The 132,260-nt window shown below is 38.4% G+C and overlaps 9 protein-coding genes and 1 pseudogene across 14 annotated transcripts in view; 7 read left to right on the top strand and 3 right to left on the bottom strand.

Annotated features, from left to right (window-relative positions):
* Positions 1–10,592: 10,592 nt before the first annotated feature.
* LOC113028304 (poly(ADP-ribose) glycohydrolase) lies at positions 10,593–34,868 on the bottom strand. Of its 3 annotated transcripts, none has more exons than XM_026178471.1 (17): positions 34,706–34,868; positions 33,908–33,996; positions 33,063–33,811; positions 32,666–32,788; positions 31,141–31,227; positions 30,823–30,897; positions 27,117–27,209; positions 26,383–26,537; positions 23,432–23,511; positions 23,286–23,346; positions 22,745–22,820; positions 21,473–21,620; positions 17,072–17,150; positions 16,186–16,294; positions 13,449–13,554; positions 12,143–12,271; positions 10,593–10,838 (listed from the first exon to the last, which is right to left on the bottom strand). In XM_026178471.1, the coding sequence occupies exons 2-17, from the start codon at positions 33,993–33,995 to the stop codon at positions 10,663–10,665; spliced, it is 2,334 nt and encodes a 777-aa protein (XP_026034256.1). In that variant the 5' UTR covers position 33,996; positions 34,706–34,868; the 3' UTR covers positions 10,593–10,662. The 3 variants fall into 3 exon arrangements, with proteins under 3 accessions (XP_026034256.1, XP_026034254.1, XP_026034255.1); XM_026178469.1 differs by lacking the exon at positions 34,706–34,868 and adding an exon at positions 34,086–34,668; XM_026178470.1 differs by lacking the exon at positions 34,706–34,868 and adding an exon at positions 34,595–34,660.
* Positions 34,869–35,449: 581 nt separating this feature from the next.
* Positions 35,450–39,109, top strand: LOC113028384 (disintegrin and metalloproteinase domain-containing protein 9-like; annotated as a pseudogene).
* A 2,203-nt stretch (positions 39,110–41,312) lies between these two features.
* LOC113028303 (disintegrin and metalloproteinase domain-containing protein 9-like) lies at positions 41,313–50,023 on the top strand. Its single transcript, XM_026178467.1, has 22 exons — positions 41,313–41,811; positions 42,113–42,219; positions 42,305–42,381; positions 42,461–42,539; positions 42,623–42,699; positions 42,918–43,110; positions 43,202–43,264; positions 43,519–43,590; positions 43,683–43,852; positions 43,982–44,072; positions 44,592–44,722; positions 45,223–45,394; positions 46,284–46,373; positions 46,485–46,680; positions 46,809–46,920; positions 47,723–47,903; positions 48,059–48,145; positions 48,239–48,344; positions 48,707–48,827; positions 48,916–49,015; positions 49,622–49,659; positions 49,787–50,023. Exons 1-22 carry the CDS (start codon positions 41,742–41,744, stop codon positions 49,908–49,910), a joined length of 2,457 nt encoding a protein of 818 aa, XP_026034252.1. The 5' UTR covers positions 41,313–41,741; the 3' UTR covers positions 49,911–50,023.
* Positions 50,024–52,501: 2,478 nt separating this feature from the next.
* Positions 52,502–55,593, top strand: pstk (phosphoseryl-tRNA kinase). Its single transcript, XM_026177606.1, has 6 exons — positions 52,502–52,830; positions 53,528–53,765; positions 53,849–54,050; positions 54,156–54,231; positions 55,012–55,105; positions 55,202–55,593. The coding sequence occupies exons 1-6, from the start codon at positions 52,612–52,614 to the stop codon at positions 55,414–55,416; spliced, it is 1,044 nt and encodes a 347-aa protein (XP_026033391.1). The 5' UTR covers positions 52,502–52,611; the 3' UTR covers positions 55,417–55,593.
* A 1,728-nt stretch (positions 55,594–57,321) lies between these two features.
* Positions 57,322–59,837, bottom strand: LOC113028300 (zinc finger protein Pegasus-like). Of its 3 annotated transcripts, none has more exons than XM_026178463.1 (4): positions 59,730–59,837; positions 58,825–58,981; positions 58,545–58,733; positions 57,322–58,391 (listed from the first exon to the last, which is right to left on the bottom strand). In XM_026178463.1, exons 1-4 carry the CDS (start codon positions 59,730–59,732, stop codon positions 57,463–57,465), a joined length of 1,278 nt encoding a protein of 425 aa, XP_026034248.1. In that variant the 5' UTR covers positions 59,733–59,837; the 3' UTR covers positions 57,322–57,462. The 3 variants fall into 3 exon arrangements, with proteins under 3 accessions (XP_026034248.1, XP_026034250.1, XP_026034249.1); XM_026178465.1 differs by lacking the exon at positions 59,730–59,837 and adding an exon at positions 59,262–59,392; XM_026178464.1 differs by lacking the exon at positions 59,730–59,837 and adding an exon at positions 59,113–59,324.
* A 21-nt stretch (positions 59,838–59,858) lies between these two features.
* Positions 59,859–64,476, top strand: acadsb (acyl-CoA dehydrogenase short/branched chain). Of its 2 annotated transcripts, none has more exons than XM_026178461.1 (11): positions 59,859–59,958; positions 60,287–60,452; positions 60,541–60,641; positions 60,740–60,946; positions 61,757–61,927; positions 62,240–62,365; positions 62,453–62,545; positions 62,624–62,713; positions 62,817–62,954; positions 63,249–63,348; positions 63,871–64,476. In XM_026178461.1, exons 1-11 carry the CDS (start codon positions 59,926–59,928, stop codon positions 63,945–63,947), a joined length of 1,302 nt encoding a protein of 433 aa, XP_026034246.1. In that variant the 5' UTR covers positions 59,859–59,925; the 3' UTR covers positions 63,948–64,476. The 2 variants fall into 2 exon arrangements, with proteins under 2 accessions (XP_026034246.1, XP_026034247.1); XM_026178462.1 differs by lacking the exon at positions 59,859–59,958 and adding an exon at positions 59,979–60,032.
* A 2,129-nt stretch (positions 64,477–66,605) lies between these two features.
* hmx3b (H6 family homeobox 3b) lies at positions 66,606–68,049 on the top strand. The gene is made up of 2 exons (XM_026178466.1): positions 66,606–67,135; positions 67,416–68,049. The coding sequence occupies exons 1-2, from the start codon at positions 66,856–66,858 to the stop codon at positions 68,006–68,008; spliced, it is 873 nt and encodes a 290-aa protein (XP_026034251.1). The 5' UTR covers positions 66,606–66,855; the 3' UTR covers positions 68,009–68,049.
* Positions 68,050–69,747: 1,698 nt separating this feature from the next.
* Positions 69,748–75,231, top strand: bub3 (BUB3 mitotic checkpoint protein). The gene is made up of 8 exons (XM_026178460.1): positions 69,748–69,950; positions 71,845–72,039; positions 72,130–72,199; positions 72,302–72,453; positions 72,964–73,122; positions 73,233–73,410; positions 73,651–73,867; positions 74,846–75,231. The coding sequence occupies exons 2-8, from the start codon at positions 71,845–71,847 to the stop codon at positions 74,853–74,855; spliced, it is 981 nt and encodes a 326-aa protein (XP_026034245.1). The 5' UTR covers positions 69,748–69,950; the 3' UTR covers positions 74,856–75,231.
* Positions 75,232–89,765: 14,534 nt separating this feature from the next.
* On the bottom strand, positions 89,766–112,361 carry LOC113028297 (uncharacterized). Its single transcript, XM_026178459.1, has 9 exons — positions 112,308–112,361; positions 111,979–112,017; positions 111,618–111,711; positions 107,072–107,196; positions 105,984–106,084; positions 105,585–105,733; positions 104,492–104,720; positions 102,540–102,760; positions 89,766–91,201 (listed from the first exon to the last, which is right to left on the bottom strand). Exons 4-9 carry the CDS (start codon positions 107,188–107,190, stop codon positions 91,034–91,036), a joined length of 987 nt encoding a protein of 328 aa, XP_026034244.1. The 5' UTR covers positions 107,191–107,196; positions 111,618–111,711; positions 111,979–112,017; positions 112,308–112,361; the 3' UTR covers positions 89,766–91,033.
* A 13,037-nt stretch (positions 112,362–125,398) lies between these two features.
* Positions 125,399–132,260, top strand: part of LOC113028338 (G-protein coupled receptor 26-like) — a 7,043-nt gene continuing 181 nt past the window's right edge. The window contains exons 1-3 of the mRNA XM_026178535.1: positions 125,399–126,576; positions 127,204–127,317; positions 129,367–132,260. The exon at positions 129,367–132,260 is cut by the window's right edge and continues 181 nt beyond it. Of these exons, the coding sequence (XP_026034320.1) occupies positions 125,909–126,576; positions 127,204–127,317; positions 129,367–129,595 (1,011 nt within the window). The 5' untranslated portion in view covers positions 125,399–125,908 and the 3' untranslated portion in view covers positions 129,596–132,260. The remainder of the gene's footprint in view (positions 126,577–127,203; positions 127,318–129,366) is intronic.

Here is a 132,260-nt window from a genome sequence, read left to right as displayed (position 1 = left end):
TCATAACACTTGACAAGTGAAAATCGCCACCAGGCAGCTAATGGCTATGCTGTCAAGAGGGCAAATAAAAAGGCATGAGTTCGCATGCATGTAGGCTTTGTGGCTCTGGTCATGTGAGACATGTTTTCCAAAAAGGCAATTCTCTCATTCCCTAAATTCCCCCAACAGATCTACTTAGCTGCCAGGCCAGATGTGAGGTGCGGGGATCGTTGGCCTTAGGAAAAAGAGGTTGACTGAGGAGAAGAGCGGCGAAAAAAGGTGTGCTTCATTAAGTGCTCAAATCCCAGGTGGCCATTTGTCCCAGTAGCACTGTCCCTGTGGAGCAGAACTGTGTAGGGTGAAGAGGAGATGAACAGAGGCCCCCGTCAGCAGAAGCAGCATCCTCGAGCCCACAGCTGCCAATGCCTCCATCGGTCTCAAGACGTCAGTAACTAAACCACACACCACGAAGCAGGGCTCGCTCCCTGACCGCTGCCAATTACAGTGACCCATTAAGAAAAACAACTGCTGCTTCAGCAGATGGAAGAAAATAAATGTTTATTTGCCTGTTCTGTGAAAGAGGAGTGTAAACTTATTTTGAACCTCTCATCTAACTGAACTTTACTTTCTTATTTTCACGTAACATTTCAGTTCTTAACATGCCAGAGGGTGTTTTAAAGGGACATTTTACCAACCTGACTTAACAACATTGTCCAGGAATGTACATCTGAAAAAGCAGTTTCATTGATGTTTTTTTTTTTTTTTTTCAGAAATTATGGTACAGTTATTGAAAAGAAATCCACACACCTTGTTGTGTGCAATTTGAAGCAGGAAGTATTTTCTTTTGCAGAAGCATGAAGTTAACTGACATAAGGGGGACACCGGTCATGCACTACCATGAGCCTCTCATCATGGGTAGGTGCATACTTTCTTCTGTCATTCTGTAGAAATAAAAAAGTCCTATATGAAGGGGCTCAAGGCTTGTGGACTTTTCTGATTATCCAGGTCCAGATCCAGGTTTTCCGGAAAGGCAGAGCAAGTATCCTTATATTCATGAAAAGCCAGATATCTCTACCACACATAGATCACCAAAATTAGATAATTAAGGCCAGATTTTGAGAAGGAAAAAAGATTTTAAGGTGAATTCTAAGAAAAAAAACTTTGTAGTGTTATTTTAACATGTACCGGTATTGTTGTTTATTAAATTATTTTTTTTCATCTTTCCTATTAAGAAAGATGAACTGTTACCGATGTTTCTGTGTGTGACCTTATCATAAATATAGTTTATGCTATATCAACAAAGACCATACATTCCCATTAGTTTCTATCCAAATCAGCAAAATAAGTACTGTGGATATAAGCTAATTTCATCAGCCTTTACAAAGCTACATTTACCTGATACCTGGAATGTTGGTAGAAGTAGTTTTTATTTTAATCCACGAACCTAACTAGCAGAAAGGAATTTAGATTTTTGTTTATCATTCTTCCCCTACTGGTAAAGCAAATATCACAACTGAAATACAGACAATACCATAGGGAATGCACATACTGTGATCAACGAACACATTATGCAACATAGTTCACAGGGGACTTCCCTGTGATATAAACTTAATCCAACCATGAAGAGTTCTTATGAGAAATAAGATTAAAAACTTTACAGACGGCACAGCTGTGAAATAATGCCACGTGACCTCTTTTCACAGATACAGCTTAAGTGTTTCCTGTACATTCTTGGGCTCATTTGTGTCTATTTACTTCCACGGGGCCGTGAAGGCACATGAAGGAGGTGCCGAGAAGGCGAGTCAGCGTCGCAAAGTAATGGTCCCGAGGTAAATGAGCAGCTGCAGCTTGCAATATCTGGTGACACAGAGAATCCCTTTGCCGAGTCTCTCTCACAAGAGAAGGGCTCATCTTAAATCATCCTCTGATTTCTACAAGCAGCGCAACAATATCTCACTCCAAAGACCGAAGCTGCGGCTTTTTATGGGTGCTCAGGTAATTGAGCAGCAACAGCGGAAAAGATCTCATTCACTTATGCGTGAAGGAAGTGTATTTAAACTAAATGACTGGTGAACTGAAATGGGGATCCCACTCTCCATCTCTTTGTCGCCTTTTAGGAATATGTCAATAAGATGTGTTTGTGAACTTGCAGTGTTTGGCACTGGAGCGATGGCGTTATCTGGGCTACATGTGTCCTGGTGTAAATAAGCTTGTCAGTTTAGCCACAGGTTCATATGTAATAGAGGACAGGGCTGAGGAATGACGGTAGTGCTGCTTTATAGCTCCTCAAGCCACACTTGTCAAGGGAAGTGGCCTACAAGACAGCTCAGATAGGCACAACAAATAGGCTTTGTGTCTGTAGTTTACAATTACCCAACACTGAGATAAACTATAAGGCGACTGACTCAGAAATATATGCTAGCAAAGATTCACCGTTGCTTATGCCAGACAGAAGCCAAACATCATAAAATTTTACAACACTGACAGCTATGCAAAGAAAAAATAAGAGAAAAAGGATTTTATATTATGGTCGCATGAAAAAGAACGAGAAAAAACTGCCAACATTTGTAAATCTATCCACTTTTTTTCTTTTGTGATGCGCTTTAATATATCATATTAACCTCATGTTAAGAACTCAGTCATGAATAATCTTAAGCAGAGAGGAAAGATAAAATAGTCTTTTTCAATTAGAAGCCATAAATCCCCTGAGTTATCTGAGGTAGCTGCTAGATGTTATTATGTTTCATTTACTATGTGTTGATTAAAAAAATATGTCTCCTAAAGGACCGGGGGGCTTTAAAAAGGCCAAGCAGGAAATTACATTTTAACCAGGAAATCCTCAACTCTCGCCCTGTGGGAACAAAGACAAGTACTACATTTGGTTTCTTAATTTATCTGTGACTAACAGTCAGCTATGCATTTCTTGTCCTACATCCAGCAAAGGGACCACTGCATTGTGTGCTGCCACCCTAACAGTGACAGTTTTGTAACAAGCCCAGTGCACAGCAGAGCCTTGGGGTTCACTCTGCCAAAGCTACTCTGAAAAGCCCTGAAAGCGCTTTCAGACAACTCCCTTCACTCAACGGACAGACAGAAACAGAGTCAACCTGCGACACGTGACGGGTCCTTGCCTCGAGTCACCACGCAGTGCTATTCTTCATGGTCCCCACCCTGTCAAAGACCCATCACATACATGCACAAAACAACATATCAAGCATTTTATGGGATACGTTGAAGGAAAAATTGCAGCTATGGCTTTCTATTGAATGTTTAACTGTTTGAAAGTTAATCTCAGTATTGAAAAAATGTAAAACTGCAGGTTTGTCCGATAAACAGTGAAAAACTGTAAAGATCTTCAATTTGCAGTGCAACATATCCTCATGTTTAAATTAGAACCCACCATATTTTGATTCATTATCTACGTCTTAGTGAGTAAAGTCTACTTAAACTTATTTTTGTTACTTTGTTTTCTCCCCAGTGACCGTGTGTTGGAATCTAATCATATCCTGAAAATGATCAAGGCCAAAAGCCAGGAAAATGTCTCCTTTGAAATGTTTGGGAAGCATCTGCCTCCGGCACCTTTGAAACCCCGATAGAGACATCTGTCTGATGCGGTAACATGCCCAAAGTACCCGAAGATCAACACTGACATGTATATCAATACATTTCACTTGAACGTGTGGCTTTTTTCAAATAATACAGTAATTTGAAATATTTTTAAAGCCTATTTTAAAGGTGTGTTTCATATTCCCTAATAAGACTCACTGCTTTGAAATTTTTGCCAGGGAACGAAATATGTTTTTCTCTTTCTGAAATTATGATTGGTCTTGTGCGGATATGGAACAGATGGTGTTATCTACCTCACGGGTGAGTGAAGCAACAAGTGTGCAATTAAAGGCCCGAGGAACTACTTCATTCAAAAACACAAACTCCAGAAAGCAAACCAGCACAACTTTAAAAAAAAAAGAAGAAGAAGAAGACAACTTCCTGCATGGTGCATTTAGAGAGTTAAATTTGATGTAGTGAATCCAAATGCATGGCAAAAATGGAAAATCAGCAAACATGGGCACTAATGAACAGTTCATGCAATTTTAAGTGGTCAGCACTTTGCAGGTTCTCTCAGTTTTATACACTCACATTTGAATGTGCTCTTTCTTCTGCAAAGGCCTATCCAGCAGATTTTTAAGAACTCTGACACTGAATTCAATAGAAATGCTAGGAAGCTAACACATGCATTTTCTCCCATATACAATTATGGCCAGAAGAACTGCTCTTTTTCCAGTGTGGAATGATTGTACAGCAAATGTCTTTAATGAGGTTTAAAAAAAAAGAAATGCTCGCAAAACACAAATTGAAGCCAACATATTCCTACTCCTGCATGCCAGAAGCGATGGCCTTCCTTCATCTTTCATTGAAGCCGAGTCAGTATCAATCACATGACACTCCAGTGACAAATAGGCAATCAAATAACACAAGGAGCAAAAAATTATTTCACTCACTCACTCCTTGACCTTACAGAACGAGCAGTCAGTTTAGGTATTACTGCTGGCTATCAATTAAAATTGATTTTTCTTTTGGATCAATTGCTGTGTAAACATTTAAACAAAAATGGTCATAGAAAGCTGTCACTAATAAATAAAAACTGTTTAAATGGATTTATCCACTACCTCCACGCTCTATACAACAGCCCATATTTATTTTGGCTGCTGGCTGTTTAGGCCAAATAAAAGACAATGCAAGCAAATTTTCTGGGCAGCAAAGGAACTGCCTTTGGACGAGGAACCATCTCAGCATGTGTAGAGCCGGAGGAGAGACAAAATTACCATCAAACGATGGCAACTATGCCACTGCTGAGGCACCACACAGGACGCAGAAGAAGTAGTCAAACATTTAGGTCACACTGAGTTCAAACACACACACACACACACACACACACACACACACACACACACACACACACACAGATACAGCTGTGTGAGAGGGCATTTACAGATACAGCTGTGAATCATGATGGCACAAATCTGATTAAAGGGCAAAGCAGTCTGAAATTTGTTAGGTATATTTGTTCATCTGCTCTCTAACACAAATATCACATGGAAACAACTCAGTGCATTTTGACATTTAGAAATGATCAAGATAACCTGCTCAAGTTCAAAGTAAGCATCAGAATGTGGCAGAAAGGTGATTTTTGTGACTCTGAATATAACAAGTTTGTTGGTGCCAGTGAGAGTCAGCCACGTCGAGGAATTAGTGGTTTTATTAAGTCCAATATGGCAGAAAAATATCAAGCAATATGTCTATGGTGTCATGTGAGAAACCTCAATAAAAGATTAGAAAGTGTTGTCTGGTTTAATAACTTGTTTCTGCTAAAACGTTCAGGCCAGGTCAGATATGTTGGCATAAACAACATGAAATCGTGAATCCATCCTGCCTTGTATCAGTGGTTTAAAGCAGTTTCTTGAACATGAAAATGAGTTCACTGCACTCAAATGGAGTAACCAGATCTGAATCCAGTAGAGTTCTTTTGGGATCTGGTCAAACTGGAGATTCCCATCATGGATTATGGAGCAACTGTGTGACGCTATTAATTCAGTTCAATTCAGTTCATGCAGCAGCAAATCACTACAACAGTCGGAGGAAACCTCAACAATTATACAACCCCTTTGAGCAAGCACTTGGTAACAGTGGGAAGGAAAAAATCCCTTTAAAGAGGAAGACCTGTTAAAAGGGCGTTTTAACAGGTCTTCTAATACTAGATTGGAGTCCAAGCTAATATTTGCAAGGTGTAAGTAATAAAGTGTATATCTAAACTTAAAAACTTAAAAATAAAAACAAACAAACTACCACTGCATTACACTTCAGTAAGAAAATTTCCCACTTTTCTCTAATTAAATAAAACAAACCAAAATGGAAGCTAATGCACAATTTATTTCAGCTGCTGTTCTGCCAGTGCATCCCTAAATGACACATCTCGTATTTCTTCTCATTTACCTTTGACTTTTGTCGTAGTAAGTGCAACAAGGGACAAAAATGTCCTGCACATAAAGCGGGACAACCTGGTCACTCTAAACTTAGCTGACTGTGTCCCGCACCAGCAATGTAGCTACTTTAATAGGATGTACCTGCGTTAAAGATCTTGCTAAAGAACATTGTGCAATAAAAACTGCAGCGCGGAGATTAATTAGAGCACGCTCAGAGCTCTTTGATGTCTAAATATTTAATTATAAAGAGGTCATTTCTTTAAAAGTTCAGTCATTCAGTTTTAAAATGAACTGCTTATATGCACAATGAAGACAAATTAGGACATACAAATCCCCCAGTTTGATTCTACATAGGCTGACCTTGGGTGAAGTTTTAGGTTAGTACGCTTAGTTCTGTCTATTTCGGTGTTAGCAGTGACTATTTTTACATATATTAACCATCAATGCTACTACCAATACTGTAAAAAACATAACCTATTTTCCTAGATAAGAATCATTTGCAAATTAGCTGCATGCCATTAGAACTCAATTCCCCAGGTGTATTTGCAACATTCATCCTTTTTTTTCCCCATAAGGACTTTACCATGGAAAAGGACACAGTATGAATAATTAGCAAAAGGCTGCTCGTGACAGCGAATCCTATTTTGGTTTTATGTCTTCAGTCCAAACAAATACAAGCCGCAGCTCCCAGGGTTTCATCAAACATATCAATATTCAGCTGATAATACCTTTAATCTGTGGCCAAGAAAACCTTGCATAACTCCTCAAAATGCTACAGGGAGTTTCCACTAATGATCAAAAATGATGAGGAAATATGAAGTAAATAGCTTATAATTAATTTTAATAGGCCTCCCAATTTATAATACAGCACCCTACATTATCCAAGCTGACCCCCTTGGATGGAAACAAAACACAAGTGGATGTTTTTTTATTTTTCAAACTTCAAAACGAATTTATTAATGGGCTGTTTAATGTGTTGTCTTTGTTGTCTGGGCTGCATTGATGATTCGGTCATAATCATCAAATAAGATGGCTTTACATTAGTACGCCATGTAGTCTATTTTTACAGTGCATGTGTAATTATTTCTGCTAACTCGCCTTATTTAACATATGAAACATAAACTTAAATTTGAGTTTGTTTTATTATCATACTGCTGATAATTTCCTCCTAATGATGCAAACAAGCCCCATCCAACCATTCACGTACACAGTTCCACAAGTGCCTTTTGTGATGCCTACGCACATTTAATGTCACAATCACATTGTGATGGATGTATCGGGTCAACTCGGGGTTCAGTACCTTACCCAAAGATACTTCAACATGTACACTAGAGGAGACAGGGATCAAACCACCAACCTTAATAGGTGACATGATTTAACTCCTGAGCCACATCTGCCTTAATTAATAAACATAATAACCATCCACCCATCCATTCATTCACTTCTTATCCCGTTCAGCCACCACTGGACAGGTGGTCAGGATATGGTAGACGATTCTCGAGGACAGCTTTTTCAATGATAAACTTCCTGAGTACCGCACTTGGAGCCTAGCGCAAAGCCTGGAAAAAACGTACACTGCTGGAAACTTTGTTAATAATTACTTTGTTAACAGTGCAGTCACCATGGGGAAAAATACCCCAAGTGGCACAGGAAACCTTTTTCCAAAGTCCAAATTTATTTACTCAAAAAGCTTTTTTAATAGTCTAGTGGTTTTTATTTGGATCAGCCTGCTACAAAAGAATCACCTTTTACTCCAATGCCAACTTTTGTTTCTCTTTGAAGCACTAAAGGGGCCGATCTTTTGTAATTTAGCTTTAGAGATGTGTACATTTGTCTGCACTAAATTTCATCACAATCCATTTACAATTTTTTTTTAGAATTTAGCATTAAAGCAAAAGTGGGTTCCCATATTAATTAGGATTAATCACTGAATTTATGTACACAGTGTCTTGCTCGATGTCTAAAACAGCAAAAGATATTCTACATACTATAAAATAAATAACCAGTGGAAGCAAGCTGAAGAGTTAACAGAATATAAGCATACACAACAGAAAATTACTTTAAAGGACCCACTCCATACTGAGATCAATCTCGAAACTCCATTATTAATAGGACTTTTCATTACCAGACTGCATTACAGAGATGTTTAGAAGACTAAACACAGGGCATGTTTGTGACTTTCTGACAGATGGCAGGCTAAAGGTCGAAAACACACATGAGGCTCACTGTAGAGGGATCAGTCCAGTAGGATACCCCTGTGTGTCTATGGTGGAACCCCTCTGGAGAGATGCCACCAAAGGCTTTTTTGAAGCCAGCAAGGTACAAAGAGAGACCCCCTGCTTCAGGCCCTGATTCTATAAAGGCAGACAGCACCAAGCTTAGAGGCACCTACATATCTCTCATTTACTTACAAGCTCCCATGAATCCATTCAGCAAACAAAACTAAATTAACATTCAACAAAAAAAAATATCATATAGTACTGTGCAAAATTCTTGAGCAGATTGTAATTTATGTTTTACTTACAAATGAGTCAGGCTTTCTTGGGACAGTTGCTGCTTTTTCACTCATTTTCAGTGCAGTCTTTGTACCTGACAATTTTCAGAAGAATTTATTTTCATTTATTGAACAACTTGGCAATCATCTATACATCCTTGAAGCTGAAAAAGACACCTAACTCAAGGGATAAACCAGTGTTGTGTCTCCACACAACAGACAACTTAGCAAAGAACCAATTTTATATTGTACTGAATCCTCAGTAGAGCTTTGTTACTAGCAACGTGTCACAAAAAACACAATTTGTTGCCCTTTCTTTTGTTGACTTTATTAAAAATGCCAGTTGTAAATGAGTATTTAGCCCCAAATAGCTATTAACAGAAATATTGCAATGTTTGCAAAGGTAATTTTGAGGTTTTGAGGATCTTGTCAAACTCAATGGAATTGTAAATACTGAAAGGTACCATTAGATTTTGATCCACCATGCATCTCCAGCACACTCCCAATGCGGTTTAAGCATACCTGGACAGAAAACACTGGAACACTATCAGTCATGAATTAGTCTCCTTAAAGCCGGGTACTCAGCATTATTGAATCAGTGTGGGGTCATTTTGAAGAGAACAGAACTAAAGCCAGCCAACAAGCAAAGAAGAGCCATAAATGTGGTTCAATAAGACTGGAGAACTATTCCTGAAGACTACTTTTCTAAAAGGGTTCAGGCTGATTTTGAAAAATAAGGTGGTCCTACCAAATATTGCCTTTCAAACTCACTTTTCCTAGCAAAATAAAGAAATGACAGGGGGCTCTAGATTTTTTTTTCACAATAGTGCATATAGACCTCTGCAGACTGGCCAATCTATAAATTGAAAGATAACAACTTTTGCGTTTGAATAAATGATGGTCAAATGTGAAATAAAACATCATCTATTTCATTGAAGTACACAATTACAGCTTGAGCCCATGCTTTAGTTACCATTAAAGGATAAAACTGTATCAATGTCAGACTGCTAATGGTGTTAATCAGCTTTTATTTAACACAAATTGGCTTAAATACATAATTGTAATAAAGACCCATGGAAATCCATGAAAGCTAAACACATTGTGCCAAAGATCTACCTGCAGAAACTTCGGTCAGCCAGCTTCTTGACGCAAAAGAAGCTGCATTTTGTATAACAGGCAGACGAATCACACAGATTCCCACTACCTGACTCCCAGATCTGACTGGATGCTCTATGATCTACTCTTCACTTAATGAGGTGTCATGTGCAGTTTATATAAAAGGTGTGACCTTATTAAACTGTGAAGGAAAGGATGAAGCAATAGTTGGGGACAGATAAATGGTAAGGCTGTGTAGAAAGTCATTTTGCTATAACATCTGTGGGACAAGGAACCATCATTCATCAAGTCAGAGATGAGATTTGTGGCTCAATTTAAATTGTGCTGTTGATTTTTAATGTAACCTTTTTTAATTCTTTGAAAAACAAAATTTGCCAAGAATATTTATTTTAATTCTAGTGATGTTATATAAAAATTAAAAAGGCAAAGAAAACTGTTTTACATTGAAATGAATGGAAGACGCAAACACTTATTTTTTAATATCTTAATTGCAATCACAAACAGAGAAACACCCACAACAATGTAATCTGAATGGATCCATTTTCAATGCCTGCAAATAAATAAACACAGAAGTTAAGCGATTATTGCTGAGAAATAGGCTGCTCTTTAAATCAAACCACTTTTCTGGGACCGCAAGCTTTCCAACACACAATTCTTATTACTCTTTTCCTCTAACTTGATTTCTGACAGCCAATTCAATTAGGCTGGATATGTGCTGGTGTAAAAAATAGGCAACATGACAAACTGAGAAGATGGATGGCAACCTTTGCTTCACCATTAAAATCACAATCGCGTCACACTGAAGCTCAATCTACTGCAGTATTACCAGCTACAGCCAAATGAACACATCTTGGAGTACAGTGCCAGACGCGGCCATAACTAACCACCCCCTGCCTTTTTTAAAGGGTATGCATGCTAGACCTTCATTATCATTTTTATCAGCCTGTGGTTAAAACCACATCTGGTACATCCACCATCATATGAACAAAAGAAAATAGATTTTGTTAAAAAAGCAAAGGAACTGAAAATATTTTATTCATTTAATGTTCATTTTTTAAAGGCAAATCACGGTGACTCATCAGCCACCTAACCTTAATGGCAGTCAGTGGGTGCGTGTTGTCTGGCTGAACCCATGTTGGAGTCATCAGGCGCCAGGGAGGAGTTGACCTGCTGGTAGATGAAGGAATAGAGGCTGACGTCAGGGCGTCGACCAAGGCAGTTCTTGCACTCTGAGCTGTAATACTGCCCCAAGAGATCATACGCCTTTCCTGTAACAAGACAAGGAGATATTGTCTAATCTTCATATTAGACTGAAATATAGGATGGAAATTTCATGGTTCATGAGATCATATTATTTTCCAAAACTCATAACAAAAAATAATTGGATTATTACAGCTGGTAAAAATAATAAAAATTTTCTAAGTAAATATGTTTCGAAAGGTGCTATTGTAATGAAATTCTCACCAGATGTCGGCAACAACCCATCCAATCCAGACATTCAAAGAAATCAAACCATAGATGTAACATAATTATGTTACATAATGAAGTGACACGAGAAAAAGTATCGAACATGCAAAAGCCTGATCGTGATGACAGCTTGTCATGCCACGGCCATTCTTTCACACAGTCTTCAACTCCTGAAGGTTTCGTGGGCCCCTTCTATGAACTCTGAGCTTTAGTGCTTTCCATAGAGCTTTATGTGCTTTCTCCAAAACCAACTGAAAGTTTCCTTGGATGTTTCCATTGTCTTTTGGTAGATGGCAACAGATTTTTAGCAAAAATATCCCCAGTTTTTCCATTCATCCTTCCTTTTTGTAGCTCTCCACAAGTCAGTCAACTCCATTGTTCCTGAACAATTCTTCTGATAATTATTTTCACTCCTCTGTCTGAAATCTTGTGGGGAGCACCTGGTCATGGCCAGTTTATGATGAAATTATCTTCTTTCCACTTCTGGATTGTGGCCCCAACAGTGTTCACTGGAAAATTCAGTAGCTTAAAAATTCTTCGGTAACCAATGTCATGAGTATGTTTTACAACAATAAGGCTGCAAAGGTCTTGATAAAGCGCACTGATTTTACCCATCATGAAATGTTTCTTGTGTGACACCATGGTAACGAGATACCTTTTTATAGGCCATCGGTTGGGAACCAAACCAGTTGATATTAATTTGCACAAAGTGGCAGGATTGCTTTCTGATTACTGATAGATGTCAGCTGGTGTCCTCTCTTCCCATGCCTTTTCGCACCTCCCTTTCTTCACGTGTTCAGTACCATTTCTGTGTCACTTCTCATTGTTACATATAATTTATGGACATCTATGGTTTGATTTCTTTGCATGTATGGACTGGATTGGTTATTACAGACATCTGGTGAGAATTTAATGTCAATAGCACCTTTAAAACTTATATTACTTATATTTACTTAGAAAATTGGTGGCGTGTTCAATACATATTATCTGTATTTACTTTATTTCTTTAATTGCATCTTTGACAATTTAAAAATGTTGAATGTAAAAGTGCAAAAAGTTTCATAAAAACAAGAAGCTGGCATGATGCCTGGGCTGTTCCCCTTACCAACACTGATATTTTTCTGAATGAGGAAAGAGTGCATGTTGTGGACATCTGTCATGAGCTGGCTGTCACCAAAGGTGAAGTAGGCTACGTCTCGGCCCGCCTCAGCAGCTGCCAGCATCTGGAGCAGAGCTGGAGGAAAAGAAGGCAGTGATGAGCCTCAATAGTGTATGTGACACAAAATATGTTTCAATGCAGTATATCAACTAAACTGGACTTTAAAAAAAATGTTATTTATAGTTCGAAAGGAAAATAACTGAGTATTCAAGTATATTAAGGATTCAAGCAAATGCTTGAAAGGAAAATATAGAAGCTAAAAACAATTTGAACATTCTTTTGAAGAGTTTTCCACACACGTTCATAGATTCAGTTGCAAAAACAAAACAAAGACAAATAAAACAGAGGTCTGAAAAGTCATCCAATAGCTTTTGTTTAAAACTGAGAAGTATCAGCTTCTGTAGCCTACAGCAAAAGGTAAGTTATCTGGGGAACTGGTCTCACCCCTACTGAGTATGCTGGATTAGTTACAAAGGGAGTCCAGGTCTGGCCCCGGTGAGCTGTGAATATTTTAAGAGACCGGAAATGTGTCTACTGATTAATGAATGTTAGTACACTGCCAAGTTAATGAGCAAAACTGAATCAACATTTTCACAGGATTTCTGAGCTGAATCTCTTCATTTCAGCTGTTTCTCTCCCCTTCTCCTTTCAACTCTTTCCTCAAAAATTATCCGGCAATTAAAAAAAAGGGGGTCTATGCGATGCTACAGACAATAAATCGAGGCAGAGAACAGCATCTGAATTACAGAGCTCTTCCCTGGAGGCACATCATTAAGCAGACAGTAGTGATAGTGCCTATAACGGACTGTACCTTGCTACAGCTAATTAATAAATGGATGGATGTATACTTTGTAAGCACAAGGTCTCCAAGTCAGATAGTAAGTGAGAAGCAGAGCTATTACTGCAAATTGTTGGCAAAAAGGAGCTCCCTTTGCTGTGACAGTGATACAAGGCACAGACAGAAAGCTGCAACAGATTGATGGACTCAAGCAGGCGATCAATTTCTCTATTAATGAAACATATTAACTTTGTCATTTGATCAATAGAAGGAAGCCAACGAACAGGCCTTAAGTAAATGAACGCATTCCCAGAAGACAAATGGAGCTCACACTGATCTGCTGGAGCTTTTCTATCTAAAATACATTCTGTTATATCGAGGAAGAGACTCCAATTAGACTGCCAAGTGCACAAAGATTACAGGAGCCCATTTCGCCACGAGATCCTCTGACGGCAGTGTTATGTCAGTGCTTACCTTTCAGACGTGTGTCACCTCCGAAAACCCCACAGCCCCAGTTTCCAGTCGCAACTGCTGAAAGGTTCTGACTTTTTTCTTCAGGGCATGCAAAGCCACAGTAAGCCTACACAAAGACAGCAGAAAATTAGAAATGCAATCATTTAATGTAATTATATTGTAAGCAACGCGAAAGGACGGATTCATTTTGCCTTGTATCAATGGTTCAGGCTGCTGATGGTGGTCCTGTAATTTATGGGGGATATTTTTTGGCCCCAAATGAGCATTGCTTCAACACCACAGCCTACCTCAGTGTTTCTGGATTGCAGTGGCAGGATGTGGTTTGTGGCTTGGCTGTAGGGTTCAATACTGAGTACATGTCCATCCATTTCTGATCACAGTATACACATCTTTTGATAGCTTCTTCCAGCAGGATAACATGCCATGTAAAGAAGCTCAAATAATCTCAAACTGGTCTCTTGAACATGACCATGAGTTCACTGTTCTTCAAAATCCACAGTCACCAGATCCTAGTCCGAAAGGCCAACATTGGGATTTGATTAAATGGGATCTTAACATCATGGATGTACAGCTAAAAAATAAACAGCAACTTTGTGATACTATTGTGTCAACATGGACCAAAGTCTCTGATAAATTTTTCCACAACCTTGTTGAATCTATGCCATGGCCAACTGAGGCAGTTAAACCCAGTACAAGCATGGTACACCTAACGAAGTGGTAAAATAGTGTAATTGTCCAGCTGTGATGTAAGTGAAATGGTTTGACTACAAAAAGTAATTGAATATTTGTTTTGTAATAACAATCATGCTGCTGACAGGCCATGAAAAATAAGGTTTGGTTGACTAGGCTGAACATGTCTTTTTAACACGATGTCATTTAGCATCATTGTTCCACTTCATGGCTATTCACTCAATGTTATCGATTCGTTTGACTAAACCCATGTGTTATAACCAAAAACATATGAAATCACATGTTGGGTGGGTTGTAAGTGACATGGCAAATTATTTGCAAAAGGTTGTTACATGAGATATCTGCAGGGGACTCTTAACATTAATGATGTATACTGAAAACGAATTGTAAGTGCCCGTCCTCCAACTGACCAGTCATAAATTCTTCCTGTGAAAGGGCAGATATGACAGTTAACTGAACAATAGTCGAACTGGGATTGATCTTCATGTTGGTCCATTTTTTAAATCCTTGTCAGAGCTGTCAAACCCCTCCATGATTTCTGACAGCAGACCTGACAACATCAACATCTTGATTTTCTATTACAAATAGATATGACAACCATGGGAAGATTACACATAACAAAGGACTTTTGTTTTTGTTTTTTGTGTCTTTAACATGATGCAAATGTGCTAACGGTGATTAATTGCACTAAGGTTAATTATGCTCATTAGAATTCATGCTGGGCCTAATGGACAGTGTAATGAATATGATTATGTTTATTCTTTACAAATACAGCAATCTATCAGTACGTATTACATGCATATGGCACGTCATAATTCATCTATTTAGCCTGAGAAAAGTAAACACAAGTCAATATCAACTCAGGTGACATTTGTGATGAGACTTTTTTTCCCCATTCGCAACCAAATGGCTTCAGACCATTAAAACAATGCAAATCAAAATTCTAAAATGAAATTACTTCAGTGGCAGTGATAGAAGTTCCCTACAGATTCACCATCATGAATACAAATTTGTAAAAAATTAACCGAGAATTTAGAAATTAAGAGTAGATTTTTTTAAAACCTAGCTGCTCTATAGTGTAGTGGTTAACAAAGTCACTTGGCAGGCTAGGCTGCTACACATATCCCTCTGCATGCAGTGTAAAAATTTGCCAAATCAAAACGTACAGTGCTGCCCTTAAAAAGGGGGGAAAAAGTATATTTTCAGCAGCACTCACTATGTATGACAATTTTCTTTTTTTTCTATCTAAACAGGTGTGAAGCGTAAGACAAATTATAGACTGGATATAAAAGATGGCTGCACCTACTATGACATAACCAACTGGTTTGTGGATTACATCTGTGAAGTTTAGTTATCTGTTGTTTAGCTATTGTTTTAACTGCATCTGGGTATTGCAGTGGCTTGGCTGTGGGGTTCTATGTGTTTCAATTCAATTGATTTCAGTTCATATAGTGTCAAATTCCAGCAACAGTAAACTCAAGAATTGGAGGGAGGGGTGGAGCAGGCACACCTGATAATTATTCTCTCTCCTCATGTAGCCGGTGCAGGGCCAGAGGAGATGACAGAGATGAAGCACAAAGTCATTAACGCTTACCGGAGTGAATCTACTACAAGGATAGAACTGGCGAGTTAACAGTCAGCACACAATAGGTATGAAGGGGCAGCCATTATTCACTATGATAATAAATGGGATGTTAATACTGGCTAATATGAGACAGCCTTACAACAAAACCAACCTGGCATGCAAAGAGACCACATCCCTTATTATACTAAATTTAGGCCTTTAAAGATGTGTGCTATGGTAAAATTCTTCATAGGAAGTTGTAAACATAATTCTTTCTGCTGCAAAGCTGTCCATGAAGTCTGTGAGGACTCACTCACTTTTGGAGCTAGCTATAAGTGACCACACCGAACTCCGAGATTTATGGTCCTAATTTCAACAATTTTGGGCAAATACTTTACTCAACTCATCGTAACATACAGAGCGAAGAAAAACAACTGCAAAAAATAACACAAAATAAGGAGTGAAACAAAAGTAAAAGACAACCTTGTTAAGTTCTCGGTTGAGTCGATCTGGTTGAAATTGTTCAAGAAAGTTCCTGAACTGCAGCGCATCGATGGCCACAATCGTAGTGCATCTTCTCTGCCAGCCATCACTGAAAATGAAATAAAAATTCAATCAAAGAAATGTTTTTGAAATGTTTTAGTGGAACAAAATGCTGCCCTGAGTCAGAAAAGACAAGGCAATCCATCCATTGTGAGATTTAAAGTTAAAGGAAAACGTATGTGTACTAAATATGGTAACCTTTCTAAATGGGATCTCAGAGTGGGGCCAGCTGGCCAGTGGAAACCTTGGTTGAGTTTGTGTGTGGCTTGCATGCATTTCAAGGAAAGAATCTACCACTGCATGTTTCCTTCAGTAACTCCTTTAATAATTGCAGCTTAAATTCCATAGCTACCACATCACTATTTAATGAGAAATATATACATTTTTCTTTCAGATTCACAAAATTCTGTCTGGACTCTGAAAGTAATTAGTAATTGTGAATTTCTATGTATGTAGATGGCAACAGATTTGCAATATCTGCTGATTTATCAGAGTGAATGGCCATATTATCACAAACAGATTGCTTGTAACTGGCAACTTGGTCTCAGCCTGATAAAAAACTGATTCCATCTCATTTGGGTTTTATGGCTGTGTTGACATAGCAACTATTTCAGAAGCAACAATTTCACAGGTTCATTGCACACGCTGGCAGTAATTTTGGTCATGCTACAGTTTGACTAGTGTGACTATTTTACAAGATATTTCTAGACCAAGGTGGTGAAAAAGACAAGCTAATCAATGTAAGGAGATCTAACAAAGTTACAACAGTTTTTATTTATTATTTTAAAATGTTAAAGGTCTTAAACCAAGTAAAATTACCAGATACCTTGGAGTTGTGTCCAAACGGCTGCCACCCCACTGGTAGGTCTGTGCATATCCTGTGTATTTACTGTACTGCTGCGTTCCTAATAACAAACAGGAACTTCAGGCACACTTAAGCAGGCAACATATAAACATATAAATCTCAATTTTATTTACACATACTTAGAATTAAAGATTATTTATCTTTCTCTTCATGATTCAAAACTAATATGTGGGTTAGTTTATTGTGTTAACATACAGAATAACAAATCTTTGATAGGTAAAAGCAATGACATTTAAAAACTCTGTTAGGGCTCCCACCTAAATGCTATCAGTAGTTGAAACCCCATGTTACTATACTTTAGTGTAACACAAACAACTGGCTCCTAAACCCAGCTCAATGCTTAAAACCACAAGGAAAATTAATATTGTTAAAACAAGTCATGCACACAGAAAAAGAAAACAAATTATTACTAATTTTTTGCACTAAATACTTTTTAGGGGGTTAAAAGTGATCGAAGAGCATCCGATTGCTGAAAAACAGAAGGTCAAGTTGTTACCCCTCTTGAAATGATGCAAGCAGCAATGACTGACCACCAGCACACAGCGAAGCACTCAACACCCGTAAAGAGGGAGCAGAGGGGGGTAGACAACAGGACAGTCAATATAATTGGGCCACAGATTAACTTCCCATTCATTAACACTCATTAGTACCTAGCTGTTGAGAGCACTTGCAGAGATGCTTCATGCTGCAAGGTGAATAAACCAAGCGATTAGTAGAGAAGCCTTGGTCAGCAGCTATTATTAGTAACACATGGGGGAATCTCTAGGGTGCACTCCACTTGACAGACACATCATTAATAATTAACCAGCCTCTATTTTTTTAAATAAGCAAAATGAGTAAGACAATGACATACCTCGTGTAGTTTAACAGCGCTAGAAAATAAACCTTCTACATGACTTATGTGCCCATATGAAGTTTTTTGAGCTTCAGTGCCATTGGCACATTTGAAATTAGAGATGCATACTTTGGGTCAAAAGGTCTGCAAAAGACTGAGGTACATGCAAAGGTACTTTTCAGTCACGCTATTGATGGCAAACACATGTCAACTTGCACCCAGCACTATAACTGAATAAAAAAACCCATAAAGCTACTACTTAATAAATACTTTCGTGATGTTGATATCTAATCTAAAGATGGGATATTACAGCTGTTGTACTAGATGGTTTTGTGTGCATACACTATGCATACACCTGACCTTTACTGGTTTTCCAAATAAGATTTCTTTTCTCAAACATTTTTGCATTTGAATGGCACATTCTTCAGGAGCAAAACAGATTACGCTTTTGCTTTTTATTCAACCCATTTGCCATTTAAAAATTTATTCTAGTAAGAATTGAAGAGGATCGATCTTGGCTAGAAGAAGATGTGTCTGTTCCTTAGAAATTATTTATAAATGAACAGGTCGTATTAAAAAACAGCGGGTGTAATTCACTGAAGGTCGTCCCATTCATGTGTAAATGCATCAAAACAAATTGTCTCACATTCTTGTGGAAGACCAGACACTAGAAAGTCAGCAGTGTATCTCATTTTAACAAGTTTTACTTCTGCATTTGAACGAAAGAGGATAGCACATGGGTAAAATATAGCTTTAATTATGTTCAAATTGTAGATGCTGTAAAAAAAATAAATAAATACTGTGAAAAAATAAAAATGATAAATCCCTATGACTGTCTCCTGCATGCACCGAGCATGAACCACATTTTCTGGTCAGCACCACCATTCATATGGTTCATATGAGTTCTCCTTGATACTATTTATACTTGTGACCGCCCCACTGGCAGCCAGATATCTAGCAATCAAGGAAAATTCAATTAGGATAAGGCACTTTTGCAAATTTCAGTGCAGGAGTACGATCCATTAGCTTCAGTACTGTATGCCAAAATGTATCACAAGGGAACATGATTTACCACATGACCACATTGCAGCAAAGGCTTGGACTTTTACCGTGGAGGACAAGAGATACAGCCCAGGTTTAATAAAGATGATGGAATGGAAGAGTCCATTAGTAGAGCAGGTCTGAGTCAGGTCTTCCAGCTATAATTAATTCTGGGCCCAAGTAATAAAGTTAAGTGGCATAAGCAGAGACGCGGGAAAGGCGGCCAGCAAGAAGTCTCAAGGTGACTCTATGAGAGCGAGAAACTCTTATGCTGCAGTATGACTGGTGCCTCTAGGACCTCACTTCCTGTTCTTACCCAATGCACGTGCTATGTAAGGAGGACGTTTAATTTAAGATGTTTCTATTTAAACATGATATAATGTAATCCATGATGTTTGTTGTCCCTTAAGGGTATCGAAATGAGTTGTGGATTAACCAAAACATTGCAATCAATGCAAAACAACAAGCTGAAATAGGCAAAAACATAGTAGATATTTGGAGTACTTCATAGTGATTTTACTCAGCATGATTTCAAAAATGTGTAATATGTGGCCTGTGCAGACACCTGGATTAATTACAGCAGCTTATATGTTCTATCAGTTATACAAAATAAAATAACTCAAATAAATGGTGCATAAATAAGTCCGGTGGGGCCAAAGAGAGATAGATCTGGTTAATTTAAATTTTTTTTAATACACATATACATCAATGGTACACAGTCAAGTCCATAAGTATTTAGACAAGGACAAATTGTTTTGTTTTTGTCAAATCAAAAATTCAAGCTGTGAATAAAGTGCAGACTTTTAGCTTTAATTCTAATAGTTTAACAAAAGAATTGCATTAACTGCAAAGGAATTATTTACATTACATACCTCTGACATCTGCCAGAGGCTCAAAAGTACCGTAATTCCCGGACTACAGAGCGCACCTGATTAAAAGCCACATGCTCTAATTTTAGAAAGAAAATCAATTTTGTACTTGTACAGGCCGCACCGGATTTTAAGCCGTATGCGTTTCACTCGTAATATGAGATATTTACACAGAAATACTACATGTGAGGATTTTTAACGTTTAATTCAATCCGTAAGGTAACATAAACATGGTAACATAAACGTTATGGTAACATACAAAAATACATACTCCAAATGCTTTTTTTCCCTCGAACAGCGCCTGTAACACGGCTACCTTTAAGTATACGTACGTATCGGTAACACACAAATTACGTTGCTTATGGTTTTTTTACGGAACAGTGCACAAACAACATTACAACGTCTCTTAACAACCGCTAAAAATATATACTGTATATATACTACTTATCAATTTTATTGGTCTACTGTTACCAGGCAAAATGTTTTTGGCCGCATGAAAAAAAAAATGCATTAGCCGCACGTCAGTATAAGCCACAGTGTTCACAGTGTGGGGAAAAAGTAGCGGCTTATGACCTGAAAACTACGGTAAATGGACTAAACTAACAGAATTTTAAATACTGTCTTTAATACTTGGATGAAAATAATTTTCTGTCAATGACTACCTGAAGTTAGAGCGCATGAACATCACCACATGCTGTTTCTTCCTTGAGATGGTCTGCCAAATCTTTGCCCTAACGTACTTAAGTTGATGATTGTTTCTGAGTTTCTCTGTATTCACTTTAAAGCTTTTAATAACTGAGTAGCACACTCTATTGAGCGGAGATTAGATGACTTGGCCACTGAAGAATATCAAATTTCTTTGCCCTGAAAACTGCTTTGGTTGCTTTAGCAGTATGCTTTGGGTCACTTGCACAGTGAAACCAATTAATCTATTTCTGTTTACTTCTATCAGAAGGCACATCAACCATACTCACTAGTGTGACTTGGTTCCACTAGCGGCCTTTACTGTCACATTATATTTGAGAATTTGAGTATGGTTTGTTTATTTTGTTTGTTTTTTTTGTTAGTTTGTATCTTGGTTGGTTGTCTAAAGTCTTCATCGAACACAATCAAGCCACAAAGCAGACAGGTGCCATCAGCCTCCTGCTGGGGCTCCCTAAGGGATGCTCTTGTTACTGGGTCTACTGGCCTGTTCCAGCCTTGTTTGTGGCAAACACTCCTTTCTGAAGTATTACTCAACAGAAAGCCCCAACAGCGCAATCAGAACAGCATAGTCTGTCTCCAGAATTTACCGTGTGTACCCAATCAAAAGAAAACAGGTGACAAGGACAGATACAGAAAACAGGACAATTGCCACAAACATCCTTTAGCCCCATGCTGAGTCAGAAAGCTGTAAACTGAAGCTGTGCAATGTGTTCTCCATGCTGGGTTTGACTAGAAATCAATGCAATTTCTCTACTGTCAAATTCGAAAAAGCAAAGTAGAAGAAAAGTAGAAGAATGAGACTATGGCGTTATTGATTTGATCGGAATCATATGATTAAATTGTGAATCATTGAATAGGATTCCTTTAGTAACAACTACTGTTTAACAAGGTTAAAGAGTGTTTGTCACTTACCTGTGATAATCAGACATTCATTATGATCCAGTGCTTCAGTGAAGAGACGAGAAACAATTAGCTCGGGGTTAATAAGGAAACGTATTTCCTCTTGAACCAGACCAGACCCGGTGACACCTCCTCCCACAAACTGATTAGCAAAATCCACCTGCAAATCAAGACAGATGGTTGATGATGAAGGAAAGATTATGAAACATTATTAATACTCTTGCAGCATCTATTGTTTTGTCACATGTGAAAATGTTAGAAAATAAAAAGAAAATATCTAACTGCTAACATTCTGTCTGACGTTAAAATGGACAGCTTTGGAAACAGGAAGAAAGCACCTCATGAAATGGTCTTTGCCCTTTTTATTCAGTTTGTGACAGAATCCCTGACAAGCTGATTGGAAAGGTGCCCTAAGGTGCTGGCATTACTCAGAGATCTGTCCTCCATGCCAAAATAAACTCTTCCCAGGAGAGGCATTTAGGTATGAGGCTGCCAGTAGCAAATTTCAAATGAAGAGAGCAGTCCTACAGGTGAAAATAAACATATTTCTCCAGTCACAAATACTGCTATTTCAGTCTGTTTGTGATTCAGAACAAACGTTCATCTCATTGATTCAGCTCAGAGAGACGTGAATTGATTGTTTTCGTCAGAAAGCACCCATGTGGAACATATAATCTTACAATTTCATCTCTGACAGTTGCTCATTGGCCTGTAGACAGACCAGACCAAACCCCTCACAACCCCAGGAAGAAGCTGCAAAGGGATGAGCAGCAGTTTGAGAGCAGATCTCCCTAAACTGGTCACTCATCTCTGGGACAGCGAGCCAGCCTCCAAAGTCTGCTTTGACAGGCTGTCAACACCTCACCACAGCCCCCACCCCAACAAAGCATGGAGCATCCATCAATCCAAGTTGCAGTGTGCCCCGGAGCTTTTCATATGTGCACATCAACTGTCAGTTTGTGGCAACTGGAGGCAAACAAAAGGTGAAAGCCAGAGCAGGCCATCCTGACAGTATACAGGAAGTATCGTCGACCCAGAGAGCACAAGAGGCTCAGAGGCCTCGACCCCAGTCCCAGCGCAAACTCCCTTCGACACATCAAATGCTCCCTCAAAGGCCTTTTCAGCAGTAGTAAGCATTCTGGGTGGAAGACTCTAGAATGAGGCGGCTCAGTAAAGGGAAAGAGGATGGGAACCAAGCACACTCCAACAAACAGCTCGTTTGGGCAAAGATTCAATGGGTTCAAGTCTCTCCAACTCGTGCATTCCTCGCATACTCTCTCTTACCTGAAGCATTCCATACCCATCATCTTCAATGGTTCCTTCACAGGTGATGTGGAGCTTCGTGAGTGGAGTCTGTGAGCTGAAACAGTTTCCAGTTTTTAATCAACATCAAGAACATGTGAACATGTATCCATGCTAGTTTCCAAACAGCCCAATGAATACATCATATAATATTATTTTGACATCAAAGTCAAAAGTCAAAGTCAACTTTATTGTCGATTCTGCCACATGTACAGGACATACAGAGAATAGAAATTGCGTTACTCTCAATCCCTAGATAAATAGCAAATGGACATTTAAATATATTTAAATATAAAAGTGATTAAAAATGCAAGTAAAATAATTAAAAAGTAAAAAATTTAAATAAATACAATTTTACATATAACAAGAAAGCTATATAATATACAATATAATGGGTAAGTGACATTGAGTGTAAACCAGGCAGAGTAGTGCAAATAGGCAAATAGTGCAAATGGAGATTTAGTAGTGTACGGTAAGAGAAAGTGTAGCAACAAAGTCTTATGAGGTAATCATATTATTATACCTTTTCCAATTTGGTGGCTTATTCAGACTTTTTCGGGTGAATGTTACAAGACCTGTAGGCACTGCAAAAAACAAGGGAAATGTTTTATCTGGCAAGACAATTATGTGGCAGTAAATTTTTAACATGAAGAAAATGTGACCACTCACTTTTCTCAGTAACACTGTTAAAATAGCACATAAGGGTTTTCAGCTTTTCAGTCTTCTTTGCAGAGGACCCCTCAAAAAGCCTGCAGATGAGAACAAATCGTGGATTTAATTACATAACTGTTGATATTGTACATCCGGTTTTTTAAACAAAAATTAAAAGCTTACTTCTTAAGAAAGTTGGTTTAACACAGCATCCCAACCAAATGCCCAACCCTCACAATCAAAATGCCACAGCTAGGACCAAGAAAAATTGAGACACAGGATGTCCACTTTAGCCATGTGAGTTCAGTCATGCTTTAACGTTTGATATGAATTAGTTCACCTCTCACTCAGTTCCCTTTTCAGTCAGTAGCCGGTTATGTAGGAGCTCCTTCGCTGTTACGACAACGGAGTTGCCCCAGGCTTGCCATCACAGAGCAATACTCATGTGCCACTTCACAGCACTCACTCAAAAAGGGAGAGAGAGAGGGAAACAGGCCTCCCTCTTTGGGGATACATTAAGAAGCCCCGTGTCCCTTTTAAGCAACAGAGTCCTCAGGAGGCAAAAAGGCAATCCCCCTGGAATATAGCACAGATACACACAAAGCTGCTAACAGCGAGGCGCAGTGGATGGGTTTGAATACACTTTGAGCATTAAGCCCACCATCTCCCACTCAAGCACACTCTAAAAAACCCTGCAGCTCACCCCACATGCCACAATATAAAGAGAGAAATTCCAAGTGAAGGAAATGAAATAATGACAAAAGCTCAGTGCACTGAGAGCCCTTTAGGGGATGGGAAACTCATTCATTGAAGTCAGTTCCAGCACTCATTTCTCTTTGTCAGCGTGGACTCGAGAAACAATCATGCCTCATGTAGTCCCCGGGGAAAATGTCTTAGACATAAGGTAGCTACTACATAAGGCAGCCTTTTAGTAACAGATCGCCATACAGTCTTTAGGGAATACGGTATTAATATATAATTATATAACATAAATTTACCTCCAACTGATGTACAGAAGGTATGATGCAACTCAGTAAAAGGGTGTATATAGCTACATTTAGTGTAACTGCTGGGTTTCTAATAAACTTAGCTGCACTCTGTGGTAAAATAATAGATACAGTTTCAGGAAGAACATGTTGAATGGCAGAGTCAATGCTGGAAAAAACCCCTCAAAGATAATAGTGTTTATGGTCACTTTTATCTCAATGCAAATAAGAAGACTGCTTTGAGATAAAAATAAATAAATAAATTCGCAGATAATGAGTGTTTGTTTTTCCTTTAGTAACCCTCTGGGTATTCCTGTGAAATAAAAATGTATTAAGGATTTTGAATAATGAAATAAACTTAATTTTCTGTCTCATACCACATAGGATATTTAGGACACTTTTGCGCAGGAAGAAAAGGGGACGATGCTGCAGTTTCTTTGAAATTACAGCACAACCACAACATAAATGAAATTCAGATGCCAGTGAACTCCTTTACTGCCTTTTGCAAAATAGCCAACGGCCTTCTCTATTGTCACAAGCAGCCATCTGAGTCAATGTTAATCTAATTTCCTCTTCCATTTAGGTAATTACAATGTGATGCCAACAGAGATGACTCTGCAGTGAACTGCAGACTCATTTACATTACACCGCCCACACAATCTCCACAGTGAAAGTTTGCAGAATTAAGAAAACACCCTAATGTTTGTCGCATGCAGTGTTTTTGAATGGAATGCACTTGTTTTTACATTCTCATACTGGAGAAACGTTCAAGTGCAAGAGAAAGCAAACAGTAGCATCGTTCAAATTCGATGAATAAATGTAAATTTATGTTCAACGGAAAGCACCAGCACCAGTTCGTTCAGAGAAACACTCCCTTCAGGGTTGGCTCTAGCACATTTCTGTTCAACCTGTCATTTAGGTCATAGTTTGTCACTTAATCTTTGCAAGATTATTATAAAGATTATTATAGTTAACTGAAACTAAAGCAAAAACTAAAAGCGGGTGTGTAAAAATTTACATAACAAAAATAAAAATAGAAACTAGACCTAATTAGAATTAATTGAATAACTTTAATGATTTTCCTAACTTAGAAAACTTAAAAAAATGCAGGGAACATCCATATTTCTAGTATTTGTTAGTTTGGTAAAATTGTATTAACAAAGTGCCTGTTGAGGCACTGATGGGCGTGTTTATTGAGACTCTGTAAGTTGTGTTTTTATTCTCATAGCTGTACCAATTTCCTAAATCTTTCCTCTGACAAATCACCTTCAAATAATAATAATCAAAAAGACAAAAAATTAACAATGAAACCAATGAAAACTAAAATTGAATATTTTCAAACAGCAAAAACTAAACTGAAACAAGAAAATCTACTCTGGACTCTAACTGAACTAGACTGCATTAAAAACAAAAAAGAAAAAGGAAATGAAAGTTAAAATCAAAATGCAAAGAAAATGCAAAACTATGTAATATCTCTAAATTCTTGAATTGAGCTCACATACATTTTACTGATGAATTCCCATGATGCTTTTACATCTATCTCTGAAGCAAATTTTCATGAACAAACATTTCCTGAGACATCTGTGTTCACTCAGTAGAAAAAACCCATGTGAAAATGCGCCATTATCTATCTTCTTCTATGTATGAAAAAAGTTCAATGATAGGCTTGATGGATGATTTGCATTTACCAGGAGCTTGCTGCGTGGCTCAATTAGCCAACACTGATACTCCTATGTTCAAAATGTTTTACTACAGGATTCCCTTTTTGCACATCCTGGGCCCTGGTTTCCCTCAAGCCATGCTTCATACTTTCCAAGTGAAGACCTACATTGATAATCCTGACAAAGACCAGCATTATGTCATGTGACAATAAGGAAAGCATGCATAGTGAATGAAGTTAGTTGTCCCGAATACATACTTTACCGAACAACATCATATTACGTTTAGCACCATGAGTCAAAGAGTAGTACATCACCAGATTACCTGAAAAAGTTAATGTCTGGGTAGTTGGAGTACTCGGTCTTTCTAGAGTTCCGTCGGGGGAAGGTGCAGAAGAAGGCGTTGGCGAGCAGACATGCCACCTGCTCCTGAGACATGGTGATGGAGTGGTTCATGCCTGCCTTGAGGAGGGGTATTGGCTAGAAGAGGAAAATAGGTACAACCGAGGAAGGTCAAAATAATTTGTTCTGTCAATTTATTGAATTAGACGCTGAAAAAAATCCTAATAATCTTGCACCATTATGTGCTTCCTAAATCAACCTTTAATTTAAATCAAAGTCCATACACCCTCATGTCTGGGAGATTTACAGTTATGATTTTATAAATAAATTTGTATAAGCAAGGAAGAACAATGCGGAGTTTGCTACATGAATAATGTTCCCTTACAAATCTGTTTGGCTAATGTGCCTACTTGTGAGGGACCGTTTGAGTTTTTACATGAATCACAGTAGAAATAAAATCAATGCAGTGAAGTAATATTTAACAAGATGATAGGCTGCTTGGTCAAATTAGGGCATGAATTTTTTTCCTACTGCAAAAACACACTAACTACACGATGTAAGATCCAGATGATCAAAACATCTCATCTTATGCGTTTTGAACTCATAATTTTTACTATGATTTTACAGGATTATATGACTTTTCTGATCAATGTGCTGCAATGATCTATAATGTTAAAGACCAGTATGTCGGTCTCCATTGGTTAGCAACGGATTTACCTTGGTACAGAGCTCAGATGCTCTCAGCGCTAATTGCACCATGTCTGGCAGCAGGGACTCAAACAGATGTTCAGCAGCATCAGGCTCCAGGACCTTGGAGAGAACCAGAGATCTGTTTATATTTGTTGCTTTGCCACAAATATCAGCTGTGACATTATTAGCTGTTTCGGCTGATTAGTTTGAGACAGACAGAGAAAATCACGAGCTATGATCTATATCAAAATTTTTAGGGTGAAACAAATACTGTTGAAATATCTGCACTATAGAAAATCAAAGGGCATTCCAATCCACAATATGCAGATGTAAAACATCTATGGGAGCTCAATGACTGTTACAGCTAACTGTTCTCTTCTTATACTGATAATTAAAAAGAGAATGTGAAAGATGTGGTGACATATTATAAAAATACATCAAGTCTAAGTGGGACAGGTCATCTATGTTAATAATAATATCACCCCATAGTAGCATATCCTCCATGACTACACCACATTTATGAATCGTATAGATAACAGACATTATATATTCTTTTTTTTTTTACATCCATATTGGCTACAAAATGTCAGAATGATCAATAACAGAGCAATTTCATCAAGGTTACACTTGCATGCCAACTGATTAAACAGTCTTCTTGGAAGAGATGCAAATGACCAAGTGTCTGAAATAGAAAGGACAGTGTGTTCCCAGCACATGAAGCCTTTACTGTTGATTTAGCCTTGGACATTTATATTATGGCAAAAGAAGCCTGACTAAACAGTGTTGTAAGTAATGACCTAGCTGACATCGTAAACTGCTCCTACAGGCATTATAAATTAAGGCAGCTGACGGAGGAGACAGTAGAAATAGCTGAGGCAGTATAAGCTGAACTCTTTAAATCAGAAGAAGACGTGCATCAAATCAGCTATACTAACTCTCTGTATGACCTCATACTGCTCTGTACATCGCACCGAAATGACAAAGCAATCAACCAAGACGTGGGGGTGTAAGCAGCAAGAAACCAGAGGTTTTCCCAACAGGTCTACAAATTAAAGCAATCTGCTTAACCAAGTCCACGGACATGAGACCATGTAAAAGTAAAACACACATGCTCCTAACTGTAAATACAGCACTGACTGGGCGGATGAAAGAGAACAAAACTGATGCTTTCTGTCAACAGCTGTTCACTTATTCATAAGGAATCCGTCCTCAGATGAATATTCAATGAAACTGCCTGGCCCGTCACTCCATGCTATTCAATCCCTCTTTTTCTCTGACACTCAAATCATACAATGTGGCAAGGAGCACGGGAGACGTCAGGAGGTGAAAAGCTGCGTGCATTATTCTACGCTGTTCGCTTTTCCACACAATTGGAAGTAAAGCAAACGCTTTTATTTTTAATTAAATGTCAACAAATACTAAACTCTACTTGCTCTCTTGGATCATTTACACACATGAAGACTATTGGCTTATTCCAGGGTTAATTCTGGGTTCAACTGGGAGAATTACCCTTTAGTAGAAATTAGTTCCACTGAAACTATAAAAAGCAGAAGACTGACAGTTATTTAAATTTATTGTGTCATTTGTGCATTTAAAAAACAAGCAATCTTATTTTTTCTGTTTATTATAGAATTATCATTCAATAAAATATTGTATCTAAAAGAGCTTATAGGATTAATATAAGAAACTGTGTTTCCATTAGTAGAATAACTGGAATAGCTGTCTTTTAATTCTTTACTTTTTATTCACTTGGCATCTCCTGAATTTGTAATAATAAGTAATAATAAGTCTACTGTGGCTAACTTTACTGTGTTTAAGGGGCAATTCTGTATGCGAGTTTGTGATGCTGATGGAGCTAAAGCTGAGCTCTAACAAGCAGTGATTTCGTTATCGGGAGGTGGAGCTCGGCTCTGGTGGCCTCAGCCCTTTAATAATAATGATATAAAAATCACAGATTTGTAACACATGAAAGTTCTGAGTAAATTCTATATGGCACAAAAGTAAAAGAGTTAAGTACGGTGCCCATCAGTGACACTTACGTCACTAGTTATCAGCTGGTATCAAACATAACCCTCAATTATACCAATTTTTGTTTTTACAATTTAGCAGTCAAATGTGCACACAAGCAGATGTTTGATGTCTCTATCTACACTTTACAAGGGGCCTCATCTAAAATGTGACTTTATATGAAATGTTCATTGGTAGTTGGTATTTTTTTGTATGATATAAGACAACTTTGTCATTCAAATTGACAAATGACACAATCCAAAGCCAGCTGAAACAATAATACTTAGCCTATGGCTAAAGCTTCTCAGACTTAACATGTTGAAAATTTGCTAACAGAATTCCCTTTATAACATAAATTATATCATACATACACCATACAATTTATTTAACATCATAAGGCTGGAATAAATCAGTTTCCGAGAATGTAAACTCAACCACTTTCATTTCTGACAAGTTACTAAATGTGACCTTTTGACTAAAGACCAAATATTTTCTCGACTCCCATTTTGCCTGTAAAGGGCTGCAGGATTCTGTCCCGCTGTTAAATCCATTATTGCTCAGCAAAATAACAGAAACCCATTTGGTATAATGACATTGATGAAAAAAGGTTTACGTGTCCTTTTTCATGCGGCATAAGAGATATCGGTGAAACATATAGCTGATGCCATGTAGTACATGGTGATGTAGCAATACTTCACCGTGAAAAAAAAAAGAGTATTTCTTACTCTTACGGGCTCAGTGCTACTTATATTAAACATAAAAACACAGCTATCGCTTCAAGTGGAATATTCGCATCCCCTTCATGAGGCAGATTGTAGTACAGTCCTCTGTGATTCTCTACACAGAATGACACAGAGCACATTAAGACAGATGATGGATGGGCTCCAAACAAGGCCGGAGAAGACGCTGACAACTCTGAGCAAAGACCTGTGAACCAACAGTGCTCTGGAAATTATGATGCAACTCAGGCTCATCTTTGTTTGTGCTTTTACTTAGCTTGGGACAGTACCAAAAAAATCATGTAAACAACATCTTAAAACCTGTGAAATTCTCTATAATTATGAGCAATGTTTTCACTCTCATGTCTGTAATGCTGGAAAAGGAAAGTCTGAAAAAGAGCAAAACAAATCAAATGTTTTCAAGGGGAATCTATCAAAACTTGATTTCCTTACATTAGTAAGAGAACTTTAGAATAATTTAGAATTACCTTATATTCTCCGTTAAAACAATTATCTTAAGTTTTTATAAGGTACAATTGTATCATTTTAATATCCTTTTAATGAAGTCCAGGTGTGGATGGCAAGGATTTAACCAGACAAATCTCTCTTAGTATCAATAACCTCAAACAAGTTGTGTCTGTAATGTCTTCATAGTATTTGCAATTATGGAGCTGCAAATTTGGTTATTAGTCTTATCTACTGATACTGATTCATACTGCTTTTTAATAGTGTTTTTATAGCAGAATAATTAACAGATGAACACGGTGCTTTCTGCTGGCAATTAAGCATCGTGATTGGACAGTTAATACTTAGCTACTTAATACTTTATTATACTACAGCTAATCTTTTGACATCTTTAAGATGTGCTTGTGTGTGATTACAGACCTCTGTGTCAGTATTAATTCGATGACAGCTCCAAACAAAAGATGCTTAATTCACTATATTTTCAACGCGATTAAAAAATCAACAATTATTAATCATCACACTCTGATAGCTATGCTGTTTACCTTTGTGCAATACAAATGAAGCGCTGCGAAGTCCCATTTCTTGGCATGTGATGCACTGTACTTCAACATTGCATTCTGTAATATCACAAAAATAAACATATAAGATTGATAATCAAAATTAATCTTAAACATCACTTCAAGTCACAATTACTCCATATGTATGCATCCCTGCATTTTTAAAGTGTCAGCTTACTTAAATTCTGTGACAGTATTTTGGTTTCTGGGTTAATCATGCCATCTTATGGTAGAGTCTGGTAACAACAACTGAGACATACTAGAGGAGACATACTGTCTTGCCAATGAAGGGACAAAACGTACCTTCAGCTCATGAGGATTTGTAAATGTCTTGTTTAAAGTTTCCTTGATCAGCTCCCATCGACTTTTATTCTGCAGTTCTTGTGTTTCCTGTGGAAGTATACATTTCAGGTCTGAGATTTTTTATGTATAAACAATAATACTGTGTTGTTTTGTTGTACTTCATAACTTCAGAGATGTGAGGAATCTTTACAGCTATTGTTGAAGGAATAACCCCAGCCTGGATGAATAAGCACCATACGCTTTGCTATTTTTTGACATCTTGCCAGCTATAATGTTACAAACTTAGAACTGTTCTAACTATTGCAACTAACAAGCAGGAGTTAAAGTGAGCTGGCAGGATCCAGAGCAGCATTAATGAGTTAGTGAACCACATTTTAGAGTCCATTGAATTCACAAAAATATCAAAGGAGTTGATTTTTTTTCTGTGTTGCAGCCTGGTGCTGCTTACCTCTGATATCAGCGAGAAATTAACGCCACCCCATGGTCCCATCTGCACACTGCACACATTGTTTTTTTTTTACTTCTCATTCCTGTCATGTGTTCATGTCATTAAAGCAAGTAAAGTTGCAGTTTTTGGACTTAGCAATTCATGAGCAACCATAAACAGAGTTTAAGATGCTTCATTTTTAAATGCAGCTCAACAAATATCAGCAAACATACAAACTCCCTCTGTGCAGTTTGTAACACAACCTGCATCAATTGCTCTATTTCCCTAGAAGAAGAAAAATCTTAAAGTGTGACAGCTTTACTCTCTGAAATCAAGAAAGAGGCATGAAAGAGAAGACAGGAGAGAAAGATAATACTGAGGTCAAAGGTAAGGCCTAAGCACGTGACATTTGATGAACAGTAAATTTAAAGGTTATGCATTAAATTTTAATTAATGCAAGATTTTTTTTAAATCACAAAGTACATGGAATGTTCCTCACGTTGTTTATTATTAATAAAAGTTTTTGATTTAATATAAAGAAATCTTTAAAAACTAACTGAATTATGATACCTTTATGTTATCAAAGGTTATTACAGACAGTAAACAAAGGCTAAACTGGGTAGAGTTTACAGTGATGGCCTATGTAGCACTGGTGCAGAGAAGCTTCTAGCATCCACTGTCACTGTTATGTTAGGACACTATACGAGTAAGACGTGACACTCAAAACACTATGTGATTAGTTATTTGAGCATGAAGCATCACTGCCTCATCAGATAGGACATTGCACCATGCACATTTGTCCTAAATATTCTCTTTTCCACATACTATTAATTTACTATGACTGTTTTTTACATACATCTTGTTTTTTTTACATTCATTCATCATCCATAGTTTTGCCATCTAATTATGGTTCTCTTTAGATGCTTTAAATAATTAAATAGTTGCCTTCAGTAATGTGTATCATGTGACTGCACTGATTACATAACCCACAACTTAAACAACTTAAGTAGAACTTGCGAATTTATGCCCTCAACCTGTAACTTCATGTGCATTTCTTAATTCACATCGAAAATAAGTTTTAAACACTTGAGCCTTTACCTCATCTTCTATAGGAAATAAGTTCCTGCTGGAACAAGGCATCTTGACATGTACATCATCCCAGGCATCCTGAAATCTAGTGGGATATGGAACAGGAACTTTATCCTTTTGAAGAAGATCTGTCTGTTAATGGGAATCAAAATAAATGACATTAGTATGGACATTCCACGTACACAAACCAAACAGTCTCATGATTAATAATACAAGTATGTCTACTCTATATATTCAGGATAAACACTGAGATGAAATCACAACAAAATCTCTTAAAATCACATGTGAATTTCAAATTCAATTAATATTGAATTCTTGAATTTTTAGGTTTAACATTAACTTCTTGAATTGTTAGGTATATTACTATATCTGTGCTGTCATCTGAATAGAAGAGAACTGATCAAACCCTAATCATCACGGTGTGATGGCCAGGAACATTCTTCAGTGGAGGAAGTGGTTTGCCACATTCTGGCATCCTCTTTAGCTCATTTATTGGTGTCCCGAGCCAACTGACTTCAGAAGGGTTAGGTTTATTTTCTGTATCTTGTTTCTCTGGAGACTTTTCTGACCTGCGTCGTTTCCCAGGAAAACCTGGTGATGACACCCCCGAAAAGAAGTCTGTAATTTTAGAATTGAGTTTGACTGAACCATCGGAGGTTGCTGGGCATGTGTCCATTTTTGTTGTTTCTAAATCATCATCACTTTGAAGCAATGTTGGTGTAAGATCACTCCCTGCAGAATCTTTGGCAGCTGGTGATACAGGAGGATCTTGATCTAAGTCTGCTGGAGTTAATGGCTGGGTTTCTTCATCTGTGTCAGTGACAAAAAGTATTTCAGCTTCTTTGGACTCTAAAGACTGAGCTGAGGTGCTTTGAAAACCATCATCATCCATCATTTCTTCATCATTTTGGGTTTGGCACACATCTCCTGTACTCGAGGTTTCCATTGGCTTGATCAACCATCTTTCAAGAGTATTTCTGAACTTTTGTTGCTGTGTTGGACCAATTCTTTGAAGGCGACCTTTCATTTTGACACCTCTTAAGTCACCTGCTCCACTTGTTTTTGGCCTTATTACCACCTTTCTCTCGGTTTTATTTTCCATTCTTTCTTGATCTGAAGTCGCAGCACCGACGCTCTGACTACTCGAAAGTGAGCCTGACAAATAAAACACAGAATTTTTATTTTACAAAGGGGGGATACTGCAATGTAGTAATATGCTCTGCAGGGGGGGAAATATTTTTAGACAAATACCTCCACGAGAAGATGAAGAAGACAATGGAGCACTTGTTCCCACCTTTAGTCGTTTTGCTAAAGGTTCTAAGTCTGTCAGTGCAGTCATTCTACAAAAGAATAGAACAACACATAAAACATGTCCGTGCCGTGCGGGTTCAATTTAAACTTGAAGACTGCACCGTACATGTGCACTTACAGGACAACTTGAGCTGACGCCAAAGATAAGATGCTGTTTTTTGCACAGACTTGATTCTTATACAGTCCCTTTTTCAGTAGATGAACAAATCCTAAAAAATGGTGCGCAGCCATACATAACGCAATCTCTTTTTAGAAAGTAGATGCCAGTGCTTTAGTTATGAACGTAATTACTAAATTAGCCCATTAACTTACTAGTTATCACACTAAAAATTTAATGCATGGCAATAAAGGGAAACATATGTTTGCATTTCACATTCAGCAGATAGTTGATAGGCTATCTACAAACGACTCACGCAGTCGTATCTTTTTGGTTAGCCTACGTGCTAACTATTTTTGAGCCAACAATGATCCAAAAAACTTGAGCAGCTGCTGTGTTAATCGATAGCGTTTTACTTAGAAAGAGACTCGAAGGACAGCATAGAAACTTTTCCAGCCTTTCGTTATTGTTAAACCGTAGACCCGTACTTTTTTACTTCACTGAAGCGATGCTACAGTTTATTAGCTTACTTTAAAAACAACAAACACTTCCGTGAGAGTGACGTAAGATCTCTACGAGAAAAACGCGATAACTCAAACGTACATCACTTGAAAGCGCCCTTCGAAGGCCGGAAGTCTAACCTGCTCTTGTTGCATCACACCCATCACACGATACTACCGTCGTGGTTTACAGCATTGTTTTATAGAAACAGAGAAAATCGTTATTTTTATCATGTTACGTAAGTGTTTCACATATTTGAGGTGTATTTGGGAGCTCATTCCATTCAACAGCTCTACACACACCTGTCTTAAAAGTCCACACATATAATTAAAATTAAATAGGTGCACCAATGCATACCTGTTGTATGAAAAATATTTTAAATTGCTGTTATTTTCCGCCTAAATTTATCATACCTGTTTTTCCCGTCAAAGGAGGTTCCTTATTACAAGCAAACAAAAAACAGGTAGACCTACTTTGGTTTGCCTCGAATTAAGCATAAAAGACACTCAGTAGACTCAACAGGCACGAGACCTGGATACATCACATTTGAGATGGGCTAAATGTTGTGTTGTTTGTCTGCTGAACTTTTTCTTTTGTACACTCATAACGACAATTGCTACATATTGTTGTTCATTTGTATTTTCATTATTACTCTGACTAAGAGCTTTGTTTGCTCTATAGTGTATACTTAATTCTTTCTCATTTAAAAGGATTGGATCGCAGAAATCTGATTGTGTTTTGAGTGTTGGCATTTAAAAGACCTTTTACTGATAAGTGATAATGAGATTATAAGTGAGTACTTCTCAGTATTTATAGTATCTTACTGAATTTACCTTCCAGATGTTTTCCATGGGGTTTCCAAGTATTCCATTGTAAATCCTCAGATGATTCACAGATGGTCTAGGAGCATTAACAGTCCACGACATTCAAAAGAGGTGGGTACCTGATACCTGACCTAATCATCTTTTCAGCAGATGGTCTAATATGGAACATTTAACATTTTTTGTATACATTTAGAAATATGGAGATGAGACCTTGTCATATGCAGTCACTATAGACAATAAAAAGCATGTCCTTCATCTGAAAAAGAACAGGTATGTGCAGCATTAGGCCACACAGATATTAATGTAAGTTCCTTTTTTGTGCTTTAGAATAATTTTTTTTTTCTCTTTCATTCAGAGACTTCTTACACTCAAATTTTGTTCAGTATTTGCGTGATGCCACCGGTAACTACGACACATCATATCCAGCAAATCAAGTAAGTTTAAGCTCAAACTCATTTGTAAGGCTGGATCTGAAGACTAGTTCTAAAACCTGTTTTTTTCTTTGCATTTCCCAGGTGCATTGCTATTACCACGGAGAAGTGGAAGGATATAAGAATTCACTTGTAGCAGTTAGCACATGCTCTGGTCTCAGGTATAAACAACTCTACTTCATCTGGAGTCAGGCTAGTTTTGTACTCCTTCTCCTGATAACTGGAAGTAGCTTTCTAGTTCCTCCTTCAGTGTTAGGATCCCTGCGTTTTGGTCCCAGTTTTTTTGCGTTTTTTGTTGTTTTCCCATTTCCTGTTTTTATTTATTTATTAACAATCTATAGTTTTGTTTCTTATCTAGTTCTGTTCTGTTTTGCTTATATTGTATCCCTGTCTGTCCCTACAGTTGTGCCCCATGTCTTCCGTTCTAGTCTCGGCTTTTTCCCCCTCTTTCTGTCCAGCCTCTGTGTCCTGTCTTCAAAGTGTGTGTGCTCTCATTGTTTGTTCACATTTTCCCTATGTTACTGTAAATTGGAATGTCTGTGGTTTGGTTCCTGTCTTATTTTGACAGTCCCTCACGTTGCATGTTTTATGTTCTGCTTTGCTTCCTGATATGTGCTGGCCATTCAATGTACAGCAGCCCTGCTGAGATAATACATAGGCTACATACCACTGGATATGTAAGAATGTATCAATTTATATATATGTATGTATGTATGTATGTATATATATATATATATATATACATATATATACATATATATACATATTGCTTACAGAGACATATATACACAGACATATATACATTTTGGCATAATTGTTATTAAAATGTCACAATTTAAATATACTGGTGGGGTTTTTTTTACAGTTCAGCGACAACAATTTGGCTTTTGTCTCCACTGTGGTGGCCCATGAGATGGGCCATAACCTGGGCATGAATCACGACACTGTGAACTGTCTCTGTAATGGAACAAGTTGCATCATGTCAGGAAGTGCTAGGTAAGACATTTTCCACAAATAAAAAAGTGTGATTTATTGTGTTTTCTACATGCTTAATTTTTCAGCATTTATTATTCCTTCAAGTGGAATCATATGAATTATTATTATGCAATTATGTAATTGGATATGAGGCATATCCAATTGCATATTTCTATTAATGGATTATCCCATTACTTTGTAGTGGTGCCACCAGTTTTAGCCAGTGCAGTGCATCAGACTTTGAAACACTGATTTCAAGAGGAGGAGGCGTGTGTCTGACAAATCAGCCCACTGCATCATATGTGACTGAATGTGGCAATGGCCTACTGGAGAATGGGGAGCAGTGTGACTGTGGCAGACCAGAGGTACTACTTTAAGATACGGTCACACACACTGGAAAAAATACCTAATGTTATCATTTGTATTCTTGGTGCAGTGCAAAATCTAAAATGTTACGCATTTTATTAACTAGGGTGCACATAAACATCTGCGTCATGACATATCTTTTTGTCTGTGTAAGTAAGAATAATTATTTCCATCTATTATATACAGGAATGCAAGAATGAGTGCTGTGATGCTGCCACATGTAACTTTACTCGTGGGTCCATGTGTGCTCATGGAGCATGTTGTGACAACTGTCAGGTCTGAAATGTGTTGGACTTTGCTTCTGTGTTGCAATTTTTCATTTCTTGTGCATTCCAAAAACATAAAAGTAGGTTTGATTTGAGTTTTGGGTTTTTTTTCGTTTTTTCTTTTTTTTAAGATCATGGCTTTGGGAAAACCATGCAGATAGTCTGCTAACACCTGTGATCTTCCTGAATATTGTGATGGCACAAATGAATTTTGTCCAAATGACTTCTATCTCATGGATGGCCTACCCTGTGAAAACAATACTGCGTACTGCTATGAAGGACGCTGCCAGACATACGATTATCAGTGCAGACATCAGTTCGCACCAGGTAGATCCAGTAATAATTTATTACTTTTTTATGCTTTTAGTTTTCAGTAATGTGGTTACGATCACTAGGCAAGATAAGAATTCTCAGATTTGTCTTGTTTTTATCTGGATATTATTTCTCTTTTTGGCAGATAATGCAATAAAAGCAGCAGATATTTGTTTCCAAGATGCAAATATGCAGGGAGATCGGTTTGGTAGCTGTGGAATCAACAGCAATGGAAACTACATCAAATGTACTTTAGCGTAAGTACTGTCTTTTAATGATTAGACATCATTAATTTAACATGTTGTGAATTTAAGTAGTTTGCTCTCTCTGTACCTCCATTGGTTCTCCCTTGGGTATCCTGCTTATTTCCCACAGCTCAATTAGGTTAACTGTTGATTCTAAATTGGGTCTAGATGTGCATGTGAGCATGAGCTAATGTCTGTCTCAATGTGATAAACTGGCACCTTGTCTAGGTGTACAGTGCCAACTAATGAAGTTCACTGTTCGTAAATATTACATGATTACTTTTAGCTACCTGAATCATTTATTGTGAACCCACATCAGCGCTTGCTGAAACTTTTTGTGGCAAGATTAAAATTTTCAAATAAGCTATACTTTCCGTCCAAGTGAGATAATGCGAAAACTTTTAATAAAAGTGCAATTACAAAGAGCCTTTGATTAGAATAAAGAAAATAATGGCATCTTTGGCATACCATTTAAAGGTTTGTTGATTGTTTCTTTGACTTCCTGATGCAGAAATGCCATGTGTGGAAAGGAGCAGTGCGCCAATGTGGATGTGTATAACCCTCCTCCTGGTGTCACAGTCAGTATCAAAATAGTTGCTGGGAAGACTTGTGTTAATGCAGACTTCAACCTTGGTACCGATGTGGTATATCCAGCCTATGTTAACCCTGGCAGCCCTTGTGGTAAAGGAAAGGTGAGCAGACTCTCGTTGCTAATGACAACAGAAAGAAATGTAACAAGTAATGCAAATGTGATTTCACTTTTTCTATGACAATAGTGTTTCTATAAGAAGGAAAATCTTCTAATGACTCATTTTAACTGCAGCAGTAAGTAATTTTTTTTCAGGCCTGTCTGGACTTTCAGTGTGTGAAGGCCTCAGCTCTCCTGCCCAACCTGGACTGTGATGCAAATACCACCTGCAATAGCCAAGGGGTAAAACTGCATTTTCTTTTTTCATACAGACACTTAGGACATGTCAGACTTTCTCTTTTTAATGTTTATTTCAGGTATGTAATGATCAAGGGCACTGCCACTGTGAAGATGGCTGGGCCCCACCTAATTGTGACAAGTCAGGGCACGGTGGCAGCATAGACAGTGGTCCTGCTCAGGTAGGTGGACTTGAATAGACCTATGATCATCAATGCTGAGTTGGGCTAACAAAGTCCTTTGAATTCATCATTAGAGACACAGTATTTCAAATTACTGTTGAATAAATTGTTCTGTTCCTCCACTGACATGGTTGTGGTAACTTATTCTGATCTAGGCAATTTGGTGAAACTGTTTTGTGTAAATTTCCCAGTTTATGATGTGTGATCATCCATGTTCTATCTAACAGTTGATGCCTGCACAGATAAAAAGCTAAAACTTTATCTGGTTTAAATTTGGTCACAACAAGTGAACTATTTGTGCACCTCTTAATAGCCTCTGGCACTGATACTATTACTTGTTACTATTTATTAAAAGTCACTGATTTTTGGTAATCTGATTTAAAAACATGACAAAACAAAAAGTTATTGATATACGTTGCTAATCCATTAAGTAATAAGACTTTCTCTACCACAGACTGCTCTTTCAGGAACAGCCTCCTGGTCTTCTTCCTGTTGGTGGTTCATCCTCTGGTCTTTCTCATTCTGGTGTCGCTCTACATTTTGAGACACACTGTAAATATCTTAATCATCTCGACAGAGAAAGGAAACACTGCCTTTTTTGTTGTTATTTAAGGAAGAAATGATGCTTTTGCTTAAAATGTAATCAGTGCAGGGGCAAGGGAAGTTGACTAAATTAAAATTAAACTCATATTTTTAATGTATCTTTCAATAATATCTTTATGTTCACTGATTTCACATCTACCTTAAAGGGAGATACACAAGCTGATCTGCCTAACTGGTTTCACTTGAATTAAATGTCAGTGTTTGGTATGGAGAACTGGAATGTTGGAATGCAGAAAAACTATCAGTTCCGGTTCATGTTCTCCTTTGTATTTTTTTTTTTTCTCATTAATACCTGTTCAGGAAAGCCATGTATGAGCCAAAGGTTCAGTTTGGAAGAATAGAGGAGAAGGGATGTGTGGTTCAGTTTTGTCATGAAACCGTCAGCAGGGGTCACTATTTTAAAAGCTTTTGTAGACAAATAACACAGGTCAGTGGATTGAGATCAATGATAGAAACGGTTAATAGCTCTGACACAAACAAACTGAACAATCACTTTAATTTTTCTCAATACTTTGAAACATTGACTTCTAATTACTTATCCGTCTTCTAAACCTTAAGCATACTTCTCTGCACTGAGAGACTCCAAAGTCAAGGCAGAGAGACATTTCACTGGATCAATCAGACCCTTTGCTCCTTATTGTCACCTTTGCCCTGCCTTGCACCCATTTAGCATCATAGTGCGAGCCATTTTATTTGCTGAAATCCAAATAAACCTACCTGAGACTGGAGAATTGAGACTAGAGTTTATCAGGTCAGCTTTTTGGACTTGAAATTCTGTGTAAGTAACTATTATTATTTCTGTCATTATTGTAATGTATATTTTCATGCAGTTCACAAAGGATCTTCTTTTGATTTGGCCATTGTAAATCTCAAGTCTGCTTTTAAAAGACAACCAGTTTGCAGCCAATGGTACATAGTAAAACTTTTCATGGTGACGAAACTTGAATGCTTGGTTGTCATAAATAGGTGTACCTTTGGTTGGGTGTTGTCTGGAATGCAGATTCAAAGTACACTGAAAAGGTACTTTATTAAGGTGAAGCCAAAGATCCAAAAGGCCATTATACAAACAGAATCCAGAAATTCAACCAGTGGCAGCTCAAGTAGCCAAAAGTAGTATAATGTAACAAAAATCTAAAGCAAGAAGTGGGCTTAAATACATACAAAGTGATCAATGGAAGTGGACAAAGCAGGATAATGAGAAACACCTGATTCTGATCAAAGATAATGAGGCAGGAAGGTATTTAATTACAGCTCATTTTAGCTGTACTTCTTGTCACACTGAACTTGGTAAGAATGGATTTGACCAATGAAATGAGCTACCAAAAATAAAATATTAATGAATTCATAAAAAAAATATGAAGCTAAATTCTGGTTGTTTTTTTTAAAAAAAAAAGAAAAAAAAGTTATAATTACATCCATCTGCAGTTATTTTTTTTCATGCCTTCTAGTTTGTAAACGTGAATAATGTGCTTTGTCTGCCTACTTTTTGAACTTAGACTGTAAATGTCTTTTGTACACAGGTATTTCTTGGGGAAAATAAATCTTGATCTCAGTGATACAACCTGTTTAAATAAAGAACGTAATGATAATTTCTGTGTGTAGCCTATACTATGTCATCACTAGACTAATATGCTATAGTTGGTTTATCCAGAAGCTCCTCGAATTTCTGACTTCCAAATAGCCTCCGAGATCTTAACCCTGACGTAATATATATCGAAAATATCCACTCAGCAAGTATTGTTAAAAGATTGCAATCTTTATATTAACAACACAAACAAACGGAGGCGTCTCTTGGTAGAAAAGTTATTTGGGACAAAGTTGTAAGGTAGGACTGAAATATAACCTTTAACGCTTAAAAGAAAACTTCTCATATAAAAATCCTCTGACAAATCGCTTTGAATTGTCACTGCAACAAAGTCCGGTTTTCTAAGGCGCTCACCTGTCCAAAGCCACACCCATCGTTAGCCACCTGACAAGGAGCAGGAAGCAAAGACACAACGCAGGCACTCTGTGGGCCTAACCGGGACGCAATCTACAGACTTCAAAAATGATCATCAAAAATCACATCCTAATAACTGTTTTTGTTTTTTCCTTTATTTCTGGGATCGATAACAAAGGTAAGACTCCTCTGAGCTTGACTAAATGCGTAGGCTGTCGATGTTAAAGGACATACAACGAAAACTTGGAATTTTTCATTCTTAAAAAAAAAAGGGGGGGGGGGAGTCCAGAAAAAAAAGCTGTGTGTGATTAATCAGGACATATTTAGCTCCTGAAAGTACAGCAAAATAAGCTTAAATGTTGTTCTGGTCATTTTAATTTGGGTGTATTCTTAAATGTCTCTTTTCCTGAAGACTAGCATTATATAATCATGGAGTGACTTCTCTATTTTTATAGTATCTTGTTGAATTTACATTGCAGATGCTTTCCAGGGGTTTACATCAAAGCTTTCCAAGTATTCCATTGTAAATCCTCAAGCGATTCATAGAGGGTCTAGGAGCATCAACAGACAACATCATTTAAAAGATGTGAGTACCTGATACCTGACTGAATTATCTTTTCAGCTGATGGTTTAATATGAACTTTTTTTTTAAATGCTCTTTACATATTAAGAAATATGGAGATGAGACAGTGTCATATGCAGTCAACATAAACAACCAAAAGCATGTCATTCATCTAAAAAAGAACAGGTATGTGAATTTGGTTGTAGTGACATTATAAGCTTATATTAATGCTGCAGACAAATATATATACATCTTTTCTTTTCAGAGACTTCTTACACCCAAATTTTGTTCAATATTCACGTGACGCTGCCGGGAACTACAACACATCGTATCCGAAAGAACATGTACGTTGAAACATACCTTAAGTTATAAGGCTGGTCTTGAGCATTAACTCTAAAACCTGTTTTCATTTTGTTGTTTTTTTCAGGTACATTGTTATTACCACGGGGAGGTGGAAGGCTATAAGGATTCAATGGTAGCGCTGAGCACGTGCTCTGGTCTCAGGTTTGACTATCCCTATTTAAAACAATTCAAATTATTTTCCAGTTATTCTGGTTATTGGGAAATGCTCTCGATAAGGGCCAATGATTTGCTTTAACCTTTTTGAGGAATAGTATCTAAGTTTCCTGAGCTCATAGTACCTGCTACAGGATTGCCATGCCAAGCCCCTGAATAGAATTAGAGCGTTTGTCACTTAGAATGTCTTGAATGCTTTTCTGTAGGGGTGTGATCTTCTTTGAAAATAAGGCCTTTGGCCTGGAGCCTGTGCCACAGTCCACCACCAATGACCACCTTCTCTACCTTTTGGAGGACGTTCAGACCGAGCCCATCACCTGTGGAGTCGTTACTGAGGCTACTTCAGTGCCGAGCCACGAACCCTTTGAGCCTGGCCAATCCCTGACTTCTCTGCTGCGGGTTAAATGCTCATTTGTTACTTCAACATATATTTGCAGTGTTAAAAGGTTATGCAACATGAAAATCATTGGGGTTTTTGTTGCTTTAACAGAGAAAACGCAATTTACCACAGACCAGTTATGTGGAGTTGGTGCTGGTTGTGGATAATCTCAGGGTGAGTGTGTAAATATATATGTAGATAGATATATATGTGTCTATGAACTCACTGATATGGAAATAATGACTAGGCTTTTGTAAACTGATGCAGTAAATGAATATATTACTCCTGGTGTCACCAGGCATATAATAGTTTTTAAAATAACTTTTCCCACAAAATCTGGAGTGCTTATATTGTAAAATATAGTGCCAAAGCTATTGAGCAGCATGTTAATGTAAATGCCATTAAATACAAATTAATTGTGTTGACAGTATACTTTTAAGAAAAACAATGCAACAGCAGTGAGAGAGGAGATGGTGCAAATGGCTAATCTACTGGACGGGGTGAGATTTTAAGTAGTTTGTAAAAGAAAACGTGCCTAATTAAACTAGATTCTGTACTAAAACACTGGTATTTTTTTTCCTCTTTGCTGTAGTACTACAAGCAGCTGAACATCCGAGTTGTCCTGGTGGGCCTGGAGATTTTTAAGGATAGTAATCCTTTTAGTGTGGACGGCAGTGCAGGAAATGTGTTGGGAAATTTTGTTCAGTGGAGGAAGACTTTTCTGATACCCAAAATCAGGCATGACATTGGACAACTCATTGTGTAAGTAACACGTGGTCTTTGTCCTTTGGTTTATTTATTTATTCTGAGCAAGATGTTGTATCAATAATGCTTAATATCAGAATATCAACTGCTCTCTGACACATTTACCCCTTTTTCCATATTTGTTAGTGGTCAGTCTGGGGCATATCCAGGAGGTGTATTAGGTATGGCCTTTGTGGGCACAGTCTGCTCTGCCTCAAGTTCTGGAGGAATCAATGTGGTTAGTTCATCTCTGTTAACTTCTAACACCAGCTGACACACAGAAACTGATACCAATCATACATTATTCATAAAAACTGCAGCTTATTCTCGCAGGCTTTGAATACATTCTACTCTAGTCAAACAAGTTATACTTGAATGCACTCCACCACCGTGACAATGCATCTTTCTTTGTATTATTACAAAGTCTTTTTGGAAACTGCTTTTCTTATTAGTCCAACAACATAATGTATAACATGTATCAATTGCTATTACTATTGCAGTTGAGAAAGTGATTACATCAATAAATTGATTTCTAATATTAATAGAAATCTATATGTACTATATAATATTATATTTTTTGTAGATATATTTGATATATGCTTTTAAGTTCATTTACATTTTTTTTCTTCTGGCTATACACGAATAATGATTTATCATATCATTGATTTAAACTCTCATTTCAAATTCAGGAGCTGCAAATTGGGCATAAATTTTGTTAAAATGTCACCATTTAATGTCCTGTGTTTGTTTTTTACAGTTTAGCAACAACAATTTGGCTTTTGTCTCCACTGTGGTGGCTCATGAGATGGGTCATAACCTGGGCATGAATCATGACTCTGCGAACTGCGCCTGTAATGGAAAAAGCTGCATCATGTCAGGAGGTGCCAGGTAATACAGTTTTCACTAATGTTCAAAAAATGTTTAATTTATTGTTTTTTCCGCAGAAGTCTTTTTTTTTTAACCTTCCTTACAATTCCAATTCTGAAAATTTGGGACGATATGTCAAATTTAAGGAAACAATGAATCCAATCACTAGTAAAGGTCTAGCTGTATGCGAACGTTATCTGAAAACGCCGTCACTAGCTCATTCCAAATGAACTGAACCAAAGTGAAAAACTGTTCTGTGGTTGTACGAATCAAAATTTGAAATTCTTTTTCGGAAACCTGGGTGCTGAACTGAAGAGGAGCGTTAGTGCCTATGGAAATGGCAGCTTTAACATCTGGAATGGCACCATCAGTGCTGAAAGATATATAAAGGTTTTAGATCAGTATAGATATTTAGAATTTGACAACAGAAACCTTTCACTATAGTAGGGTTTTTAAAAACATCTATATGAGGCCTGTCCAACTGTATATTTCTATAAATGATTTATCCTGTTATTTTGCAGTGGTGCCACAAATTTTAGCCAGTGCAGTGAAGCAGATTTTGAAGCACTGATTTTAAGAGGAGGAGGCCTGTGTCTGAGAAATCAGCCCGCTGCATCAAATGTGATTAGCAATCCTGAGTGTGGCAACGGCCTACTGGAACAAGGGGAGCAGTGTGATTGTGGCAAACCACAGGTAGAGTACTACTGTCAAATATAGTACTGTGCAGAAGTCTTGAACCAACCCTCATTTCTTTATATTTTGCTTCCATTTATTTATTGAACAATAGTTTTTCAGACTTTCTAAGAGTTCATCTAAAGGTCATTTCTTTTATTATTCTTTTATTATTATATTTTTTAAGCTACTTCACTTAAATGTTTGAATATTCAGGAAATACCAAAAATAGCGTAGTTTAGCAATCATAAATTGTATTTTTGCACCATCAAGGTGATTGCCAAAGAGCCATTAGCCAAAAAACATGGCATGTTTGGTATGGTGTGCAAATCTTTGAGGAAACTGGACAGATGGGGGGGGGGGGGGGGAGGGAGAAGTGACTGACCTGAAAATCTATTTGCAGCAAATGAAAAAAACAAAAACACTGTAGTTCCATGTATGTTTGCAAATTTCAGTAAATCACTGCAATTATTTTCCAGTTTCCTTGCAAACTATAATGAAATAAAGGGTTGCTTAAGTCTTTTGCTCAGTACTGTAAAGTCAAACACACTGAAAATAATACTTTATAACAAGCATTAACAATAGGTAATCATGTAAAGGTTTTTCTTACATGCCTTATAAATTTGAATTAACAGTACCATCTGTTAAATTGCATCAAGTCTTAAGAGGGAATATTAGATATCATATCATATCAGGATGTCTAAATATGGGAACGGACATTTACAAAGTAAATACAATGTGCAAAGAATTGCAACCTTTTTTGTAAATTAATTTCACTTATTGCGGCACAATTACCCAATTACACTTCTGCTTCATGCCTCTGAGAGTGAAAATGCTCTGGCGGTGTTGAAGTTTTGTATCTTTTGTTTAAATAATTAATAACTGTCTTTTTTTCATCTGTTTCATACAGGAATGTACGAATAAGTGCTGCAATGCTGCCACATGTACATTTACCCACGGATCTGCATGTGCTCACGGAGCATGTTGTGAAAACTGTCAGGTCTGAAATGTGTTGGATTTAGCTTTATGGTTGATTATTGTGCTTTTTGCACCAAGAAAAAACATTTGGAAATGTGGGTGAGTTAACTTTTTTCTCTCTTCTGTTTTTTAGCTGAAAGTTGCAGGAACGCCATGCAGAAATTCTGTCAATACCTGTGATCTTCCTGAATATTGTAATGGAAGAAATGAATCCTGTCCGAATGACTTTTATCTCATGGATGGTCTGCCCTGTGAAAACAATGCTGCGTATTGCTATGAAGGACGCTGCCAGACATATGATTATCAGTGCGGACATCTGTTTGCACCAGGTACATCTAATAATAATTCATTACTTTTTTCATGCTTTTAGTTTTCAGTAATGTGGTTACGATCACTAGGCAAGACTTCTCAGACTTTTCTTGTTCTTTTTTCTGGATATTATTTCTCTTTTTGGCAGATAATGCAATAAAAGCAGCAGATATTTGTTTCCAAGTTGCAAATATTCAGGGAGATCAGTTTGGTAACTGTGGATCCAACAGCAATGGAAACTACATCAAATGTACTTTAGCGTAAGTACTCTCTAATGATGTCATTAATTCATCATCTCATGAATTTAAGGATTTTAGATAACATGTGTTGAAAAAGTACTGCGCTAGTCATGTTGAACATCGACTTTGTTTTTATAAAGTTGGTCAAATCTGAGAAGAATTCCCATCTTAATCCCATCCCCTCAGACTTTGCTCTTTTTGTACAATGATGTATAGCTATATCTAATGATATCTAATGAAAACATGGACAATTTTACTCTTATAATTTGGCACTTTCTAAGTCCTCTTATTTTCCATTTTTTGATCCCCTGTTGGAGTTCACTTTTCAAAGATGTTTGGTTGAAATAAGCACCTTCCTAACTATGGTTTGATACTTAAATCTAGCCATGATTTCTTATGGAACAACATTATTTGTGAACAAACTTGTTTCCTTTTACTTGCCAAATGTTAAATGTGAGATTATATTTACTCATTGAACAAAAACATGAGAAACCAGAAGTGTAGATTATACTTGTTTTTAAAATAAAAGTGTGGTTCTTGGGTTTTAACTTCAACCTATTGCTGATAAGTATGATGTCATGAATCTCCTCTCTCATCGTGAGCATGTGAAGCTTTGCTGGTACACTAAATTCAGCATGTATTCGATTAAGCATATGTGAATGTGTTTGAAAAAAAAGTAGCATTACTTTATCTGATGGCAGTAACTGAGTGATAAGATACAATTGTAGCATTTCAGTTAATGATTAGATTTACCTTTTTTTCATCCAGTGTTTAAGTCATTTGCAACTGTGATTCATTTTCTTAATTTAACTCTGTTACACAGAAATACCATGTGTGGAAAGGTGCAGTGCACCAACGTGAATGTGAATAACCCTCCTCCTGGTGCCACAGTCACTATCAAAATAGTTGCTGGGAAGACTTGTGTTAATGCAGACTTCAACCTTGGCACAGATGTGCTGGACCCAGCCTATGTTAACCCTGGCAGCCCCTGTGCTACAGGAAAGGTGAGCAAACTATTTTAATGACAAAGTAAAGAAATGTAACAACTAATGCAAATACGGTATCACTTTTTTTTACAAAAATACTGTCAACATCATAAGGAAAAACTGCTAATGACTCAATCTAACTGCAGCAGTAAGTAACATTACTTTTCTTTTAGACCTGTGTGAACTTTCAGTGTGTGAATGCCTCTGCTCTCCTGCCCAACTTGATCTGTGATGCAAAAACCACCTGTAATGGCCGAGGGGTAAAGTTTCTTCTTTTTTTTTTTTGTCTTTCTTTACTCAGATTCCAGCCACTTAGGACCTGCTGGATATTTACTCTTTAATGTTTATTTCAGGTTTGTAACAACCTAGGTCACTGCCACTGTGAAAATGGCTGGGGCCCACCCTACTGTGACAGGTCAGGGTGGGGTGGCAGCATAGACAGCGGCCCTGCTCAAATAGGTACGTCTTAATTCACCGGTTATGACCTATGACAAATAAGTCCCCTAATACCACATGTGTGGCAATATGACCATCTGAATTCATCATTAGATACACAGTCATCTGTTATCCCCTCATTAGTGGAGACATTATTGCCGTAGCATTTGTTGTTGTATCATCTGTATGGGAAAATTTTCATTTTTACCAACGACATGCAGGGTATGTCTGCTGAATCAAAAACAATGTGATAGTTCACTATTAATTTTCATCTAATAAAAAGCAGAACTTTTAGAAAGTTCCCTCCTGGTGCAATAAAATTTTCACTATTGTTCCTAATTCACATCTGAACTTAATAAAGAACAAACATCTCTTTTTTGCACAAGACTACTCCCTCAGAAACGGCCTGCTGATCTTCTTCCTCTTGGTGGTTCCTCTTCTGGTTCTTCTCATTTTGGTGCTCCTTTACATCTTTAGGAGAGAGTCCTTAGAGCCTTGCCTCAAAAGGTAAACTTCAACTCAAATTAAGTGTACATACTAATAGTTTTGTTTTTCATATGGTGTTGTACATTTTGATTTTTTTTTTCTTTTTCAGGTTACGTAAGACTCAGACCAAAAACACAAATGCAGGCTCAAACAGCAATGCTCAAACGGGTGCCAGACCCATACCTCCACCTGAGCGTCCCACCAACCGGGTAAATATATTTATCCACTTATCTTCATAGTTATGGTAAAAAGAAAGTACACTCTCTGTCAATCCAAGGCTTTTACGTCTTAGGGCATGTTACAAATGTCCTTAACAGGTTCTAAAATGATTTAAATGCAAGAGGAAGAAGTTGACCAAACTTTGCAAAGCAAATTTGTAACATTCTGAAAAATAAAGGAGCCAAGTCAAAGAATGGCCCAGTCAAAGTCCAGACTTAAACCAGGACTTTAAGAGAGCTGTGCATGCAAAGCTCAATTAACAGAAGCAACATTGTCCACAGTCACGTGAGACTTATAGAGAAAATGATTACATGAAGTTATTGCTGTTTAAAGTGATTTTAGATGCTGTTGGATCACAGGGTGTAGTTCATTTTTCACACACTGTTTCTGCATTTTGGCTGACATCATGCAATATGTCATATCCTTGTGCGTAAAACCTTAAAACTTAAAGAGTGTGTACTTGTGTGAAGGACGTGAAGTGCAATGTTTGTTTATTTTCTAGTGAAAATGCAAATCCCTAAACAGGAAAGGTAACTCTGTTAGATGTTTAGTGTTTAGTGTTGCTCATTGTTGTGTTTGCCTTGTTCTTATTCTAGCCTGCATTTCCAGCAGCTGCCTCAACTCCAGTTTCTGGGTATGAACGGACTTACTTTTTTACTTAACTAAATCCATACTTCCCTCATAGATAAATGGAAACTGAAGCTGTCAGTACACAAACAAACATGTGTGATTGGTTTCTGACTTTAAACATAATCTGTCAGTTTCAAGTACGGAGAAACGAACTACTGGGATGATGAAAACAGTCATGACCCCCCTGAACAACCACCTCCTGTACAAGGCCCTGGAGTACCCAGACCAATCCAACCGAAACATCTACCAAGCTAATTGCTTTCATACAGTATCATTTAAATTATTTTCTGAAGTTATGAATTTGCTACAGATCAAAACTGTATGAAGAGACTATTTTAAAATACTAATTAAAGGCACGCTGTTTGTAAGATTGACTGTTATTATGTGGTAGTGGATGAGGCTGGTAAATGTTTACTGACTGTTTTATTAGGTCTTTTTACTATTTGGGGATACATGCAAATAAAATTCAAAAAGAGTTTTATATTTTACATCATCGTGCTTTTAAAAAAATAAATATTATTGATGTTTCTTGCAGTTAAATGCAATTGTTATAATGTGTGCGATGTAATAATGAAGGGTATCAAAAATGGACTTTGATTGTTTCGTTGTAACTGAGTAAAAAATTCTTGTGGCTTTTAAATTATTTCTACACTAAGAATAGAAACAGAAACACTGTGTGTAGAATCATAGAGTCAAAATGGCAAAAAAATAAATAAAATGTAAAACTAAATAAAGCTTCAGCATCCAGCCCATTTTGGCCACTTAAGATGTGTTGATAGAACTGCAATTTATTTATTTTGAAATTTCTGTTGCCCTCAATACTATGCCTCTTTTTTACTCTTTTGTTTTTGTTTTTTAAATAAAGGGTATATAAAAGTGGCTTTGCCAATAACAACTTCTTGAGGCTTCTACCTTGTGACAGGAATGTGACTCAAAACTAACTTGAAATCATTTCATCACATCAGATATTTTTGACATATTTTGAAAGATGATAGAATATTATTTCAAACATGCAAATATAATTGAAATAACAAGAGAGAAAAAACAAAACTTAAAAATCATCAAGTTTTCATATATATTTCTACATAATGTGTGTGCTTGAAAAGGAGTAGGATGAAGTTTACACTTTTCCTGTTCCTACCCCCTTATTTCAAATTTCATTGCTTACAAATCCATCTCCAGAATTCAACATTATTTGATCCATATATGTTTAACTATGTACAAGTCTAACACATTGAACATACACAAATAAAACCATTTTCAGCACATAAACCAAAACAACAACAAACTACATTTTTACATAAACTAATCACCCTGTGTTTAACACTTGCTTAATGTGTGAATTTTTGCATTGATTTACTTTTCTTGATTTCATCGATTTCATTGATAAAAAGTGGATTTGAAGGTTCTCTTGAAGTAGCTTCATTTGTTATCCTTATTGCTCTTTTTCTGCAGAATGTATATTGGATGGGTGTGTGTTTTGTACTTGTTTCCCCACACAACCACACAGTATGTCATGTACCGCAGTATGATAGAACAATACAGAGTATATAATGATGTTTGATTTATGAGATCCTTAACCTTGCCAGAGACTTCGATATTTTGCCTTTGATATAAGTAATGTCTGGAATCCAGGATAGTTTGTGATGTATTATCACACCAAGGAATTTTATTTCAGGTACTGTTATTTATTGTCAGTTTACTATTAGTAGAATATGTGCATTTCCCAAATATTATGAATTTTGCTTTACTCAGGTTCAATGTTAATTTATTATGGTCAAACCAGGTCTTCAGATTATTTAATTCATATTCTAGTTCATTCAGAAGTTGTTCCAAGTTACTTCCACAGCACAGTAAGTTTGTATTATATTATATAATATTATTTTCAAAGATGTTGAAATTGCACATATCTCATTAATGTACAATATGAAAAGCAGCAGCCCCAAAACTGATCCCCAAGGATCAGTTTTGGAACACAACGGATTTCAATTCTGACTTTATGGCATTTATTTGGGTAAATTGTTTACGGTTTTTAAGGTAACTGTTAGCCCATGATAATGCCACCCCTCTGACCCCATATGTAGTTTGTTATGTAAAAGGTTGCGATGAACTGTATCAAATGCTTTCTTTAAATCTAAAAAAAACTCAGACAGCATATTCTTTGTTTTCAATAGCAGTTGTTACTGTATCTATAAACTCCATTAAGGCATGCATTGTGGTCATTTTAGGTCTAAATCCATACTTGCTTTATATATAGTACATTGTTTTTTTTGTGATAAAGTCATATAATCTATTGTAAAATATTTTTTCAGTATCTTAGAGAACTGCAGTTGTAGAGAGATGGGCCGATAGTTTGCTATCTCCAGCTTTATACATTGGATCTAACTTTGCGATTTTCATCTTATCTGAAAATAATCCACTTTGTAATGACAGATTACAAATGTAGGTAAATGGTTTCACAATACATCCAATAATATCTTTAATTAAGTCCATATCAATGCCATCACAGTCATTTGGTTTCTTGGAGTTAAAGGATGTAACTACATCCATAATTTCCTCTTCATCTACTCCCCTCATAAACATTGAGTTTGCTACATTGATAGTTTTAGGAGGGTGCCCAGATTTTACAATTTCTTTAGCCAAGCTAGGACCAACATCAAGAAAAAAGTCATTAAAACAATTTGCGATTCGTTTTATGTCACTAGTCGTTGTATTTTGTATTTGAAAGTTATTTGGATATTCCAATCCTTTAGATCCTTTATTTACAATATTATTTAGTACTGTACAACACAAGGTTGGTCAAGACGTTTACAATATTATGTGCTTTTATTTTGAAGGACGTCGGTAGGAAATGGCACGCGGAAGAATATGAGGAAGTTAATATCCAACATGGCTGCAAACAGAGTACAATTGTACGTAGTAGAGGCTAGGTTGTGAAGCTGCTCTTTCGTAGCCCATGGCAACTGAGGAGGCCGTGAGTGTCAGCAGGGCTTCGGCCTGTCTGTGTGTCCTCTGCGGGCTACCCGCTGCTGGGAAGTCCACCCTGGCCCGCCGGATTCTCAGTACCGCCGCACAGCATGGATGGAGAGCCACTGTGGTGCCATACGATGACCTGATCCCAGAGCAAGCTTTTCGAACCAAAGTGGTCGAGGATGGTGTTAACCTGCAAGAAATGGTAAGGACATGATTCAAATGTAATGTGAACCAACCATCCTGCGTAATATTATCTATAGTAGGGCATTATGACTATTAGAGAACGCAATCAAAATAGTACAGCTTTACATTAAATAACATAGTTTGGTGCTAATTAACAGAAAAGGTAAAAAATAAAAATAAAAAATTTAGCTCTTTGACAGCACTAAGTTAGGTCAATGTACCCATCCATGTAAGTAAATTGCATGTGTTCAGTGCTTGAAGATTAGAGGTTAGATTTGTTTTGGGGTCTTTTGGCTAATTCAGGTAACTCTCACTACACTTTTCCATCAAATGTTTTACCCTTTCCCAGTTTTGGAAAGGGTAAAACATTGACATAGATAAAACATCAGATAGTTTAGGCCATGGTAAATTTTAGCACTTGCATCATAGGATATTTGAGGATAAGTATTTTGTCCAAGGACACTTCATCATATACAGTCCAGGAGCTGGGGATTGACCCAACATTAGTAAACAACCTGCTAGTCTTGAGCCAACATAAACAACAAGCTTCTTAATTTCCCTGTAATGTTACCTTCTGCTACACGATATGTGACTGTATTAATTATTCAAAGTACTTTTATTCTGCAGCAGATTGTTTTTAAAATCCATATTGTCTCCATACATCATAAGTAGCTTGAGTATGTCCTAGTAATTTTAGAACTGATTCTCCTCTCTAGCACACTGAATGGAAGTCACACAGACAAGCTGTGTTGTACTGTATTGAGCAGTTCTTGCAGAAGTCAGAAATACTCCCAGAGGCACCAAGCAGCTCTGGGATCAGTGTTGCTGCCTGGGAACAGTGCACTCAAGGTCTGATGGGGCCTAAAGGTCTGAAGCTACCTCTCGTCTTCCTACTGGACGACAACTTCTACTATCCAAGTATGAGATATGAAGTTTGTCAGCTTGCAAGGAAGTGTAAGACCCCTCTTATCAACTGAATATGCCACTTAACGTATGCGGCTCTTCAAATATTAGGTTAACGTCTTCTGATGTTGCAGATTCGCTGGGTTTCTGCCAGGTCTACCTACAGTGTGATTTAGAATCATGCATCAGCAGAAACCAGAGCAGGTCTCAGCCCGTTCCCACTGAGGTGATACTGGAGATGGTGAAGCGGTTGGAGTCTCCGAATCCTCAGAAGAACTCATGGGAGATTAACAGCATTACACTTAACAGCACAGGAACTGTGTCCAAATCTGACATGTAAGGCAGCAGAAAGAGCAGCCATAAAGATTAATTACCAAAGTCAATTCATAAGTCAGGCTTTAATTTGTTGCCTCTGTGTTCTCCTATGTGGCTTATCCTCAGCCAGAGGGTGATGGAGTTGATCTCCTCTGCACTAAATAACCCACTAAGCCTGGGAGAAGACAACAAAGAACAAAAGGTGCGTCACTGTAGAGTAAACTTGAGACACATGCTAGTGATGTAGCTACAGAAGCAGATCATTTCTATCATTTCTAAAGGTTTAACGTATGAAATAACGCATCGTCAAGAGTCCTCAAATCAACAGTACCTAATCAGAGGGGGCCAACCTCAAGCATGACCCCCCCTTTAAAACAGCCCACAGACCCTAAGGAGTGAGACTGTTTATAAGTGGGTTGTCAGTTGAGTAAAATAGATTTTTGTCTATCTCAGTGGTAAAGAAAGTGACCCAGAGCCTCTTCCATGTAACTCTGAAAGTTTTAACCGTCAGCTATATTGGAACATCATTACACCAAGCTACCGTTAAGGGGATGGATGAGGGATGGGAAAGGAGACAGAGAAGGAAAAAAATGAAGGGGAGGGGTTAAGATATAACAATTATTACCATCATCATCAACATGCAATAATAATAACAATGACTCATTATTAACACATACTGTTTAAAAAAAAAAAACTCACTCATGATCATAAACAACAGTACTAGCAGGTAGTCTTGTCTTGATATTACATAGTAATAACAGGTCCCTTAATACTACATATTATAAGTGGAAAATTAGAAATATATTAAAAGGACGGTTTTGCACTGAGATAAGAATGCATCATTAGTAGTGGAAATACAAGAAGCCAGAGAAATACCATCATGCATAACTGATTTTTTTTTAATCTATGTTGCTGTTTTCATATATACATTGGTATTGGCTTAAGACATGCACCTGCACATATATCATCATCTATTTTGCAGGATGCTGATCGTCTGAAATGTGCCAATAGTGTTGTCCACCAGGCTGACCAGGCCTGTCGACGCCTCATCTCTGAAGCCATGAAGACTGCCAGAGGTCAGCTTTGGATAATATTTATTATTTCAAGTTTACCAGAGCATGCTGCCACTTGAAGCCTAGCTAAATGATCAACTCGTCTTTCCCTAATTTTAGAGAATAAAGTACCTCCTGAACGCATGAGGTCTTTGGCTGCTCAGCTGAGTGAATCCAAAGCAACGTTTCTTCATAACCTGGGGAAACATTTCCTCCATGAAGTGCCATTTATCCAAGGAGAAGAAATCAACGTAGAGCATGCAGCGAAGAGAGCAGCTGAAATTTTTAATGATGACTTGAAAGAAATCTTGTCTAGAATCATGAATGACAAATAAGCTTGACTGAATAGCCAATGTACTGTATTTTATTAAATGTAAGAATTTAAAAATGCTTTTTTAAAATTATTTTTCTGCTACTAAGTGAAACACTCGTAAATGGTTGTAATGTAATAACTTGGTTATTACAACTGTGAATGAAATGTTTATTTTTTAAAATAAATTCTCCTCAACTGATTTCAGATGTCTACGTGACTTCTCTCCTGATATGGTACAGTGGTGTAATTAAGAGTATCATTATTACATTTTCTGCCCATACTAACATTATCATGTACAAACAAGTTAATGTGTCCAAGATTTGCACAAACGAAAAGCCACTAACATTAGTTCACATTACATGTAACATAATGAGGGTTATATGGGATCTATAGAGCTTAGAAAGAAAAGCGTCTGGACTTCTTTAAGTTTCTTGAAGATGTTTCACCTCTCATCCGAGAAGCTTCTTCAGTTCTAGGGTCAAATGGTGGAGAGTCCCAGATTTTAAGCCCTGTGGGAGTGTCCCTCCAAGAGGGACAATGGACCCCCTTTTGATCCTCTACCTAATCATACGAGCCAAGGTGTGAAAACGGGTGTAGGTCACAATCAGCCATGGTTTCATGTAAGCTCATTGTGAAACCCTATCATGTGATTTCCTGAGGTCAGATGGCCCAGAATGTGAATGGGCGTTGCGGCGTCTGGGAAGGGAACTCAAACTGGATTATAGATGGCAGACAGCTGGCATCATAAACCACCCCAGGTTATATGGGATCTTTAATATGGCTCAGCATTGGCTAATATACAGACAGTAAGTGGCTACAATTAATTTTAAAGTTGTATGTACACAAAGTTACTTGAGACAGTATATAAATATTTTTTAAAAAGGGATATAATACAACTGTAAAAAACAAAACAAAAAAAAACCTACTAATTGTAGTCTCTGAGGTTACATATAAATAAATATTAGAACTACAACTCCCACTGAGGAATGTGTCTGGCTAATTTAACCATGATTGAGACTTTGGTGTATAATTATTAGGCATACAAGCAATTTACAAATGGTGGTGAGAATGGCACCTCCACTGTGAATACAAAGCTGGTTGAGCTTGAAATGTTTGGTGCTTAATACTGCTTTGGTGTTGTATTTTTTTTTAAAAAGCCCCACACCCAACAGCCACAACATTAAAACCACCCTCATAATATTGAATTGGGCCCCACCTTCCTGCTGGAAAACAGAGATCTAAGCATTCACAGTGTGGACACAGCACCTTTGGGATGTTGGAAGCAGGGTGATTCACTGTGGGGCTTGTTATGGGTGTGCTAATATGTGCCACGTGAGTGCTACACATTGTGCCACATGCAAAATCTTCCCATCTGAACACTGGCAAATGAACTGGTACTTGTATAGCTGCAAGACTTCATTCACCCAATCACACCACACATTGACACAGCACTTTGTAACATTCTCACGTACACTCCAACTGATACTTTGGGGGCAGTTTGAGGGTTCAGTAGCTTACCCAAGGATACTTTGAGGATCAACCAACCAACCTTCCAGTTAGTAGACAGGCCACAGAAGCCCATTTCATTGCACTGTAACTAGATAATCACTGTTATTCATTTTGCCTGTCAGTGGTTTCAATGTTCTGGCTGATCAGTGTATATAGCTGCCTTTATAAATGTGATTACTCAACAGGCTGAATGAAATCCTAATGACTCACTCCAAAGTGATGAAACACTGCAAATCCCATCCCAGTCTAATGCCAAACCCAATAAGTTGCATGAGCAAAGGAGTACAGATATCACAAGGCATTAACTAACTCTCACAACAAACTATGATGTGTTGTAAAGTGTCATTTGTGGTTTTGTACGTTCACAACTAATACGACAAGCCCAAAGTAGGGATCAAGGTAGAAAAGCAGTAAGGCAACAGTATAGTGCAGATGTAGAAGTGTAAAATGAAAAAACAACTTAAAACATGAAATGTTAAACAGTCTCACTATGTTTAGTTGCTAAATATAACCAATATAATAAAAACAAGGGCTCCATATAAGTCTGTGCTGTCAGGAATCACTTTTTATGTTGGCCACGGGCAAAATGGCAGGCAAAATCGTATTTGTCTGCGCATTTATGCCCACAGCTGTTGCACTGGAATGGATGTTCATAGCCGTGGCAGCCCATGTGAATAGTGTAGAGGATATTGTCAGAAAAGTGAATATCACAATGTTGGCAATTATACACGACCTGCTGGTCCGGTATAGTCAGGGCAGGGGCGGGTGTGCCCGACTGGCTGTTGCTAACACACGCAGTCAGAGCGTTCATGTTGTTCTCAAAGCCAAGGCTCAGAGCAGGACTACAGTTCTCGTGGCGTGAGGTGGGAGATTCTTTTTTAAGTGATGATATCTGCACTCCATTTGAGCACATTGCAACCTGTTCACTGGAGACATTATGTATTAGGATGGGCTTCTCATCTTTTATTGACTCCCTGTCTGGGGACACGGGAGTCTGAGACTCAGGGTGGAGCTCAGCCAACTGACCGGCTAGTGTAGACACCTGGTCGAGTGGGTTTTTAAAAGTCAAACCATTAGCACTCCTGTTGCGACTTTCCTTCTCATCTACCCTGGGAGCGTTCTTATACTCGCTGCTGTTTAAATGGTGGATTTTGTGAGACAAGTCAGTCAGAAAATCCGATTTTGGCATCATCACAGAGGCCGGGTTGAGATTGATCAGGAGGCGCCGCCCGAACCCCAGCGAAGCTGTCCTCTTCTGCAAAGCGCTCAGCATTCTCTTGTTGGAGAAAGGAGAGCGTGCCACCCTGGTGGGCAAAAGCTTGTGGCGGCGTCGCCGATGGTGTGACAGGTTGCTGCGGTCACTGCATCGGAAGGCGCAGAGGTCACACTTGTAGGGCTTCTCTCCTGTGTGTGAGCGCATGTGGGCTTCCAAGTGACGCTCATACGCAGATGCAAATGGGCACAGCTGACAGCGGTGAGGCTTTTCTCCTGGGCAAGGAAATAATTGCAGTTATAACTCTGATATTAACCAGCATATTTTACTGTGATGTCTATTAGACAAGGTTTAGACAAGGTGAAGCTTTTCAGTATTTCACTTTATCAGCTGTATATTGGGAATATTTACATGGTGGGAACGCTGACCTGTGTGGATGCGGATATGCTCTATTAAGCGAGCCATGCCCTTGTTTGCATAGCTGCAGTAGCTGCATTTATACTTTCCATCGCAGGTCCTCTCCAGGCCATCCATCTGCACATCTGACCCATCCTCCACAGACAGTCTCACCTCCACAGACGGGGGGTCCAGACCATTTTGCTCGCACCTTGGGGCAACTACAAACAAACACAGCATGACTTCAACATATGATTTTTCTTAGAAAACACGTAAATCAGTTGTTTGTATATTAGTGTGCTTCCTTCTCACCGGCTTGAAACGACTCCGCTGTCTCTTTTTCACCACACACGGAGCCTGAAATCATGTTGACATGCTGGGTTTGCTGGGTCAGGTATTCTTGAAATTCCTTTACAAAATCCACGGGCTCGGTCTTTATCTCCTCCATGTTCCTTCTCGTGTGCTGAGCCTGAAGAAAAAGATTCAAATGTGATGGCGATGTACTACAAGTCTGCTTTGGTATTCTGACAGCAGCTAACCTACTGCTGCTAGCGTTCTTAATGACTAGCCTACTGCTTTTAGCAGCAGCGCTAACATTACCTAGATTTAAGCTCTTGTATTTTAAATTTTAACACCCAAATTAAGCACAATCGTTACTGTGGTCCATATTTTGCCGTAACAACTCTAACAAACGCTTTTTCTTCGAGCTAACAGCAGAGTTGGGACAGTTTATCATCTCATGCTGTTACCTGGCGAACATGCGATCGCTTCCGTTTTTTCTGATATGTTAGCGGCCACCCAAACGCAACTGTTGCCTTCTCTATTATCGGAAAAACATAGCCTATGTTTATTTTCGTATGGGGCTGTCGTTCTCTTTCTCCCTCTCACTCTATCTATAATATATAACTGGTTGTCATTAATATATATTTATATATATATATTTATTATATTTTTTAATATGTATAAATCTGACTGCGTGAACCACACGGATCACACACAGAGATCTGAATACGCGCACATGGGTTTCAGTACGCACAAACAGATGGAAACACACGCACATTCTCACAAGTCTTCAACAATGGCCCTATATTTTTGCACAGGACACATATATGACACTGACATAAGTTTGTATATTTCGTTTGATTTATTAATTTAATAAGTACATACAAAAAGTTAAAAATTCACAACATTAACAGGACAGACAGTGAAGCACTTGCCATTTATGTTTTTTTTCTCCACTCCTGCTCATAACGATAATCCCACAAAGACATGTTAATGATTAATGTATTGCCATTAAAGTCTCCTACATAGTGTAACTTCTCGTGTCTGACTCTTACAGGAGGTCACTGAAGGCAGAAATAGAAATGAGCCCTCTGGTGGACGTACGCTGCTGAACGTTTCATAACAAACATCATGGCTATCCCGTTGGTCAGGATTTTCTCAAAGGTTATACAGAATATTTAGGTCATTATTATTTGCATTTGAAGAGTTTCTGCGCTCATTTGAATATCTTTTCTACGGTATAACCCTTTTTTATCATTGAATTTTGTAACCTCTCTGGCTCTTGCCTACGTGACGTTTTTAGCTAACTGATGCTAATATTTGCTAAAGCTCAAACCTAAGTAGTTTCATCCCAAAATAGTTTCAACACTCAATTCTCAAACAGTGGTCAACCGTGCCCGAGATTACTGCGTAATGCTCAGTCACACTGTGTGTTCATTACTAATTATTTTCTAAGCGATGTTACATATTTCTACTGCTGTTTGTTTTTCAGTCTTTCAAACAACTCTCTCGTCCATGGGGGGCATGCCAGGCAGGATGGAGGAGCACTTCCTCCAGATCTGTCCCAGATGTGGCTTCACACCATCCCGCCGAGGTGGTCTCCTCTTTCCCTCCACTTCAGACATACACAGAGGAGGAAGGCATGATGAGGGAAGCAGGTAAGCAGGACCTCTTGTTTCATGTTGTAGTGCAGAGCTGGAGACAGGGTTTCTTAAAACGCTAAATATCTGCATTGCTGCTTGACAGTGAAAAAATATGCACAGGAGCGCATCTTCCCACTTGTGTCACAAATGGATGAGAATTCGCAGATGGATAAGGAAGTGATCAAATCCCTCTTTGAACAAGGTGTACGTAACTAATTTAATCGTGAATTAACGTATATGTCATTAAAAGTACGCCAGTGTGTCATTTTTTTCCCTTCTAGTGACTCATTTGATTTTTGCAGCTCATGGGCATTGAGATCGACCCCGAATATGGCGGGACTGGCTCCTCGTTTTTCTCCTCTATTCTGGTCATCGAGGAGCTGGCGAAGGTGGATCCCTCTGTGGCTGTACTATGTGACATCCAGAACACTCTGATCAACACGCTGTTTGTCAAACTCGGTACCCCAGCTCAGAAAGAGAAGTACCTCAATCGACTGTCAACAGACATGGTAAGCAGCTTGATAATCTGGAAGAAATAAAAACAGTGTACATCAATTCAATGTTAATGTTGTCAAGTGCAACTGATTAATGTTTTCTGATCATGCTTTCAATTCTGTTTAGTTTTATTTATTTATTTAGTGCTCACAGCAGCAGTTGAGTAAAGGAGTGGACATGGTCAGCAACAAGACTATTTAATTGAAGTGTTTAAATGATGCTTAATTGCTACTAAGGGGCCTAAAGGGTAATATGAAAATATCTCAGACAGTGATTTTACATTTTAATATTGCCAAATTTATGTGAGCCCTTATAAATTGTGGTCTCAGTTTTCTGTTCTTAGTTTATACAAGAGAAACCTGGTGTGGTCTTCTGCTGCTCCAGCTCATCTGCTTCAAGAGCACTGAAAGATGCTCTTCTCCAGGACTTGGCCATAACCAATAGTGATTAATTGCCTTTTATCATGAAATAAGCATGGCCTTCCACTGAATAAGACACCTTCGATATGCATTTATGTGTCCCTTTACTGTCACGAATTCTGGCTTTTGAGCTTGTACACTGTTGGTCTTTCTCCTCATTAGTCCAAAGATTTGCTATTTGATTCCAAAAATCATCAAAAAAAAGGAAACATTCTTTGTTTTATCATTCATCATGTGATTTGTGTTCTTTGTACTGGTTTAATCTGCTGTTAAGTCAAAGAGCTTTATTTATATATATACATATATATATGCCGTTCTTTTTTGGAAACCGTATGTGTAATTTCTCTATATTTGTTCCTTGTTTATTTGTATTTTATATTAGTATTTTTGTATTATTTATACCAGATTGGAAGCTTCTGTCTCTCTGAAGCAGAGTCGGGAAGCGATGCTTTTGCTCTGAAGACGCGTGCTGAAAAGCACAAGGACTATTATGTAATCAATGGATCCAAGATGTGGATCAGTAATGCAGAGCATGCTGGTGTTTTCCTGGTAATGGCCAATGTGGATCTCTCTGCTGTGAGTAACTGCTGATGTTTCTATTCTCAGAGTGTGCAGTATTTCTTTTTGAGCCTAGATTTTTAAGGCCCCTCTCAACAGTCGCTTCTGAGCTTATAAGCTAATAACAATATATTGATTGCGTTTTTTTCTTTATCTTGGAAATTACCAAGACATGCTGGATTTTTTTTTATCAAATTCATTTAACAAAAACATCAAGTGAAACTATACTTTATAATACCCACCCTCTATAGGTTCTATTGATGCTTTGTGGTGATTAAATGCGTTCCCCTGTGACAGAAAGGTAAATACAAAGTCATCTTTGTTTGGCAGGGATACAGAGGCATCACCTGCTTCATCGTGGACCGGGACACCGAGGGGCTAGAAATTGGCAAGAAGGAGAACAAGCTTGGACTGCGGGCCTCCTCCACCTGCCCGCTCAACTTTGACAATGTCAAGGTGCGACCATACATCATGTACGTTACCAGAGAAATGCCTGGCAAGTGCGTTAGATAGATTTTTTTTAAACTCTGCTCTCTGTTCTAGGTGCCAGAGAAGAACATTTTAGGAGAGATCGGTCATGGCTATAAGTATGCCATCGGGATGTTGAATGAGGGTAGGATTGGAATAGCAGCACAGGTAAATTAAAACACAAAATCTGCTCTGTTAAAATGTCAAATTCAGCAGGGCGGTGTTCTAACTCTGTGTGTGTTTCAGATGCTTGGATTGGCACAGGGTTGCTTTGATCACACTGTTCCTTACACCAGACAGAGGGTGCAGTTTGGAAAACGTATCTTTGACTTCCAGGTCACGATCCATATTTGGACTTTGGATTTTTTACAACACCTTGTGGTGATAAGGCTTGGTTCAATAAATTCTGATGCTGCTTTTGGTGCTCCTTATATTCCAGGGGATGCAGCACCAAATTGCCCATGTAGCAACACAGATTGAAGCCGCTCGGCTGTTGACGTACAACGCTGCTCGTCTGAAAGAAGCCGGAAGAACTTTCATTAAAGAGGCCTGCATGGCTAAATACTTCAGCGCAGAGGTGAGCTTACTGTTTTTGTGGTAGTACACTGTAGGACAGAATAAGGATATTTTTGGACCTGTTTAGGTATGTTGCCATAACGTTATTTGTGTCATGATTTCATACAACCAATGGTAGAAGAAGTAAAAGTTGTTGCTGAGACTCTCCTGAAGCCATGGCAGTTTTTAGGTTCTGTTACATCCTATCATTTCTGTGATATCTCTGCTGCTGTCTCAGCTAGTAATTATTTTTACAAGTTCAACTCAAAAAGTCTTTTTATTTTCTCTGTCTCTTTTTATAATTTACTTTCTTCAGGTTGCCACCCTTACCACATCAAAGTGCATCGAGTGGATGGGAGGAGTAGGCTTCACTAAAGACTACCCTATTGAAAAATACTACAGAGACTGTAAAATTGGTGAGCCTAACTCGACAAACGTGCTTGGACTCTGGATCACTCTGCAAATATTGGCTTGTGTTTGTATGCTGTTAGTGAGATTGCTGCTTAAATAAGGTGTACTTAGTGTAACTGTGGCTGGAGTCCTACTGTGAAAAGAACGAAACTTGTGAGTGCTACAGGAGGGTCAGGTGTAGATGTTCGTGATTGGAGCAGAGTGGGGCGGAGAGAGAAGGCCCGATAGCAGTGGCTGTAATCGGACTCTGCTGGAATTCTCCAGTCTGACCCCTCAGAGTGCCATTATACCAGCACACAGCCAAGGAAGCTGCCATTTCAAAATGTTACTTTTCCTTTCATCACTGCCACTTTGGCTCCCGAGCTCTCTGGCTGGAGCACCGGCAGACCTAGCTCCACGCTAAGCCTCCTTGTCTCCTGCTAGTGAAAGCGGCGGATGCATGTAGTGTGCAGAGGAGTTTGACAAAATGGACTTTGTTGTGTATGGCAGGAATCTGTGCTAATGCTTTGTTTTCTCTCTTTGTGCAGGTACCATTTATGAGGGCACGACGAATATCCAGCTGTCCACTATGGCCAAGTTCATTGATAAGGAGTACAATGTTTGAAACTCTATGAGCAAAGCCTAAACGATTGTACTCTGCGATGTTACACTCCGCATTTCCCCCCCCAGTGATTATAATGGGATTGATCCAGACCATACTACTATAGATTAGTTCTCGTGCAGCAGCTCATAGTTACTGGTGTTTTGGTTACGTTTCTTCAGGTTTAGAGATAAAGCTGCTCTGGTTTAATGATGTTTATTTTGCTTTTTGTATTCAGTGAGCTTTCCATCGATTCAAATACAATGAGTAACAAACTGTATATCATTTTAAGACCTTTACAACCTTCACCCCACATTTGTTCTAGGATTATTATTAATGTAACAGTAACATAAATGATCCATACATTTGCAATGTGGGAGTTAGTTGTTGAAAGCTGATGATTAGGATTATGTTTTGGTGCCTTCGGAAGATTTGCGATTACTGAGATCAGTGATGTAAAGGTGTGTGTTCTCTCTGTATGATTCTACATCCTTTTAGGAAGTCATCTGTAAAGAATGATCTGTCAGTACTATTAAATGTGAAGTATGCTGTAGTGCAGTGTATGGTTGTTTGTATTTGCTGAGGAGTCCAGGTTAATACCAAGTTCTCTCACTAGATGGCAGCATTTTCCCGAGTGACAGCCGCTCACAGAAGCGGCAGTCAATTATCATGTCTTTTAACAGCTTGTCACCTCTAATGATATTTTATATCAATTTAATTATGCCGGTGCTTCAGATGAAAAGAGCTCGCCTTGCATAATTGACTCATTGATAATTTTGTGGGTGTGACTGATTAAATTTGCACAGGCTACATGTGCTGTGCAAAATAAGGTCTATTGTTTGAACAGCTTTTAAACTTTTAGCCAAGACTTCTTACAAATAATTATGTGGTGATATTTTTTATTACTTTTAAATAATGGAGAGGGAAAAATTAAAACAGACACGGATACTATTTGATGATTTTCATTAGTCACACCGTTTCCTAATACAGAAACTTAATGTTTTTGTAGCAGATAATTTTATATTAAAATTTGCTTTTGCTTCTTATTTCATGTATTTGTATAATACATTTGAAGAGTGAAAGGGACTGAAATGTATTTGCCCTCATAAAAAATTTAGGATTATGTGTGTGTTTCTAAACGATCAGTATAATTCTTGACACCACCACTGTATCTGTAACAAAAGCTTTGAATTTAAATATGAATTGAGTGTTATTTACTGCTGGGACTTTGCTGATAGAAGTTAGAATCAAACGTGCTAGGCTGCAGTGTAATTGCATACAAACACCTGTTCTTTAAACCTAAATTTCTGTCTTTTTTTAATCACATAAAGATAGAACAGAAAATCAAGCCTGCATTTACATCACTGATTGAGTGTACTTTGTTTGCCCCTCTGATCCACTCTGACTCGTGGACCCTCCCCCCTCTCTTTAATGAACATAATCTGATGAAAACACAGCTATTTGCTTTTCACTTTGCATCGGCAAAATGCTGCTCAGCTAGCCTCTTTCTCCGCCCCCATCTTTAACACAGCTATGAGACCTCTAATTATGCAAGGATTCAAGTAGCTTTTCACAAAACACAGTGTTGTCCTCTAGAGCTGGAGAGCGCTCCACGAGCTAAAAGGACAGGCTGCATATTTGCAGGTTGAGCAAATTCAATTTGTTTGATTAGTTCTCTGCATTTGCTTCAACTTTGGTTTAAATGGTGCATCTTAAATGTTTTTAGTGTCTCTTTTTTTCTTTGCGTATGCCTATACCAAATAGACACGCAAAATGTTGATATCTCTTCCGTTTTTGGAGATATATGCTCTTAGTCTAAATAGAGATCAGAAAAGCAGTGTACTTATAAATTCATTTTCTTTCCTGGTCTTTCTTTCGTTCATCATACGCACAAATAAAATGTGACCAAACAGCTCTTATACATGTCTCTTCAGGTACACAATTGAAATTTGCTTAATTCAAGTACTAGCACTGTTGTATGTGTGACAGAAACAGGCCTATTGTCATCCTCGCGCATTAGATCACCTGCTGCCCCTGTGGGTTTGTCTGCTTTGGTACTAAGCTGATGTGAAAAGACTTTATCACGATGGTTAAACATTCAATTTGATGTCTGCCTGTAGCGCTTCCTGGCTAATAAAATTACACCGAAGTCAATGCGCTCCGGTGCAGGTGAAACGAACAGCTTTCCTGCCGAACACACGCGCGTCAGGACGCAACAGAATAGTGGCACGCCGAAATCGTGCGTCATAGTGTTCAGCGTCCGCGTTTAATGACAAAAATCATTAAATGACTAAATATTTAACAATTTTCTGAATCTTTTTGTGCGTTAAGAATAATACTTCGCCATTTTGTTATTGTATATCGTAGCTTACATTCGTGCGTAAATCCTATGCGTAATTTGTTTAATAAGGCTAAGTTGCTTGATTTCGCTGGACCATTTAATCAATGGACCATTTATTCAATTTACTGACAGGTAATTGTGGCTCGCGCACACCCCTCATAACCCTGATACATTTTCCTCTTTTATCTAATTGGTTGACAAGTGGGTGCGTACTGCTGAGCCCGAAGCCAAAACTCTCGCGCGGCCTTTTTCTTTGGAGTCCATTCTTGTCAGACCCCCACGCGGTTTCATCTCAAATCCCATTTGCTATTGTACCTGTCCAATAGCAGCGACCGAGCACGCTTTAACTCGGATGGCATTTTTATTTCATCACTACGGTCGGGAGCAAGTCTGACTCAGTGATCTCTGCGCTCTCACGCTGATCATTCTCGTGGGGGGGAAGCTGGGCACAGCTTTACGCGACTTTCTGAGTTTTCCTTCCATCTTATGCGAACTATTTTAGCTCGGACTTTAACGCCAGAGAATCCTTTAGATCTGTTTAATATCTTTTTTCAGCTTTTGATGGTGATCCCTGTCGGACAGTAAACGGTGATGGCAGACTCTGATACTCAAGAGGCTCGCCAACCTGCAAAAGACTCGCCGTTCTCCATAAAGAACCTGCTGAATATTGAAGACAAACCCACGAAGCCAAAAAGCATCCTCAGCTCGCACAAGGGGGTTTTGGAAGGCAGTTTCTTTTCTCGGCTCGGTGATTTGTCTGTTCCTCGATTTGAGCTGCCAGCACAGAGAATTGGACTATCCGCGCAATATCTGGAAAGAGCATCTACCTGGTGGTACCCCTACACGCTTGGAGCACATTTTAGGACTGGAGGTAAATTATTGTTTTGCTTTAGACGAGGGACGTATAGTGTTTTAATATTAATTCACGTTCTTCTATCGGAAAAAGCTGTGGTGTATTCAACATCGTGAATGGATACGTAAATCTTAATAAAAACGTTTTAAATACTTTAAACTCTAAATTAAACTTAATGTATCCCAACAATAAACCAATTACATAAAGGGGAAAATAGAATAGAGGTAGGATAGCTTTCACTGCAGAATTGTTTGTCGTTGAAGAATAGGTTTTAACAAAATAAAATGTTTTTCTCCAGGGTCTGAGAAGGTCAGCTTAAGAGAAGCATCACAGGCACCGGACAGGCGCTCTCCGGATCTCCAGAAAAGTGATCAAGATGCCAAAGATGAAAGCGCCGACGATGACATCGCCCTGGATGAAAGTGACTCGGAGGAGCCAAAGAAAGAAACAGACCAGGAGGACGACTGGAGGAGAAAAAACGACGAGCTGGACTCCGAGAAGAAGCCCTGTCGGAAGAAGAAGACGCGCACCGTGTTTTCCAGAAGTCAGGTCTTTCAGCTGGAGTCCACTTTCGACATTAAGCGCTACCTGAGCAGCTCAGAGAGGGCAGGCCTAGCCGCGTCTCTGCACTTAACCGAGACGCAGGTGAAAATCTGGTTCCAGAACCGGAGGAATAAGTGGAAAAGGCAGTTGGCCGCCGAGCTGGAGGCGGCCAACCTGAGCCATGCGGCGGCACAGAGGATTGTGCGGGTTCCCATACTCTACCACGAGAATGGAGCCCCAGAAACGAGCGGGGGCCCTGCTACAAACTCACCGGGCGGCCAGGCACTCCTGGCTTTCCCCCACCACATGTACTATTCTCACCCAGTCCCACTGCTGAGACCCGTTTAACATTTGTGTCATAAAGCATTGTACATATGTTTTTAAATGAGAGTGATTAACTGAAAAAAAATTGTTTTGTATATTTTGTAGATTGAACGGACACAGTTATTATTATTATTATTATTATTATTATTATTATTATTATTATTATTATTATTATTATTATTATTATTATTATTATTTGTAATCATGCTTTCTTCTACTAAAGTGTCCTTGAGCAAGACAGGGTCCCTTTTACAGCTCCCACGCGTGTGGGGAACAAAAGTAATGGATTTTCTGGTTATTTTCTTTTTTCTTTTTAATTATTATGATCCATTTTGGGTGCATATATTTGAACGTATTAAGTTGAACAGGGTTGGCTGTCTATATGTAATTTACAGAGATTTGTGTCAGTGTTTGAATGTGGAATTAAATATTTTAATATTTTTCAATATTGTGCAATACTGTTGGCTTTAAATTAGGCTGCTAGCCTTTGTCTCCCATAGGCCTATAGCTCACTTGGTAATAGTCAGGACAATCATGTCATTCTTAAAAGACCCCCCCCCCCCCCCCACCAAAAAAACAACTGCAGATGATACAGGCATTTGTCTTTTTGACGCAGTGGTTGGCGTAATTTTAAAGCCATGAAAAAGCCAAAAAAGCCTCTGTTTTTTGTGTATGGTTTTCTTCTGATGTTGTTATTGAAATTCTGTATATTATATGGTCTCGCACTCAGTAAAAATTAATTCAAGCAAGAAATGTTTCCTTTTATATAGCCTTGGTGTGTGCAACACGAATGTTTATTCAAGTCATGTCGTTCTTGGTTTCAAACATTTGTGAGGGGTATGTTCTTAAGGGTTCTTAAGCTTCCTCTAATGCTGATCCGTGTTTTATTTTCGAGCCTATCGAAAATAAAACACGGATCAGCATTAGAGTGGCAACAATATTTATACCGATCACTTAGAAAAATAAACAACTGCATTCTAAATAATAGGAACGTTGGATGAACCAAATGTTGGGTTTCTGTGAAGCATTTAGGCCTCAACGTCAGCTCTTTTCATCATATAATTTTTGCTTTATATAATTAAGAAAAAGTATTGCGGAAAACATGTCCTATAATTAGAAGAAGAAGAAAACTGTCACATATCCACACAAATTAGAATGTACTAGCCTAAATTACAAAATGAATCAGAAAGATTGAGAGCCGGCCTTCTTAATTTTTCATAAAGTCATCACGTTACTATATGCTTTATTTTATTATTCTTTTTTATTATTTTCCTTATTGAATAGCGCTTGAGAGCAGCTTAAACTAAAATATACCATTACATGTGCCTCAATATGGTTGATTTATGGTGGTTAATTTATGTGGTAAACTCCTAGTCAAACTTCAAAAAGCAAAAGCAAAAAGCCAAAAACAAAAAAATGGACAACAAAAAAAGGCGCATTGTACAGGTGCCTGTTTCAAAATGTGCTCACTTTTCTCTCAGCTTTTCTGCTACCTGTTTATTTAACATATGAGCTATACAACTTCATGATTTTAGAGTAAAACCACAGATAAATGCTTGCATAGATAGATAGATAGATAGATAGATAGATAGATAGATAGATAGATAGATAGATAGATAGATAGATAGATAGATAGATAGATAGATATCAGGCCTATTCATCTTAGAAAGTAGGCTCTAGGAAGAAATACGGCGTAAGACAGAAAAGGGACCCATGTCACGTGTTCTGTATTGAGACAACGGAAATAACCATAGAAATCAGCTCAGCCAATGAAATCGCAGGCGCGAACTTGAACATTTCTTTCAACCAATCAGCGCCTTGTGGACCGTCGGTAGCGAGCTATCCTCACGTAGCCACATTGTGTTCTCGTATATTCATACATTTTTATAGTTAACTAAAAAGGTATAATAATCGCTCTTGGCAAATAAACCAACTGATCACGTCCGAACGACATCTGACTGAAGCGGTAAGTGAAGTGAAACTACTAACATTTGTGCTCGTTGCTTTTGCCCTTTCGAGCTAGCATTAGCTAACACCAGTGGCAAGAGTAGTAGTGGGCTTGGTGTAATTCCTGGATTTAACTGAACAATGAGTCCAGTCAGTGTGGAACAAAAAGTAATGCGGTTATAAAGTCACAAGTAGCGCAGTCATTCAACTGACAGAAAGGCATATAAACATGTATTTTAGTTTATATGGTTGCTAGCTACTATTTGGGGCGGGTATTCTGTCGGTGGGCTGCATTGAAAACAAGCAACAAAGCCTTTAACCAACTGCTGTTAGGCTGTGTTTGCGACCAGGGAATTTATGTAGCTTTATAATGTGTATGAAAACGCATGTTTGGTTTTCACTGAAGCCACTAATAACTTCTAAGTAATAGTAACCCTTTATAAGGGAGTCACTGAAAGACGTGGAAATTCAAAATTTCAAATCTGAAGTGTCATTGGAGCACGTTGTGTTGCAAATCACAATCAGTATAATGACTTCTCCCCATCTTAGGTAAACATGTTTCCAAAAAGTGTGTCTATAAAATAAAGTACTGGAAAAACTTAGAGATTTTAGGGAAACATTTTTATCTTGAATAATACTGGCATTTGTCACAACGATAACAGCAGTCCTGTTCTGTCACAGGCCTTATGATACTTGAAGTAAGGTGACATAATTTCCAATAAGACATTGTAACTAAATATTTATCATTTTCAGCAACAATTTAAGTTTTTTCGCTGCATGTGTATCCACCTGGATCTAGGGTTTATATACGGCATGGTACTTAAAAAAAAAGTTCCAACTACACAAATGCAAAATAAAAGAGAGAACATAAATATCCAGCCATCTTTGAAGGTGCGCATTAACAGTGAAGCCTAAAATGAATCTAAAACGGTGATGCAGAAATTGTAAATGTATAACAAGGAGTAAAAAATGGTATAACTAGTGGTGGTACCACTTATTTTCTCTTACATGTAATTCAGTCCAAAATAAATTAATCGCATATATTGAAATACTAAGTCAATTTTAGCAGTAACAAGACTCACGGTAAAAAATACATGGATGTATGCTTATAAAATGAACTAAATATAGCATCTGTGGTTCTATTTATAGCCTGAAACTGTCAAGTGGAATACATTTGTCACTGAATCACTTTATGTTATTACACAAACTTGTGGCAAGGTTCAATATACAATTGACATCTGCTGTCCTACGTTTATAATAGTTTTTTATTTTGTTTGTTTTTCATAACACAAGTATGGCTTGCTAGATACATCCGGTGTATGTCTAAAATGGACTTGACATCCCTTGTACCAGTTTCAGGTGAACAGGTCATATGATCAAATATGTTGCTACAGTTTTTATGCCACACACGTCTCAAATTTCTAGAAATCCTAAACAAACAACACCTATCTCAACTTCTATCACAACTATACAACTGGAAATATATATATATATATATATATATATATATATATATATATATATATATGACCTGATCTTTGCTGACTCACTGGGATGAATCCATGGCTCTACAATTTCAATATGAAGCATTGGGGTGCTAATTTTGGCTATTAAGTTACCAAATATAGCTCCTTTCCCAATAAAGTGTTAAAAATTTCTGTACAGACATTTTTTTCCAAATGAATGAGGAAATGAATAAAATATGTGTTTTGACAGTGTCATAGATGTTCATAGTGGAGCAGTATTTAAAACTGGGCAGTTAGATCGAAATTAACAGCCCAGTTTATAATGTTTGACCTCTGTTGTGTCCTGTTGTGATTCCAGTCTAAATGTCAGTTAGGTTGCATTAAAACACCTTGCAGGGTTGATTACTATTAAAGTTGAAATCGCCTGCTCATTTTTCTCTGCTGCAGATGACAGGCTCAAACGAGTACAAGCTCAATCAGGGACCAGAGGATGGCATCTCTGCTGTCAAGTTCAGTCCCAGCACAGCCCAGTTTCTCCTGGTTTCCTCTTGGGACTGCACTGTCCGTCTCTATGACGTGGGAGGCAACACCATGCGAATGAAGTACCAGCACACGGCTCCAGTTCTGGATTGTGCATTTTATGTAGGTCACATATTTTCTGCTTAGGTTTCTTCTTGTTATGTTATAGCCTTGAAGTCTGGTGTGCTCAAATGATAAACCTTTAACTTTCAGGATCCAACACATTCTTGGAGTGGAGGTTTAGATGCACAGTTAAAAATGCATGATTTGAACACAGACCAAGGTATGTTACTAATCTGGTAGGTGGATTAAAAACTTCCAGTAGTAAAACATATTTGTTGGAATGCTTTCATCTATATTCTGCTGGTTTCTTCTCTTTAAACAGACACAATTGTTGGAACACATGATGCTGCCATTCGTTGTGTAGAGTACTGCCCAGAAGTTAATGTCATGGTAACAGGTAGCTGGGATAGATCAGTTCGACTGTGGGACCCACGAACGCCCTGCAACGCTGGCACCTTTACTCAGCCAGACAAGGTAAAGCAGTAGAGCCACCACTGAGCTTAACCATATTGTTTATAAGATTGTTATATACATGTTTTCAGATCTAAATCACTAGAATTGCTATTAAAGTTTAAAAAAGAAAACATGACATTTTTGGAGATTCATCCTTTTTCAAAGCAACAAAGTATTTTGGATTCTCAGGAGGGCATTACAGGTTTAGCAGTTGTTATTGAGAATGAGTTGATAAGACTATTAATGAAAACAGGAAAATTTTTTGATGGATTTTATTTACATTTTATTTTGGCTTTACTCCTAATACTGGTACACAGTGATGTAGCTATTAATATATTTTCTAGAAAGCTCCCTACATTAGACATTGTAATTGTATTCATTTACTTTCCCATAATGGTTAACAAAGAAAAAGATGTTAAGTTTAATATGTTTGCATGTGGTTAAGTAATGTTGTATGCATATACATTTCATATGATTTTTGGCACTGCTAGTGATGTCGCCATCTTGTCTCATAACTTGTCTTTGTCAAAGGTGTATACCCTCTCTGTGGCTGGAGATAGGCTGATTGTTGGCACAGCAGGACGACGAGTACTGGTGTGGGATTTGAGAAACATGGGATATGTGCAGCAAAGAAGAGAGTCCAGTCTGAAGTATCAGACGCGCTGCATTAGAGCCTTCCCCAACAAACAGGTAGACTATAAAATATGAAGACTGTTAAAACCTGGCTGATAATTTGTTCTTAATAGAACCTGATAATATAGAGTCAAATTTTAACCTCATATTTTCTGTCTTGGCTCCAGGGGTATGTCTTGAGTTCAATTGAGGGACGTGTAGCTGTAGAGTACCTGGACCCAAGCCAGGAAGTTCAGAAGAAGAAATACGCTTTCAAGTGCCACAGGCTGAAGGAAGAAGGAATCGAGCATGTTTATCCTGTCAATGCCATCTCATTTCACAGTGTTCATAACACCTTTGCCACAGGTAAGATTGGCTAGTTAGTACTTGACAAAAGCAGGTATTTGTTTATTCTTAGATCTGTCTTAGCTTATATATGTATATACAAAAAGAGTCAGCTACAGAAAATATCTTAGATTTTTCTCTGACCTTCACCTCTTAACTGCCAAGGTTGCATCCAGAACTCTTGTTAATATAGATCCATATCTCAGCAATAACAAGGCCGAAAACTTTTTGAGGTTGACCTTGAACCTCTCCTTTTACCAGGTGGCTCAGATGGCTTTGTGAACATCTGGGATCCATTCAACAAGAAGCGTTTGTGTCAGTTCCATCGGTATCCAACCAGTATTGCATCACTGGCCTTTAATAATGATGGCACCATGCTTGCAATCGCCGCTTCCTACATGTTTGAGAAAGGAGACATCAGCCACCCAGAGGATGCCATCTTTATCCGCCAGGTCACAGATGCCGAGACAAAGCCCAAGTGAGTCTTCCTCTTGTCTGCTGTGCAAAGTACTGCTCAGAATGGCAGTTTCATACCGCTGAATCTCTGAGCAGTGCTGTTTACAATGTGCAGGTCGAGCTGCAGCATATGCTGATCTTTATCTCTGTCCATCCACTTTTCAATATCCGATAGTGAAAGATAGATGAGAACTTGAAGTCCTCCTTTCACTTTGTACATCTGTGGCTGTTATAAATATCTACTCAGTGACCAAATAAACATAAACCTTCTATATAGCATGAGGCAGTCCATTAAAGTGGGCCTGTTATAAATACTACCCCTGTTTTGTCAAAGTCAAAAGAATTGAGGTGTTCTTTTGACTTGTTTTTCAATCCAGACCTAAAGTATTTTAAAAGGAATTCTTAATATTTCCCTCTATATCTAATTTGAAATAAATCATAGATTTTATTAGAGTTCATTTTCAGCTTTATTTGAGTAAGCTGAATAGGTACTGGCAGGTAAACATCCATAATAGTCTATAAACATCACAACATACTTTTCAAATACCAGATTGTCTCTTTCACCGTCAGCCATACTTGTCCCTAGAACCTGGTTGCAGAGCTCAACAGTTTCTTGTCATGTGTTTGGTAACCACGACCTGGCATTTTGAGGCTTATCTTTGTGGTGTATATCATAGCCATGACTATACTGGGACTCTGGCCAAAAATCCAAATCTCTTTAAGGTTATCTTTTCCTTCACCTCAGGATGCCTTAAATGTGCTTTTTTTTTCATTGGAGCTTTTAGATGTAGAAAGACTGATTGTAATCTCAATAAGCAGATGTTAAAAGTAATTTTAAAGTACCGACTTAATTAAAAGGTGAGTGGCTTTTGTCGAGAACTTCGAAAAGAAGCAATGATACAAAACTGTAGTTACCAAATGGGATATGACTTGTCTCCATGTATCAATTCAGTGATTGCTCAAGTTAATTGAATCTCTTCTTGTGTTTTTTGGTTTACAGGTCAACCTAAGTGCACAGAGGAAGACTTCCCTCTGCCTTTGAAGCCTTTATCACATTGGATTTATCTGCTGGCATCCAGTGTACCATTACTATATCGTTTCCTGTCATTTCTTTCCATTCCCAAACCGCATTTGTAATTTAAGTAACAGTTGTTACATTTTCTGCTCGTTTCTGGTCTGTGTTAAATATTTCATTCTTTTATGTATTTGTCTTGTTCTTTCTCGACTAAAATCATTTTTGTATATACTGTACCTTTTTGACTTTTCTTTCCCCTTGGTCTTTTTGGTATTTTGACATTTTAACAAGGCACAGTTGCAGCTGTTCGTGGATCAGTCTTTCAGTGCTCACAGTTTGATACTTGGAATTTAATAAATGTTCAAATATGACCATCATGAAGTTAATTTATACTTTGTCACATACTACCTGCATGAACAACAGCTGGAGAAATGCTAGGAATGTGTCAAGGCAATAAGGATTGTTCTCTTGATGATGTGTTGAGGGAAAGTGATGATCCACTCATCTTGCTGTGGGCTCCACTTGCCCCCAGACAGTGACCTCTGCTGATAGACATCAGAGGTCTTTGGCCTAAACAAGATCCAGGTTTATTACTGGGGAAAATTGGGAGAAAAAAACAACTAAACTTGATGACCCAGCCTATTTAATCATCCTTTTTTTCATCATCCATTTTTAAGTGTGTGTGTATATACATCTCTCTCCCTCTCTGTCTCTCTCTCTCTCCCCAGATATAGATATATCCCTTAGTAGTGGATTTATGGTAACTTCCAACCTATAAACAATGAGCTAATTCTGCTGTTTTAGCAGATGACAGCAGTGATGTTTCAGAGGGCTAAAACTTTTTAAAAGTGTATTATTATCACTGAATTTATCTATAGACTGTGCCAGTTGTTACACTGATGACAGAATTAGATGCAACACAGGCTTTTGTAATGCAGTATTTGGTAATATACGACTGGCACAGTGCAGCTCTGGAAAAATATAAGCGATGTCTTTTTCCCGCAGATTTTCAATGGCATCTAATGCAGTTTCTGAACCCTTTCAGCCTAAGCATGAGAGAAGATATAGATGTCAGTTATTCTATTTAAGAGATCCTATTTTTTTCCCAAATGGTTTTATCTGCTTCTGCAGTATCCTGGAAATGATTAGTCCACTTTGGTGAAATGATGTAACTAATTCCTGTGATTGTCGATAATGAGTCTGTCTTTGACGTTAGATTAGGACTGCAGCTTAATATGAAATGGCATTCATGGAAATAGAGGGAGAATGGGCAGGGGTTTGTTATTATGGGTGTAGTGAATTACCTTGTTTCCTGCCATTTTTGGCTTCTACTAAATTGCGAAATTTAGTGTGTTCATTAAACCCATATTGGATAGGTGTTACACAGGAAAAAGTAATTTAGCAGTCTATTTGAAAGGTGCATTAAGGCAGTTAGTATTTTTCCAACCCTTTTATTAAAAGATGTATTAAGCTCTATAATTTAACAAATTGTTGCAGATAGCTGGATTATCTATCAGCATGTTCTTCCAAATGTCTTTTTTTTATTTATTTCCTCTAGCAAATGTTCAGATAACCACATCTGTGGTTGTGTGGCTGGGCTCTGATTTCCAACCACTGAAGTGTTGCAGACACTTTGGCTCTACATGAAACCGTTACATGACAATTAAAATGGGTGATTGTCCTCCAACAGCCTGTCAGGTGCATTTAACCCAACCACAAAGGGCTCTTATGTTCACTCAAGAGGGCGCAGATGACCTTCAGCAGACACCTTATCTCTCAAGACTGGTTTCTAATATTATATCAAGCTGATGATAGCCCTGCGTCGTTCGTGAGCTGGGGAAAAATGGGGAAATCACATGATGCATCAGGAAAATATTGACCACATTCTGGTTTGTCTTACGTTTCATTGTTACTTACTGTAGACCACAAAGACACAAAGTGACACCATGCTATAATGCAGTTTCTTCAAGCTTTTAATTGTGAAATCACAATTTTAAATGATAAAAATTAAACTATGGTAATTTTTAATGAGCATAAATTATATTTCATGCTGGAAGAAAACTGATTACAAGATTTCATAACCATATCAGCACACCTACTATGGTTCAGTGTTCGAGGTTTTACTGACACCCTAACAAAGCCTCCTTTAATACTTTACAGTGCTATGAAAAATGTTTGCCCTCTTCCTGGGCAAACATTTTTTCAGTTATTTTTGCATATTTGTTACACAAATTATCAAACAAATTTTAAAATTACAATAGAGTGATAGTCTGGAGCTGCTTTGATCCTGAAGGAGAATGTCTGGTCATCAGTTTGTGCCCTAAAGCGCAAGCACACCTGGGTTTATGCAGCAGGACAAAGATCCAAAACACACCGGTAAACTCACCTCTGCTCAAAAAACCAAAATGAAGGTTTTGGAGTGGCCTAGTCAAAGTCTAGCCCTAAAACTGAGATGCTTTGGTGTGACCTTAAACATAAGGTTCACGCTCGAAAACCCTTCAATGGGCTGAATCAAAAAAAAAATTGTCAGTAGGTCAGAATTCTTCCACAGTGATGTGAAAGGCTCATTGTCAGTTATCACAAATGCTTGATTGCAGTTTTTGCTGCCAAGAGAGGCACAAGCAGTTATTAGTTTTATGGGGCAATTACTTTTTGGCATGGGTGAGGTAGCTTTGGATAGGTCTTTCCCCTTAATAAATGAAACCATCATTTCAAAATAGCATTTTGCATTCACTCTAGTTATCTTTGTCTAATATTACAATTTATTTGATGATCTCAAACATGTGAAAAACATGCAAAAAAAAAAATATGGATGGGGAAAGTACTTTTTCATAGCACTATGCCACCAGTGAGGTTAAAAAGTATTTTATTTTGTAATTTTTCTAAAATATCATTCATACATTTAATTTAATAAAGAAATGTAATCCAGTTTTATAATTTTAAAGACCTTATTTTTATAAGGTCTCTAAATATTTTTAAATGATTTAAATAAAGATTTGGACTGCACTGTATTTAACCTAATCTCCAGCGCAAAGCTTATGAGCCAAAATGGAATGTCAAACCAAATATCTGTGACCCCCCCCTTGTCATGCCCAGAGATTTTTAATTTACTATAGTCCAGCTCCCAGAGGAGTGCCCCTGTCCCCTGTCAGCCCTGTAAAAGAGATGGATAGCTGTGAGTGTGACACCTAGCAGTGGGTTACATGGCCTTAAGCTTTATCGCCTAATTACGCTCTAATGTAACTACAATGCTCTTGAGAAGATGTTGTCTCGCCCACCAAAGTTCCTTTAAAAGCCTCCCTGGGGCAGGGGCAGATAGGAGCGAGGCAGGCCACAGCCATGCCCGAGTGAAAGGGTTGGGTTTCGTTCCCCCGAAGTTTGGATGAAGTGGACACAGCATGCTAAATCTGGGGAGGACAAGACCATGATCTTTACTTTGGAGACTGTAGAAACTGAAAGAAATTATACCAGTGTAACAAACTTGTATAAAAACTCAATTGATGCTGTTTTAAATTACTGAGCCACTAATGTGTTAATCACACTACCACATCTTATTAGGTTTTACATTTAGACTAACTTCACTATAAAGGGCATCGCATAATAAATGTATTTCTGTGTTTTACACAAACAGCGTAAACAAACTTAAGCATTAATATGTGGAACGTTCGGCTACCAGGTTATCAGTTACACTTGTGTGTATCTTCCATCAATGTAAACTGTCCAAGGCCTCATAAATGGACCATTTGACCACTTATTCTTTAGAAGAGTGGTTAGCAGATGCAGATGGCACATTCAGTGGCAGAAAGTAGCTGTGACTTTTTCATAAAGTAATAAAATGCAGATTTTTTTATAGTTACCTTTGTCAAATATGAACATTTATTTGAAGATTTAAAACATTTAAGTGTGAGAAATATGGAAAAAACTAAGAAATCATGAAAGGGACAAATACTTTATCAAATGTCAAATATAAATCTGGCTTGTCCGGCATCTGGTTTTGAGCAAACACATTTACGTTTGGTGCTAATTAGCAAACGTTAGCATGCAATCAATGTAAATTGGGATACTGTTGTGCATAATAGCATTCCTGGTAATGTTTTATCACTAGCATGGTTTTGTATTTTGTCTGGCGTGTTTTTAGCAATCTATGCCTAAATGAAAGTTCAATCTAAATAATTAAGGTTGGTGATTCAGTGGCAATGCTTTATTGCTCCTGATCATAAAGAACACCTTTTCCATGTACAGGGTGTCATATGTTACCATGACTGGGTTGTTACCCTCCAGGGCGTGAAACCACAAGCACTTAGACATAACTGATCTGTCCTGTAGAGAGACACCCAAGTTCTCTGTCTCACACAACAGACTCCAGAACCTTTTGCATTGTACAGATGATTTGCGGTCAGTTCTGGAGTGACAAGCAGTCTTACTTTAAATACAGGGAGGGCACATCCCCGGGGAACCTTTGAAAAACAGTAAGTAGGTATCCCCATTTAAACTGAAATCAGATTGCAGGTCTTTTCAGGCAAACCTCTTTGTGCACTCTCCATACCTATGAACTCTCTGTGCTGTTTAATGGGTTCATGGCCACAGGGCAGGGGTTACAGTTTGTCCTTCCTGCAATTAGCATTCACGGTTAGCTTAGCAGAACTAATGCACCAAATCTTTGAGGCTCAAGTTTCCTCTGTGCCTCTGGGTGAGTGTGGCCAAGATTTAACTTACTCCTTGTATCCATTTCAACCTGCTTTATTAGAGGTTATTGGCAAAATCCCTTGCAGAATACAATTTCAAGACAGCCATTATCAGACAATTAAGTGTTAGTGTCAAATAGAAGAAGGCACAGCTAAACTTGGGCTTACCATGCAATCATACAGCATAGCTTAAGGTTAAATACTTGCATTTATATTAACACTCAGGTCACAATGGGTGAAAGGAAAAGCCACAGTAGCCAGTGGCCTTCATTTTCAGTTCAAATCAATATAGTCCATTTCCTTTTCACTATCAATCTATATTTGCTTCTTATTTATTTGTCTAAATCCTGCATTATAAGAAAATGAAAACCTTTAGGACTATTATTGCTTTTTGTGTTTGTATATGCCCTGTGACATTTGGGTCAAGACACTGATCACAGGAACATGTATACCAATGCTATTGTCATTGTGGGCCATGAGGATCTCATGGGTCTAGAGTAACATAACTACTTAAATGAAGCTGCTTGGAGCTGTTTTCTGGTATTAGCTTTCTTTGTATTCAGTAATATTGACTAGTTTATACAAGGACCTGTGGACGTTTATGTAGGTTGACCATAGTATTGTTTAAAAACTACAAGTTATACTACGATATTTGGCAGTACTGATGCTAAATAATATGCACTCAAATGCCACTTTGTTAGTTACACCTGTTCAATTGTTCAACTGCTCATTATGTCAAAAATCTAATCAGCCAATCCCATGGCAATGACTCAGTGCATTAGGCATGTGAACATGGCCAAACAACCTGCTGAAGTTGAAAACAAGCATCATTAGGGAAAAACTATGATTTAAGAAACTTTGAACATGGCATGGTTGTTGGTGCCAGATGGCCTGGTCTGAGTATTTCAGAAACAGTTGATCTACTGAGATCTTTCCCCTAAACCATCTCCAGGGAATGCCTTGTTGATGCCATAGGTTAGAGGTATGAAGTATGAAGAAGTATGCAGAAGAGCATCTCTGAACCCAAAGCATGTTATACCTTGAAGCAGCAACCAAATGGAAACCGAGGCTAAAATACACACGGGTTCACCAAATTGGACAACATAACATTAGAAAAAAGTTCTGGTTGAATCATCTCAGAGTTATTTCTTAAACATGAAGAGAGAGCACCGGGATGTGGTGGAACGAAAGATTCGCATCACAGATGTGCAGCCAACAAACCTGCAGCAACTGTTGATGTGATCATACTGCAACATCCCAGATCCCAAGCAGTTCAGTGACAAAAACTGAAGGGAATTTGAACTGTTACTACATCTTTGTTTAAACACAACGACCTATTTTAAACATGTTCTTTGTCCAAAGTTAGCGTCGGTAATTGTTATAGAGAAATACATTTGATTGCCCCTCTGTTTAAGCTCCAACCTGTTACCTAAGCAAGGGGGGAAAAATCGATGTTATTGAATATAAAATACATTTGTCATTTTCTAAGTGCATTTTGTCTGAGTGATTAGTGATTGCGGTGCATTATGCTGCCTAATCAATGAGAATGTTAAGGTTCAAAATATTGGGGATGGAGACAAGAGAAAAAACCACAATAACAACACTGGTCCGGCCGGGTTGAGTCAAACGATGATTTTAATGAACACACGCGTGGGAGATGGACACTGATGCAGACAGCCTCAAAATCTCAAAATGGTGGAGCATTGCTCAAACTTTTATAGCCTCTGGTGCCTCCACCTTATCATACAAAGCCTAAACATTCACATGCTTTCTCTCACACAGCGCCTAAGCTACGACCTTGGCTCCCTGTTTATCTGCTCCTGCTGAAATAGGGCAGAAAACTCCAGCACACTCTGTTCTCTTCTACTCAGACAAATTAGATTTCTTATAACTCAGCAGTATAATGCATCATAAAACAATATCATTCATTCACAACAAGTCAGCAGTTTAATGTAATGCAAATCAGTTTAACTAATGCAATAGTTATCAGCTTCTTCTGATTCAGGAGAATAATGCAAACTAAAACTACATAATAATTCACCATCTTTAATTAGGGGTATAACATGGCATAAAATAATATTATAATCTAACAATTCCCCCTGATGAGGTCATTAGAATAATGACCTCACAAACACCCTGTAGCCCAGTGTGGCCGGGTTCATCTCTTCTCACTCCTGAGGTCCTTTGTCCCCCTGACGGGCAAACCATATGTAAGATGACCTCTGTGTTTGCGCAAGTCAGGTGCAAGACAAACTATTACTACAAGGATAGCAGGTCCAGATGACACTCCCCTGTTCTCCCACAGCTTTATTTGGTGTTCCCTTATACCATTCAGACGTAGACTAGAACCTCTGTCCGAAGAGCTCTTAACCTTTATTTTATTGCTGCAGCTACCAGTGTCGTCCAGTTGCGTGATCCTCTGTTCTTCTTACTTCAACCTCAGGGGTTAGACAACCCTTCAGTCGTGACACAGATCAGGGGATTATTCTGCCCCTATTTCAAACAACGATCTGTGTATCCTCGGGTCCTGTGTCTCCCGTGTATCCTCCAGAAAAGAACAGGAAGGCGTCCCCCTTTTGCCCAAGAGCCTCTCGAACCTCGTTGGTCTGGTGTTTCCGGATTTCCATCAACCCCTTCATGGTTATTGCTGTATTTATGGGATTCATCCTTTTGAAGTGACTAGCTGGAGCCCAAACGCCATGACCCTTGGACCCAGTTGGTGTCTCGGCAGTCACTGTATCTGTCTCTGCTGCGAAGGACCCTCGTATCTCTGTGGCCTCGTCTGGTGTCTGTTCCTTTCTCTGTAAGAGACAGAAAACCAAAACACCTCTCTTCCTAACCCTAATAATCTAATGTTGTTATCTACTGACCTTCTAGTGATTCAAAATTGGTCTAAAACATTCAGAATGTCCCAGGGACTTATTCTAATCATATCTTATGTGTGTGTAAGCGTGTTTGCATTTAGCCCTCTGCACTCAAGGCGTTTCCTACACTTTATCAGTCCGGACCATCACGCCGAACGAAGCTTCTGACCTTCAAAAGGCCGAGTGCCAACTCGTTATAAGCACATTTGCAAGGTGTGTCTGAAAATTATTGAAACCCCTCTTTTTAACAAAAGACAAAGAAATTAACAAATCTTCTAAGCGCTATTCAGTTCATTTCAATGAGTAATGATTAAACATGAAAGTGATAGTTTATGCTTTTTCACTGATTCTCTAAAAGGTCCGTCTTCTCGGACCGCTATTAGCTTAAGCTTTACCATTCCTAAATTATTAAAGACACAAATGAAGTTATAAATTGTTCAAATAATCCTTGTTTGATGTTAAAGCTCAACCTTCCCCCCCTTTTTTGACACATTCCAATGTGTCAAATCAACGGAGCTAGAACATTAAAAAAAAAGTTAGGCAGCTACAAAGTTTCCCAGACTCTTAAGGTGATCCGCGTGTAACGTTCTGACTCAGGTATTTAATATTTTAATAAATGTCGTTTAATTAACTGCCACTATTTAAACTAACCTTAAAGACATAATTGAAGAAAAGATCACAAAGAATAACATGATATCAATGTTATGTAAGCGCGTGCGGCCTTCTATGCTCGAAGCCTTTCCCCTCAATAGATCAGTCAGACATTCGCGCTGACTGTAGCTTTTAACCCTTATTAACTTGAGCACAACTCTACAATGAGCAACAAATCGCGATATGTATAAAAATGATCATGGTTACACCTGCAATGAAAAATTATATCATTATCCTAACACCTGTAAATAGAAGATTCATCAGAGGTTATAACAATCACAGGAACACAGATGTTAGTATAAGGTCAAAAGCTTCAATAAATGATCATCGATGCAATGCTTGTTGCATGATTCTCATACAATAATAATGCTGACATTAAAATAACAGTAAAACACCCCCTTTTGTCCCGTTTCACTTGACACCTAAACGTTTATAAATGCCTCTTTTATTCTTGATTTTATTTCCCCCTTTTCTCCCCTTACTGACCACAGCAGGGGGATCTTAGTTTTGAATCAGCCATGAATCCAGCTCACCTGATTCATCAGTGAGCTCCACCATCACTGGCGTCTGACAGGGTGGTGCTGCATACTCTTCCTTTAATGTCACTATTTTCACCCTGTTAATTAGAGTGTTTAAACCTGAAGTCGACTACGTCCACAACAAGTCAATACAGCTGTAAATGTGGCCAATTATCAATCTATTACCAATCAATAACAACAGATAACTTCTATTTTATGCATGCTTTTAATCAACCACTCACCCAGAGGATCTCCAATCCCAGGAAATGCCTTCTCCTCCTTTAATGAGTCTGTCCTCCTTCCATGCCCTGGTAACTGGTCCATCCAGAGCCATATGATCTCAAATATACATACAACAAGCCAAACCACACCTTGGTCACACCAACCCTCCTCCGCCCCGAAGATGTCCAATGCCATCCTAGTATGGACTGTCAAATGTGGCTTTAACGCTGACTGTTCTGACAATCCATTTTATAACGTTCCTGGTCAGATTTGCCAATCTCTGCACCAGGGTTTTAAACGTTTCGCCATTTTCATTAGGTTTTATTTTTTATTTAGTTTCGACTCCAGATTTTCAATTTTTTGCCAGTTGTAATTAGTTTTTACCAATTCTTTGCTAGTTTAGTCTAGTTTTTATTTTCTGAAAATCCTTAGTTTCAATTTAGTTTTATTTGTGTTTTGCAAAAGTTAAGTGTAACAAACTCTCAGTTCCATCATATCAATCATGCTCTTCTGCTTATCCTTGGGTGTTGAGACTAATAGCTATTAATTCTTGCCGCACCGAGTGTTCCTAATTTTGGTTGAAGTCAATTGATAACCTTTTCCATGCGATTGTTTCACACCTTTATTTAGATGTCCCAGTCCTGTTATCTCGGGATACATCACGCTGCCTTATCTGGGGTTAGCTATTTTCTTGGGATGCGAGTTAAGTGGGTGAGCTCTTCAAAGAGGGGGAGTGTGCTAAATAATATGCACTCAAATGCCACTTTGTTAGTTACACCTGTTCAATTGTTCAACTGCTCATTATGTCAAAAATCTAATCAGCCAATCCCATGGCAATGACTCAGTGCATTAGGCATGTGAACATGGCCAAACAACCTGCTGAAGTTGAAAACAAGCATCATTAGGGAAAAACTATGATTTAAGAAACTTTGAACATGGCATGGTTGTTGGTGCCAGATGGCCTGGTCTGAGTATTTCAGAAACAGTTGATCTACTGAGATCTTTCCCCTAAACCATCTCCAGGGAATGCCTTGTTGATGCCATAGGTTAGAGGTATGAAGTATGAAGAAGTATGCAGAAGAGCATCTCTGAACCCAAAGCATGTTATACCTTGAAGCAGCAACCAAATGGAAACCGAGGCTAAAATACACACGGGTTCACCAAATTGGACAACATAACATTAGAAAAAAGTTCTGGTCGAATCATCTCAGAGTTATTTCTTAAACATGAAGAGAGAGCACCGGGATGTGGTGGAATGAAAGATTCGCATCACAGATGTGCAGCCAACAAACCTGCAGCAACTGTTGATGTGATCATACTGCAACATCCCAGATCCCAAGCAGTTCAGTGACAAAAACTGAAGGGAATTTGAACTGTTACTACATCTTTGTTTAAACACAACGACCTATTTTAAACATGTTCTTTGTCCAAAGTTAGCGTCGGTAATTGTTATAGAGAAATACATTTGATTGCCCCTCTGTTTAAGCTCCAACCTGTTACCTATATATAAAATACATTTGTCATTTTCTAAGTGCATTTTGTCTGAGTGATTAGTGATTGCGGTGCATTATGCTGCCTAATCAATGAGACAAAAAAGGAGATGCTTTCATAAACAGCTTTTGATTATTGGACATGATAAACTTTTCTGAATTCGGTGAAGTGAAACAGTATGTTGTCCCATCGACTCAAATACAGATTAAGCAAACTAATGTGAACACAGAGATCAATTCATTCATCCAATAATGTTTCTGTGTGTAGAACAGCAATGCACTGAGAAGTCTGGCTCTAATTCATCATTGTCCACACATTATATTATTATTGATGGCTCTTGCCGTGGGCAAGTGCATTTGTTTTTCAGATTTGTGACAGGCGGCAGAATGCTGGATGAAGGTTTATTCTGCAGCTGGGCCAGAAACATCGCACGCGTCTCTCTTATTTCTGTATTGATCGTCATGCCTCCCCATAATCTGGCACCTGACACATTTCACAACATTATGTGGAAGGGGTCAGAGGACAGTGCTAATGAAACTGCATGATGGATGCTGTTATCCGCAGCATTAACCCAGCATTTACTCACACATAACTGTGACTCTGAAGAGCCTGCTGGAATTGTCATAAATAATAAAGAGCTGAGGTGGTCCAGAGGTATGATTGCGACAAAATAAATAAATAAAATAAAGCATATTCAGCATAATAAAGCATATCAGTGTCGAAGTGGTTTACTTGTTTAGGTTACAGTTTTTCAGCAACGTTTAAATGTCCGTGTTTTAATGAAGTAGACTGACTTCCAAGACTAAAATCTCTTTTGTACCCAAATGTTTAAGATAAAAGAGCACAGTGAGCAGATTTGTGTGGAAGTCTTAGGAAGCAGAAAAAAACTTGGAAAAATCACATCGTGTGCGAGCACTGTGAGTGAAATCATAAGAGATCTGTAATACCGGGCGTGAAGTGAGCTGTATGACTGCGAACTCTCTGCTCTGCTCCTCTCCACCACATCCATCCTGCCAGGCTAATGTATCCCTCTCAATAGCCGGGGATAAGGGGAGAAAAGACTGCTTGTGTGAAGCACAAAAAGCCCCACCGTGGCCGCATTCGCAACAGTAATTGGCAAGGAAGCTTTATTTTATTCACTCCTGTATGTCTTTTGTTGTCCTGTAGGTTCGTTCAAGTGTGGTGCTTTTGAAAGTTGTTTCAAAACTGGCTAATTTCTGCAGCCTCCTGTCTCTTCCTGCCTGCGTTATTTATTTATTCATAAATACACAACTGTTTGATTATTTCCTCTTTTCTTTTCTTTTTTTTTTCCGGACACTGAAATGTGTTAAAAACTAAACATTAAATTGAACATTTAATAGAATTTCGATGACACTTAATTTCGAACATCCGCAAGAGGCGGGAAAATGTTTAATCTCTTACGAGTCCTGCTGCTTTCACACTCTGAAAGCTTTATTGCTGTTCAGCAAAGTAGTGGTGACAGAATAGGGGTTGGTGGGCATTAGAGGGGCGGCTCGTCTCCTTTTATCATCACATTGTAGTAGTTGTATAAAAGCCTGTAAAATGTAGCTTGCAGTTGTATTTTCACCAAAATTACACTTTATGCTGCAGTAAAATGCATTCAAAGATTTTTCGCTGTGTTACACCAGTACATTATTCTCTTAAGCACTCTTAACCCTCTCATACATCAGTTTTATAAAAATACAGATGCCAAGAAAGTTCTCAGGGGGAATATCTACTATTTGCTTTTGCTGATATTTTTCAGGATTATTCCCAGCTCATGATTTTTTGATTTCCTCATGGATACTGTGCTATACGTGAGTATTTTAAGCATTTACTATTCACACATGCAATAAAATTACATCACAACACTTTAAAGTATAGCAGTGGTTTGCTTGTAAGCCTTTTTCAACCCTCTTGTCACCCACATCTCTGAGCTGTCAGTTCAATCAATGATTCATAACTGATTTACCTCTTTCGATTGTTTCTTTTTTAGTTTTGGGAAGCAGAATTTTGTTCCTTATTCATTTTTCTACATCTTCACAAATCCTGGCCCCATTATTTCTTTAGTATAAAGATTGAAATATGTTTACTGGAGATTAAAATGTGTATCCATTGATTTTTAGCTGCGTGAGTTTATGGATGGATGTAAGCTTTTTGGTCTGTAAGATCCATGACCAAAAAAATCTGGAATAACTGTTGGTACGAAAGTACCAACAGTGCGTTTTTCCTTCCCACTTTCACTTTTAAGTACTTCATCATAGAGCGCTGTCTAATGGTTTCTAATTTTGGAGGGTCTTTCAATGTGCGACTGTTGTCACAACTTGGTGCTACACAAATAAAATTTAATTGAACTAAACTGGTACAAGGTTTTACTTATCTACTATGATATCTTAGTACTAGCACACAGTACTCTGTAATGTTTGTCCATTTCACACATTGGTAATGCTTTTGCAATAATTCGATTAATATTTGTAGGGTTTCTGATCAGTTTTGTTTTTGTGAAATTTCTCAAAATATATGGATTTATTCCCCCACCCCACCCATTGTCATAACACCTTTCCATGAACAGATTGAATTAGCTTTTACACTAATTACACTGAATTTAGCCAAATCCCATGTGGTTGATAACTCAAAAATGGACACATGCCAGATTTAAGTAAGAAAAACAGCATTTTCAAATTTGGGTGACCTGACCTGTTCTGGTGATTGTGTAAGATTTTGCCAGTTTTTTTGAGTTCAGGATACATTAAAGTGTCAAAACCGGGACCAAAATTGCCGCTGTAATTACAGGCAGATAAGAGATGCAGAGTAAAGTCGAGAATTGTTAACTGCTGAATACAAATTCACTGGCAATTTCAGGCATTTTGATGTTCAGAGTGTTTATGTTAGGGCACAACCAGAGCCAGGAGTTATTCCTACCCATTTCCCCACTTACAGTAAACCACAGGGTTATCACGTAGGGTTAGGCTCTGAGTACAACACAATTTCATCTCTAGGGCCCTCTACAGATGAAACAGGCTTGCATCTCAGAAAATATTACAGTTAAAAAGAGTGCATTGACCTGGGTCTGATCAGAACCTTTGAGCTAGTCGAGCTGAAGCAGCAACATCACAGAAGATGTGCCGCTCACATAATGGGGTCAAACTGTTTGTTGGATTTGCGCAGTGCTGACATTCTAGTGGGAAACTGCAGGTGAAAGGGAGTGCAGCAAACATTTTGGAGAGGAAAAACAGTTAAGTCCTCAAGTACTGACTGACCTATGTGAGTACAGTTACTGTGGTGTAGAAACACAATGGTTGTGGCTGAGACAGCGGCTTGTTCGCTGTTATTTGAGAGGGATTAGGCCTTCATCTCTAAGTTGCAAGAGTTCCATGTCTTGTACAAAGAAAATGTCAAACCAGCTACCTGACCTAGCCACCCTTGGGACCATATTGAATGACGAGAGGTCAAAGTTGGACACCTGTAGGTTCAAACGATAGGTTCAATTCATGAATGTTCTGGTTCAATGAGATGTTCAGAACACCCATCCGCAGGTTACCAGACATATTCGTACAGCTACAGCAAGGGACAGCTGTAAATTTACAGCTGATTATGTACTTCCAGATTCACCTAAACTCGATATCCTGGAGAATTTCCATTTTAACAGAACCCTCATTGATTCAGTTTTTTAGAGGAATTACAGCCTGGATCAGTTTACCTTGTTACATTGTCACACTATGTTCTGGTCTGATCTCCATGTCCATTTCCGCTCAGCCTCCCCTCCCAGTCACCACAGCGCTGTCCAACAGACTTTTCTTTGTCCCTGTGGCCAGCCATCCATTCCTAATCTCCAGTCTTTTACTGTGCTGGAGACATGCTGCATGCTTTCAAAGAGCAGGGTAAGCTGTTGATGGATGCCCTCCATCTCACTAATAAGGCTTTGAAGAAACCTTGTGGCCCAGTAGTGACAAATGACTTTGTATATGGGGTTCACTATTACAGATACCTTATAGCTTTAGGGAAGCAATTAGGTACAATATTAAATATAAGTAAAAACATCTACCTAAAAACCCTACTTTTTTTCCAAGTCTTTCAGCAAACCTCACTTTTACTTCTTAAATATTTGAAAAACAGTTTCAAATTATTTATGTCACGACTCCGTCATAGCAAAGTAACAACAGTGGTGACCAACAATCATGAAATAGAGACACTAATATGCATTTGTTACGTTTGGATGATTAAGAACATTACGATAGTTTGGACTCTAAAACACCAGAATTTAAACCAAAATGCTGCAGCATAACATCTAAGAACTACAGAGATAGAGCTGCATCAGCTGATTCCAAACCATTCCTGTTATTCTGCTGTATCCTAAGATGATTCAATAACGACACTACAGAAATAAAACAAACAAACAACAACAAAAATAGGACTGAGATGGTTGAGGCCACTTCAGTCCAAAATGGTAAAAATAACTAACTGAACCAACCAATAATCACATCTCTTTATTACAACAACACGTGGTACAAACATTTGATAACACTTGATAACTCAATGACCTAAAAACCCCACACACCAATGAATCAAGCAAGCATGCCTGAATAAATCAACTGAGAAGCATGGTTCAATGTATAATGAAATTACAGTAAAACGTGCATGCACCCACCACTTATCAGATATTTCCTTGAAGTCCTTCCCATACCAGACCATCTGATATTGCAAATATTGTTTGTCAAGTGCTTTGGAGAAAACAGTTCCTGAGGACTATGTAGGTTTAAATATGTATAGGCAATAAATTCATGAAAACACCTATAATTTCAAGCAATGTTGACTCAAACCACAAAACAACCAGTCTCAAAAATGTGCAGCAACCAATGTAAACAACTGAGTGATGGCTTTAAAACTACAGATGATCTACCCCTCAGGTAAACCAGTAAACAGACATTTGAAAAAGCGAGTAGCTTGAGTACAGTGTAATGATGTTTCAGGTAGACATGCCATACAGAAAGATACCATCAACAGAGAGAGCTGTTAGCTAAAGGCACTGATATCCTGTTGGGAATAACTTCATTATGACCACTGCCAGGCCCAGTAAATGCAATTGCTAGCTGTTAGCGCAGCTGTGGAAGCCTGGGCAACTGATGGAAAGTGACTCAGACACAGTTATGAATGGTGCTGGTTGCTGTGCCTGTGTGCTCTTGAATAGTTATCATCTCCTCCGTGCGGTGGAGCATATTAATAAAGCACCTTACAGTTCCACTGTCTAAACAGACCGTAAATAACTTCCGATTAAACCCACAGAGGCAGTTACATCCTCGGCCCTCGACGTGCCAGAGGCCACCGGTTTTTAACCGCCACAATTAACACATTAAACACTTCAGTCCTAAATCGGTGTGACACAATCAGCTTGCATAATGATTAATTAATGGCTAGTGTAAAGTGTGGGCCAGCTCTAGAAATTCAAAACAAGAGAAAGCTAATCGTGCTAATTGTCTGAAACCATCTACATTAACATAATATTGTCACTAAGGAGAATCAGGGAAATTGGCAAATGGGACCTTTTTTCTTTTTCCTTTTTTCCCCGATAAATGCGCACATAAAAACATCTGGAAGTCCTACAATATTGCAAAGTACAATCACTGCATGTTAAAATGCACTCAGTTTTTAAAAAATGCTACACACAAGTAAGCAATTTTTCTTCCCCTTGCTTCTTCAGTGCCATGTTGCGATGGCGATCCTGTTTGTATTATCTCCACACAGTCATATGCTGAGCGTGATGCTGTGAATGGCGTTTGCTGGGATTTTAGCATCTGATTCTTCGCCGCTGATCCTGAAGATCACAGAGGTGTTGGAGGGGATGGTGGTGGTGGCATTCAGGGACTTCCCCAGCCAGCTGTTAGATCCACGCTTATACATTTTAACGGTTACCTGCAAAGTGCCAAAGAGAGAAATAATTAGAAATTTTGTTGGATATTTCTTGGTTTTAGGACCGTGTATACAACCTACGTGGTGGTGGTGGGGTGGGGGGGAGAAAGTCATTCTGCCCGGTGGAAAAAATGACTTATTTTATTGGTGTAGAAAGTAAACATCTTTGTTTACCTTGAGGTCAACTTTCCCCAGAAGTCTAGATTTGGCAATCTATTATACTTCGTGGGTATTCTAAGGAATAATAGGATAAAAATAAACTATACTTGGGAGGTTTTTTTTAGACATCAAGATGATCTACATGATAACTATATGAATTTGTATAGAGCCGAATCATAAAGTCACTTCCAGATTAATTTAATTTCCAATACCATCTACAACATATAACTCAGAAAGAAAGTCTGTTCCACTGTTGGATTTTAAGTTACTGATGCAGTGAATTGCATTTTGAATGAGGTTTTTCAGCTGTTGTCTTTTAAGCTCTCTATAAAACTGAAGTAGAAGGTACTGGTATATATTTAGATGCATCACACCTGCAACGTACTAAAGTAGTACTTCAGGTAATGATGTTTTTCATGGCTGGAAAATCTACAGTTTCTTTTGTTATCACTGTATCAGTTTATAACAATGTTGAATGAAGGTACTTTCACCTGCTCCTTGTTACAATGGGTGTCTCTGCATATGAGTTTTAACGGCAGATGCCACGACCCAAAAAGGGATTTATGTCTTGCGCTAGAATAAAACCAGCGACTTGGCAATTGAATGTGTAAACCACAACACTATAGAATCAATTTATAATATGTAAACCTTACTAAAATAATTGTAGCGTATGCATATATATCTGTATGCACCCCATCTCCTCCCATCCTTAACTGCTGGGCCAATCTTGAATGAAACCTTGCGCCAACACTGACACGCATACAGCGATTATTACCATCTATGTTTTGTTTTTTTAAAGATGTATTATAATACCGAAATCTGTATCTGACTTACCTCTAAATATGGAATGTGGAATTAGAAATAAAGTTCTTGGATATCACAGACATATAGCTCAACAGATGATGATTAATTATGGTAAAGTAGAAGGCATTCCTGACGACCACCAAGACTGCATGACCCCATGTAAATTTTAAAATGTTATAAATTGTAAAACTGTATTTTTAATTTGACATTTTTTGTAGTTGTTAATTTTTCATGTATTATATACAGAACAGATTTAAATATAGACGTTCAGTTATTTACTATGAAGTCAGCAGTTTGAGGTTAACTGATCAGTGGGCAGGTACATTTCAGGTAAGATGTGTACAATGTGTATTACAACTGGGATCTTAAATTATTGACCAAACAAAATAATACATGCACTATATTACTATCTTTTTTTAAATTACAGGGTAAAGGCACATGTTTTTCTTTTTTTAGATTATCACAGACAACACCAACATTAAGGCATTTACTTAAACATCAAACTCAAGGTTTACAGGTTGGGTTTTGTGTGTCTTATAACTGAATATATAAATAATACATAATATCAAAGAAATTATAAATTATATAAGAAAAGGTAAAACTAGTAAAATATTTGCCAGTCTGCTAGTTTTGTTCATCAATATAATGCCCGTCTGCATGGCCTAGTCTAGTCTGAATTAGGTCAACTGTTTTACACAGTAAAACAAACCAGATTCTGCTTCTATTGGATGCTAATCCTTCAATACTCCTTAAAACATATTTAGAAACGTTCTTTTCAAGCTTGTTCGAATATTGAGCTCGAACTCTGTTAGAACAGTGATCCAAACGGTAGCCCGAAACAGACTAAATAATAAATTAACCTCGGTCTCACTGTGAATTTTAATTCCCTCCGCATCTTGAATGGAGTCATACCTCTCTTGATTCTATGTAGGTTGTAGGGCATAATACGCTTTAACACTACAAAAACTGCCTGTTATGTTTCGAGCCCGACAATGGAAGCCTTAACTAGATTTAGACATGCAGGTAATTGAACCACATCCATTTCAAAAAGAATGCCTTGCTGCATCTCTTGTTTGGCTGCATTTACCGGGGATAACAGAATATTACAGTGCCTTTTCACAGTTCCATTTTCTTTCACTTTAGCATTAGGCAATTTTTCAATTATTATTTTTTTTTCCATGTACTTTCATCCCCGGCTCTCCATAATGTCTGGGCCTTTTAGTTAATGGTAGCGACAGTCAGAGCCCAGTATATCGGCCCTTGTCCATTTTGCAGGTCATTGTGAAAGCCCAATAGGCCTTTTATTACGCCGACATCAAAAGGCAGATAAGCATTAGAGGTGGGGAAAATACCCTGCACTAGATATGTTCCCTCTTTCCTTTGTCTGCTATTGAAAGTGATCATTTTAATAGTGAAGAGGTTGGTGAGCTTTGGGGCTGATGGAAAGTGCGACACCCCTGACAGCCTACGAATATGAGCAAGTCGATAACACAACATGAGCACACAGTACACCCTCAACACCTGCACACTCTTGCTGCTAACCTAATTATCTACAACAAAGGCCACTGCGATTTCAGACACACATCTTTCCAGCATTTACTTACTTATTACTGTGCATTAAAACAGGGATAAAGATGAAAAAAAGCTAAACAATTGCATCTTATATTGCAGCCTTGGCCAAATGCCATGTGGCTTCTGCTACAATAGCATCAGACACTTCAGAGTGAGTGAGTGTCTATTAATTTGGGATACATGAAAAAATAGCTTAATGACAGCTGGTGGCAGAGAGGCACACAAACCGAGACAAAGACATCAGAAAGGAATTATTCTAACAAATCACAGCGCAGCGCAATAGTTCATAATCAGCAATTAGCTGATTTAATGGAGCCAAAGTTGAGTACTTCCATACTTGTAGTGCACAAGAGGCAGACAATATAAAACCCACACTGAAGCAGGGAAGCTATAAAACCCGCCGCAGAACAATCCTGCAAATTATATTAAGAAACATATTTACAGTAACAACCATGCTAATTTGCTGCCCGTGGTTGCTTTGGAGTATACATAAATCCTGTCTGAGAATGTTAGCGTAGAGATGAATTGTGTCAAATTTAATTTACAGCCATTTAAATTCATCATCGTCCATTTCTGCGGCATCATCCGCCAAACAATAGTTACCAAGTAGGTAAGCTACAGATTTCAAATACAAAAGAGCAAAACAAGTTTCTGTGTGGTCTAGACAAGCTGCCTGCCAGATGTTGCTCAGCACGGACCACGTGCCAGGTACAGGAACTGTCACTGCATGTTATCCCTCAAGTGAATGAGAGGGTGTGTTAAAGAGTAAAAGATCATGCTGTATCTGACTTGCAGCAGAAGGAAAAAAAAAGTAAAGTAGCTGCTGATAGAAACCAAAATGTCATTTAAAGTGCAATCTCTATCCGACACTTAAGATGTATTGCAACGTGTCACGGCGACACACTCTCCAATAAGCCAAAACGAACACTTTAAAGTCACTAAAATTAGGTATTAGGTTTTTCTGTGATTTGTTCACAATTGTAAGGGAACCATCGCTACTTCAAGCACCAGCAGGCCAAAATGGTGCATTTCATGGAAAGAACAAGACCCTTGGGGCTAAGGCTGGGTGTCACACAAAGGGCTGAGAGCTCACCTAACGGTGTCTACCCTGATCTCCCTCTCACTTTCAGTGTCGCAGAAGCCATGTGAATGACATCACTCCTCACATTTCAACAAGACAAACTCATTCTTCTTATTTACCGTCTGCTACTAGTCATAAATCCTATGTCTGGTTCACTGTTCACCTTTTAACCTCTTATACTCAACAAGACAACTCATTCTCTGAAAACTTCTCCATGCAAATTGCTGATAGACATCTCCAGTGGTTTCCTTATCTCCCATCTGCAGGGATCTCCACGGTACAGATTCAGAGCTAGTTCTTTTAAAGACCGTTCAGGCATCCTAAATCACTTCTGCTAATAAAACCAACATGAATCAATGATGTTTAATTGTGACTACAGAATTATTTCTGTATAAATGTATTTACTGGTCATTAAGGTCTGACAGGTATGACAAATCCGAGGAACTGTGTAATTGGGTAGGGACATGTCACCACCTGCATGTATTGCCATTCACAAAGTTCAGATTCTTCCCCTGATAAAGTCAAAGAATCCCAGCGGTGTATCAGTCAGCAGAGGCTGTTACCTGGAGCCATGGTGCAGTGTTTCAGGTGAACTCTGAGTGAGCGTAAAGCCACACCAGCTTCAGACGACGGGCTCTTTGTTCCACTTCGTGTCTCACTAGACACGGACAGAGGGGGGGGGGGGACACTGAGTAACACACCTTTGGTGCACCAAACCTCTTTGTCGATGGGCCAAATGTCATGGAAATGGACCAAAAATGGTTTGCAAGGCAATTAGGTAAGCACTGTGTGGTTTGGCTCAGAAGGTGAATATATTAACAATCTGTTGAGTGAGTGACTACCAGCGGTAATTTGATTCAACTCAAGTCATGATCTTGATGATCTGACTCAATGATTTTCCATTAAGACACAAAACAGAATCTGATTAACAATCAGCCAAAAGTGTCGTCCCCCCCCCCCCCCCCATAGAAGCGGCTAAATTAAATAAGCCAGCTTTATTCTAATTTAATACATAATAGATTTTGTTTTTACCTGCTAATTTTTTGAGGTTACAAGATATTAAAAAAAAGAAAAAAGAAAAGAAATGTAAACAGCATCCCATATTCTGAGTCCAATCTCTATCTCTACAATACATTCACCCACTGAGTTAAATTCACCTGTTAAACTGCTTATTAATGCAAACAGCTAATCAGCCAGTCACACTACAGCAATGCATTTAAGCGTGTAGACATGGTCAAGATGACCTGCAAATGGTCAAAACGGGCATCAGGAATGGCTGTGTTGATACCAGACATCAGGGGAGAATGGCCAGACTGCCATATAACCACTTGTTACAATCAAAGCACATAGAAGAACATCTCTGATGACACAACATTTAAAACCTCAAAGCTAATGGGTAAGAGTAGCAGAAGACCACAACCTGGTGTCACTCCTATCAGTTAAGGACAGGAAACTGAGGCTACCGTTTGCACAGGCTCACCAAAACTGGGCAGTAGAAGATTGGAAAAATGTTAGTGATGAATGAGTGAACGAAGACGTCAAGAAACGATGGGAAGTGGCAATCACGGACAAGATGCGAGAGTCGAGGCTCCGATGGTACGGCCACGTAGTCCCTAGCGATGAGAACTCCATCGCTAAAACAGCCCAACGATTAGACCGGTAACAGGCCAAGAGGAAGACCAAAAAAAAAGCTCTGGATGGACCGAATCAAAAATGATATGAAGGCTGCGAATGTCACACCAGAAGACGCTCTGGATAGGAAGAAGTGGAGGAAGGCGTGCAAAACACCAGATCCTTCATGAGCGGGACATGAACCGCTAGGAAAGAGAGCTTTGAATAGAGCGCTAGAATTTGGCAAAATGAAAGCATTAGTCCATCTACAATTCAGGCTGACAGTGGTAGTATAATGGGTTGGGGGATATTCTTTTGAGAATACCTTTTTGAGCCCATAGTATCAACTGAGCATCATTTAAATGTCACATCTTACTCGAGTACTGTTGCTGACCCATCTTCTGATGGTTACTTCTTCCATAATGATGATGCACCATGTCACAAACCTCTCCCAAACTAGTTTCTTGAACATTACAGTGAGTTCACTGAAGGGCCTGCACAGTCACCAGACCTTTGTCCAATAGAGCACCTTTGGGATATGGTGGAACAGAAGATTTGCATCATAGTTGTGCAAGCAGAAAAATCTGCAGCTACTGTGTGCTGCTATCATTTCAATATGGATCAAAACATCTGAGGAATGTTTCCAGCACCTTGTTGAATCTATACCATGAAACGTATCAGAGCAAATCAGAGAGCTAGAGACATAAAGTGAATATCAATTCATTTAAACATTTAAATTCTGTATTTTGTTGTTTTTTTTCCTTTCATTTATATGAATCTTGGAATGGCTGTACTGTGATACCAATGTTATCTTGGGTAACGTACTGAATCATATCACGAGTTTCTATTTGACTCCCAACCCTATCCATTAAGATAGAGGTGGTGACATTACTGTCCATGTTAATCACTGTGCTCGTCTGAGGCCACAAAAAGAAATAAATAAATTATATATATTTTTAAAAAATGCCCGGTTAAGTTCCGATTAGATATGACTCCCCTTCCAACCTGCCTCAGCTAACAGGAAGCCATTAGGCTGGGCAATAACCATTTGCATGCAGTCACCCAGCTCTGACTGTATTTCCATCCACATAAGTGCATTTTCTGCGAGAGGTTAAAATATGAATCCCCCTCCTTTTTCTCCTCAATAGGTCTGGTTGTCTGGCTGACTTGAGAGGGCACAATCTATGACTGATTTAATTTGCTCTTTACGAACATCTCTAACAGCATTACCCCCAGAGCATACACTGACTGCCCCCATCTGACTCCATTAACTCCCAAATCAGGTTTAAAGACCATATTGATGCCGTCCGTTATTAAGGGTGATTATCAAAACAACAGACAATGGGCCAAAGTGTCTGTTAACTAGTTTATCCATAATTTCACATAACTGTAACAGATGGCAGGGCTGTCAATTATATACTGTATCTGCAGTGCACAGCAGTCACACACTGTCTGGATATGCAGCATATTAGCATTTACATTAAAAGAATGAGAGTCTGCTCACAAATGGTCAAAGAAAGCCTGAGAACAAAAATAAACTAAATATAAAATACAAATGTATCTATTTGAAAACAAAGGTGAGAACTTGGATCCATCTGGCTTTCAGGTAGAGGCTTGCTGTAATTTAAAAAAAGAAAAGTGACAAAAAATTTTTTTTTAATAATTTAAAAAAATTACAGTTTTTGCCGTTTAAGCCACTTCAGCACCTTTATTCTCCTCAATTAACGAGAATGGCTTTCGAAGCTGTAATTAAGTGCCTCTGCTCCACTCGGCCTCTTCATTATTCATGAATCCCTATTGATCATATCTTAGCACCTATGCTGCGGGGATCACTCTAATATCCTGAATCCATAAAACAAATAACTGAGCCTACAGAGATAAAAATGAACATGTTGGCCAATGACCGCAGAAAAGTTTATTTTAAATACTAAAACCAGCATTTAATGCCAAATTAGATAATGTCACAGAACTGGGGAAAAAAAAGATATCTATGAAGCTTACATGGTCTTATTAAATGTGCTATGACAAAGGATTGTGCAACAATTCAATAATGGTTTCACAGGTGATCACAGAATCATATAGTAAGGGACATAGCTAATGATTTTCATTTCAAAATACTTTATTTTTGTTGTTGTTTAATTGTAAAACTGCACAAAAAAGGGAAAAAAATTCGTTCTAATTCTTTATTTATCTTGCAAAAGAATCAAAGACAGAGTTTCGATCTTCTAATTTTTTAAAATGTACCTATGCAATATTTATTATGCTTTCAATTCAACATTTGAATGTTGAAAATGTTCAAGTGAACATTTTACATAGCTGAACATTCGGATATTTGAACTGAGTGAAGAATCGCCCTGAAATACAGTTCACTGCATGGAACTTCATATTAATGGTGCTAACATATTTAAAAAGAAAATCCTGTTACTGCAACCATATTACAAAACCCTATTAATGCACGCGCTGTATTTTCTAGACAAAGTATACAAATTAACAATATTCTATATATATGCATGCAGTAGAGCAGATATTATTACCCACAGTGCCCTGCAAACCCGGGCTCATTCCACATTCACGGAAATTATTTGCTAATGAATAATAATGGCTTGGAGCTTAATCTTAAACATGTATTCAAATTTAGTGAAACTCAAACTCCACCTGTGTTAAGTAGGAATGTGTAAAACATGAACTCTAACGTTTCATGTTTAACTAAATTAACAAAAGAGCACTTGAAGAGCCCTCTAAAATGACTGGAACTGCATGCTGGGTGATGAATTTGGAGGAAACACATTGAGTCATCTTCAAATTGACAGATGCAGAATCTCTCCACGGGACTCTTCACTGCGGTTCAGTGCTCGAGTGAAAAAATAGATTTTTTTTTTCTTTTTTTTTACTAAGTTTAATCACATGCTATTACAAGGCAGCTTTTATCATTGCCTTCCACTGTATAAGTGCCGGTGTCTTCACTAGTTCATTACAGACACTTGTGATTCTGCAGCACTCTTCTCATGCGTAATTGCATGGTTATTTTTCCTCCGTAGCTTCCTACACGCTCTTTGGCGCGAATTATTTCCAATTCCAGTTTCCTTTCGAGAGCGATCCTCCAATTACAGAAATCTGAACATCATGGTAGTGTCCACATAATTTTCATCTCTGCTGGGGAAATGCAATGCAACCAATAGATCTTTCTTTCTAGAAAAAAAATCAATCTAAAAACTTTTCTTTGAAAACTTTTCCACAATGGAGATATCATCCTACGCACTGCGTCCCTACAGGCTTGTTGGGTACGCAATGAAATAAGTGAGCTATGAATCTGAAATTAGCGCCTAAATTGTAGTCTCAGTGACACAACTTTAAAGTGTGCTTTGTTTAATTTTGCATAACTGAAAAAAAAACTACAGTTGTCTTCTTTCTTTTTTTTTCTTTTAGTGAAACAGATCCTTTGATAAGTGGAGTTATAGCCATGCTCACACAGAACACATAGAATATGGTTTCTAATGATTATCATAAATATTTGAACGTAAGAGTAATGGGGAAGGCATATATTTACCTCAAAGGGGTGAATGCTGTTTTTTTCACTACAGTAAAAGAAACCCCAAAAGACACAGTGGCTGACAATATTATCTATTTAGACAGCAGAATTTGCAGGCTTTGTAAATGGCCTGCTCCTGGCCTTTTGTGTGCCTCCATTCATTATCACACAAAGCAGTTGATGTCTACCCTCTCTGCCTTTTCTGTGCTAAGCACCAAGTGCACCAGCTGTCCATTACAGGCCCGTGACGCGTGCAGCCTGGGAGATGGCCAAATGGAGAGGAATGTCATGGTGGAGTTAAATTAACAAGCTACATTTGTGTGGAATCTGTAGCTCGTCAGGGAGACGAGATGTATCTCCGGCAACCGAGATCTGATTATTTGTACCATTCTCCGTTAGCCAAGATGTTGTCTGTGAATTTGCAGATTTTCACCTACCGGCTTTGCCTCTATTAATCAGCTAGGAGGGGCTGTGTAGTCAAGTTACGCTCAAAAGAACTTAATTGTTGCTTCACAGCTCTGCAATTAATAGATGCTCTGTATAGGCTGACTGCAAGTCAGAAACTTTTTTTTTTTTTTTTTAAATCAGGGTCTTCTCTTGAATAAACTGCATTATATGAACTGGCCTTATTAGAAGAGGGGACAATATGAAGATGAATATCACAAGTAACCTGCACTTTAAATTATGACATGAATAGATCTTCAGCTCTTTCTTTCTCCTTAACACACACACACACACACACACACACACACACCGTAATTACCCCTCAATCCATACAAATTGAATGAAGCCAGAACCGTGGTCTAAGAATATAGACCATAATTAATAAATTACAGCCACTCCACTCAATCATTCTCCACTTTGGTGCATGTAGACATCCCATTCTCTGCAGAGTAATTGCCTGCGCTCACAGAATACACACCTACTGCCTCCATGGCAGCTTTCTGAATGCATCTGGTGCCACTTCATGCAACCTAACAGATGCCCGAGAGAAATTGTAGGTCATGTTGGAGATCTTCTAGCCTGTGTTTACAAGTTAAAAAAAAAAAAAAAATCAAAAGCATGCATTATTTGTAGGCTCTGAAAATGGGGGTAGCTATCAGGTTTCTTTGCTGCCCCCCCAAACTTCCCCTGGCAGCTGCTGCACATGAGCAGAGAGCATTTTTTTCTCTCCTAAAGACAAAGTAGGTGACACAGTGAATTAAAAAGGCAAAACCTCCAAATATTAAAGTCGATTTCCCCCGGTGCGGACTGCATCAACACACCTAGAAACCGATCAGAGAAATAAAACCAATTTCACAAAAGCATATTAACCATCTATTCTCCAATTTCCTTTTTTTTTGTTTTTAATATGAGGATGAGGTTTGCATCACTGTGCCTCCATTTGCAAATATCTCTTTGAAAATAATATATTTTCTTGTCATGTTTTGTGTCCCCCTGGGCAAGAAAAGAGCCCACTGGAGACTGTCTAATGACTGCTGGGTCATGTATCAAATACACAGCAGCTGGAGGCGAGGGGGGAGAGTACATACAGTCTGGGGTGCTGGGTGGTGGTGGGGGCAAACTAATGCCTGAGCAGGCTTGCATGGACATCGCAGGCTGAGTGTCTGGGTGTTCGAGGGTGGGTGTGAATCTGTAATGGATGCTGAGCTGGGTCGCACTCGCTGGTCTTTAAAGAGGTAACATTTAGTTAACTGACAAGCAGAAAAGAGGCACCACTGCCAAGTGAAAATAATTAAAGGTTCGATCCTGCTTTTTGGAAGAAAAGAAAATGTAACGAAATGACATTTTTTGTGTGTGAATCTAACGTTCTATCATCATTGCAATTTAACTTCTATATAAACCACCTTTTTCGGTCATTGCTCTAGTGACTGCTAAGATTTGCCAATCGCATCCCGAGAGGCAACATTTACCGAGTCTGAATGAAATCTGCTTATTAACCCAAAACATAAAATCAATTTTAATCAGCTCAAATTACTGTGATGCAAACAAAATACCTGCCCTAACGCTTCAATAACACCCAGGGTGTCCATTAAAATGATCTGAGAGAGAAAGAGTGTAGGTGGTCGAACTGGTTTAAAAAAAAAAAGAAAAAAAAGAACCAAATTTACATTTTGTGAAAAAAGCATTTGTTTGGAAAATTGGTCAGTACAATTTAAATTAATTTATATCTAAATGCTGAACACTGTACTCAGTTAGACCGCTCTCTGTGGTGTGGTGAAAAAAAACAAAAAAAAAAAAACGGTTCACTTTCTTATCTTAATTGCTAAACTGTATCACTTCATCTGTGTTTATATAGTAATTTTCTCATACTTCTAAACAGAAATGATCCTAATTGCATTCAAATAACTGTGAAATTGGTGTCATGTTTTGGGGGTCTTCAGCACAAATCAAACCTGTGTTTTTCCAGTTACCAGAACAACAGAGGATAATTGATGGAGGCAGTCATAAAGTGCTACTGCCACCTGCTGGTTCATGATGAGCGTGATGCTTCACATTATCATTTGGACAAAGCATTCGATCCCAAGTTACAAATGGCGTTTATGTTTGTGACTGGTTCATCAGAACCACAGTAGTGGACTGACCTGAGGAACGTGTCCCAGCAGGGCCCAAAGCGAGTCAGCAGAAAGGGTCTTGACACTGGAAAACTCGAGGGTGTCCGTCTCCTGGCGGTTGAGAGCGATATACGGGCAGCTCTGGAAGTCTCCTTTTAGCTGCTCGCCACAGTGCAGCCGCACCAAATCCCACGTTCCCACCCTCCTCAGGACGTCTCGCACTGATTCCATCTGCCTGTACGACAGATGACCTGCAGGTCAAGAAAAACACAAGTTTAACTGGCTTTTTATGAGCCTTTGCCAATTTAGTCATAATTATTGCTAAATTTAAGTCAGAAGTTTACAAAACCCCATGAATGTCATGGTAATTTGGGTCGTAAATGATTTCTTTGAACTGTTCTGTTTACAGGTTGGAATAATTGCACAGCATAGATCTTCATAAAACAAGGGGTTCACAATTGTGAATTGATTTTGGATTGCCTCTAATCCACACACGGTCAAAAGTATAAATAAAGGCTAAAATCTATACATACATTTACTTCAACATTTTAATAAGTAGTGCTAAAAATTATACGATGTCTTTTAACTTGACAAGGCCAAGGCCAACTAAGTTTCTCTTTCTCATAAAAAGGATATGTTTGACAGCTCTCGTTGGATTGATCAACACGTAGAACAATGGAGAAGGAACTCAGTGAAGATCTAAGGAGCACTATAAAGTTACAGAAGTTGAGATGGTCTCTTGGAGGGATTGGTAAACTGCAGATTCCAAGACCATCAGCTCAAACAACTGTATGAAAGTACAAGTTATTCAAATGTATGACATCTTTGCCAAATGAGAAGAAAATGGTTACCATGCTCAGGACCAACTCAGGAACCACCAAGCCTGCCATGAATTAGAAATTGCTAGAATGCTAGCATCACTATCCTGTTGGTGGTAGCATCACTCTCTAGGGCTGTTTTGCTGCCAGTGGTAGTCGTGTATTGCAAAAAGTGGATGATAGGGCTGTTCGATATAACGATATATATCGGATGACGATATAAAAACGTCTATCTTTAATTTTACGCTATCATTTGTTTCGTGGTGTCTCAAAATAAACTGTTTACGGCAATATTTTTTCTCCGTTTTGATGGTCACTGTAGTGGCTATATTACTTTCTTAAAGTTCTCTCTTTCTCTTATATTTAATATAACCACACTAAGGACGGATTGCGTGTCTGCTTGTTTATGTTCCACATAAACCTTTCACAATAAAGCTCAAGATCCTGTTGAGACTTTTCATAATAAACTGAATCACGTGAAAGAGCAGATTATTTAGGGATGAGAAGCAAAAAAGAGCCGCCAGGTGCTAAAAAATAAACCTTAGACTCAAACGTAAGAACAGGCTTTTCCCCGCAGCGCGCCGTGTAATAAATACTCACAAAGAAAACGGCGGCCGTTACAACTTATGTCCAAAAATGTATCGTTTCATGCATCGGTTAAAACACTCGACTCCAGGTACCTGACGGGCAGCTGGAAACACTTCCCGCAAGTCGAGCTGCCCGAGATTCACAGAATTTACAGAAAATGTTTTTGTGATTTATATCGTTATCGGGACGATAGAATTTAAACATATATCCAGGCAGAATTATGCAAGACACTTGTTGATGGCAATCAAAGGTGTGGAACTTACTAAGGAACAGTTAACCAAATATTAGTGGGGGTATATGTTTATATTAGGCCTGTATTGATACTTTGGCCATGTATGGATTAGAGAAAATCCTAAATAAATTAAAAATTGATAAATGTATGCTGTACAAATTACCAAGACATTCATGCCCATGATGAGTGTCTGTAAATTTTCGATTGATTCCACCAGAACTTTAGGCAGCAGTGGATATTTTCACAAGTTTTAGGACATAATAACAGACATATATCGTGTTATTATAGATCAGTTCTTTTTGCAATGTGTTGGAACACTGAGCGAAGTGTTAATGCATATTCACCAGAGATCCAGGAAGGCGTCACCGCATCTGATATCCAGGCAATATAGCCCTCCTTGAAAGATTTGAGGAAGTCCTCTATTTGGCTGTGGGAGACCAGCTCCCTCTTCTTCCTCAGCTCCTTATCCAGTTCACAATCTGGTGAGAGGAAGATGATTCTGGGGAAGAAGAGACTTTGGCGCACAGACACTCCACTCCTCTTCAAATGACTGCATAGGTTTGCTGTTTTAGTCTAAGAGACAGACATTAGGTAGATACTTATTATTTCATTTTCTTTATTAGTATCTAAGTAATAAAAACCTTTTCAGACGCCTGGATCGTTTTGGTTAAAAAGATGATTTGTTTCATCCAACACTGATATCCACTTTGCATAAAACACCTGGAGAAAAGTAGCAAAATGTTCAGCAGTTATCGAATTTAAAGGCCAGCCGATTAACTTATTAAATGTTCCAGTATTTACGTGAACAATGCTGAGACTCATCAAGTTTAGCATGCGCTCACATTCACAGGATGTCTCAACATTCCTCCTGCAATGACCTGAATCACACACTGTACTTTTAAATTTCAAAGAGGGCCCATTTAGAGAAATTATGTAACCTCAAATTTGTCGTGTTTTGTGTAGATTAATGAAGTTAATAGATCCAATTCACGCAGAACACGTTTCAATATTGCAGTGTGTGTTTGCCATTGAACTGTTCTGTCAAGCTTCAAGTCCAATTTGAGCATCTATAGAAATGGAAATGAATGACTCCTAACAGACCCAGCCACATAAGGTGACAGCTGTGTTTAGGCACCTGCCTGCTTTCATTCCCACCCCCCACCCCCACCCTCCTCAAACCGTGAATACAATTATGGCCTTTCAAATGAAGAGTGCCCACTTAGGAAGTTTAGGAAGCACTTCTGTATTTAAAATTTCCATATAAATTGTTATAGTGACTCAGAATCTCTTAACCCGACCACAGTTTGGATGAAAACAGTGTATTGGACAATTGGTTGGACCTTGGACTCAAGTGTGCCAGACAGTTTGACATTTAGGTTTTCATGGAGCCATTGCAACATTTCAGATAAAACTTGTCTTTTTTAAAAAAATTTTTACCATGATAGCTTTGAGTGGATCTTCAATCTGCTCAATGCACGTATTGGTAAAGTTCTGGTCCTCTTCTTTCACTTGCACATGCCAGTTTTGGTTGTGAGCAGACACTGTGCCTCTCCAGGGTTTAACATCTATGCAGAAGATCCCATGACCTTAGCAAAGAGATCAAGAAACATTAATCCTTGTCACTAGTCTTATAATATTAGTGTTATTGTTAGAATATAACTTATCCTTCCTAAAGCCATTTAATTCGTAGCATGCAGCAAAATAGACGATTACAAAAACTGTTGTCCACTTAAATAATCTTAAACATTTAGATGGAGATGCTAAATCTTACATCCCTATGTCATATGCATATTATTTTCACATATTATTCCATGCATTTCTTCAGCAGATACCCACCTGAAAGGATAACAAGGTTGATGTCATCTTTGGTTGTCTGAAGCTGGTCGGGGATACGCAGATTACAGAAAACATATTCCTTTTTCAGCCCGGTGAGTTTCCTACAGAGGAAGTAAATGGTAAAAATATATATTTTTGTTATTCCACTTGAGCACAGTGGTACAAGCTGCAAGCAGAATAGTGATAAATTATCATTTTGCCTTTAAACTCCACCAATGCTACCCCCATAGAGGTTATATTAGATCACCATAAGCTGCTCCATCTCCACTATTATGCTGTTGGGTGCTGTCACAGGTTGTGGACACCAGTGTTAGGGTTGCAGGTTGTAGGCGATGGACAAGAACAATGAGGTGAAAGACACTGCAATGCTCAGAGTGAAGTGCATGGGCAGAGGATGGATTTCAGTGATGGGTAGGGGAACAGTAATTACAGGCAAAGATTGTTATAAGGGACAACTCTACCCAACTTAACCAAAAAAACAAAACAAAGATTATGGGCTTTATTGCCCACAATACTGCTAGCTGGGGGTTTGGTTGATGCATTACCTGTAATGGTAGGCAGGACCACAGCCACTTTTTCTCAGATGTTACAGAATTATTCTGTCTCTTAAATTTAAAGTATCTTATTTTATTTTATTTCATTGTTTTATGAACACAAATCTTCTATATTGCTACAAAAAAAGGGAAGCTGTACAAAATAAAATTCCTTTACAGTTTTTAGAATTTCTGATTTGGACTGTATTGCAACTCACTTCACTTTACTGCCTCAATAAAGCACTCTGTGCTGAAATAAAGTAGAAAAGCACCTCTCCACCACACTCTTACCTAATGGGACCAAGATCTAGTTTAAGGGTAGACTCTTCCGCTGCTCCTTAGAGTACAGGTGCTACACCTTTAATATGATGCATCAAGAAAAAGACAGATCTGGACTTCAATCATTTCTAAGCCCCATTTAGGGCCCAGTGACCCCCCCCCAAATAAACTGTGCCCCTGGGGGTTTACCACTGCCAGTGTATCCCTGTACTTTACTTGACACACACTAACTGTACGACTAAGGTTAGTGCAGGTTTAAGTTGACCTAATACTTACATCACGCTTTGTAAAAAGTCAGGTACTGTCGGTGTCTGCTTTGGGATTTGGCCATGGGCAGCTTCTGACGCTTTGGAGGTTAGATGGAGCTGACTCAGCAGACTTCCAAGCTGAAACATTCTAGTCTTCATTATAAGCACATAAACAAAATGAGAATAAAGAAAAGCATAAGCATTCCAGTTGTTGGGGTATTTTTACAGAAACAACGCCATTGTAAGGAAATGTAAATGATTTGTCTATATGTAACGGGAGATGTTTCCCTTAACTCGTAAACTGGAGACCGAAACCCTTGTTGTCGTAAAAACAGCATGTTTGTGTACACTTTTGTCCCCCTTTCTTTTCTCTTTTTTCAGTCCAATCAAACTTTTATCACTCCAGCATTTGCACTGTTTGCGTTTAACGGCGTGCTCACAGCTACACTCGGTTTAACCGCATTGTTGACGGTCTTTGGACGCTTGAACTTTAACGAACCTCAGAGAGGAGAACAAAGAGCGAGAGCAAAGCGGCATGCTGACGCCAAACAAATACGTACAGTTCAGGTATCGCGCTGTTTACGGAGCCTCTGAAGATGGAAACATCAGAGAATTCAGTTCGACATTTTCCCGACGTTAACGTCAGCCTGCGCGTCTTTTCCCCCCTCTCCACGGTAACCCTATCCAGGACAGCTATTTCAAAATTTTACCGACTCCCCCTCCTCCCCCTGTCTGGCTGCACTTCCACTGTTCCTGGAAGAAGTAAACAACAGACCACGTGCAAGACCTGCAGCATCAGATTTCTCCCACGGAGGAGTGACGTCACTCAGCCATCACTGCAGCGTTTGCATGATGATGCATTCAGGGAACCATTACTGTTGCTTTCATCCGCTGTGTAAATCGCAATAACACTGTGCAAAAGTACAAAGTCGGTACATGAAAAAGCCACACAATGATATGTGTGTGTAAATGTAAACAAGTGTAGGTGCATTTGGAGACTGACGTAGTGAAAAATGAACATTAGCAGAGTCTAGGAGAGGAAAAATATTAGACCAAGCTCCATCTGCTTCACACACACGGGCAAAACAGCCCCCCACCCCTCCACGTGACCTAAAGGAGGAACAAATAACCCCCCCCCAAAACCAACAAGAGGTAACATTATGCAAGAATCTCGAGGCTGCAGTGACCATACAGCTTATTCCAGAACTACAGAGGGGGAAGGGGGTCAACTGCCCACCCTGCTGTAGAGCCTTATTTATCCCTCCTTCCCCTATTTTAAGCTTAAGCTCTCCTAAAAGAAATAGATGACATTTGATTTAGATAAAACAGTAATTTAAGCTCTTTTCCTGCATTTGTTGTCTTTTTTATTCCTTTATTGCTGTATTTGTTTTGTATTTATTTGGGGGAAATGTTTTTGTTTTATTTATACCTAAAATATTCGTTTTCTAAGAAGAGATCATGATACAATGAATCGTTTTAAAGTGTTTTTGTGTATATATTGTTGATTCCATTTACACATAAGGGATTTTGACATACTTTAATGAAGAGGTATCTGCCACCCTGTGTATACCTCTTCACACTCGTTTGCCCCCCCATGTAAAACTTTCTAGATCCACCTGTGACAGTTCTGCAATATCAGACAACTGGCAAGATGTAGATTAAGGTTGATGTAGTATTATTTTCTTTCTAATCAGAAACCATGTTTCTATTTCACTGTTCATGTGCAGCTTTAAATTTTACATCACGATCATTCTGTTTTCTTTCATAAAATTTCAAAAGGAATAGATAATAGAAATAAATAGTGTTGGGAGGAAAAATATCACTCCATTCCCATGGTATGAAAAACAGCTCGATAACTGGTACCAATTGGACATTCATTGGTCTTCTTTGGCTCTTGTCTGCCTTTGTTCTGGTATCTGTTGAGGTCCGGGTTCTGATGAGGCCAATCCATGACTGAAACTGCTGTCAGGCATTTTGTAGATGGCATTGCATGATGGATCAAAATCTAATCATACTTTTACTTTTCTGCATTCATAATTCCATCAAATGATGAAATGCAGGTCCAAACCATGAAAGAACCTCCACCTACAGCCACCTTTACAAATGGCTTACACCGACATGAATTTTAAATTTAGATTCATCGCTTCATAACACCCGCTGCCACTGATTTTCAGTCCAGTTTTTGTATAATTTGGCACATCTCATCCACTTCCCTTCTTTAAGAATGGCTTCTTGACAGCCATCCTTCCACTAAGACCATTTCTGATGAGGCTTCAGTGAACAGTAAATGGAGCAACTGAAGGGAATGACTAAAGACTGAAAATGTGTGAAAAAGCAGCAACCCCCCTGCAGAACTATTGCTCAAAACCATGTTAAAAAATACAAGAAAGTCTGGCTCCTTGGAGGCAAAACATGAAATGTGTGTCAAAACTTTTGCATACACGAATAACCTTGATTTGTCCAGGTAGTAGTGGGCTTTTTTTTTTTTTACATTACACTGTATCTGAGGTCACTGGAACATCTTGGACATGCTGATGAATATGAATGTGCTTTTGGGTTAATGGGTTAATATTCACGCTACCAAGTCCAGACTTCAAAATAACATAGTGAAGCTGCCTAAAATAGTGTGACTTAACATTTTCAAAGCATACACAGATGACAAATATATGTTCCACGCTGTTTTTTCTTCCTGAATTCATAGATCGTCAGCGAGGATTTGCTGGCACATCCAACAGGATTCTCACATCCTGCATGAGCCTACAGAGAGGATATTACAAAAGTGATGAAGAATATTTAATTCAGCAGTAAATACACAGTGAATATCTCAATGCGGTGATAAACAATATCCGGATAGCACAAAATACTATGAAAGAGCAGATAGCCAAATCAGCTCATATGGGCTCAATGGAAGCCAATAAACAGAGGCACTCTGCCTCTCCTGACCTTCACTTCTGGTTTAGATCGGGGCGATAAAGCAGGCGCAACCTCAATAAAACCCGTACAATGGAGTAAAATAAATAGATATTAAATTAAAGCAGAGGCGATACTGGCTGAACCGCCGCAGGAATTTGAGAACAAAAGCTCCTTTGTGAAGTTTAATATTGTCTACAATCACCACCTTATGATACATTTGCAATCAATTTCATCTCTTGCCTTGATGTATCAACACATATAATCATCTTGTATTGGAACTTGCAAATGACTTGTGTGTGCGAGAGGAGCCACGTTTAGATATTAAATGTGCTCCGTGCTCCCAGTTTGGCCTTTTCGGTCGGCATTAATATCAAATTCATAATCTCTGAGTCTCATCGGTGACTGGCCAAGGGAGGAGTTTATGGTGTCAAATATTGACATGAGTGTGTGTTTGTCTGGCACAAACTTTACACTGATTCATTCGATGCTCTTTTAGGCTCATCAAATTTTCAAAAAGAAGTATTTTGCAGATAAATTTGAAACTGTTTACAGATACTGCTGCTGCAGAACCTGCACTGTTATCTTCTGCCTTTTGTCCTGGACTAAAATATGGGTGCTCTTCAAGTCTATTGCATCCTTGAAGTGGATCCTGAAGCCACCATTGTTAGCGTCAATATAATTTTCACCTAATGCACCTGAAGAGCTCCACAGCGTGCACGTGAGGAGTTTCGGGTCCCCTTGTGAGGGTAATTAGGCTCAGAGTTCACACTTGGGGGCTTAGCTACTATTGTGTAAAGGGCTTGGTGGCAGTAGTAGAAGGAAACACCATAATCTAAAAAATGCTAGTAGTATGGATTTCATGCATTTACATTGCTAGTATTGTGCTGCAGTGTACATGAGGTGTCTTGCTCTGCAAAAGGAGGTCATTTTTCACACTGATGACATTTCCATTTTAAATCCTTCATATTAAATACCTCATTTGCAGAAGTAATGACTGCGCAACATCACTGATGCTCTGCTCACTAATTTTTACTCATTTCCTGTGAATTATTTATATGAGAGATTCTCCATATGCTCTCTGAGGATTCATGTCCATTCGTTTCACAGAGAATTAGCATTTTACAGTGAAGAGTATAAAGAGCTTAACTGCCCCAATCAAATAGGGTGATTTAAATCCTGTCTAATCAAGATGTTTAATAGGGGGGGTTGCAGCTGGATGTCTCAAATAAATGGTCTGAAAATATCCTAGGTCCCTGAAACAGACTGGATGCTTGAAAAAAAGTTGTTTTGGGGGTGCACTGCATAAAAAGGAAACTCAAAATGGACAAATAAAAATGTATTTGATACAATATATACAGTTAAGCCTGATCTAATAATGAAAATCTGAACATCAGCCCCAGGACTGACCCTGGATAAGCTTCTTTGTGACTGGCCTGCTGTTATAATTAGTTGTGCTTTATGAAGAGGTAATTTGTCTGCTAAAGTTTAATTGTTCAATTATCACTGGATGTGAGAGGATGCCTTGATGCCATTTCATCAGGTTTGAAAATAGTGTTGAACCCCTCATGCCACGTATTGTAATAGTTGGCAATTACGAAGAGAGCCCTCTACCTAAGTTGAGTGATGCATGCTGGCCCTGCTGAAAAGCCTTTGCTACCTGCCTGCTGCAGTTGTTGGCAGTGAAGAGTGGGTCCATTCAGGCTCCAGAGCTGAACCAGACAGGCTCTCAGTGCAGAAAAGGACCTCAACCAGCTCCTGATAGACAGCATAAATACCAACTATATAAGCACTGCTGAGGACTACATGTCAAAACAACATTATCGCAGAGTAAACAAGAGAGGACAAATTGAGCTTTCAGTCTTTTCATAAAAGAAACGCTTGTTCCTTTTCGTTTTGAAAAGAGGGCGAAATCAGTATGAGCTGAAATAAACTGCCTCGTCCTCAACGTCACGTTTCAACCTGTGAAACACGGCACTGAAACACTGAAACTTCTGAATGCGTTTGTTGTTGAGCGCAACTCACCTGCTGATGAAGTACTTTCCAGTTGTTTTCTCGATTTCTCTGGAGAAACAGCAATATAAGAAAATGTACAAATGCATTATTATTCTATTTCAAACAAATTTTTCCTCAATGCCCTTATTGTCAGATTCATTATGTTCTATAAGAAAACATTTCATAAAAACTAAAAAAGACTAAGTAAATTAGGAGGCAATCCCTATTTAAGAAATCCACAGTATCCATAGTATACAGTCTGAAGAAAACAACAAAAATACTAAATCTGTGTGTTTTTAGGTATCGTTAACAAAGACATTTATCATGTAATTACAGCAATATCGTCAGTTTCAAATGACCTGGGTTGTTGACCAGTGATTATGGTCTTTTCAGGGGCCCAGATGGAAATCCAGGAGCTCACCCAGCAGCTTTTCAGTATTCTCATTAGTGCTTTAAATTACCATGTGTTACCAATGTGTGATTAGTCCCTATAGCACCAGGGATGACACGGCAGAGAAAAGGTCTACTCTATTAAAGGTGACAACACAAGATGTCTGTGATCAGTTTTTGGGGTTGTGACTAATCCTATTTGTAGTCAGGGAACCACTAACGTCCAAAATGTTAACACAGTAAAGCTATTTTTCTATAAGGATGTCAGCAGCAGAAATGTTTGCCCTCTCTAACGTATACATAAACTAAATGACGCGTGTTTGGTTTCATACTTGACCCTGTGACTCAGAAAAATTAGGAACTATTTTTCTGTCCACATTTGCCAATGCAAATAATCACTTTGCATTATCACTGGAACTCTGCTAAGGGGGGAATACATTTAGTTTTCTGTCAGGCTGTCACTACCATTTAGGAAGGTAGTTGGATGCTTTCATCTGTTAACTAACAAGGTGAGTAAAAAAAAAAAGGAAAGCTAAAGCAATTTTTTTTTTACCAAAACAACGACCACAGGGAAGACATAAATTTGTTCTTTGTTTGAAAAATGCTTTTTACTCATTATTGCATCAGACTCTATTAATGTCTGATACAACATTAGTTTTTGTTCTGAAGAAACACTGTTGTATGTGTTTATTGCCTGTTTACAGGAGTTATAATTTAATATTTTTTAATATTACCCACAGAGCCACAGCAACCCCACTCTGGATCTGCAGAAGGACCAGGGAACCTCTTAATCAGAAGGTTGGTGGTTCGATACCTGTCCGCTGCAGTCTGTGTGCCAAATATTCTTGGGGAAGATGGGCAAGAATGTTAGACAGAAAGCACTTGTGGGGTTTTTTTGTATTTTTTTTAAGTGATTGTATGAATGAGGCAAGTTGTATAAACTGTGTTATGTACACAGAGTAGAAAATTACTATATAAGGGGGGAAAAGTAAATGTAATCAATTTGTTATTATCTTTTAGGATCATTATTATTATTATTATTATTATTATTATTATGAATTCTTACAATACTTTGGAATGTGTCAGGGAATTTTTTAAAATTAGACTAGAAGAAACATAGCAATTTATACAACATGCATATCTGAATGCCATTATAAATTCTAATGTTTAAAATATTGACAATCATGTTGGCAAAAACCAAAAATTAAGGCAATTTCTGTACATTTTATTTTGTTTTAGTTAGTTTTATAAGTACAAAATACTAGTTTTTTACTTATAGTTTCTTTTGTTGTAAAGCCTAAAAAAAAAGTTGTTTTTAAAAATAATAAATCTGTTTTACCTTTTTCATTTTCTGAAGTGATTTTGTGCACTTATTTAATTACTTATTTAACACACGAATCACTTGTTAAACATGTACGAATTCTATGGTAGTTGCATTTCTAAAAATAAAGATCATTCTTTTTCACTACTACAGCCTGTGGTAGTAACATTGAAAGTCCCTTTAATGAGTGATTTGTTAGACCAGGTACAACAGCAGATATTTTCAGCTCTATCCAAACAGTAAATATCCCTTTCATGTTCCTCCAACATGGCATTCACAATCTGAAACAAGGGTACAATTGTGGTTGTCACCAAACAATGACATTTTTTTCTTTCTTTTACTCCCTAAATTCCCCATATCATCTCTACACTGATGCGCAATTTGTCTGTCATGAAGTCCGGGTCATCGGCCCACTCTGGGCCTATTTCCACTGACAACACTGTTATTAGTGGTAAGCTGAGCCAGTGGCCAATGAATCTGCTTACTGTTCACAAGGCCGGGGCTCTTTTCAGCGATTAATTTGATAAATGTATTAATTATGAATCTGGATGACAGTACAATCAGATTGTCAGGCTTCCAGACTTGGCCTTTGTGATAATTTGGCTTTGAGATTGGGGCTCCTCGGGTTTCAGGAGCTATCATCCCCAGAGCTCAGCCTCTTATCAGCGCCTGACCCATTCACTCAGTAATTTCCTGTGTGTTGTAATTAAATGGGGGCTTTCTGATTGCAAGTGACTCTCTTTAAGAGGTCCTTCTTGGGTTTCAGGTGGATGGGATGTTCAGTGGACTGGCTGTCTCCTTCGCCCTCTGCAGGACTCAGTAGGCACTAAAATTGCCCAACGTATACAGACGTGTGTACACTTGTTGGCTGTTGTATAAGACACTGTTTGTCTAGCTGGTTATATATAGAGTATATAAACTGCTTCGTAACATCACAGTCTAAATACCACAAACTCCAACCACTACTCTCATATTGACTTTGCTTTGTGAAACCTGACTTATGGTATAGTTACTGGTGTGCTGGGATCTTATGTCTACTGCTACAAAGTTTAGGAAGTCCTCTGCTGGTTGATGACAGTAGACCACGGAGGTCCAAGTGGAGATAGATTCTACCAGTCTGTCTCCAGTTGGATACTGTTACAGAACTGGATGATCAGCATCCTGAGCTAAGGCGGGGCCTGAAGCAGCAGCCTGTCAGTCTAGCCTGAGTTTTTTCAGTGAAACACTTCTTCCTGCTGTATAATTTCTATACTTGTAATTAAAATAATAATAAGATAAATGGGATGATAAATGCCATTTTAACATTTATGTTTTAAAGTCAAAGCCTAATAATGTATATGACAAATACTTTTGCCCATAAACTGTGGCAAAAGGGCTATTTTTGCCCATATCCGAGTTGAATTTGGCTTGTAAAAATTGAACTTCATCAGTGGCGGGGAACACTAACTAGAGAAAGAAGACCAACAACACCACCCAGGGATTTGTACTCTACAAAATATGAATATAATAAACCTTAATTAAATTACCAGTTGGTAGTAAAAGCACACAGATTCAGCATGGCAGATTCTTTCCTTCAACAAAAGAAGGAAACTTAAAATTCCCTAAAACAATAGAAATAGATCAAATGTAAAAATAAGATTAAAATATTACCCTGAATATCATTTTTTCAAGAACTTGAGTCTGTGGAAATATCCACATTGTTTATGTTTGAAAGTCTCGCGATACACATTAAATTTTAATAACGAGCCATCTTGAGTCCCCTGTAGTAAAACACCTCCTTCTTTTGGTGACAGAAGGTCTCCCTGCTTCCCCCTTTTCACATTTTCCTTTTTGTTTCACCGAGGCTTACAGCTAAAAATCTTTTTCTTCTTTTTTTCTTTTTTCATGTGACCAGGGAGCATCATTAATATAGAGAATGGAGCCATTATGGAGGTTGTGGCTCCCTGGGTAGCACTGGGGAAGAGGTGGGACAATGGCTCCTCAGCATTAATGGCTCCTGTGTGCGCCTGCTATTAATCTCAACAAGGACTGAAGTGGCGTTACAGCAGCTGCAGAAGCAGGACAAACCAGTGCTGAGATTAAATGGAGTTAGTCTTGGGTCCTTTACTCTGACCTCTGACATCACCATAGCCGCAATTTACATTTGCTTAACATTACTTTGTGAATAAAATCAAGAATATTGCTATGCCTGAAATCCAGTTTTAGCACAAGCATCTTGGCATTTTGGACTGCCTCAAAAAATATGCTTTGGCTGGAAGCCATTTTTATGGGACGCATCCTGTTTAGCTTCAGAGATGTCAAATAATTCATGTAACCATGACAAGCTGGGCAAGCAATTTAGAGATTATGTTCAAGGAGTCAGGTACTTTAGCAGAAGGAATATGACAAAGTGGGTAAAAACAGCACTGACCTTGCTTTGCCACAAGGAGGACCCACTGATTAAATTTTGCTGCAGTCTCATTCATTCCAACAGTTCAAAAAACCCTTGGAGACTGCTTGTAATACTGCAGAGTTTCACTAGATGGCAGGAATACATGAGCTAACGAGCGAGATCCTGGCAATTAACTTCCAAGGCAATCTCTTTCAGAAGCAAACCACCTGAACAAACAGGACAGGCACACCTTTTGCTTTGTAGTTTAACAGCAGTGATCACTGAGCTATGAAGAAGGTTTCTCTGTAGCATTTTAATTAAATGATAATTAAATGGTCCGGTGCTAAATCCAAGCTACCAGGCTACATCACATTCCTTCATAAACTTAATTAAGCTTGTCCTTCAGAAATCTGATCAGGTTTCCATCTGCACAGCAGCATATGTGTTAAAGAAAGGCTGGTAAGTTAATGAGACATTAATGGTTATATCACTGTATGAGCTGCATGCTTTAAAGGAGACACCAGAAGTTAATTGAAGTCTCGTCAAGCTTGATAAGGTGCCTCAATGCAAACGGAGGGTGGTGGGTATAGACACACATTCATGTAAACATGCTTATATGAGATTGTTTTTTTAGCTGATATCTGCTGTCATCCCCTTGTTCTCATGTATTCATGTGCTGGCTAGCTTAAGCTGGAAATAAAAGAATAATTATGCATTAGCGTTTCTAATTAGGGCTTCTCTCAACGGTGAATGGACCACTGATGAAATTTTGGGGGGACTTATTAAATTACTGTGAAATCAAATTAGAAAGGCAAATTAATCCTTGCAATGAATTAGATCAGTGAATGAGAAAATTGACTTTTCAACACAAAGCAGGGATGAGAAGGTGGGATTGGTATAAAGCACAAGAAGGACTGCAAGCAGCCGAGTTCAGATTACTATCGAGGAGGCATGGCAACAGCTCTTATTTCACTGACCACGCAAGTACCTTATTTACATTTAGGTGGGAGCAGAGAATCCACAACAAATCCAGGGGAACGAGAAACTGATTCGTCTTTTAATCTGGGGCTACTCCAGAGCACTTCGATTTATTCTCTCACACATAAGTGCATATGTGACATTGACTCTAGACATGCTCTTGCATACCATCACTTTGCTGGTATTTTCACAGTGACCTCAGAGTAAACCTCATCCAGGTAATATATTATTTTTGACTTATAGAACTGTTGTTTTAGTATGTTAAATATGAGGATGTATATACTTAATATACACTCACCAGCTACTTTGTTAAATGCACCTTTTTAATTGCTTGTTAACTCACATATCTAATCAACCAATCACATGGCAGAAACTCAAGTCAGCAACCCATTCTGCACATAGATATAGTCAAGACAACTTGATGTTCCATCTGAAGAATGAAGAAGAAAAGTGATTTAGAAAATGTTGAACATTGCATGGATGTTGGTGCCAGATGGGTTGGTCAGAGTATTTCAGAAGCTGCTGACCAATTAGGAGTCTCCTGAACAGCCATCTCTAGGGTTTAAGAGGAGAGTGAAAAAAGAGAAAATATCCAGTGAAGAGTAGTTCTCTGGGGAAAATGCCTTGTTGATGGTAAAGCACAGAAGAAAATGCCAGGCTGCTTGGAGTAGACAAAAGGTGACTCAAATAACCGCTCGTTACACCAAGGTATGCAGAACAATGGACAGCATGTTGAACCTTCAAGCAGATGTTAAATCCTGAATTCAACTCTTCTCCTTGCATACAAGGCCCACTAAGCCCAGTCTTATCTTAAAGACCTGTCCTGTCTTCCCCCCATTACCTCCAACTGGTTGTGACAGATGACTGCCCCTTTCTTGAGCCTGGCTCTGCCAAAGGTTGCCAAGCGTTTGCTCATAGGGGCTTGTCTCGCTGTTGTAGGGTTTTACCGAACAATAAAAAATGTCTTGAGGTGACTTTCGTTGTGATTTGGGGCTATATAAATAAAACTGAAGCAGATGAGGTCCAGCAGCAGAAGACCACACCAGGCGCAACTTAACTTTCCAGCAGCATGTTGAATAAGAGCAGTTCTGAAGTAAAAAATTCAGCCAAATTCTAAAAAGATGTAAATAACAAAGTGACTGGAAATCTCTGAATTCAAGGACAGATTTTGCTACCTTTGAACACAACTGTTTCTCAGTTTCTTCAGTCTTTATGCTAAGATGGACTGACAGCCTTCAAGGTCCAGTTTCGTACAGACAGACTTTCTTACAACACATTTACAAAAAAATATTCAACTTTTCCTTTAAGTGTCATCTGGTGTTTTAACATGATCTGTCAAATTCAACTTTTTCAGGGAGCATAGAAAGGTTGAGGGAAAGGCTGCGTAATCATTATTTGCTGTGTTATCACAAATAGTATCAATAAATTATCTCTAAATTATCTTCTTTATCTTTTTCTTTCATTTTTCCTGTCTTGGTTATCATTGTTATTTTTGTTACATCTCAGAGTTTTTCAACATTTTGTTTTTCGACTTCAGTAATTAACAGAACCAAATGGCTCCTGGATCATTGTCATCACAGGAGTAGATTATTTGTACTTTTTATGGCTGCCTTTACTGTCAGTGAAGCAGGTTTCACCTACAGTTTGATGGTGGGATAACACCCGCACTTAAAATAACAAATCTGGCACACTGCGTTAACTGTTGCTATTAACAGCATAAATTTCATGATTTGATATCAAAGGAAGATAAATATACAGCAGAGGTATTAGATTCAGGTTTTATTTGGGTCACAAGGTTCAGCCTCTGTCTCGATGGCTCATAGGGAGAACTGATTACCTGTCAGACATGCTCTGTAATTCTTAAGCCCTGCATTAAGGTGACTGACTCTTATCAAATTGTTGGTAGTAATAGACTATCTGGGTCCACAGGAAAAAGAGGATTGCTTTCTATTTTATGTATCTGAATGAAAAACTGATTTAAATGCTGTCAAGGGGAAAGGGTTCAGATCACAGTCCAACATGGGGGAGGAATCTAATCAAGTCCAAGTGAACTGCATTATGAAAAAATACAGGCCGCTAAAGTGCACCACAATAAAAGCTCTCATGCTCCAGAAACACTAGACAAAACATATTTCTCCCATCAGTGCTCATCTAGATACTTCCAGATAAAAAAAAACAAACTCTGCATCTTGGCATCACATCCTGACACTTCGTGTTCTGCCAGAGAATTGCTAATAACGAGATCAATACACCGCAAATTGTGTTTGCTTTCTCTCTTTGATGTACCACAGGCTTCGAGGAACGGCTGACAGTGTCGCTGTGAACTCGTCTGTGAAATCAAGAGATGAAAGACGGATGTATTTGACTTGATAAATGATCTAAATTTACAAGAGTGAAAGTGTCTTTTATTCTTATTTATTCTTAAGCCTATCCAGCTGATTTAAAGCTCCCTTGGATTTTTTTTTCTTTCTCCTTTGTCAACACTGGAAAAAATACAGCTCATTCCAGCTCCGTCCTGTAAGGTTCAACAGTTTTAGATAATTATGCTATAAAACTGACACCATCCTACAAAATCTGGGCAGCAAATGTTTGCATAAAACTGTCCCGCTAAAGATAATTATTGCACTCCATTGTTTTAGAGTACAAATATCAAGCAGGAGGCTGAAAGCAATTTGTCGGCACCTATAATAAAACACTGTCAAGCTGGAATGCTTTGTGCTTGTGTCTGTAGGAGTTGGCCAGCGCCTTCCAGGATCCATAATGAAAACAAGCTTGTACTAGCGTCTGTATTAACTGTGCACTGATTATACATTTCTGGTGGTGAGATCAGAATGGGTGCTGGGTTTTCTCTGCCTTGCCATATGTGGAAAGACAAGTCTCAGATACTACAGGAGGATCGGTATGGTGAGCAGCTCAGCAGGGCATACAGATGGAGGACATGAACAAAAGCTTCTTATGAGGGAGGCTTTTTTAAATTCATATGCAGCACTCAGTATTTTCTGTGATTACATTATTCTATTATTGTGCCCACAAGCATCAGTCGCATTTAATGTAGCTGATCGAGTTGGAATTCATTTCAAGTACTTCTGGATGTTGGTGCATCAATAATAAAATTAGAATTCGATATCTTTTAAAAGTCTTTGAATGCAGTTCAGTGGAGTACAACATTTTCAGGAAACCGATGACAGGAAAAGAACTGAAAGATTGTCCAAAATTTATGTAATTATGTAGTAGAAATGCAGCTGCTGATTGGTTCATGTTTTAAAAAATGTAAGGTGTCCAGTATATAAGTGAAAAACTACCTCAATACATTTAAATAAGATCAAGAGCCTATTTAGAACTTTTACTGTACTGTGGGCCATATTGTGATACAGAGAATGGTCTCAAAGAGAGAAAATATACATTGAGCAGCAGTTCTCCAGGCAAAAATGTCTTACTGATGTCAAAGGTCAGAGGAGAAAGGCCAGACTTCTTCAAGCTCATTATGCAGAAGAGCATCTTTGAATGCTGAATATGTTGAACTTTGAAGCAGATGGACTACAGCAACAGAAGACCACACCAGGTGCAACTTTTATCAGCTAAGAGCAAGAAACTGAAGTTTGGAAAAACATTGCCTGGGCTTATGAGTGTTTGATTTGTCACAAACAACATGAAAGCATCGAGTCTCAGTTGTTCAGGCATGTGGGAAAACTTTCCTAGCACAGTTTGGCTCCTTAGAAAAACTCGATAATAACACAAAGAATGTCCTAAAGCTCAGATCATTTCAAGAAATTTTCTTGAACATGACTCATTAAATAGTTTCCACACTCACCAATTTCAATCCAGTAAAGCACCTTTGGGATGGATGGGCAGCAAATCTGCAGCAGCTGTGTGATGCTATGTCAATATGGACCAAAGTCTCTGAGGAGTGTTTCCAGTACATTGGATAATCAATGCCATACTTGTATATTTCTATTTCTAATCAGTACTCACTTTATGGTTACTAGACAACGACTCACACTGACTTTGGTACTCACCTGACTCTCCATACATCATCATGAAGTACAATGGGGCCAAGTTATGAAAACAAATTTACCTTTTATTGGTGTAAATGTCCTTTACCTGTGTAAATGCACTTTTTACTTTTTTATACGCCAGAATTTAGTCATTTGCAACAAATTATTATGTGGAGCTCTCGCCTACAGTATGTGTTGCACATCTCTGGGGGTTTTGGGACTCCACTTTGAGAACCAGTAATATCTGCTTCAAGGTAGTAATGCCAGTAATAGGTTTCAGAAACTCTACCAGCTTCACTCAGTAATTCTCTGCTGCTTCAGGTAACTGCTTTGTGTTTTAACATATGTACAAGCTTTATTAGATATCAGAGTGGTTGCATTGGTGATGACTAAGTCAGAAGTGACAGGAAACTGGCCTCTCTCAGCGTTATAGCTAGCTGTGTAAACACCTTCCTTTTCTCCTTACTTGCAAAGTGGCACTTCACGATGTTTATATAAAGCTTCTTGTATGAGTGAGCATCCCTACCGTCTTCACCGTGAGACCTTTATGAGCCATAAGGCTGCTGTTCTACAGCTTGCATGTACTCTTCTGAGTTACATAACTCAAGTCTTACTTTTACAAGTTTTCCAGTTGTCATATTTGCAGCACAACTTCTTCTCGGCTCAGAAATCCTGCATTATTTTTCTTGGGAAGGTTGGAAATATAAGTGACATGTCTATATTCACATGAGTCAGGAAAACCAAGAAGCTAAAGCACAGCCTATATCAACTGTGGGTTTTAAATATATACCAGCCTGCCAATCAGAGGGAAGTCAAGGGTGGAATTGGAACTGGCAGCAAATTCAAATTCACACTGTCACAGCATAAAGGAGGAGTGCCGCAGGCTCTCTCTCAACCTACTGTCTCTCACAGTCAAGTCCTGCACTTGTTAAATCTTTTGACAAGAGGTATTATCTTCAAAGTGAAGATCTGCAGACTTGAGATTTTTTCTCAGCCACAGTAAACCCGAAGGATTCCCTTACAAAACAGAGATTTTAAGTAATAAAACCCCTAAGTTACACACTATGGGGCACTGTGATAGATTAGTAATTACAAAAGCTGTAATATTAAAAAAAATTAAGAACATATCAATATTCTCAATAATAATAATAATTCATATAATGCAGTGTGTGTCCCCAAACCTCCTCCTGACATTTCAGCTGACTCTAGGTGCCTTATCACTGTCTATTAAGTGTAATTGTTCCTTTTTGTGCCTTTCTGTAAAGTGATGGATATACACTCTCTCCATCTCCTGACAAAATGTTCGTGAAATTCATTTAACAGAAAAAAGGATGAATGACCTGAAGATGAATCCTATTTGTTCTTGTTCCAGTCGGTAATAGAAATAAATAATATAGTTGGTTGGTTTGGTCCAGGTCTTGTGCCACCAAGCAAAGACTCACTTACTGGGAGAAATACACTGGCTGGCCAATTTGTTAGGTACACCTGCTCACTTGCTCAAATTAGTAGCAAATTAGTGCATTTAGGTATGTAGAAAGAAATGTTATAGATGAATTTGATTGTTTAATTATCTGTAGAGATCATGATAGTGTTTATTCTTGATTGTTGTTTTTGTTCAAATGATCTTAGACTGTATCAGAAACCTTCCAGGTCTTAAAAGTGAAGTCTGTTTGGAAATGTCTTAGAGCTGCACTCTTTGCAATACTCAGCAGGGGGTAAATTCTCCTAGATGCAGCTGGATAGAAGCCTCTTATTGACGCCTGATCCATGCCTTCAGTAAAAAGTTTCCTGATGAAGCCTTAATTGCTAATTTCAAGTTTTACTTAGTAAAGCACGTATTTTATTTTGGAACTTATGGTCCCTATCAATGTCCCGAAGAATGAGTGGGGTATGTTGACAAAGAGCGTTTATACACTCAGTTAGCACTTTATTAGGGATACCGTGCTAAAACTGTTTTGAGCCTACTTTTGCCTTCAGAACTGCTTCAATTGTTTGTGGCTTTGATTCAACAGTTAGGTGCCAAGAAAATATCTCCCACACCATTACACCACAACCAGCCTTTACCTGAATAAAATGTCACTGCATAAATCAAAACACCTCATCGGGTCATGATTTTGAAATCATCTGTTGTTCAGTTTTGGTGAGTGTGAGTTGTAGCCTGTTCTTAGCTGACAGAATTGGCACATGCTATATTCTTCTGTTGCTCTAGCCAATCTGGTTCAAGGTTCAATGTGTTCATTTTATGTGAGATGGTTTTGCATTAAGATCCCAGTAGATGAACAGTTTCTCAAATACTCCACCAATACTAACAACCATGCCACACTGAAAGAGTCTTAAAACACCTTTCTTCCTCATTCTAATGCTTGACTTGAACTTGGACAGCAGGTCATCTTGACCGTATCTACATGCCTGAATACATTAAGTTGCTGCCATGTGACTGGCTGATGAAATATTTGCATTAACAAGGAGTTGAAGAAGGTGTACCCAATGAAGTGACCAGTCAATGTGTACATCTTGAAGCCCTAAACCTAAATTTTATTATTAATCAAGTTAGGGTATTAGTCAACAAAAATGAGAACTTATCCCAAAGGAAATAAGTCCAATTAAGCCCAGAAATCAAGACCCATCAATGTTTGTGTAAAGATGTGTAGATTTGGTGTTTTTGCACATGGGACTGGACCATTTTGAATGATCAGTACTTTTTGTTGCATTACACAAATATAATGTTGGTTGTGGGTAGACACAAACTTGAGACAACATATTGAATTATGTGTCATTCTTTAGCATTGTTTGATGAGTCAGTAAATAACCTCCATAATGTTAGTTTGTGTAATTCTTAATAAACCACAGTCGATAAGATTTGTGGGAACTAGGCATTATTTAATTGACACAACAGGAGCTGTGTACAGTGTTTTTATTCTGGGTAATCTCACGGGATGCCAGGAGGTATCAGAACCCATGTTTCCTTGAACCAGGCCATATTTGGATCTGTAAAGACACAGTGCTCTCTGAAAACAAGCCTTCTGTAAGGTGGTATTAAAATTAAAAGGTTTTCCTTGGCATATTTGTCTAATGTGGTGTAGTGCTGTGGAGAAATGTGAATGTTCTAAATAGTAAATCCTAATAAAAAAAATCTGCATTTTAAAGAATAGTATCCCCTTGTCTGTGGATATTATTCATCCATGTCCCTCTGTCCCTTCTAAGCCATATTTTTAGAGCACTTTCCTTAGAGACATTATTGTCTCTGGACCTGACATTTAATTATGAAAAGAATAATTAAAATGATGCATACAAAAAGCTGCACTTGTGCCTGAGATCAACTGGTGGCTCTGTGCTGATAAGTCCCTTTAAGTGACGAGATAAAAGCCGCAGAAGCAGTTGCTTGACAGTATGCAAGTGTCCGCTCCTGCAAAAGCTGATTGTCCCATCACATGTACAACATGCTGATAATGCATCCATCACAGCCAAAGCCTCATGGGGTCCAAGATGGAGCTCCATTTCTGCCTAATCATACACAGCAGCTGCCAGGGTTGTCCATCCCTGCAGCCACCTTCTCTTTGCATCAAGAACAAACACCACCCCTATACTCCACTACCTCATAGTATACGACTTTAATGAGGCTCACTTTCAACACAAATCCTCCTCTTTTCCTCCTGTTTCTGTTCACGTTTAGCCAAAGAAAGAGGACACGGTAGACTGCATTTATTACATCCTCACACTCAAATATCACGTATGTGTGTGTGCACGGTAACAATAACTCCTTCCACCCACACACTACCCCCTCCCGTCCCCCTCCCCTTCTGAAAACCACAACCACCACCTCACACACACTGCTCCAGCGCCTTCAGTGGCTCACGTGCCACAGCACACTCCGCTGAATCCCACGCTTCAGAGGAAAAATTCTCCCCACACTGAAGTCCAGAGGGGCAGCAGAGTGTGGGGGTGTTATCCAGCTTTCAGGGAAATAGAGGATTTTGCTCTTTATCAATGTGATGATGCAGACTTAATTAGTAAAGATGAAGAAGCAGTACTGCTGGCAATCGTGATTTGGAAGAATGAGATCAGAATCAGGCACGAGAACTCATGTTAATCTCTGTTTTATTAATGAGTTTGACAGGTTTAAGGATTTTAGGTGATTTGGTGAAAAGTCAGATTCGTGCCTCTTAATTGTGTACCTTATATGCTCTTTAGTGTAGTATTTATATTCTTCTTTCACCTTGATTATGCTGTCTATCTTGTATTTATTGTCAAGATAATTCCAACTCCCTTTTTACAAAAGTCCTGAAGGAGAGTTTAAAATGGAAAAAAGCCGTTTTGCGAGTTTAACATTTACAATAGTCCAAAATAATAATATTTTTTTAATTTTGAAAAAAACAAACAAACAAAACAAGCACGCTTATTTTGACCATATCTGCCATTTTCCGTTAAATGAGCTTAATAATTTCTCATTTTAGCTGTAACTAATGCTCTTTTTTTCCTCTTACTTTTACCCAGAAGAGGAGAGAGGAGAGAGATCAAGTAGCCCACACACTGTGCAATGTGTGCGGAGGGGTGATGCCTCGGGAGCGCATCACAGGACACAAAACCCCACTGCAAGACGCAGTGCCAGAAGAGAGCAGCTTTGGCAAGAGAGCTTGTTTTCTGTAGATTAGAGTGGGGAGAAAGAAGGAAGTTAGTCCGTTAAAAAACTAACAAACATAGGTTTTCTATCATGTCGGAATCCTCCTGAATATCTTTGCCGAAGAAGAAACAATGTAGTTGAAAGAAAAGGGAATCTCCACCGGTGAAGAGATCCGGGGATGCATGGACACGGTTACGGGTGATTAGTGTAATTTTGCAGCTGCAAAATAAAGACTGGATATGCGCAGAAAAACTGGAGAGAAGTGAGTTTCGGGTGTCCACAGGATGGACACTGCGGAGGTAATTCTCTCGGTGCTGGTGGTTGTGATTATTATAGTGTCGCTGCTGTCCAACGTCCTGGTGCTGATTTGCTTTTTGTATAACCCGGAGATCCGCAAGCAAGTCCCCGGTCTGTTCAACCTCAACCTCACCTTCTGCAACTTGTTGCTCACCGTCTCCAACATGCCGCTCACTTTGGTAGGACTTGTCAGTAAAGCTCAACCGGGGGGAGATGGCTTCTGCCAGATCGTGGGCTTCTTGGAGACTTTCCTGTCCACGAACTCGATGCTGAGCATGGCAGCTCTGAGCATCGACAGGTGGATCGCGGTGGTGTTCCCCCTGAGGTACCACTCCAAAATGCGCCACAAAGACGCGGCTTTTGTGCTCGCGTACACGTGGGCGCACTCCATGTCCTTCTCCACGGTGGCCGCCTGTCTCTCCTGGGTTGGATACCACCGGCTTTACGCATCCTGCACCCTGTCCAACCCCAGAGCGAGCAATCGGACACAGTTTGTCGTCTTCACCATCTTTTTCCACTCTTTCACCTTTCTTCTATCTTTCATAGTATTATGTGTCACATACCTCAAAGTACTTAAAGTAGCAAGGTTTCACTGTAAGAGGATCGACGTTATTACAATGCAAACTTTGGTGCTTCTAGTGGATATACACCCCAGGTGAGCTACTTTAAGTTATCAATCCTGCAACTATAACGTTATATGGTATAGCAATCTGGTACCTTTATATTTGTAGAGCTTGAAAAGTATTTAAAAATTAGTTAAAAGGAAGGGTTTAGCCTCTTTTATTCTCCTATCTAAAACAGCGAATCTTACATGTGAATTGAGTCCTCGCTCAAAATCTAATATAACTGAAATGTCATCTGGGGTGATTGCTTTATTCTGTCTCTGTGCAGAATAGCTCCCATGGAAATACTATACAATCTCTGAGTGTGTGTGTGTGTGTGGTTGAATAGCCTACTGCAGATTATAAATCCTGTTATTACTCACACAGATGACCTCTATTTCATAAAAAAAAAAAATCTCCAAAGCAATGTGTCACCATGGCATCACAGCTGTGGTGCACTCAGGTATCACACAAAACCATACAGGCACAGAGAAAACGATTAAACTGGAATTCTTAAAAGGGAGATCCCCACTTTGAGCCTTTAATTTGACCCAGTTGATTTACCTGAACTCACCCTATACTGGATCTCCCCATGCTTTACCCCTACATGACACCCACTCCCTGTTGTCTCATATTAACCCACTTTGTGGGCATCCCTCTTTATGTGTTTGTGCTTGTAGTGTCCGTCAGCGTTGTCTGGAGGAGCAGAAGAGGCGACGACAGAGAGCGACAAGGAAGATCAGCACCTTTATCGGCACCTTCATGCTCTGCTTCGCTCCCTATGTGATCACGAGGTGAGTAGTAGAGAGACTGGGTGACCAGAGGGAATCCATGCTGGACCACCATGCAGAGTATGCAACCCTTGGATACCTCCTTGCACTCCAGTCACAGATACCCATATCCCTCCCCTCCTGCTTCCTTTCTCTCTCCCCTCCGCTTCCTCCTCACACTGGCCAGAGCTGGAAGATGAGATTGGCTGACCTTGTGATAAGTAATATGCCTCTGCTCTGCTGTTGCTGCTGCTGCATTAGCACTTTTTCTCTTCGAGTTCGCGGGGTGCATATCAGTTTGTCAGGTAGAATCCACTCACATCAATCACTAAACAAAGACAGGATACCAAATAAGGCCTGTAGTGAGTGAGACACATAAGTCATCGGGTTGCTGTCATGTGAGACATTTACTTTAATACAGTCAGACCCACAAGCATTTGGACAATGAGAACCCACCACCACAACAGAATTTAAATCAAACAATCAAGATTGTTGTGATTGAAGTGCAGAATTTCAGCTTTAGATTAAGAGATTTGACAAAAGAATCTTTATGCATAGACCTGCTGCACTGTAAAGGGGTTGCTGTAAAATCTACAGCAACTACATGGCAGCTGGATGCCAGTAACTTACTGTAAATAAAACTCACAGTAGAAAAAAATTGAAGTAGACGTGATCTGAGTTAAATACAGTAGGCTTTGGCAGTAACCTGTTCTTCTATGTGGACAACAAGTGCTCCCAATTTATTGTGTTTTCAGTGGATAACAAAGCTTAGCTGCAAAAGTAGGTATGACCTCAAATTACTTTGTCATATCACCTAAGCCATAAGTTCTGGAGAATTTCCTTTCTCCTGGAAAAGCAGTTTTGCCCTCCTAACAATTTAACTGTAAATATAATTACAGTAGCCTATGTAATGTTACATTATGAGATAATATGTGCTGAAAGCTCTTGTGCTAACTGTGTATCTGTGTACGATAAACAGAGATTTTGAAAAATGGACTCTGCTTAAAATTGCTTTGGACCACTGCCTACCATTTCCCTAACGTCTTTACTTCTACATAATGGGATGAAACCTACTAGCTGCATCTTCAACCAGTTTCCAAGAGGTTCGGTTTGGGGTATTCATTTCATGTTAAATTTTCCGATTTCCCCTGATCCTCTGCTTTGTGGAGTTCTAGCTTCTTCTGTGTTAACTCGTGTGAGAAAACACCTTTGCATTTGTGTGGCGCTGTGACCAACATTCACTCGTTCTGTGGAGTGTGTGTGAACAAATGACAGGGATGGCTAGTAGCCCATGTAAGGCCTGTGGTAATACGCTGACAGAGCTCTATTTTGGATGGCCTAATCATACAGAGTGCAAGTGTAGACAATCAGCGGTTTTATACAGCTTTATGATGGTTTAATAACTTACACTTCACACAAATGTGTCTAAAAGCAAAAACAAGTTGGGAGTGCCACGAACTGCTTTGAGATGCAGACCTCACAAGACTGTAAAGCTTATTAAGAGCTGCTTTAAATTAAATATTTATATTATATTATACACTAATGAGATGGTGTTTTTTTGTTTTTTACCAGACTGGAAGAATTCACTGTCTGACATTTTCTGCTCAGTCTTCAGTCTAATGTGGTTGTCAGTTACAATCAAACTTTGTTCACAGACACTCATTACTGCTTATCTGTTTTACTCTTCTTTTGTCTTTTCTGGCTTTAAATATTTCTGACTGCAAATTAGAAATGAAATCTAATATAGCCCCACACTGTAAATCCACATTCACGACAGAAAGGCGGGGAAATCTTGTACTGTCCTTTGCCAGCTACCTACTTTTTTTCTTGTGGGTAGATGAGAAAAATAACTTTATACAAATATGTGTTTAATGGGATTCCTGTATTTATAAAGAAGCAGAACATTTTCGTAAGTAACTCCCTGCTTACTATGGGGGAAAAATAGAACACTGTGTTGCAAATGTATTTCAGTTTCTGCTCAATAAGCTTAAGGCATGCATGTCTTTTCCAGCATGTTGACTTGCCTTTCTACCACGCTCTCTCTCACCACCCTCTGTTTATGCTTCCCTGCAGGATCGTGGAGTTATTTCCAGCGGTGCCTATCAACCCTCACTGGGGAATTGTCTCCAAGTGCTTAGCTTACAGCAAGGCAGCTTGCGACCCATTTGTGTACTCCCTCCTCCGACACCAGTACAAGAAGACATGCACTGACATCATCAACAAGCTGCTGAAGCGCAGCTCCTTGAACGCGTCCGGACACCAGCACGAGAGCCAGGTGAACAGCATACCCACCGTGGAGTGACCGGCATTGCCCCGATGGGAAGGTTAACCCGACAACTGTCAGGGAAAAAAGAACCTAGTTTAGTGTCGATGAAGAAGTGGAATAAATTTTGGTAGTTCCTGTCCATGTCTGCTTGAATTTGGTCTACAAAAAAAGGAAAGAAAACAGAACAGACAAGGTCAACTCCCTGTACAGGAATACCACTGCGCTTTCATACCGAGTGCCCAGAACAGCAAATCAGTGCAGTGAACTTGCTGTGAGGACAACAAAGAGCAGCAGATTCCATGTCCACCTGGAGAGACAGATGTGCTTACCCAGGATGAATGGCCACCTAAAAGTTTTATTATTTTAGGGTAGCTTACAGTCAGATATGAGATACAGTTTATTATATACAGATTTTGCAGTGTGTCTGTTTGTTTTGACATAACTGTAATATTCATTTTATCTTACAAAAAAGGGGGGAGGGTGGGCTGTATGTCTGTTTTAGTCTGTGCAAAGTGTTTGCAGTAATTTATACATTAATTCTGTATGTAGCACTGAAGACTAGTCTAACCAAAACTTGACAAAGTAGAAGAACAAGTTCCCAAATTGTATTGTAGATGAAAACATACAGCAGACTGTGCACACTGCACAGGATGGCTCAGGTATAGCCCAGTCCGAATTAAGCAAATTCTTTGGGTATTTTTTATTTTTCAATACATTATCTGGCTGTATTAGCACCGGATGTAAATATATTTTGTTTTATGTGTACTGGCATCGTTCATGCTTTAGCACCCATTTTAAGGACTTACTGATCTGTCCAAGCAGAGTTTTAGCAGAAAGAAAAAACCTTCAAACCGACTGCCTTTGCTGTCATGACTGACATGTGGCCCTCAGGTTGTTAAGTCAAGTGAAGCATGATCAACTGTATTTGCCTGGGTTTGTACTCACAGTCACAAGTGACCCGTAGAGACTGCTCGATGCTTTTTCACACATACAGGAAGGAAAATGCACGGGACATGTCTTTTGGCAAAAAGATGAGATGATTTAATAGAGATGACAGCCACGGACACGAGAAAATAGTAGAGCAAAGCACCTCTGGATGCAGAAATAATCAGTTTGAATGGGTGAAGTAAAAAAAGAAATATCTCTGAACAGCTAAGGCCAACTAAATGTGCAATGGTAATAGTTGAGAGCACCTTTACCACATAATATTATTAAAATCAGTCTGAATTACTGAATATGCTCAAAACAAGGGATGATAATCCTAGCTAAACTAAGATAGGATTAATAACTTGGACCGCAAAACTAAATGATCCTAGTCTGTGATTCCTATTAGTCTTTTTTTTTTCTCAGATAACCAGCAGCAGGTTTTCCAACTACTTTGCCAGGAAGTCAGCGACAGGAAAGAGCTAGTAGTGATAATAGATAAGTGGGCAGCTAAGCTACTAACACAGATATTAGATATTGATACTAATGCAAGGACTAATAGAAGGACTCAATTGTATTTATAAATATAACATATTGTTGTCTTTGCTGATAAAAAGGTTTTTCTTTTAAATAATCACCTGAAAGCAGTAGAAGGCAGATGAAAATCATCCAGTGCCACTTATATTTGTAAAGCTTTGGCAAATGATGGTGGAAGGCACCAAGTAGAAATAATTATGACCTTATAAACTTTATTTAAAGGAGACGTGCAACAAACAAGTCTCTAACAACACCAGGCTACCAGTTGGACCCTAACTTTAACCCACCTGTCCCACTAACCCTAAGTTATTTCATTTTTTTTCTTGGTAAAGAGATAAAAAAAAAAATAGTTTTAAGCAATTTAGAATTATTTTGTTGGTTTGGTCCATTAAATCGAAACAAAAACATCCAAAGATACTGTATTTGATTTTATAGAAGACTTTGATAGAAGACAATAGAAAACCAGTTATATTTACTCGTTTACAGTACATTTTAATTTTTTTTTGTCATGTGGAAACAAAATGCATTAAACAGTACATCTGACAGTGAGATGGGGAGTGAAAATGCAGTGCCAAAATTACTGATGATGCCCAGTGAGCTAAATATAAGCAGATGTAATTAATTTTCTAAAAGCAGAAAAGAAAACAAAAGAAGTGAAGGCTATTTATGTAGGGTGTAAGGATTCATAATTTTACAAAGGAGAAACAGTTGTCTTGACTATATCATGCATTGTACGACGCTCCAAGACAGCTGATGCCTTAAATTCTATAATATGTTAGTTTTAAGTTTTTCAGACATATAGATATCTAGAACTATATTACTGGAATCAATAATTGCCTTATTCACTTCTGTTCATCAACGTTACTCGAAATCTGCTTCCTTTTTGTTATCCTCTAATTCTGATTTCCTGAAGTTCTCACTTGCCCACATTAAATGTTTCTCATAAATGATGACTAAAACGAAACCTAAACCTAAAACATGTCGACATATTTAGATGAAAGGCAATGTGAAAAGTATTTTTGAGTCTTTTGATATATGTAAATGTAATTTATTGGGATAATTTATTGTATGTCTGAGTTTTACAGAATGTGCTGCTACAAATGCAAATGAAGTTTATCCTGTTGTGGATCGGTGGCAATGAGTGGAGTGTAATATACCTCATTTTGTTTATCAGTGACTGACCTGACTGCCTAAAGTGTTTTGTTATGTACCTCCTGATTTATAAAACCATGGCTCGATG

The sequence above is a fragment of the Astatotilapia calliptera genome, chromosome 8, assembly GCF_900246225.1.
Source record: "Astatotilapia calliptera chromosome 8, fAstCal1.2, whole genome shotgun sequence".
NCBI classification, from domain to species: Eukaryota; Metazoa; Chordata; class Actinopteri; order Cichliformes; family Cichlidae; genus Astatotilapia; species Astatotilapia calliptera.
Note: the sequence above shows the minus strand (reverse complement) of the source record. Positions and strands in the feature narration are given on the sequence as shown.

Coding starts and splice junctions, on each gene's coding strand:
- bub3 (XM_026178460.1), top strand. CDS start 71,845: ATGACAGGCTCAAACGAGTACAAGCTCAATCAGGGACCAGAGGATGGC. Junction 72,200..72,301: donor TGATTTGAACACAGACCAAG/GTATGTTACTAA, acceptor CTCTTTAAACAG/ACACAATTGTTGGAACACAT. Junction 73,411..73,650: donor TCATAACACCTTTGCCACAG/GTAAGATTGGCT, acceptor TCCTTTTACCAG/GTGGCTCAGATGGCTTTGTG.
- LOC113028300 (XM_026178463.1), bottom strand. Junction 58,734..58,824: donor AGCGGAGTCGTTTCAAGCCG/GTGAGAAGGAAG, acceptor GTTTGTTTGTAG/TTGCCCCAAGGTGCGAGCAA. Junction 58,392..58,544: donor GCATATCCGCATCCACACAG/GTCAGCGTTCCC, acceptor TTCCTTGCCCAG/GAGAAAAGCCTCACCGCTGT.
- acadsb (XM_026178461.1), top strand. CDS start 59,926: ATGGCTATCCCGTTGGTCAGGATTTTCTCAAAG. Junction 60,947..61,756: donor ATCGACTGTCAACAGACATG/GTAAGCAGCTTG, acceptor TATTTATACCAG/ATTGGAAGCTTCTGTCTCTC. Junction 61,928..62,239: donor CCAATGTGGATCTCTCTGCT/GTGAGTAACTGC, acceptor TTTGTTTGGCAG/GGATACAGAGGCATCACCTG.
- LOC113028304 (XM_026178469.1), bottom strand. CDS start 34,198: ATGGCTGCGCACCATTTTTTAGGATTTGTTCATCTACTGAAAAAGGGA. Junction 13,555..16,185: donor TCAACCGAGAACTTAACAAG/GTTGTCTTTTAC, acceptor GTCTTTGTGTAG/GCTTACTGTGGCTTTGCATG. Junction 10,839..12,142: donor TCAGAAAAATATCAGTGTTG/GTAAGGGGAACA, acceptor GTCTTGTTACAG/GAAAGGCGTATGATCTCTTG.
- pstk (XM_026177606.1), top strand. CDS start 52,612: ATGGCAACTGAGGAGGCCGTGAGTGTCAGCAGGGCTTCGGCCTGTCTG. Junction 53,766..53,848: donor TTGTCAGCTTGCAAGGAAGT/GTAAGACCCCTC, acceptor CTGATGTTGCAG/ATTCGCTGGGTTTCTGCCAG. Junction 54,232..55,011: donor AAGACAACAAAGAACAAAAG/GTGCGTCACTGT, acceptor TCTATTTTGCAG/GATGCTGATCGTCTGAAATG.
- hmx3b (XM_026178466.1), top strand. CDS start 66,856: ATGGCAGACTCTGATACTCAAGAGGCTCGCCAACCTGCAAAAGACTCG. Junction 67,136..67,415: donor AGCACATTTTAGGACTGGAG/GTAAATTATTGT, acceptor GTTTTTCTCCAG/GGTCTGAGAAGGTCAGCTTA.
- LOC113028303 (XM_026178467.1), top strand. CDS start 41,742: ATGATCATCAAAAATCACATCCTAATAACTGTTTTTGTTTTTTCCTTT. Junction 44,723..45,222: donor ATCATGTCAGGAGGTGCCAG/GTAATACAGTTT, acceptor GTTATTTTGCAG/TGGTGCCACAAATTTTAGCC. Junction 46,374..46,484: donor CATGTTGTGAAAACTGTCAG/GTCTGAAATGTG, acceptor TCTGTTTTTTAG/CTGAAAGTTGCAGGAACGCC.
- LOC113028297 (XM_026178459.1), bottom strand. CDS start 107,190: ATGTTTCAGCTTGGAAGTCTGCTGAGTCAGCTCCATCTAACCTCCAAA. Junction 106,085..107,071: donor GACTTTTTACAAAGCGTGAT/GTAAGTATTAGG, acceptor CTTCCTCTGTAG/GAAACTCACCGGGCTGAAAA. Junction 91,202..102,539: donor TGCTGGGACACGTTCCTCAG/GTCAGTCCACTA, acceptor GGCACTTTGCAG/GTAACCGTTAAAATGTATAA.